General features: G+C 36.0%; 3 protein-coding genes across 3 annotated transcripts; all 3 read left to right on the top strand.

Moving 5' to 3' along the window:
• Positions 1–39,461: 39,461 nt before the first annotated feature.
• Positions 39,462–120,285, top strand: LOC134743018 (mucin-2-like). Its single transcript, XM_063676284.1, has 7 exons — positions 39,462–39,684; positions 67,845–67,970; positions 115,569–115,635; positions 116,211–116,278; positions 116,794–116,970; positions 117,615–117,987; positions 118,537–120,285. The coding sequence occupies exons 3-7, from the start codon at positions 115,569–115,571 to the stop codon at positions 119,985–119,987; spliced, it is 2,136 nt and encodes a 711-aa protein (XP_063532354.1). The 5' UTR covers positions 39,462–39,684; positions 67,845–67,970; the 3' UTR covers positions 119,988–120,285.
• Positions 120,286–125,896: 5,611 nt separating this feature from the next.
• LOC134742799 (uncharacterized) lies at positions 125,897–128,811 on the top strand. The gene is made up of 4 exons (XM_063675985.1): positions 125,897–126,089; positions 126,650–127,008; positions 127,805–127,907; positions 128,791–128,811. Exons 1-4 carry the CDS (start codon positions 125,943–125,945, stop codon positions 128,809–128,811), a joined length of 630 nt encoding a protein of 209 aa, XP_063532055.1. The 5' UTR covers positions 125,897–125,942.
• Positions 128,812–129,683: 872 nt separating this feature from the next.
• LOC134743017 (uncharacterized) lies at positions 129,684–138,344 on the top strand. The gene is made up of 15 exons (XM_063676283.1): positions 129,684–129,839; positions 129,979–130,527; positions 131,738–131,782; positions 132,099–132,162; positions 132,281–132,301; positions 133,018–133,408; positions 133,512–133,612; positions 133,691–133,800; positions 133,878–133,980; positions 134,159–134,271; positions 134,896–135,096; positions 135,203–135,567; positions 135,878–136,007; positions 137,454–137,550; positions 138,199–138,344. Exons 1-15 carry the CDS (start codon positions 129,780–129,782, stop codon positions 138,333–138,335), a joined length of 2,487 nt encoding a protein of 828 aa, XP_063532353.1. The 5' UTR covers positions 129,684–129,779; the 3' UTR covers positions 138,336–138,344.
• Positions 138,345–144,179: the final 5,835 nt, after the last annotated feature.

Below are 144,179 nucleotides of genomic sequence, written 5' to 3'. Positions count from 1 at the left end.
TAAGCGTCAGGCGCTTTTAACTTATATGTCATAACATCTCCGTGCTCTTAACTTAGGTAAAGTGTGCATAGCCTCTGGATGTAACATATATTGAAAAATTAACTCTGCCTTTTCTGGTAAAAATGTGATGGGATTTTGCTGCCATCGCAAACTGTATAATTTGATCAGTCTGCCAATATTTGAATATTAGAATAACATTGATATTCCGCAGCTTAATTGAAACATTTAGGCTTCTCCGATTTCTCGGTATATAACAGTCTCATTTGCATTAAGGAAATAAGATCAGGAGCCGAACAAAGTTCTATAAATAGAAACCCCTTCGGGATACGACTGCAAAAGGTTTCTCGTATAGGGACCTACATAATTATTTGTGGATGCTTTATTTTCATTAATAATTTTCGTTTATTTATTTAAATTTTGAAAAGTACGTAAAAGGGGAATATAATGATAGAAGGCATTATCTGCCTTTCATGCCTCGGGTTAAAATAAATTAAGGTCCGGAAAATGTTTATAACACTGTGAGAAATTTAAAACAGTTTCTATTACTTCAATTTAATGTACAAATACTGCGCTAGCCTCTACTCGCAACTTCATCCTCCTGCTAGTTTTAAAAAACTCACAACCCTTTAAAAACTCCTTTAAAGATTTAGACTCCGAATGATCTGTCAGAATCTAAGAAATGGACTATTTTATATGGATAATTTTTAATATTTTTATATTTTAATATTTTTATTTTTAATATGTTTTATGTTTAATCTATATTTATGTCAAGGTATAAAATACGTAAATAAAATATGAATACCCAAGTGGTACAGAAAAGGCACCCCCACTGCATACAAATTTCTGTAAATTTGTATGGACGTGGGGTAGGTACCTACCTTTTCTCTGCAGCTGACTGTAATACTTGGGTATTCATATTTTATTACCTACGTCCCGTTAAAATTTATAAACTTAAAAAAAGCCCAATACCCATGCATGTCAAGCCTCAGAATGCCTTCGGGACTCAGTTACACTCGAATGTTCCGTGGAATGAAATGGAAATACAATTTGCTCCTTACAATGCATAACTGCGATCGACAGCTGTTGATGTTATGTAGGACTCTGGATGGTATGGAGTACTTACCTAGGTAAGTACTTTATTTTTCATATTGAGACTGTTTTACGAATTTAGTAAATATGACTCTACTTGAAACTAAATTGCATCGTGTCTTGTCGTATCGTAATTTAATTTTAGGCTTTGAAAAAATGAGATACTTTAAACCATACTTATGAATGTTAAAACTGTATTAAAAATAGAGTAAGAAAGTGTAAAGTTATCCATTTATTTGCAAATACTACCTACCTAGACAACGCTGTGGATTCTTTATAGACCTATCAGAAGTGCAGCTCGCTATCAACATTCCAACTAAACGAGCCATTACAGGGGAGCTCCAGTTTTTAAAATACTTACGCACTTATAATTATAGTCCGGTCATGCTGGGAGAATGCAAGTTGCAACATAATTTAACTTATCCCGACGACTGAAAGCAAAATATAGATTTGAACGAATGGCAGCAAAATATGAATAGTCTAGGCCATTATTCGCAACGCTACGAATGATGGCCAAGACTATTCATTGCGATTTTCCATCATAAAGGGACAACAGTCAGCGCCTAGCGTTAACAAGCTTATCCTCACCGATCGAGTAAACGTCGACTCGATTCTCGCGTTGCAAAATTTCATTCTTAATGCAATACGTGCCAACGCTCTAAAGCAGAGCTCAGATTAAACCCGCTAATGTCTCAATTTAAAAAAGAGCTTTAAAAATGTTTTCATTTTGAGCCTTTTAAACGTATGCTTTTCACGGTTCGTACGTTTGAAAATGATATGGATTTACATGAAGCTGTAGTATAAAAATACGAAAACTGTGATTACAGAAGTGTTAATTTATATTTACTGACGTAGAAGAAGGGTTTTAACCAAGTTTTATCACATTCAGTGCCGGCGCGTGCTACGCGCTACGAGTGTAGTCGATAACATGCAAAATCCCGTATATAAAAAACAGCGGCTACGAAAGGAGAACCCGACTATCGGGTAACCGGCACTGAATGACTGTGTTAACTAATCCTCGTATTGAAGTGAATTTTCAAAAGCTTTCTTGTTTTAGTTATAAATATTCTCGAGTTGTAAATATGGCAGCATTTTATTCTTGTTTCTAAGAAATGGAAATGAAAAATTATAATAAAAGATGCCGACTTGGAAACAGCTTTTTTGCCAAAATATTCTTGAATTACTTCAATTTCTGAATGTTAGTGACGGCAAAAAATCTTCATAAAAATATGTGATATGAGTTAGCTCTAATAAATAAAGAAAAAAAATCAAAATGGTAAAATATCGACCAGTAATAAATTTTCTACTTTCGAAGCATCAAATTCAATATTACAAGAAGCGATGCAGCGAAGACATTCTAATTGAGGTTAAGTTGCCTGAGCTGATACCGCACTTTGTTTACTTAGGTATTCAGTGGACCAGAAAGAGGGACGAAATTGGGAAAGCGACCCAATGTTTTCTGTTCTACTTTTTAAACGGCACTATGTTTTATACTTACAAAGTGTTTAAGTGATGCTAAGTTACCGTTACAGAAGTTTTATTCGAGCATAAAGACTATTTATTAATCGTTTGATTCTTAACAACGGCATTACCATCGTCTGATGTTTGCTAAAACAAGTCTTCGAGGCATACGAACCACGCAAGAAAGCAAAATAGGGCTTTACATTTTTATCTTAATTCTTTGCCATTGACAGATTCTTTTTAAGAGAAAACCTTTTTTTTTCTTACTTCTCACGCTAGGTTGAGATGTGGAAATCTCTACCTATATGAAAACTGTCTGAGCGGGTCTCACCTTAAACACGAACAGATAACGATAACGTTTGTATAACGATAAGTCAGAGGTAAATAAAATACATTCACTGATCTCGATAATTGATATAATTAGTAATTAATACTATATGACATGTCAATATAAGATTTATTATGACTTCGTTGTATTTGTTAGGTATTTCACGAAAATAGCTAAAATTATTCATAACGTAAAATTTACTTCGTAAAAGAATTCTATATTGGATGCTTTGTAATAAAAATAAAATAGAAAAAATAATTAGAACTGTCGCTTAGGCTAATATTATTTTAATTATGCACGACAACTGCAACGTCGGCGTGCAGTTTCCATACAAGTTGCGATGGGTTGCAGTCCGTCTGTACCGGCCCTAATAAGTAAGAAAAACTCGTCAAATAAATCTGAGAAATATTATATTACATCATTAAACTTTCAGAAAAATTAATTTCATGAAACTTTCAGAGAAAGGAGAAAAGTGCTTATAAACATTAAAAGCATTTGAAAAAAATATATATGACGCCGCTAGACTAGACAATAAATTATATAGCAAAAAATAAGTCCGTAAGAATAATAAAAAGTAAAAATAACTAAGCTATACAATCCCTGTAATATAATAAAAATAGTTTCCGTTTTTGTTAACGCTGACATGAAATTCTTAACGAGTGGTCAGTCGGGTAACCCACGCCATCAATCATTTAGTTGAGTCAGACATGCACGTGAAAATGGTTTACTCGTAGTCGAAAAATACAAACAGTGCAGAATGCAGCTCTTTTATTATCACGCACAAAAATATATTTTTTGGACCAACATAAAAACATAAACTCCTAATATCTACGTTTCTGAATGCTCACAAAAATACATTTCACAGTAAATCATACATTTTCAGTTTTTTTTTAATATAGGGACTAAATTTAATTTTGAATTCACATATTAATTTGCTAGACAATGAACAGGAGGCGTGTTCTGATTGCAATAACAGGGCGGCCAACGTGTCAATCGTTAACGCTGCGTAGCGTCTCGTAGTCATCTCTCTCTATCACTCTTCCACATTAGTGCGACAGTGTCAGTTGTTGCGTTTCGTTCGCGGAGCGTTAACGATTGCACGTTGGCTACGCATACAGGTTATTTTTGATCTGCATTTGTTGTGCATAATAATATGATCTGTCAGTGTGAAATGTGACATTTTTGATTACTTTTGACACGACAAATCATATCCATAATAAATTCAGATCAAATTAACCTGTTATTACATTCACAATACGCCTCCGGGTTTCAGGTTGAACTTGACAATACGTTACCTATTTCAGAAACAAAATAATAGCAAGCATGCGAATGTCATACGAGTATAATTATAATAACTAATAATTTAATGTCTCGTAAGCTTTGTAAGTTAAGTACTCGCCAACAGTAGATTACCGTGAGACCGACAATATTTTTTTCCCTAAAATATACTTAAATAAAACTAAACAGGATACATTTTCCCGTTAAGAAATCATGGACGTAATAGATAAAAGATAAAGTTTTTTTTTATTTACTTGATAAAAAGCTATTTGTGTAAGTACAAGTATATATCCAATTCAAAAAAAAAGATTTAAAGAAAAAGTATATAAACCGTGGTCTGATAATTGCTTACAAACCATTTACATTCAGCTCTTAAAAGTTATGTTGTCTGTTAGTTAGTAGTAGTTGTTGTCTGTTTTAATAGTTTGTCAAAGGACTGTCTCATTTTAATCATAGACAGAGAGAATCATACTATATTTGTCTTACACTAGTACTAGCACCCAAAAGAAAAGGATGAGTACCTATAGTTTTTTTGTTATTATTTACTGACAATTTGGTTTGACCAACTATATAGTACACTGCCTGGTTTGGTTTGTATGAGATGCATGTAATTACCTAGACTTAAGAAAATTGAGTGCCCTGACAGGGTGTCATGCACCTACCATCCTCAAACTGTAACACCTAATGTATTATGAACATGACTGCAATACAATAAAGAATAAGAATAAGAAAAATAAACGGCAAAATCTTTTTATGAGCATACATTGTGTTAAAAAGAATGTCAAGAATATTAAGTGGAAACCGAGTGACTAATAATAATGCCAAGAAAACCATGACGTTACAACATTTCGACAAAGTAGTAACCAGGGACTGTGTTTAATCTAAAAGCCGAAGCCACTGTAATGTTTTGTAGCTGGTTTTCAAAGTATCACCCCAGGGAGCGCCCGGACTGTACCACAATACAATTCCAAAAAGCCAAATTCAACTATAAAACCGTTAAAGACGTACGGCTCTTTAACTCGTAAGTAACTATTGTAGCTTATTTAGTTGATAATTTGTTATTTGTTTTAATCTGAATAGAAATTTGTTTCGCGCTTCGCTAGTCTCTCACTTTAAAATACAAAAATAATTGAAATATGAAATGAGAATGGATTATGTATAACATTAATTTTTATACTGTAGCTTTTTTGCGGTATTGAAATCAACTGCAAAACTATAAAATGCATGCACTTTGGTAAATTGAGCAGTGTCGCAGGCACATTGAAATATGTTTTGGCTAAATTTTATTACTATATATTTTGTTTTAATCCCATTAGCCCATTACACAATTTTTGTCTTAATAATTTAATCGTTATTTGTCATAAATTAAAGTTTTACTGCCCTGTTTTTTTTCTTAAGTAAATATTCTTTTTTTATATAGAGATAAAAAAATCTAAAGTAAGTTTGCAATTGCGAAAATAAAGTTACGTACACAAAATTTAAAAATTGATCATGTACCTGGATTTCTAAATACCGAAAGCTTTGCTAATGTTTTATTGTGCGTTGGACGCTGCATGCTACCGGCAAAAAATAATTTTATCCCGGCTAGAAAATGCACAATATCCTGATATTTTTTGTTAAAAAACTAAACAATTTGTTAAAAAACGAAATAGTAGGTTAATATCTACATTGAATACTTTCATATAAAATTAAATTAAAACTATTTATTGTGTTTTCCTTTAATTCCGACGTTTTGACGCAGGTTACATTGATCCTGTTTGCCGATAAGTAACTGTTGTCGCAGCAAATATCATTTTGTAAGATATTTGTGAACTACTAACTTGCAAATGGTACAACTAGAGTTACACATTTTGTATATGTTTTGCATAAAGAATCACAAATACAAAGCAAGGAGTGCACGTATTGTACAATATTGAAATATCGACATACCTACTTTATTCAAAGGCAGGAGAGACCAGGGCTAGAAATTCCACAGCGCATCGAAGGCTGCTATCTTAAAAGGTCAATGGCACTCGGAGCAACGGAATGACAGCATGTGTGTTAACGCTGGTTAACGTACCTAAGTAAATATTTCCGTATTTGGTATTTTTGGTCAAACTTACAAATTTTAACGATTAGCCTTTACTGTTTCAGTCTTTCAATTGAAGGATTTATCTACAGTTTCAGTACACTATGCGTAAATTACGTATGATTCCTAACCTACCCTATATCTTGCTTCCTTTTCAAGACGTGTGATTGGGGCTAGATGCTCCTTTTTTCGGGGCACGTTGTTACCCCGAAAAAACTTGCCCCAATTCGTTTGTACCAATTATGGAATATAAATACTGATCCTGATCCTGATAAATTATAAGTAGGTATAATTTCTGCCCATATATTTATTTATATTTATTCAACATTACATGTCATGTGCATTACAAAAGATGTTAGTTACAGGTAGTTGGTACATGACACCCTGATAGGGCACAAAATGAAAACAGGTACATTAGGTACATACAATTCTAGCGAAAATGAAAATAATTAATATAATTTAAAGCTAAGCTAGTTCATGCAAAGCAAAGGTATGTCAAAACAATATTAATTAAATTAAGGAGTATACAATGCGATGTCATAATCTTTTATTATAATCATTTTTTAATATTTACATATTTACATATAATGCAATTTGTCTGTTTTTTTCAGCCCAAGACCAGGCAATATGACTGAAAAGTGAAGTTATTATCAAGGCTGATTAGCTACGAGTTATTGAATATTATATGCTGTTTATTAATAAATGGTTAATAAATATTTAAGTACAAATTATAGGTACTCTTTGTTAAAACATAGTGAACACACATACATTATGATTGGTGCGATACTCTTGATTATTACTCAAATAAACACATACCTATAGTTTAATCATTTATTGTTTTTTATTTCACAAATCATTTATTTCGTCTTGTTAACAACTTGCCCCAAGTCGGAGTAAGTTATTACTTTCCGACTTTAGGCAATAAAAAAAATATAATAATAAAATCTTACATAGAATGGACCGAATTACTGTATTTTCACGAAAAAATTTTATCTAACTTTCAAACATATCGTTGTATCGTACGTTGATTTTGATCGCATTGCATGAACACTAGAATCAATTATTCTTAACAAAATTTGTGATTAAGTAACTAAAAATAGTAACTTCTAGCCCCCCGATCTCCCCTACATCAGAAAATTCACTTAATATCCTGCCGCATCCAACGCTCCTATCGAAATACCCAGCGGGATATTTATTATGTCGTATTCAATACAGATATTATAGATGATTTATAATTCGATAAATGTGGCCCATTTTAGCATTTTTTCAGCTTCAACAAATTGAAATGAAAATGAAAAAAATGAAAAATGAAAAAGGTTTAATTAGGCAAAAAACATTACATCACAGAAAACTTGACAGTGGTCCCCAAACTAGGCCGAGCCTGTATCTTGGGAACCACAGAGAGTTCGTAAGCATTTAATTTTATGTTACACTTATATATGTCACCTAGTACTTAAAGATATAGCTATTGTAATACTAAACGCTAACATGTTTAAAATTATTGAAAATTACTAAAAAGGCATGCAGTAAGTATAACTATATTTACAGAGTAAAGATTGTGATATTGTAGGGTTTATTGTAGTATGATTGAATGAGTGTGTGGATGAGTGTGTGTGTGTGTTTGAGTATGTATATTTGTATGTATGATCCTACTTACTTAAGGAGAATAGGGTCTCTGTCTTACAGTATGACAATGTCAATAACCATTTCCCCAGGACCACTTTCAACTTAGGAAGCGCACACTGTTGTATGTTTATGTGTTTGCATATGACATTGTAGATAAAGGGGTGCATGCAGTGAGGAGCTCGCTTAACAAAAGCTGAGCTGCTCTTTGGAAGGGGTACTCGGTATATTCTTCTCTTTAATAATTCTTCATGCAGCATTGATTTAAATATTAGTCCATGGGTGCGAGTAACCGCTTTCATTATGTACAGTTGCCTAACCGTCAGAAGTTTGCTTTCTCTGTAAAGATTTTCAGTCGGGTAACGGAAAGGTTTCCTGAGCATGACTTTTATGACAGCCCTTTGGGCCCGCTCTAGGTCTAGCAGTGTTGTCTTACAGGCGCTACCCCAAACTGCAATACAGTATTGTAAAACGGATTGACATAAGGCATAATACACCATTTGCATAATATTTAATGGAGTGCAGTCGCGAAGACGTTTAACAATGAAAATTATCTTCCTTACTCTCTTCGACAGGACTTGGATGTGATTTTTGAAGGACAGGTGTTGGTCGATGAGGAGACCTAAATACCTGACCGTTGAGCATCTAGTGATGTGGTTGCAGGAGCAAGGCGAGTACGTATTATCACAGTTATGAAGGGTTAAATGTATGGATGCCGGTGGAGTGGTTAAGATTGTTTTGCTGAAAGAGATGTAGTACGTTTTTTCTACATTTAGGGTAAGGAGGTTGCCGTCAAGCCAAGAAACTATTTTTGCTAGTCCCTCATTGGCCGCTGAGAACGTTTCTTCCCAGGTCTTCCCACAAAACGTTACCACAGTATCATCTGCATAACAGATCATGTTTGAGTCGGGAATATCTAGCTGCAGAAGGTCATTAATATATATTGTGAAAAGGGTTGGGCCAAGAATGCTCCCCTGCGGTACACCAAAGTTAACAGGAAGTTGGCTGCTAAGGAATTCACCAATTTTTACCGATTGCCGCCTATTTGTTAAGTAGCTTCTAAACCACAGCAAGGGGACACCTCTCACTCCTACTGCCTCCAGTTTTTTTAAGAGTATGGGGACTGAGACGGTGTCGAACGCTTTAGCAAGGTCTAGAAAAACGCCTATGCTTTTTTGGCCAATGTCTAGATGTTGTGAGATTATGTTAGTGAGGAGGACCGCGGCGTCTTCAGTGGACCTGCCTGATCTGAAACCAAACTGATTATCCGATATAATCGAATGTTTCTCCAGGAACTTAACAAGACGTTTATTCACAATTTTTTCTAATAATTTAGAAAAAACACTTAGTAGAGAAATAGGTCTATAATTAATTACAGCACTTTTGTCCCCTTTTTTATAAATTGGTGAGACAGCTGCCAGTTTCCAACAGTCGGGGAAATTTCCCGTCCCCAAACTGAGGTTAAATATGTGAGATAGGGGCTCTACTATAACCTTTTCTACTGCTTTGATTAGCGACGGCCCGCAACCATCAAAGCCTGGAGCACTTTCAGGCTTCAGTTTCTTAATTAGTTCTTCCACCTCATGTGCGTCTGTTGGTTCCATGAAAAATGATTTTGATTGATTAGAATGCGGGTTAAACTTTTCAGCCAAAGAGTCTTGCGTTTCTGAAAGTCTTGATAGAATCTCATCGGCCAATTGCTTCCCCATTGTTGAGAAATGTAGGTTACACTTATTTAGAGACTCTTGAATAGAGCATTCGGACTGTAGCAGTTGACTCGACTCAGAGCTTTTATTGTTCACATCATATAGGGACTTTAATGTTTTCCAAATTTTTTTACTGTTGCCTTTGCACTCAATAAGTTGTTTTTTATGGTATTCGGACCTAGCATCATGCAGTATGTTGTCACACAAATTTCTGTAGCGCGTGTAAGTTTTCTTTAAAACGAGATCATCGGGCGAGGCTCTTGTTAGCAAATGCAGCTTATCCCGGTGTTTTATGCATTTTATGAGACCGGGTGTAACCCATGGTTTCAGGTTGAATTTTGAACGACTAAGTTTGACGCTTGTTGTATGTTTTTGTATTACTGATGATATAATGTCATTAAAGTTATTAGTAGATGTATTTAAGTCAGAAGTATTTGTGACCGACGACCAGTCTACTCCCCCAAGTTCAAGTGCTACTTTGGCAAAGTCTGTTTTGAGGACCTTTCTATTTTTATTGGTATTGTTGATTTTGGGAACGGCTATGCCAACCATAGCTACGTCGTGATCACTGACTGAACACTTGCACACGGCTCCAACAGAGACCGAGTTTGATTTGACAAATATATGATCAATACAGGACTCCAACCGAGTTGGCTTTGTGATAGCAGGAATGAAGCCATGTCCGGACATCAAGCACATGTACTCTGATAGATAGCCACTGTTTCGGCTGCCCATCAAGTCAAGGTTAATATCACCAGCGACTATTGTTTCTTTGGATGTAATTTCATTCAGCGTTGAGTCTAAAGAGCTTAAGAAGTTGTCAAGGTTAGTCACCGATGGTGAGCGGTATATCCCTATAACAGTTAACTCTTTATTTATTTTTATTGCAAGGCAGTTAGCGTCGTCAAAAGTGGGTTCGACAGAAGAGGCTCTAAGGGATTTTTTAGTGTAGGCAACCACTCCACTGCTTTTGTCTAAACGTTTAGATGTGTGAAATGAGTCGTAGCCCGGTAATTGATCAATTACTGAACCATCGGATAGCCAGCACTCTGTTAGGATAATTGCATCATAATCAATATGTGTGCGTAATAGAGATACTACAAAGGAGTCAAAGTTTCGTTGTAAACTTCTGATATTTAATGTTAGTAATTTAAATTTGAGGTTAGGGGTCAGTATATCTTTGCAGAGTTCTAAGGATTCCAGCGCATGGCATTCAATGGCTATGCTTCTATCTAGATCGTCACCTATTTCGTGACCTATTTGAATAATATATATATATATATATATATATATATTTAATTACTACCTATTACAGCTTTAAGATAATACTAGTTAAATTATCTGCTCAGACGCTTTCATTTATAAAAGAGGCTTATTCCTAAAACTGGAAATCAAGTAAATCTGATATATTTCCTTCCAAAAATATAGTATCGAACGGTCCTATTATTAATCTGTGGACCGGTTTGGCCTAGTGAGTAGTGACCCTGCCTATGAAGCCGATGGTCCTGGGTTCGAATCCCGGTATAAGGGCATTTATTTGTATGATGAGCACAGATATTTGTTCCTGAGTCATGGGTATTTTCTCTGTATTTAAGTATTTGTATATTATATATATCGTTGTCCGAGTACCCACAACACAAGCCTTATAGTAACAAAAACTCGGAGAAAAAAGAGCTTACCAAATGTAAATACACTTTTGAATTACACTACCATTCGCCCGAAAGGGCATCACGCTCGCACCAATATGTAAGTAAGTACAAGAGGATCTGCGACTGACATCAACATACGATTAAAATTTAATGTCCGATTGCCGCTCCAAGAGGGTATTAAGCTCGTAAAGATACTGACACGGGGCAAATTGGACTTTGCTTGAGTAATCGCTCTGCTCAATTATCGCGATCTGATGTGATTTCACTTTAGGAGCTTAGCTAATTGGAAATAATTAAATGCAGATATCGAGCATGATCGAGCTCCGGCTTGAATTAATGCACTAGAATCTGAAGCCTTTCAGATGTTTTCCTATCTGTTAGATTGGATTATTTCCACATATTTACCATGAACTTAAATCAAGATTCGAAACAGGTTAAAATATACGGGTAAATAAACCGGTTATTCCGGATACACTCCTGTTTTTTGAGAATTTTATACATTTTAAGATCTTTTTTCATCGGTTACTTCGACAAGCAGGGAAAAGATGGCGTAATATGATTTATTTTTGTTCTAAACCTGTTAATCCGAAAATAATAAACTATTTACCTATAACAAACTCTTCTAAAAACCATTCTAGAGAAATGGTATGTAGAACAAAATCAAAATAACCAGATTTTACGTCGAAAACATGATAGTGCTTTAAACATTGTTCTCTTTCAATGTAACCGATATTTTAACCGAGCTTTACGAAATCTACTTGCATTGAAAACGATAGCCCAGAAAGCTTCTGCAACTTACAGTAAAATTAACTTAGTACAGCACAGACAGTAAAGTATACCTGGGTATACCTAAAAGGTAATAGTTGTATCATTATCCTTTTTGAACTTTACCGTTACAAAGTGTTAAAGTATGCAATTTGCTTTCAACCTGCATATTGTGAAATGAGCTCCTTTCTCGGCTGCTTCGTCATAGTACAGAAGCTGTTTAATCTACAGTTTCCAACAGGTACCTATAATTAACGTCGATGTTATAGAATATTCCGTGACCGCCAATAACGACATCCATTATGGTATATTTTTATTAGTCCCTTTTAAAATAATACCTACTTAGATTATTACGATAATTTTATTCCAATACAGGCTAAAATTAAAGTTGTTAACGTTACCTAGGGCGTTTGAATATTAACTCGCAAAATTACTTGATAATCTTGGGGCTAAACTAGATAAGAAGCCAAATTACCTTTCTGGGACAAATTGATTGCATATTTAATCTAAGTACATACATAATATATTAATGCGTATGTTTTAAACCATTTATTATATTTTACTGTTTGTGTAGAATTAAGGCTTAGTATAGAAGCAGCAAGTTAGTTTTCATTTTCAATGTTATACGAAAGGTGTATATTGTATATTGTACTTGTACACCCCGCCGCAAAATTACATCAACACATTATGAACGAATTCATTTTCATTTTTGCAGGTCGCTGTACTTATCCTTCTTATTCTGAGACTAACGAATATTAAATACTTATAATCAGTCTAGTATCGGTAACAATATTCATTTGCGGCGAACACAGGGCTTATGTATGATTTTTGGTCTGTGTCCAACTCCGATATATCGATTAGCGTCACTTCCAAGTGATGCAGTAGCTTCCAAGTTATGTGCCAACTTCGACTCTTTGAAGGTTAACGACAATTATTTAATAAATTCAACATAAACAAATTGAAAATGCATTTTTGAATTCCATTTAACATATGAAAAATATTGAAATCAGAACGGAAGTATTGGTCGTTCACCAAAATCACGGCAACCTCATACATATTTATATTCGTTCAGTTTTATATTAGATTATACTCGTACTATAGGTATAGCTATAGACCTAGTGTGCTTAGCTTAAAACTCGATAAACGTATAGTTCGGCCATTTTGAAGCATTTCCAAAAACTGAATTGGCAAAAATATATTTAATCATCGAACCTACTCAAAAAAATTCACGTGAATCGGTTGAGAATTGAGACCTGTAGAGAAGAACATCCGAACATACTAAAGCATTATTACCCAAGCTGAAACGGAGACCTTCGATAACGCTCGGTCAATTTTTTTTTTATTCTTTCTGATAGAATTAGGTACCAAAACCTACAGGTTTTTTTTGCTACAATATGGCCTTTGCAAGATTTACTAACTACTTTAAACGCTTTCTATCAATTAATAGTTTTACTTTAGGTACAACATTTTCGTCTCAGTGCATGATTGAAATTGGCCTATTCCCTGTCCATACCTCAAGTACTTAACATGTTTAAACTGTCAACAAGTTTCGGTGTGAGTGTCGATATTCATGATCGGCTTACGGTGCGGCTGCTAAACACGCGTTAGTTTAAGTATTAATGGACAGAATTTGCTGTTATGGAAACAAATTTGTAAACTGGCATTGGCCAAATTGTTGCTAAGCTTAATTTTATGTGGTATACATCGCTAAACGTTATTTCTCTTTACATATACCTTATGTTATGAGTTGTAACATATAACCTATAGTCAAGCTTTTTTTGATCTTTCAGTGTTGTCCTACCAAAGCGTTTTTATTACAATAACTCTTGCGAACCTGTATAAAAACAGTGAGAAAGCTAGCTAATCATTATAATTATAGGTCTTACTTCGAACACTCCCTTGTTGGATTTTCAGTAAAACCGCCAAACGGCTCCATGCATTAACAGGTGAAGTAAAGTGAATTAGTTACGAATGGGAGCCGGTATGTAAAGCAAGTCTGTTCTATTCAACTAAGTAATGAAATTGTAAGTCTTGCACGAGTACGTAAGTCAATTTTCTGAAATTCGGTTTGCCTATATTTTCTATTAAAATTAAAATTCTTTAACATAAAAAAGTGTGCCTGATATAAAATTCATGGGGATTTGGGAAAAAATATACGTTAACATACTTTAAATAAAACGTTATTTCCTGTGCATAATAATAGTCAGTAGTTATTTTGTTTAAAATCTTCTAGAAATCATTTTTTGCTGAAGTCATCTCGGATATGGTGTCGATCATAGACACAGTATATACAAGTAGTTATAGATGCGCCACCGAGTGACCGGGGGTAAGAGAAAGAATATTCATATATAAAATTTGGGCAGCATAGGATCTTTTCTCTTTCACTCTTATAAATCTTGGTATTTCGCCATCGCCTCCTACATATGATGCCACCCGGTCGGTGATAAGGACAAAGCATGGCACTATTTTGTCTTTCCTCTTATAGGAATCGCAATAAGACTATCTTTCTCTATCAAAGAGTGTCAGGCCCTTGGTATCGATGCATTACCTGATTAGCCACCCCACTACATATAATTGTAAAAGAGAATTTGGTCTAAAAAGTTTTTAGTTAAACAGTTTTATTTTAATCGGAAAATGTTCCAAAAACTAGAAAATAAATTGGCAGATATTTAATTACAATGGGTATTTCTTTTTTCAATTCCAATATCATTTCATACAGTATTCGGCCGCTGAATGTATGCTATTCAGCAACATCGGCAGCATAGGCTCGCACAAAAAATCCAAGAGAATGATCCCACCATTCGAAAACGTACGATAAATTCTCAATAGCAAAACTAACTACTCGGTTCCCAATAGATACCAGTAGATTTATTGCCTCCGGGTTCACACATGCGCATGAAAAAATGCCAATTTGCCATGCCCGTAAGAGTACTGAGGGATTTTGGCATTGTTAAAAAGACAATTATTTAACCTCCATTTTATATTTATCGTAATTTTATAAAATGTGGCCTTATTCATAAACGTCTGTCAAATCTAAAATGCCGTTGATAATCGTTAGTTTATATCTGTCATTTTGACATTTCAATTTGTTGGAAAGACAATTTAGCGGATATTTTACGGAAGTTTTATGAATAAGATTGAATAGGCTAAATTCCTATTTATTATATGTATTTACTGTGCAATATTACACTCAAACTACGGAATCTATGTATAACCGGCACAAGGCACGAGTCACAATCGAAACTAAAGAATAAATGAAATTAGTAACTTCCCGTTTTACAGAATAAGATGTTTCGGAAGTCGGAGTGAGAGAACTGTGAATCGCATTTAATTGATTTTAATGGTTTTAAAATAGCGTCTGACAATTTAATATATTTGGTAAAAACAAAATACGTATAGGAATTTATTTTCACAAAATGATTTTAAATGAAGTCGAGATCATTGGTCGTTCAGCGGCATTCAGATTATAAAAATCTGTTATTGTTTGCTATCTCAGTGCATCTCACTCTCGCTTATTTATTGGTGATAGTGTGTTTTGTGTTTACGTTTGATTTGTTATTGACATATTTTTATATGGCAGATTATACTTACTATATAAAAGGTTTGAATAGTAAATTCAACTTATCCCAATATTAGCTGTAGGTATATATATTTCCTCACTATTCTCTTTGACAAATCATCATCATCATCATCATCATGTCAGCCGATAGACGTCCACTGCTGGACATAGGCCTCCCCCAAGGCTCGCCACTCCGACCGATCCTGTGCCGCTCGCAACCACCGAATTCCCGCGACTTTCACCAGGTCGTCGCTCCATCTCGTTGGAGGCCTACCGGCAGTTCGTCTTCCGGTACGCGGACGCCACTCCAGAACCTTCCGGCCCCACCGGCCATCAGTTCTGCGAGCAATGTGCTTTGACAAATAAGTAAGCCTTATTATAAATAAGCTCCTTATGAAACATTGCTGGTTGGTCAAATTATAGTAAAATCTGATATTCAATTACGGCGATAGTGCTCAAAGAAGAATCTTGTGCGAGAAATTGAATCGCGACCTGTGTTCGACAATTTTATTATTTCAAAGCGGTGAACCCTGAATTAGGTGTACATACGTTACTATACGGCTCATTACAAATAGTGCACAGTAGTGCAATGAAACACTATTTTATTGGTAACAGTGTGATTAAACCCAGTCCTTTTATAATTATGATAGTTGGTTTTTTGCGGACAACTCGTATTATGGCAAACAAGCGCGCGCGCGTTGATGTTTTTTAACCGTATATAGTCACAGTTCAAATTTCAACGGAAATTTGATGAACCGTTTCTATTAAACATTTTTTTAACTAACGTTTTAAGTATTCTTTAATACACTGGGACATGAAACAGTTAATTAAGACAGCGGGAGGTCGCAAATCCGATCTCGGCGCATCCAGTTACGCAATCACCAAATTCAGTGCAACTCGTTCTCTCTCACCCACCATACTTACGAGCGCAAATTTTCGAATTTCCCAATCCGCTGTTAACAATAAACAGCTCCTGTAAACAAACAGCGAGACAAAACTTACCTGAACTTTTACATCCGAACTAATTACCGGTACCAACGTAATAATGTCACTCAAATTAATTGTCCTTTTCACACCAAGTCCGTCGTAAACACGCACTTCAAACTGTGAAAGTGTATGATTCGGCCTCGACGCGGCGTATGCGAAAGTTAGCCAGGGCGGGCGAGCGCGTAGAGGGGTTGCGCGCCGCCCGTGAAATGGCGGGCGAGGAAGTCGCCGGGGCGCGGGGGCTCGCGGGAAGGGAGGGTGGAGGGCGCGATACGTCGTACTTGTACTTGGAGCTTGGTCTAACGCATGCGTTGTCCGTATTCTACGCCCGGAGAGAGATGACGTCACGCGCGATCCGCCACACTGCCGCCCGATCTCGATCCTCGGCGCGACCCAGACACTTGATTCACACGGTCCATGGAGCGGTCTACCCGAATCGTAACGTTTCGAGTCGTAAGACAGACGCGTTTATTCAGCAGTCAAATTCTAATTTTCATATCGATTTCGTATCAAATAGGACGTGAAAGTCATAGCATGTTGTAATCTTTATAGGTTTATTTAAATATGTGTAAGTATTTATTAGATAGGGAAGGCAACTTAAAGCGCACATATTGTTAATTCGTTCGAATTTCCAAAGCCATTATTTATTCAATCCTGATCATATGTTCACCAACGAAAACATGTTTACCTAACACTAACACCAAGAGAAGAGCCCCAGTAAACATCTCAAGTTGTATATCTAGAAAATACTCTTTTCTTTACACTTCGCTGTCTCGTGACCGCAGCGGTTTAAAAATACGACCTCCGTTTACGTTTATTACAGTTATACTCATATTTATCATGTGGCTCTTTTATAGGATACTAAGCCTTTATAGCTCTGCCAAACCGAAAGCACTTCAGCTGTGGAAGGTGAAAACTGGGGCGAATTAAGACTTCAAGATAAAATTACGATGCTTAATTGAAAAAATAATCTTTCTTTGGGTATATACTTAAATAATTAATAATACATTACTACAGAGGCCGTGAAGTAAGGGGTTGAAGGCCGAATGTAGTGAGGCCAGATAGTTATGAACTTAATAGGCCGGCAACCCCTTTGGTGCTTTTCTCAAAAATGCAATGAAATAATAATACAATTATGATGATGATGATTATTGTTTCATGTCCTAATGTGATAGGTTATTCAGTGCGTGGAGAATTAAAGGGGGACGAAAATGTTATTATTTTGCGCTACGACGAACGGTTTAGGAGATACAGCCCTATAAAGATTTTTTTTTTTTTCATTGTGTTTTTTATATATTGCTTAGGAGTTCCTTAGAGGGAAACGAAAAATTGATTATTTTTGCACTACGATGCACGGTTTAGGAGATACAGCTCTATAAAGATGATAAAAAAAATTAAAAAAATATAATTCAGCTGTTTAGCCTATTCATGCTGTGTTCATGACGCCATGTTTACATTTAAATTTAAAAAAATGCTTCCCGGCCTAGGTATTGTATGAAATTCCTTTGCATTTATCTCGGGTTGCTCCGCCCGAAACGTGATACTTTGACACTTTGAAGCCTGTTGACGACATTTCATTGCATGTTCGAGAAAAACTATATTATTGATACCATTTCAAGGCTGTAGTTTTCCATGATTTAAATATTATTTTTCATAACTTGAAATTTTAAAAAAAAACCGGCCGAGTGCGTGTCGGACCACGCATAATGGAGGGTTCCTTAACCTTCATAGGTACAATATAAACCGTACAAGCACAAGGGTGTATCTTCGCGGCATCCGATCATGGTTTTTTTAGAGGAGTATTATGGAGTCCCTAAAATATATTTTAATAAATTTTTACTTCTAAACTAAGTTGCAGCTCACTAAATATACCTACGTTCTAAATTTTATTAAAACAGACCGGCTTAAAATGTTAAACTACGAGTAGTTATTTCATGCTCTTTGCGATACCAAAATAATCAAACAGTTTCAAAGCTACAGTCCCTGCTGGCGAACAAAAACATTGAGGGAAAACACAGAGCTTGTACGTAATGGAAACTATATAGCCGAGGGTCAATGGGTGGAATGTACACATTCAAACTTCCATAAAAAGGCGGATTTTTGTAGAAAAACAACAGCAGTAAAGCCCTTCTGTGCAAAGATCTCATTGCCACCACAGCCAGAAGATTGCGCTCCTTTATGGAATTACAAGTTAAGATGACCGCCCGCGACGGTAACGGTAGACTGTTGTACAAAATTCCACTTTTCACACTTCTCGGATCTCATCTCATTTTCTAATTTTATAAAACTTCGCATAATACGTACATTATTGTAGAGTAACGTTTTAAGTGAGCAACGAATTGAAAAAATATTATTAAAAAATGTTGGAATAAATGAAAAAAATATCTTGGCCACTTAGCGTTACTCAGGCAGACAAGGAAATTTACCAGGAATTTACTTAACCTATAAAAAAATAATCAGGGTCTCCAGGTATAATATATTCTTACTATATCTGAAACTACACGGTTATTACATAGTTGTTGTTATGCGCAATAAATAAGCCAAATGAAAAAGCAAAGCAATTATACATTTTGGACATATCCTTTTAAATGATCAGATTAAATTAATTTAAACTCTTATTATCGCCCGACTTTCGAGCGAAGTTTAGCAGTATACTCGTAACTGGTAATAGCACATAAGTACTACGTAAATAGTAAGAAAAATATCAATGATATTATAACATAAATGTAGGCAATATCGAACTTTAGTGGAGTGAATAAAAGGCTAAAAAGCACAGACAGGAAGGCCGCAATACCATTACAGGCAATGTACTTATAAGCGTGTTATTTTATGCTCTTCTGCAGTTAAGTGAATTCTTCCTTTACAGTAGCTATTTGCTCGCTAGAACTGCGGTTGCTGTAGAATCGGTTTTCAGTTTAAATGGTCTTTCGGATAGATAGCATATTCTGCCGTCTTTACTAACTGGCGCTACATTTTATCTTTTTACAGAACTTTTATCTTTTTCACAGATAATCTTGTAATGAGATACAGAGGTTAAATTGTATAGGTATAAGTATGTGGTGTAGTATGTGATTAGTACGTAAGCAAGTTGCTTATTTATACAATCTATATCTTCAACAAATAGTGCATTTATTGCCAAAGTAATCATTCACGAGAGGTAGAATCAGACGGTATTTAATTGTATCTATTAAAATTGCAGGCTACATATATTGCACCTTTCTATTTTTGCTATAATATATTATTCGAATAAATTCCCGCATTACAAACTACAAAAGACAATTATTATTTTTTCAATTTCCCACATTAAGTTCTCAATGACTGGACTATACAAGCCATTCAGTAAATACAAAACAGGCATTCACAATGTTTGTCCACGCTCCAACGCGAGCCATGTTCAAACACTATTAATTTACCCGACTATATCAACTCGTGTCTCCTGCCCTGCCAATATCTCGAATTACTGCATTATTGCTCGGCCACCATGCACTGGATGAATATAATCGGAATCGATTTCGGCACTTTACTGAAGTTCTGAATGAATGCCATTCACTTCTACTGTCGTAGTAGATAGTAAATAGGTACAGTATTTCTAGTATGTAACAAAAAGTACAACATTGTTGTTAGAATGTGTCGTGATTAGCGCTGAGATCCAAATCCAGTGTAGTTGATTCTATGAGAAGGGTCCAAATCTAATCCAAAAGTGTGTGTGTAATGCAATATTTGTTCATATGTTTTTTTCTCATAATTCTTATTCTGAATGGGTAAGTATAAACTAATTAAATAACTAAGTAAAATGAGCTACCTTTATGTAGTTAAATTAGCAATTCACATTTATTGGAATTTGTTAATTATGTGTTATTTATTATGTTCATGACAATTATATATAAATAAAACTTGTATTTGTAAAAGTATTAAATACGTACTACTAATACATACAATTTCGAAGTATTATTATTATTATTGTATTCATTATTTAGTATAAACTGCAAAGTAATAAATAATAGCTTCCTTCGTAAATACATATCGTGAAACTCAAAGAGATTATAACATCTTCAAACAAAACGAAACGAAAATTTTATTTAATCCTGGTAAATCCTTGTTTCTTCCTGGTTTCTGTTTTTAAGACCGGACACAAATTTACGTTATTACTTTCTGATTTTATAGGACTTATCTACGCAAATGAAGGCGATCTGATGATTTGCAGATTATAGTCAGATTCCCACTAAACGGGCGGAGTCGGCGCGCATTTCACATAATAAATGTACGATTCCAAGCCGGTCGGCTCCTCGCGGACGCGGACAGTTCTGGTCGGATTCCATTGCTTCTGTCACTCATAATGTATAGGCACATTGAACCCGTTTAAAGCCACAGGGTGAAACTTGCACTGACATATTTTTGTGTAAGTATAACAGCCCTTTGCCGGCAACTGGTTTCTACTTCTCTAAGAAGATATTAGTGACGGGAGAACTCAAGTTAACAAAGACCGTGAAAACGCGTTTTCCCTTATCTTATTTATTATAATAAAAGTACGCTTCCAAACCCAATAAGCACAGTTGATCGATCACGGTTCGTCCGAGAACTCGCTGAAAGAGTTTCGATATTCTGACTGCATAATGTATCGCGAATGTTTACAAGTTTGCCCAGTAGACCAATCAACGGGAGCCGGATCGACAAAGCCTGTTATGCGTGATAATGGCAGGGGTGAATAAAATGCTTGAAGATATTGTAATATAAACATTCACTGCCAGCGCGATTTATGCGTTACATTCGTAACAGATAACATGGGTGTTCCGCTTTAAAGTGAAAAACGCCTACGAACAGAGAGCCCGCCGAGTGGTAAATATCAAGCGACAATATGTCGGATACAAAATAAAAAATATAGTTTTTTTTTACTGATATAAAATTTATAAACACTTTACAGGTTCACAATAAAAAAAAAATTTTTTACTTAAAAAAATTCACTTACAACAACCATTTCAAATTTCAAATCTTTACAGCTCATTTTCCCGGTTTCAACTGATTGTCGCTTGATCGCTTATTCTATAACGCCAAAGAGAATAAATAGGATAGAGGGTTACTGTCATAGTAAATTTTGTAGTCACAATAAATTTACTGCCATCTATCGACACACGATTAAAACTAAAAATGAAAATTTATAAAAATATGAAAAAATATATATATATATATCGATATATTTTTTATTGTATTTATTATTTTTATATGATTTTGACCCATGTTCTTTCACTGATATATGTTAAAATTGTTAAATATCAAAGAACACCGTCAAGCCGAGGATAGGCCAAAGGTGGTAGCGCCATCTATCCGAGAATTCAATAATTGTGTTAATTGAATAATTTAATCGCCATATTTTATTGAATTTTACCGCGCTGGTGGCCTAGCGGTAAGAGCGTGCGACTTGCAATCGCAGGTTCAAACCCTGGCTCGTACCAATGAGTTTTTCGGAACTTATGTACGAAATATCATTTGATATTTACCAGTCGCTTTTCGGTGAAGGAAAACATCGTGAGGAAACCGGACTAATCCCAACAAGGCCTAGTTTCCCCTCTGGGTTGGAAGGTCAGATGGCAGTCGCTTTCGTAAAAACTAGTGCCTACGCCAATTCTTGGGGTTAGTTGCCAAGCGGACCCCAGGCTCCCATGAACCGTGGCAAAATGCCGGGACAACGCGAGGAAGATGGAAGATGGTTTTTATTGAATTTTAATGTTATATATATACGAACTGAATAATGCCATGTAATATTGAAAAATATTATATGAATAAATGTATGTGTCTATGTCTATGTCTAATCAATTTTCCTTGATTTCCGAGGCACGTTTTTTCCTTAGACTTTATTCATCTTATACGGAGTTATGTAGTTGACATGTAATATTTAAAAATATTATATGAATAAATGTCTGTGTCTATGTCTATGTCTAATCAATTTTCCTTGATTTCCGAGGCACGTTTTTTCCTTAGACTTTATTCATCTTATACGGAGTTATGTAGTTGACATGTAATATTTAAAAATATTATATGAATAAATGTCTGTGTCTATGTCTAATCAATTTTCCTTGATTTCCGAGGCACGTTTTTTCCTTAGACTTTATTCATCTTATACGGAGTTATGTAGTTGACATGTAATATTTAAAAATATTATATGAATAAATGTCTGTGTCTATGTCTATGTCTAATCAATTTTCCTTGATTTCCGAGGCACGTTTTTTCCTTAGACTTTATTCATCTTATACGGAGTTATGTAGTTGACATGTAATATTTAAAAATATTATATGAATAAATGTCTGTGTCTATGTCTAATCAATTTTCCTTGATTTCCGAGGCACGTTTTTTCCTTAGACTTTATTCATCTTATACGGAGTTATGTAGTTGACATGTAATATTTAAAAATATTATATGAATAAATGTCTGTGTCTATGTCTATGTCTAATCAATTTTCCTTGATTTCCGAGGCACGTTTTTTCCTTAGACTTTATTCATCTTATACGGAGTTATGTAGTTTTTGATAACGCTGTCCAATTATATAGCCTAAAAGTTTTTATGATTACCTTGAGAGCCATCTATATTTGTTTTCTCAAACACTGTTGAAGACAGGCGGTGCTAGTGATATGTGGGCGCGAAGAATATTTCGCTGTCTGCAGAGATGGCGCTGTAAATAATGTTGGTGCGTAAGTAATCTCGTGTTCCAATTCCAACTCGGGTTACTGCCAGACCGCAATCTCGCACCCAATTCAATTAGGCAAGGCTTTTATTATTTAGCGTATTCCTTTATTACAAATAATATACATCCATATTATATTACCTACTTGGAGTTTTAGGATCCATATACACATCGATATCGAAATAGTTAATAGCATTCACTGCGATATACGATGTTTCAATAAGTTACAGAAAGTAAACAGATACTTGTCTTAATAAAGATATTAAAATGACTAAATAGTATTTAGTAAATAAAGATACTTACGTAGAAAGACGTTCCTCATACGGTTTCTCTTGTCACGAGTAAAATAAACATTTTTGACACCGGGATGTAGACCGATAGTGGGACCATATTTTTGACCTTAAAGTTATGATAATTCTAAAGAAGGAAAAGTGATGCTTATATGGCAGGGGACATGTTTTTAAGCATATTTGTAATTTAAGAGGAAAAGTTAGAACGAGCGTTAGGTATAAATTAGGTATTTATATATTTTGATTGATGCTTTTTGAATATTGAATTAAAGTGCAAAGTTTAAGCTTCATCGTTTAAATTATGTATGACTCTTTAAACTGTTACATTTTTAGAAAAAAATTTAACGTGCTTCTTTGTCAAACTAAAATTAGCTTATTATTTTGTCGATATTGAATTAAAGTTTTAAAAATCCACAATAATATCTCTAAATTCTTAAGTTAATAGACAAAGCCGAAAAATTAGAAAAATAGGATTGCTGCTTAAATTTTAATATGCGTTTTTTGTCCTGTAAGGTCCAATATTGAATTAAAGTCTATAAAGATAAGTTTCATACTATAAAATAATATATGCAACCATATTATGAAAAGTAAGAAATTTCTGTGTGTAGCTTCCATTGTTATAGCCAAATCTATTTAAAAAGGCGCGAAATTCATACATACGCCGCGCTGGTCCGTCAAGGTGCCGGCGCGGCACGCGGGAGCCTATCGTAGCATTCGTATCTATCTATACCTATAGGTACCTCGCCCGGTCGCCCCACCCCCCGCTCAGCTTCGTAAGTACTTCGTACTTTTCTTGTCATTCATTAGTTTGTTTACCGTGCACATAAATTAGATGCCGATATTACGTGAAATTAATGTAATTATGACTTCAAAATGAGTACAAAATGTTTGTTATGTGGACTGATTATTTGTAGTTACTTAGTGGTCCGAGAGCTGGTAGACATTTTGGAGTAGGTCCTTGAGGCAAGCTGAAAATTTGCCTGATACTTCTCCTATCATACCCTAACTCAGCACTGGAGGTCTGGCTGCAGGGTAGCGGGGCTAAATCAACCCTTATATTTTTTAAGATTTTTTAGGGCTCCAAAAAAGTTCGTGAGGCAATCTGTAATTTTTACAGGTTGAAGTTAAGTATCTAAATAGTCACAAAAAAATAAGCCTGAACATTTGGTCGGGTCTTTGACCTTGCCAGAAGAGCTAAAAAGTAACGTATGGCACTTACTCGTACGTAAAATTATCTTTGTCTACTATAGTAATTGTATGCATTACAAAGTTATTTTTGTAGTACAGTAAATTAAAGACTACTGGGTAGGATGTACAGTCAGCAATACTATTCGCTTAGCACCGTTGCATACAAACTTCTTTACAGGGGTGGTATCTTTTCTCTGCAGCTGACTGTACAATGTGATTGTAACTATGACGATGGTGTATATTTATGATGTATGTTATTTATTGTGTTTTTTGTATGTTACTTAAGGGCTTCTGTTAAGGGAACGAAAATTTGATTATTTAAGCCCTGTAAATATTTTTTTCTGTTTTTTTTTTCTATTTGTTTTTTTTTTTTTTAATGTTTATTAAGGGTCCACTGCAGGCGAACGAAAATGTTTATTATTTTGCGCTACGGCACACGGTTTAGGAGATACAGAATTAAAAAGGTTTTTTGTGGTTTTTTTTAAATATATTAATTAAGGGTTTCTTAGTGGAACGAAAATTTGATTATTTTTGCGCTCCGTCGCACGGCTTAGGAGATACAGCCCTCTAAAAAAAATTTTGTTATTTTTCTTTTCTTTTTAAATGTTAATTAAGTTGAACGAAAATTTTATTATTTTACGCTACGACGCTATTATTAAATTATGTTAGATTTTGAAATTTTTATATTAAATATATCTACTTATATATAAAGTTGAAGTTTGGTTATTGAATTTTATATTATATAAATATACAAAAAAAGAAATATAGGGCTGTATCTCCTAACCCGTCCGTCGCGCGTCGTAGCGCAAAAAATAATAAACTTTTCGTTCCCCTTTAAAAACACTTTTAATATACAAAAAACACAATGAAACACAATAAGAAAAAAAACCCTACACGGCTGTATCTCCTAAGCCGAGCGTCGTAATATTAAAAAAAAAAAATACAAAAAAAGTCTTTATAAGGCTGTATCTCTGAACCGTGGGTCGTAGAGTAAAATAATAAAATTTTCTATCAACTTAATTAACATTTAAAAAGAAAAGAAAAAAAAAACAGATTTTTTTTTTAGAGGGCTGTATCTCCTAAACCGTGCGTTGTAGCGCAAAAATAATCTAATTTTCGTTCCCCTTTGAGAAACCCCTAAGTAACATACAGAAAACACAATGAAAAACTAAAAAGAAAAACAAAGAAAAAATCTTTATAGGGTTGTATCTCCTAAACCGTGCGACGGAGCGCAAAAATAATCAAATTTTCATTCCACTAAGAATCCCTTAAGTAATATATTTAAAAAAAACACAGAAAATCTTTATAAGGCTGTATCTCCTAAACCGTGCATCGTAGCGCAAAATAATAAAATTTTCGTTCCATTGCAGTGGACCCTTAGTTAACATTAAAAAAAAACAAAAAAAAAACAGAAATAGTACATTTCGATGCTAGTGCGGAAAGTATGTCATACTTTACATACTTTCGAAGAATGACATTTCCGCACGTGTATCGAACGACGTTTTTTAATACCGTTGCGAAAAACAACAAGTAAGGAATTCGAAACTTTTATATTATTAATTCTGTGACATTATTGACATTAGACTTATATTGACCGGGATATAGACCGTGATTACCTTTTGTATTATTTGTGAGCTCCCGATATTTCAAAACCACCGTGAATCATTCAAAACTCTAATTATTGACATTGACATTATGAAGAGGTGTTTTTATAGCTTTTATTCGACTAGAATAGATTTTGTTATTATTATTGAACCTACTACATACAACATTATACACATTGTATTGTTTTACAAATATAAAACATTGTACTATTATTACCTAAATATCGTTATTAACGATTATTTGAATACTCAATACTCAGTAATCAACATAAAAACCTACTGTTAAAGTAAGAATACGAAAAATATACATATTTCATATTTTATTACTTACCTCTTCATCATTATAACACGTCTATTTTTTTATATATTGAATATTGAAAAACCGTTCTTAATAAGTTGTCTGAATAGAACGGAACGCCTGTCAAAGGAGAGGCGTTTTTTATTTCTGCTTTAAATTTCCAAAGGCAACATTCGATATTGTTTTTATAAATGTACGATACACAAATAATCGTAATTAACGATATTTGGGTAATAATAGTACAATGTTTTATATGTACAATTGTCTTATAGAACATGCATTTTAAAAAAAACTTTTATTAAAGTGGGTTCAATAATAATAACACCCAGCTAAAAAAACACCTCTTCATAATGTCAATGTCAATGATGTCACAGAATTAATAATATAAAAGTTTCGAATTCCTTACTTGTTGTTTTTCTTATTTTTTCGCAACTGTATTGAAAAACGTCGTTCGATACACGTGCGGAAATGTCTAATAATGACACACTTTCCGCACTAGCATCGAAATGTCCTATGACAGGGCTGTATCTCGTAAACCGTGCGTTGTAGCGCAAAACTAATCTAATTTTCGTTCCCCTTTGAGAAACCCGTAAGTAACATTCAAAAAACATAATCGAACAACAAAGAAGAAAACAAAAAAATAAAAAATCTTTATAGGGTTGTATCTCCTAAACCGTGCGTTGTAGCGCAAAAATAATCTAATTTTCGTTCCCCTTTGAAAAGCCCCTAAGTAACATACAAAACACACAATGAAAAACTAAAAAGAAAACAAACAAAGAAAAAAATGTTTATAGGGTTGTATCTCCTAAACCGTGCGTCGGAGCGAAGAGCAAAAATAATTAAATTTTCGTTCCACTTTAAGAAACCCTTATTAATATTTAAAAGATACAACCCTATAAAGATGTTTTAATTTTTTGTTTTCTTTTTTGTTTTTCATTGTATTTTTTGAATGTTACTTACGGGTTTCTCAAACGAGAACGAAAATTAGATTATTTTTGCGCTTCAACGCACGGTTTAGGAGAGACAGCCCTGTAAAGATATTTTTCTGTTTTTTTTTGTTTTTTTTTAATGTTAACTAAGGGTCCACTGCAATGGAACGAAAATTTTATTATTTTGCGCTACGATGCACGGTTTAGGAGATACAGCCTTATAAAGATTTTTTTTTTAAATATAAATTAAGGGTTTCTTAAAGTGGAATGAAATTTTGATTATTTTTGCGCTACGACGTACGGTTTAGGAGTTACAGCCGTGTAAATATTTTTTTCGTTTTTTTTTGTTTTTTTCTCATATTAAAAAAGGGTTTCTTAGAGGCAAAGAGGATATAATAAGATAGAGTGGTACTGTCATAGTAAATTTTGTAACCGCTTTAAATTCACTGCCATCTATCGACATACTTTAAAACTAAAAATGAAGATTTATAAAAATACGTTAAAATGTATTTAAATATGGATAAATGATTTTTTTATTTGCATTAATTATTTTTATATGATTTTGACACATGTTCTTTCACTGATATGCGTTAAAATTATAAATAACAAACGAAACCGTCAACGCCATCTATACGAGAGTAAGCCAAAACTAGTGGCGCCCTCTGATCGAGAATCAAATTTTTCGTGATTTTCGAGGCACGTTTTTTCCTTAGACTGTATCCATCTATTACGGAGTTATATCTATCTTTTTTAGAGGGGAACGAACATTTTACTTTTTTTTGCGCTCCGACGCACGGTTTAGGAGATACAGCCCTATAAAAAGATTGTTTTCTTTGTTTTTTTCTTTTATGTTTTCATTGTGTTTTTTGTATGTTGCTTAGGGGCTTCTGATAGGGGAACGAAAATTTGATTATTTTTGCGCTATAACGAACGGTTTAGGAGATACAGCCCTGTAAATATTTTTTCTGTTTTTTTTTTTTTTTTTTTTTAATGTTTAGTAAGGGTCTACTGCAGGCGGACGAAAATGTTATTATTTTGCGCTACGGCGCACGGTTTAGGAGATTAAGCCTTATACGGATTTTTTGTGTTTTTTTATACACCTATATTAATTAAGGGTTTCTTAAAGTGGAACGAAAATTTGATTATTTTTGCGCTCCGTCGCACGATTTTTGCTCTACAACGCACTGTTTAGGAGATACAGCCCTCTAAAGAATTTTCTTTCCTTTTTTCTTTTTTTTTAATGTTAATTAAGGGTCCACTGCAGTTGAACGAAAATTTTATTATTTTGCGCTACGACGCACGGTTCAGGAGATAGAGCCTTATAAAGATTTTTTCGTTTTTTTTTTGTTTTTTTTTTAAATATTAATTGAGGGTTTCTTAAAGTGGATCGAAAATTTGATGATTGTTTTTGTGCTACGACGCGCGGTTTAGGAGATACAGCCGTGTAAAGATTTTTTTTTCTTTTTGTGTTTCATTGTACGACCGGTCTGGCCTAGTGGGTGACCCTGCCTGTGAAGCCGATGGTCCTGGGTTCGAATTCCGGTAAGGGCATTTATTTGTGTGATGAACACAGATATTTGTTCCTGAGTCATGGGTGTTTTCTATGTATTTGTATATTATATATATCGTTGTCTGAGTACCCATAACACAAGCCTTCTTGAGCTTACTGTGGGACTGTCAATCTGTGTAAGAATGTCCTATAATATTCATTTATTTATTTATTGTGTTTTTTGTATATTGAAAGAGGGGAACGAAATTTTTTCTATTTTTGCGCTGCGACGGACGGTTTAGGAGATACAGCCCTATATATATTTTTTTGTTTATTGTTGTTTTTTTTGTATGTTATATAATATAAAATTTCATAACCAAAATTCAAATTTTTATATAAGTAGATATACTCAATATAAACATTTCAAAATCTAACATAACTTTTAATAGAAATGTCCTCATACATCATAAATATACACCATCCTCATAGTTACAATCACATTGTACAGTTAGCTGCAGAGAAAAGATACCACCCCTGTATAGGTTTGTATGCAAAGGTGCTAAGCGAATAGTATTGCTGACTGTACATCCTACCTAGTGGTCTTTAATTTACTACAAAAATAACTTTGTAATGCATACACTTTGTTTAGTAGACAAACATAATTTTGCGTGCAAAAATAACTGCGATGCATACGCTTTGTATAGTAGAGAAACTTAATTTTGTGTGCAAAGATAACTTTGTAATGCATACAATTTGTATAGTAAACAAACTTAATTTTGCGTACAAGTAAGTGCCATACTTTTTAGATCGCCTGGCAAGGTTAGACACGACACGACCAAATGTTCTGGTTTATTATTTTTATGACTATTTAGATACTTAATTTTAACCTGTTAAAAATACAGATTGCTTTTAGAACATTTTTTTGAATTTTGTGAAATATTATTTTGCACGCGTCTAGCAAGGTTAGGTTACCCGCTAGCCCGTTGATCTATATACCGTTGATCTACCTACCTATATATATCAATACCGTTTGATCGCTGCCTCGGCGGCGCACAGCGCGGCGCGCGCAACCATGCCGCGCGTTTGAAATGTAACGTAAATATAAGCACGGAATGCATACGTATCAGTATTTAGTGACGCACAAATTTTATATTTCTAATCTTTTGTGTGGGAACTAAGATCATTGTCATGACCGTTTAATATTAACTCTACAAACTTTAATTCAATATTGGCTATACTGCTTAACCAGATATCAATATCTAGAGAAGCACATTGTCTACATTTCTAATTTTTTACAAGTATAATAAGCTGATCCATAATATCGTAATTTTGCAATATCAGCTACTCTAATTATTTATTTACAAAATAATTCATGTTTTTAAGTTCACCAGAAAGCACATGTTCCAGATTTCTAAAAACCGAATATTGTGTATAAATTAAAGTGGTATTGAATATGTTAAAGTTTTTTGTAACTTTAATTCTATATTTACAAAGTTATTAGCAGAAATTAAAATATTTCAATATATCCGAACGCTCACCCTAAAAATTTCTAACTTTTTACGAAAGTCTTATTTAACATGCTAACAATGACATATCGAAAAAGAAAAAACTTTAATATTATCAAAACCCATTTTTGTTCCACCGCTGGTCTAATGTCCCGGGGAGAAACTACATATGTTTCTCTTACCGCACCTGACCTTATACTTAGGTAGTTTTTTTAAATTAAGACGTAAAAGATACAATTTTATGACAGCGTAAAAACCTCTGTTCGAATATTAAAGTTACTTATTCGGAAACACATGATGTATTTCTGTTACCGCTATAACAACAAATATACTAAAAATTAAATTTGTACGGAACCCTCGATGGGCGAGTCCGACTCGCAATTATCCGGTTTTTTGTTAAATGGTGATCTAGTTTAGAGATCTCGAACCTTGAAGACCGCATCTTTTATCCATCCTATTTATTAATTTTATTATACATTTGTTCGTAAAAGTTACCTACTAAAGTAGTACCCATTCAAAATTATCTCTAGAAAACAAACTGTCATTTAATTTGTTCGTATTCGCGTAACACTTCAGAATGTCTGGTAATCCGTTTTTTTATAAATTCATCGTTTATAATTATATATTTATATTTAAACTGAGTACTGTAATTTTTATGGGATTCTAAATACACAGCTATTTATTTTACAAGGGAACAAACTTGTCGATTTACCTCTCGTGCTAATATTGAGTACCTGTGCAAGCGAAAGATACCAAAATTGAACCGAGTTTCAAGGCACGGCAACATAAATGCGAAAGTAACTATCTATCATACCCGGGAAAGGCCATAGAGGAGTTCTTATCAATCATCATCGTCATCATCATTCCACGCAGAAGAAGTCACGTGCAGAAACTATTTATCATTATAATACCTAAAATCCGGTATGTGTTGACATTTCATAAGATTCCTGTACGAATACGATGGTCGTTCTTGTCTACGTGACAGCGTGATAAAACGGTGTTCGTCACTTTCTATCCCGCGGTGTCAAAAAGTGACAGTTATTTTATCACGTGGATGAAACCATCCATAATACGCCTGTTGTACTCAAAATTAATGATCCTAATAAGTCTTGTAAGTTATATGGGAATTCCGTTGAGCATAAAGCGCCATGTGTTTCAAAGGACATTAAGTAGCTTAACGTATAATATTCAATTATATTGCTAATATATTGATTTCAATGACTAATGAGTAAGTAAGCCTTCGTGATATAGTACTGAACACTCGTGGAGTAAGTGATTGGACCTTTTATATTGTTGTCATTGACAGTTAAACCGTAGCTAATAATTACATTACAACGCTTGAGCAAGGTTTCGGCAGATGCCGCTTACAATAGACTAATTAGCATTCTGTAATGAAAATCACGACTTTTTCTTACATTAGATTCAATTACACGTAAAGCGCTTATAAGGTCAGTCCAAGCTTATATTTTTATTCAGTATTTCCTTGTCAAGGTGTAAGTTTATTTTTTATAAAACCTATAAAATAATTCGAGCTAACATCAATCATATTATTGATGATATTACATCTTCATTTAGCGACATTTATCATGAAATAAAACTATGAAAACGGATTATATCGCGTATATTGAATTTATAATACATCCCGACGTTTCGAACTCTTTACAGCGTTCGTGGTCAACGGGTGACTGAGGAAAAATTACAAAATGCAAAAATACCCACATACTAAAATAATGAACAATCATAGACTACAAACTTTAAGGCTGGTTGTACATGCAAAATCGGTTCATAAGGCTAGTTATACACTATAATTATTTTTCAAGTAAAGATATATATATATACGCGATAAAAATAAACTATGCCGGCTCCAACCCTACACCACGGACCCGAGAAGATTTAATTCCCTCCTAAATTGTAAGAGGGTATCCCAATATGGGACCGGCAACAAACTCGGCGGGACACATCTTTTCAAAACATCAGAATGTCCAGCATCATCCAACACTACGGTCTCACAGTCTATGTCTCGCTTGCTCCTTTATCAGGTGGACTACAGGATCCCAAGCTGGTGGTAGAGAAAAGCCATCTTCCCTATTAAAGTTTGGATATTTCTTAATCTCAATGGCCTCGCGCAGCATTCTGGGTATGTAACGCTTCTCCTTGGCAAGAACCAGAGGCTTATCAAACTTGATTGAGTGATTGGCTTTATCCATGACATGCTCACAGACAGCAGACCTAGGTCGACGGTGCTTGACATCAGCTATGTGTTCCTTCACCCGAGTGGAAATGCTCCGTTTCGTCTGCCCGACATATGATAGGCCACACTCACAGTCCAGCCTGTACACTCCTGCAGTCTGTAGAGGGGTATTGCATTTTACAGGCCTCAGGAATTGTGACATCTTCTTCATTGGCTTGAAATATGTTTTTATAGAAGCACGCTTCAAGATGTGGCTGATCCTGTCCGTGACCCCCCTGACAAAAGGCAGAATGGCAGGCCTGCGCTCGACTGTGGGGATCTTAATGTGGGACCTCTGGTTGACCCGCGGTATCCTGAGCTCGTTTGCCTGGAGCGCGCGCCTGGCATGCTGGAGCTCCGCGGCCAGATGCTGGTCATCACATATCCTCTGGGCTCTCTGAAACAAAGATTTGCCTACTGTAACAAGTTGACTGGGATGGTGATGCGATTTGCCATTTAAGTACCTATCAGTATGAGTAGGTTTCCTATACACAGTGCGACCTAGGGTGTTATCAGGATTTCTTTTTACCAATACATCCAAGAAGGGGAGAGAACAGTCTTTTTCCAACTCCATAGTAAATTTTATTTTGCTATGGATGGAATTTAGGTGATCCAAGAAAGTTGAAACACTACTTTTTGGAAGTATAGTAAAAGTGTCATCTACGTATCTTTTAAATATCTTCGGTCGCACAGGAGCCAATGAGAGTGCCCTCTCCTCGAAGTCCTCCATAAAGATGTCAGCGACTACTGGAGACACCGGAGACCCCATGGCCACGCCGTCGACTTGAAGATAGAATTCACCATTCCATAGCAAGTAGCCAGATGTAAGGCAATGTTCCAACAGCTTAGCATATTCCTCTGACATGTTCTGCTCACATAACCTCTTCTTGACAATTTCAATGCAGTCTTGTACCGGTAGGCTTGTAAATAGCGACTGGACGTCAAAACTGACCATGATCTCATCATCAGTCAATGTTAGGTCTTTAATCTCACCGATGAAATGGTAAGAATCCTTTGTATGCGTGCTAGTGTTACCACGTAATGCTGAGAGGGCTCCCGCGAGGTACTGAGCCAATTTGTATGTGGGAGCATCTATCTGGCTCACTATGGGACGTAGTGGGGCACTAGGTTTGTGTATTTTTGGCAACCCATACAACTTTGGAGGCACGGGGCAGTCAGGAACTAAACTTGCAACATTCAGATCAAGGCTCTCCGAGTAATCACTAATTAGTTCTTTAGTGGTTTTCAATACTTTCATAGTCGGGTCCGTCTTTACATGTTTGTAGGTTGTAGTATCCGCTAATAATTCCCTAATTTTCTGGTTATAATCTGAAGTATTAAGTACAACCGTCGCATTTCCCTTATCCGCTCGAAGAATAGTAAGGTCTGGATCATCGCGTAACGTTTTCAACGCGGCCAATTCATCTCTAGGCAAATTCCTTTTCGGAGGCTTGGCTTTCCGTAATAATGACGAAACATCCTGCCGTATAGCCTCCAAATCTTCCTTCTTTACCTGATTTTTCACCAGACAGTCTTCTACACTAACAATAATGTCCTCAAAAGGGATCTTTCGCGGAGCCACAACATAATTAAGACCTTTTTCTAATACTGAAAACTCAGACGTCGACAATTGTTTACTGGATAGATTGACAACCGACCGATTTGACACTGACAGCGACGTTCCGTTAGCGCTATTATTCTGAAGCCCTCCGTTATCGCTGCGTCTCGTTTTCGATTTTAACTTGTCAAACTTGGCACTTTGTCGTTTCTTGCATTGTTCAAATGTAAATGCGTAACGTTTATTACCTTGTTCAACAACATCATTAAAATATCATCAGATAGATGCTCCCACATACAAATTGGCTCAGTACCTCGCGGGAGCCCTCTCAGCATTACGTGGTAACACTAGCACGCATACAAAGGATTCTTACCATTTCATCGGTGAGATTAAAGACCTAACATTGACTGATGATGAGATCATGGTCAGTTTTGACGTCCAGTCGCTATTTACAAGCCTACCGGTACAAGACTGCATTGAAATTGTCAAGAAGAGGTTATGTGAGCAGAACATGTCAGAGGAATATGCTAAGCTGTTGGAACATTGCCTTACATCTGGCTACTTGCTATGGAATGGTGAATTCTATCTTCAAGTCGACGGCGTGGCCATGGGGTCTCCGGTGTCTCCAGTAGTCGCTGACATCTTTATGGAGGACTTCGAGGAGAGGGCACTCTCATTGGCTCCTGTGCGACCGAAGATATTTAAAAGATACGTAGATGACACTTTTACTATACTTCCAAAAAGTAGTGTTTCAACTTTCTTGGATCACCTAAATTCCATCCATAGCAAAATAAAATTTACTATGGAGTTGGAAAAAGACTGTTCTCTCCCCTTCTTGGATGTATTGGTAAAAAGAAATCCTGATAACACCCTAGGTCGCACTGTGTATAGGAAACCTACTCATACTGATAGGTACTTAAATGGCAAATCGCATCACCATCCCAGTCAACTTGTTACAGTAGGCAAATCTTTGTTTCAGAGAGCCCAGAGGATATGTGATGACCAGCATCTGGCCGCGGAGCTCCAGCATGCCAGGCGCGCGCTCCAGGCAAACGAGCTCAGGATACCGCGGGTCAACCAGAGGTCCCACATTAAGATCCCCACAGTCGAGCGCAGGCCTGCCATTCTGCCTTTTGTCAGGGGGGTCACGGACAGGATCAGCCACATCTTGAAGCGTGCTTCTATAAAAACATATTTCAAGCCAATGAAGAAGATGTCACAATTCCTGAGGCCTGTAAAATGCAATACCCCTCTACAGACTGCAGGAGTGTACAGGCTGGACTGTGAGTGTGGCCTATCATATGTCGGGCAGACGAAACGGAGCATTTCCACTCGGGTGAAGGAACACATAGCTGATGTCAAGCACCGTCGACCTAGGTCTGCTGTCTGTGAGCATGTCATGGATAAAGCCAATCACTCAATCAAGTTTGATAAGCCTCTGGTTCTTGCCAAGGAGAAGCGTTACATACCCAGAATGCTGCGCGAGGCCATTGAGATTAAGAAATATCCAAACTTTAATAGGGAAGATGGCTTTTCTCTACCACCAGCTTGGGATCCTGTAGTCCACCTGATAAAGGAGCAAGCGAGACATAGACTGTGAGACCGTAGTGTTGGATGATGCTGGACATTCTGATGTTTTGAAAAGATGTGTCCCGCCGAGTTTGTTGCCGGTCCCATATTGGGATACCCTCTTACAATTTAGGAGGGAATTAAATCTTCTCGGGTCCGTGGTGTAGGGTTGGAGCCGGCATAGTTTATTTTTATCGCGTATATATATATATCTTTACTTGAAAAATAATTATAGTGTATAACTAGCCTTATGAACCGATTTTGCATGTACAACCAGCCTTAAAGTTTGTAGTCTATGATTGTTCATTATTTTAGTATGTGGGTATTTTTGCATTTTGTAATTTTTCCTCAGTCACCCGTTGACCACGAACGCTGTAAAGAGTTCGAAACGTCGGGATGTATTATAAATTCAATATACGCGATATAATCCGTTTTCATAGTTTTATTTCATGAGTAACTATCGCGGTAACCGAAGACAATATTATGGACATTTATCATGTTAATTAAATAAAAAATAAAAAATTACGTATTGATGCCTCGCGGTTTTACATACGAGTATACTTAATCGTTGGCACAAGCGTACGCAAACCGATGCATTTTAATCATTTGTCATTTGCTCACCTTTCGACCGCTTACTTACTTACTTACTTACCAACCGCTTCAGGTAATGTCTGAGATTATAAGTACAAATTATATTAATCTGGGTCAATTGCGCACTAACTGTTGTCATAGGCGTGTTTTTCATCTTATCTCTTTTCGCAAGTAAATATTGTAATTCTTATCCAAATCGATATAAAAAGCCAAATAAATCTGTTACATCTTTTTCATCACACTTGTAGTAAGCAATCTATTTCACGCATGTGCAGCGAGAGGTAAAGACAATTTGACTCCCACGGGAGTTATAGCTTTTTTTATTATGTCACTAACTCAACAACCCAAGTAAAAGTCAAGGTATAAAATTAGTTTTACTTTCAAAATGCTAACTTTTATATTTTTTATTGTTTTGTTTATGTTTAAAAATATTTAATTTAATAGTCAACGCAAGCTCCTGATGACACTACTCGGTACAAAGTGAAACATGTCGAGCGTTTTTCGACTTAAAATACGTGAGTGACCTGTTATTAATATATTATATTTAATTTAATAACCGTTTAAAATATTTTTACACAATTTTCAATCGTGGCTCAATGCGGACAGGTCCGATGCCTAATTAGTCAAAAACCGGCCAAGTGCGAGTCGGACTCGCGTTGCAAGGGTTCCGTACATTACACAATTTAAACAATGTATTTTTATGTGAAATGTAAGGGAAATGTGTTTTTTCCCTAGGGGTCGGATCAAAAACTAAGTAATTAAGTCCGACTCACGCTTGACTGTACATTTCTAATAGGTTTTCCTGTAATCTATAGGTAAAGATCTATGTTGTGTATTTTTTTTCAAAATTTTAGACCCAGTAGTTTCGGAGATAAAGGGGGAATGGTCATTTTTTGCCTATTTTCTTGAATAACTTCTAAACTGTTTATGCTAAAATTATAAAAAAAATATATTTGAGATTCTCACAATGAGCTCTTTCATTTGATATTAACACGATATAGTTTGAATAACTATTTTTTTTTTCTCATTAACCCCCCAAAAGTGGCCCGCATGTTTAAAATTAATTTGTTTACGATACATGTCCGTCTTTGGGTCACAAACTTACATGTGTGTACCAAATTTCAACTTAATTGGTCCAGTAGTTTCGGAGAAAATAGGCTGTGACAGACGGACAGACAGACAGACAGACGCACGAGTGATCCTATAAGGGTTCCGTTTTTTTCCTTTTGAGGTACGGAACCCTAAAAATGACAATATGGCCGACGAATGTCTGAAATGTCACCGTATTTATGAATTATTTCGCTTAATATTTAGTTTTTAGGGTTCCGTACCTCAAAAGTAAAAAACGGAACCCTTATAGGATCACTCGTGCGTCTGTCTGTCTGTCCTTCTGTCACAGCCTATTTTCTCCGAAACTACTGAACCAATTAAGTTGAAATTTGGTATACATATGTAAGTTTGTGACTCAAAGATGGACATGTAACGTAAACAAATAAAATTTAAACATGGGGAACACTTTTGGGGGGTAAATACATATCAAATGAAAGAGCTCATTGTGAGAAACTCAAACATATTTTTTTTATAATTTTAGGATAAACAGTTTAGAAGTTATTCAAGGAAATATACAAAGAATGACCATTCCCCGAATCTACTGGGTCTAAAATTTTGAAAAAAATACACAAAATAGTTATTTACCTATAGATCACAGGAAAACCTATTAGAAATGTGTAGTCAAGCGTGAGTCGGACTTAATTACTTAGTTTTTGATCCGACCCCCTAGGGGTTTTTTAAAGACATTTCACTTACATTTCACATAAAAAATACATTGTTTAAATTGTGTAATGTACGGAACCCTTGCAACGCGAGTCCGACTTGCACATGGCCGGTTTTTTCTTTGCAAGTGTGATGAAAATCATTGTGTGTAAGTTCGGGGGTAAGAATATTGTTACTCGACTCGAGTCTTTAATTTCATATATAGAGACCAGTACAATATTTTACTTACCCCCTCATTGCACAATGTACTAATAAACGAGGTCAGACTACAGACAATTTTTAATGTATAATGAGCATAGTTAAGTACAATTACATGACAACATTCTACAGCCCCTGGGCTCTTAGTTGTTAATTAACTTAATGTAGCACGTTAACATTCAACCTGCAAACTACACCGCTGCCACGATTTGATCTCTGAACTATGATAAGTGATAGGTGAAATAAATCGATCCATATAACCTAATCGATACATATTGACTAATTCGACTGGGTATGCGTGCGAGGCCGCGATACACACGATTGTGGACTCGCTACTCTATCACTTGATATTTGATAGACAATCACACTGATGCAAACCCTTGAGTTGAGGTTGCGACATGAATTCCTTAAGACAAATTAGCCTTTAGGCATAGATGGTAATACTTTTAAGTAAAAAAAACTGGTGTCAGTCATGAACATTTTAAGGTAATTTATATCGTTCTCCATATTACCTTTTTTTATTAATCAGTCAGCTAGAATCAACATTAACCATTTAAGAACATTTTCATTACAAAACTATTTTGGTCTAAATAAGAAACGAATAACATTAAAATCATGTTTTTCTTTGATTGGAAAGTTGTGGACATAATTATTATTTAATCTTAAGTTTAAAAGGTAGGTATCATTGATTGCATTGTTTTTTATTGTGTATAGTTTAAGTGTAAGTTCTTGTAATAGTTCGGTGCCGGTATTAGCCATGCCCTGTATCCGCGCACACTGCCAGGAAATAAGGCAATACTCACCTAAAATATCAATCAACCGTGACCAATAATTTTGCATAGCAATAATTTTCTTTAATCTTGCACAAATAGGTATTCTAGGGTATACCATAGAAACATAACCAGAGCTGCGTGATGTATGTTTTTCTCTTTCGCGTGTACGCGAATCGGTAGAGTCGGCATTACGGCGGGAGGTCTCATAACCTGCCTAGAGCCAGAAGTCTCGCAAGTAAAAGTAACTTTTAACAATACCTTGGCGGCGCCAGCTGGTCGCGTGCGTCAGTTTTGCTATTCGCCGCCGCGCGGAGCTACGTACCGCTCTTTACATTATTTACGAATTATCGTGTCTTATAAAACTTTTTGTTCGTTGTTAATCGACGCGCATTGTGTTTCTCTATTTTTCGTGGTTTTTCCGACGTTTGTTGATTGAATTTTACCGATCGGTTAAAAAGTTGTGTTGTACCGGCAATATTGGATGTTATTAGGACTTAAATGTAAGTATTTATCATACTAATTAGAAGAACGTCGACTGTAATTACAAATACAACATTTTTTAAATATCAAAATATCCATAAGTGCCCTTGCTCTGTATTGTTTGTTGAAAGAACTGATAAGAAATTTATCATAAAGTTTAAATTGCCATATATAAGCAACTTGAGTTAGGTAATCAAAGTTACTTGTTAAGCTACTTTATTTATAAACTATCCATATCTTTTACACATTAATTTGTTTTGATAAATTTTTTGGCATAGTTACTAATGTAATAGATAGCTTTTTATAGAAAATACGAGTAAGTACAAAATATTAAGGAGAAGGGCGTATGTTTCTTCGTAAATGGACTTCAAAAAATCTCTATACTTACCCTGAAGGTTCTGAAAGATTTGTCTTTCCTAAACGCCTAGTTAGCCATGGTCCTCTGAGTTCAATTGTTTATCAGGCTTTCGACGTATGTACCCCTGTTACCAATATTACCCTATGTATATTTATAGGCTGTAATGCCTGTGATGAAAGTCGCCGGTGGCAGACAACATTCGCAAAACATTTTATAGCGACTAGTTTCTAGTATACCTAGACCCCAGGTTTCGTAGCAACGATTTATAATCAGGGGTCGGTCTTAGGAATGCTGGGCGGGCATAAGATTTATGAATAAGAGTTCTGGTCGGTCACCCGGCTACTCGGTGAACGAGTGATTAAGACTAGCAATCGGATACTGAACTGGTTTGTTCTCTGTGGACACGTGTTGTCTTGCGGACTTAAAATATGTAGGCTGTTTTAGTTAGAATTTAATGCAAATAATGTCATGCTTGGATTTATTGACGGTGAATGCAGTTACACGTTTAGCTGGAGCTAAAACCTTAATGCAAATTAGATGAGTCATTCATAACTGATACAAAGTAATCATGCGAATTTAAGTGCCTTAAAAACATGTCCTTTCCCGTGTAAGAGAGGGTCTTCGAGCGACACCGGCTTCCGACACGTCGGAGAGGGCAGCTTGCCCCGATAGCATTCGATATTATTATTATTATTACGAGCCTATCGTGTCCCACTGCTGAGCAAAGGCCCCCCCTCTTCTTCCACTCCTCCCGGTTTTGAGCTACATCTGCAGCATTCGATAGACTAATTTAATCCGTCCGCTGACTGTTAGAATCTCCAAATCACACAGTTTTGTATTTTCGTATAGCAATCTATAAATGGATTAGTTATACGCCAAAATAACAAATTTATTGTGACACCGGTAACATATCAACTAATTATAACGATGACATTTTGACGAAAAACCTATAGCAGCATTTGCATGTTTGCCTTCGCCAAACCATAATTATGATCATTGAAATTGAAAACCACCTTATAGAATTTAAGCAACACTTTATAACCCGTTTTTGAACGCCCATCTCTATCTAGATGATCTTCTTCGAAATCACTTTAAATATCTTAATGGTGGCAGCTGGTGCAGTGTTTTATAGAGATTGTGATGTTAAGCAATTAAAACTGCTAGAAAATTTTGGTATGCTAAGTCTTTACTTCGAGCATATATTTATATTTTAACATCTCGTTTTGCAGTTTCTTAGTAAGTATTATGTTAGAAATAGAGCCACATCAAAAGCTATTTTTATAAAAAAATATTAATCACAATATTCCCGCCTATTCTACTATCAACATTTATTGTAAGATTTGCCGAGGTTTTCCCGAGGGGCTACAGTATGGGGTTCTTCAAAAAAGGAGTGTACAGGTTTTTAAAGGGTCGCAACGCGCGAGTAATATCTCCGGTGTTGCAGCCGTCCATAGGCTACGGTAACTGCTTACCATCAGGCGGGCCGTATGCTTGATTGCCACCGACGTGGTATAAAAAAAAAGATGACAAACACATAAGTACCTACAATTATTATAACTGTACAATACAACTCTAAACATTATTTATACCGTTCAATCAACATGCTTAGCGTGCCTCTGGGACTAATAAAAGATCGAAAGTAACTCCTATAGCCCCATCGCACATTTTGCTCACGAAATACGAATAAGTATTTTATTCAACAATTGGCTTTCCCTGTCTGATTTCCAATGCATTTGACACATTGCTTCGAGAAGTTTGTTGACGAAACCCACTTCAATAACAGAATGTAATTAATTTGATGGCTAATTTTCACTTCTTATGTAAGCAAACGTATTTTTTAAGGAAAATAAAAAACACCTGTCTGAGTATTTTGAAGTCAGTTTTTTTTTAAATGAATTGTCACAAATAGGTGGGACGAGAGGCCTATGGTCAGTTACTTAGGCGACGGGAGGCTAAAATTATGATTATGGTGAAAAGTAATTCGTTAATTAAGTTTTTTTAATTCACCTTCTCTTAGTGACCCTGCCTAATGAAGGCCCTGAGTTCAAATGCCCGTATTATCATTGTTTTGCAGATGAGCAAGAACATTGGTTCCAGAGTTAGAATAGGTGTTTACTAAATTTAACATTTTAATCAACTTTTGCATTTCAGTTTTTAGATATGTTCTCAATTTATATTACTCGTATCTTAATCAATTTCACAGACATTCATTTTAGTAGGTACAATAGAAGTTTCCTTGAGTAACGAAAACAGTGTATAAACATATATCTTATTGCATGTCACGTCACTAATAATTATTAAATACAATACAACAAACAGGGCTAGAATAAAACTAAGGCATATTAAAATTTAAAAAGCGCGAGTATCTAGAAACTCTGCTTCAGCACTGTCAACGTACCCCCCACTACTACACATATTCGTACTACGCATATAGTTAATGTTTAGGGTTCCTTACCCAAAGGGTAAAAACGGGACCCTATTTACTACGACTCTGCTGTCTGTCTGTCTGTCTGTCCGTCTGTTACCAGGCTGTATTTCATGAACTGTGATAGCTAGACAGTTGAAATTTTCAGAGATAATGTATTGATGATGTATTTCTGTTGCCGCTATAACAACAAATACTAAAAACAGAATAAAATAAATATTTAAGTGGGGCTCCCATACAACAAACGTGATTTATTTGCCGTTTTTTGCGTAATGGTACGGAACCCTTCGTGCGCGAGTCCGACTGGCACTTGTTTTTTTTTAAGCATAAACGGAACGCATTTTCCACAGTTTTGTTAAAAATACAATACAATCATTAGCTGTAAGTGCTGTAACGAATTGATCGATTCGCATTTTTGACTTCCCGGAATCGAGTGAGGGCTTCAAATTGAATGATCAATGCCACGTAAAATCAAAATTCTAATGACAATTGCTCCATCCTCCAAAATGTTACGTGGCTATTTGTAGCCAGTTAGTTTTTCTGTTAGTATGTAACATAATCGTGTAGTCGTGCTTGCAGCTTTTAACTAAATTACTAAATTTTGCAATAATAACTCTATTAGATGGTAGAGAAACAATTACTCTTTGTATTTTTTTGTTTTCGGTTATTTTATCATAATTGCTTCGATTACCTACTGTTCGTGCATCCAGTAAAACGTAACTAATTACATGAGCTTCAAGAAGTGTTGTATGTTGCACGTGTTTTTTTGTGATGCCTATAGTGAAGTGTGAAAAAAAAACAGACATAATACACGTTTTCCTAGTCCACCACTACTAACATTGTGAATATAAATAATCAATTCAAAAACTTTAAAAACACCTTTATTAGTTTGTTTAGGAAAAATACGTGCAGATTATAATATTTAAATGCATTTCCAAGAACAATTAAAAAGGGAATAGTATACCTATATGAAGATTTCCGTACAAAGTGAACTGATTACTCTGATAAATATGGTTAACTTTACATTTAATAATATTGTCTTCGGTTACCGCGATAGTTACTCATGAAATAAAACTATGAAAACGGATTATATCGCGTATATTGAATTTATAATTCATCCCGACCCGTGGTGACCCGTTGACCACGAACGCTGTAAAGAGTTCGAAACGTCGGGATGAATTATAAATTCAATATACGCGATATAATCCGTTTTCATAGTTTTACATTTAATAATAAAACTTTTGCAATATTTCAAAAGACTTGGTTGTTGATGTTAAGGTTGAAAATATAAGTATCTTACCTCTATATCGATTGTATGATGATTTACATGCAAGCTGCATCACACAACATTTCAATTTTGAACTCAATGCAGCATTCCTTGTTGTTTATATTCGTATTTGCAAAAGCGTTCTTTGCGGTGGTATAATCGCGTCATTGTAGGTAAGTGATATCAATTTACCGGTATTATAAACACTATTGAAAATGGGGTACCTATTTAACATGCATGGTTGTTTTAGCCAATCCCGATATATCCAAACAAAAGCAAATGTCGTGTCTTACAGGAACCTAAAGAACCTGGCCGAGGACCGCAAAAACTGATGATGAAGATATATCTGTACAGTTGCACATACCATCCTCACGGAGTAACTGACGTGCTGCGAGTTTAATCGCGGTCTACATATACTTAAGTACAGGCATTAGCGAAACACTATTTACGAAATATCGTGAACTCGCAAAAACATATATACATGGTAAATACCCTGATTTTAAGAGTATTTATAATTTAAATGACCATGTTGGCTAGAAATCTTATAGGTACCGGTATTGTTTACGCTCTCGAGAATACTAGGTATGATCTATTCTATGTTACATTATGCCTTGTGATACCTTTAAATATAATAATATAACTGTCAGCTTCCAAAATAAGGCATATATTACGCATATTTTGTTTTGTAAATTACTAGCTTCTAACTGCGACTTCGTCTGCATAAAATGATGATGATGATTGATAAAAAGTCCTTCTCCGGGCCGCAAACTACATATTATCTGGCCACCAATATGTAGTATTTATTTCACCTACAAATTTAGTTAGGTACTATGTTGTGTCTCATTTCGACATGTTAGAATAATGTTCGATATTATTTCATATATCATGAAATAAAAGCATTCAACCTGAATGAAATCGATTTTTTGTTTTGTTCAAACATCAAAATATAATTTAAAAAAACCGGCCAAGTGCGAGTCGGACTCGCCCACCGAGGGTTCCGTACTTTTTAGTATTTGTCATCATGTAAATACATCATCTGTGAAAATTTTAACTGTCTAGCTATCACGGTTCATGAGATACAGCCTGGTGACAGACATACTGACAGACGGACAGCGGAGTCTTAGTAATAGGGTCCCGTTTTTACCCTTTGGGTACGGAACCCTAAAAATGTGACACTATAGGTAAAATCAAACGCAATTAAATCAGTACATTGCATTAAAAACATTTTCTTTTCTGAAACAAAAATGCCGCGATATAGCAAAACCTCAAATTGATTAAATGAATAATCTGCTACTAAAATATTGATTTATAAAATTAAAACTCGAGCGCGACCTTCGACAGGTGGCGCAACTAACATGCTCACGCGCACCGGCGAACACTTTCCAACGACCCCAGACGAGAAAGCCTAAAGATACCTAGTCTTTCAAAATATCCGAAGTACATCCAGCAACCTTGATTATTGATTTCAAGAGCCGAATCGATTAGCCGAATAAAGGAATACGAGTACCTAAGTCATAATCGTGGAAAATAACTTTTTTAAGTAAACAGGTACGTGTCAGTGAGTTTGCTAAGAGTGGAGTAATTCTAGTGAAGCGTAACTGGACTTGAAACTAATAATGTACAATCAATAATGTACTTCCTAAGAATATCACTGTCGATAAAAATTGGAACAGATATTTATTATTTATTGCAAAGGAAATAATGTATATATATAACAAAATTGTAATGCAAAAAGTAGAATTATTTATTTGATTTCGTTCGTAAGAGTTTGGTAGTAAATAATTGCATCGACCCAACATACAACTAAAGTAATAATTGCAATAGCATAATGTCATTCTTTATTGGAAATATGTACAGCAAAAATATCCATTCTGAATATTAAAGAACGCTGACTCCTTGCAAACGGTGTATTCCCAATCCCCATTGATTTCCGCGGGTACCAGTGTAACGTGATCTCGTCATCCGTATCTGTAATACGTAATCAGAGACTGCACTTCGACCGATTGGCCTAAAATGACTCGTTCGTACTTAATAAGCGACCGGAATGACAGCAATATGCAAAACTGAATTGAACGAATCACCCGACCGCATTCCGGGCGACTTCGTTTACTAAATAATATTTTTTCCTCCTTGGTACCATTCGGTTCAGTTAGATACCATTAACACGTTATTTTCCGTATGACTTCGTAAGTCAAGTGTTTCAACAGTCGTTTAACATGCAACCGGCATTTGGGTATCATCCGGCAGTTGGCATTTGGGTTTATACGATGACTTTGACTCGCGTCGGCCTTCAGCTGCTTTAATCATACGCTCTCTTGTCAGAAAACGCAGGTTGCAGCTTAGGTAAATTATAACGGAATGTGAATTATTACGATAAATAAAGTTTCTCTTAAATGAATATAAACTCAGTTTTTTAATTACATTGTCGAAGTATCTAAAATGAGTGTTCAAATTACGTTTTTTGTAACTATGTAAAACAATGTATAACTTTAGTACTATAACGTGGTAATCTTATTGTTTACACTGGCGAACGACACTTTGATTAAGCTAATTAAAAATATTACTCAAGTTTACCATCTCCTTATACCTACATATTATAAAATCTCAAAGGCTAGTTACTAGCCTTTGAGATTATATGAGACTACTGTAGTCAAAGGCCAGAATTCTGATGTGGTTTTACTTAATAAATAAATAGGTTACTTACGGTTTGCTATATGGGCTGCATTCCCGGCCATGCTTACTTTTTTTTAAACAAATAAACTCCTTACAGAATTAGCGATACCATATTTTTTAACGATATTACTATACGATTTATATATATTCTTAATTGACGTATTTAAATCTAAACTATTTTTCCTTCCCAACGTATTTATTTTATCTTAACAACCAGAATGTCCCGGGGTTGTAAAGTAAAACTTCTCATTCACGCGTGGTCGAAGGTAGGGTGAGAGAAATAGGAGATATTATGACCCCGGTCGTCAGTTTAGCCTGCGTCTACTATAGGGATAAAAACCTAGGCTACTTGAAAATAAAATGTAACATAGAGCGCTAGCCAACCAATCGTATTTGAGATATACGAAATAGACGCAATAACACCATACTTGCATTTATTCCGGTTGACCTTACCTGTACCTAATAAAAAGGTTTTAGGGAGTAAAGCTAGCTAATATAGGTTAATATGAGTGGGGAAGAATCGGAAGCAGTCATACACTGCAAGTCTTTACTTTTTAATTTATTTTGCAAGGCGGCTCGAATTATTTAATGCCGAGTAATCACGTGTGGCCGGAGGCGTTTCTTCACAGCTGTTAAATCCTAGATTAACAGGTATTACAACGATGCCACATTGTACATAATATATGATCGGCCTTGACCATTGGCATCGATGCTTAGAAATGTCATGCGCCCGCGGTCCGTCATCTTCACGGCATTTCCAGCAAATGCCATGGCTGAACGAAAGCTCAGAAGTATGTGTATATTGGCCTAGATCGAAGGAGTCATTTACAATGCTCGTACTTTACAATAGATTTAATTATTTAATTATGTTTTCTTAATAAATCATTATTCGTGTTAGGTACAGAAGTTGCGTTTTTAATCTAAATAAGCACAGTTTACAATAAATAAATTACTTACTTACTTACTAAGTGAAAGTAAGCTGCAATACAATTTTAGCTTTTAAATTAAATTTAACAAATAAACACGAAAGTAAGTTATATTGTCACTTGGGTACTATTAATTATATCGTATACAATTTTGACGTTTCGTTACGTTTTAGTTCGTATGGAAACTGACAAATACTGTATCTTCTGATCTTGATTACTCCCTTCAATGATTTTAAATCAGTCTACTCGCATCTTTAACGTTTTTGCCAGTTTTCTAGCGACTAAGATCGACTAAGAACTTTTGAAAAGTCAGGACGATAGTTAAATTATTTAAACTATCGTAATGTATTCGGCCATATACAGTTGTAGTTAGACATAGTTATTTGTTAGAGCAAAACATACAGAAGGGAGCGAATACAGAAAATTGCGCGTTAACAGGAAGATGTTAAGATATCACAAAACCGTAGTCTCGACTCAAGTCCATAGACAAATCTAATACATTTTCCAAAAGAATGTCATGTAAGTACTAGGATATTTATGAGGCCTCACTGAACTATTTCGCCGAAGGTCATCGGGTCAGTCTTCCGTGCGAAGCGATGCGCTCTCGCTGACGCAAGCTAGCGCTGAGGCAACTGCAGTTACGTGGCGTATGTACGTGCGCTCCGCGACCCATTTTACAACTACCCGCTTAACATCCAGGCATGACTATCGAAGTAATGTATTGTAGAGGCCAAAAGGTAGCAATCTTTTGGTTGTCACAGCACCACTAATATACTTATTAACTACCAGTAAATCGAAACAATATTTAAATAAATTCTACCCTTAGCGATGTGAAAAAGATGAAAGCGGAAGAAGTTGTCGGTGGAGGCTCGTTGCCTATAGGTATATTTAAATATAATATGACCATTTAATTCGAAATCGAATGAAGACCTCGGCTCTTCGAATATATAGCACAAGTGACTGAAAATACGTGATAAAAACTGTAAAATTATTCTAATGATAATCTGACAAAATTAAAATTACGCTGTCCACTGAATTCTAAGTATTTTTATGTTTATGTCTAAACATGTAATCATTATAATTCTTGCAAGAAAGCATAATAAAGCTGCGGTTTGTTTTAAAATAGTAGTTTCTAAGAAACTCATGGAAGAAATAATCTAATCTAGGAAGCTTGCTCTACATTCAAACAAACAAGTGGTTGGCATTGTAGTTTTGCTTCCTTTCTATCCTACCTATGTTTAGAATGATATGCGACAAAATAAATAAAAATTGAAACCCTCATTTCCGTTAATCAAAATTGGAAAATACATGAGATACAAGGAAAAAAACGGAACCCTTATAAGATCACTCGTGCGTCTGTCTGTCTGTCCGTCTGTTACAGCCCATTTTCTCCAAAACTACTGGACCAATTAAGTTGAAATTTTGTACACATGAAAGTTTGTGACCCAAAGACGGGCATGTAATGTAATCATATAAATTTTAAACATGGGGGCCAATTTTGGGGGGTAAATGAGAACATAAAATAAAAAAGTTTATCAAACTTATTGTGTTAGGTACATATCGACTAAAAGAGCTCATTTTGAATCTCAAATAATTTTTATTTTCATAAATTTAAAACCTAGAGTTTAGAAGTTATTTAAAAAAATAGACGAAAAATCACCACCCCCTTTATCTCCAAAAATACTGGGTCTAAAATTTTGAAAAAATACGCAAAATAGTTCTTTATTTACCTATAGATGACAGAAAAACCTATTAGAAATGTGCAGTCAAGCGTGAGTCGGACTTAATTACTTAGTTTTGATTATTACTTAGTTACGGGTTTTTTAAAGACGACGTGACTGAAATTCACGTTTCACATTAAAAATTGTGTATTTGACATTAATTATGTTTCGTCTAAAATATGTAATAAAATCCAAAATAGAGTTGCGCCGTTTCCAAGAACGTTCACCGTTTTACCGTTTTGCATGGAAAACGTTATCGCTCGAGAATGGAGAACGCTATTGAGTACGGCATATAAATCCAAAAGCCTAGAAAAGATCTAATTAGATCTAACTTAAGTAGATTTATTTTAAATCGACGACGACTTCCTTCCTATCTAACGACACTACAATGAAATAATAAACTAATTCATAATTCTGTCTATTTCAATTTAGTTTGTTGAGGCAACAATAGACTGACTAACATCGTTAACACAGTTTAAATAGTAGTAAACATAATACAATTTCCTAGTTCCCGACACACATTGCAATGAAATGTAATTCAAAACTCATAAGTAGGTAACATGATTACGACAGAAACAAATCAAGCGGTACTTTCCTTTGCATTAGCTGTATTCAGATTTTATAATCTGTTATGGGTTTGATGTTAAAATACAGTATAATACAAATACTCTTTATTGCACGCCTTAATATAAAAAGCGACCTCTTTCAGACAACCTTTATTGATTATGATAAGATCGCTTGTGCTTCGTGCGCGCAAGATGTACTGCGTGTCAGCAAGGTACCAAGTGCATCATAACAATAACAAATCAAATTGAGAGTAACAAAGAGTAGTAAGAATCGGCCTCCATGTCTATTTTATAGGCAACGAATGACTGCGGCTCAGACCCAGTAGGAACAGTGCCAGACTCGTGAGCGAGTGAGGCAACCTAACACACTGGTTATCAATCACTTACCAAGTACGTATTGTAAAGGTTGGAAGACTCGAAGACTTATATATGCCAGCTTAATATTACATTGGTCATGCCATGTCACCTTAATATAACAAAATGTACTTATACAGTAAAAATATTGAGTGGTCTCTATAAATAATACAAATCTTCATAAAAAATGTTGATTGATATTTTTTAAAGCTCACATCGTAGGCAACGAGAACCTAAAAGTGTAAAAAGTTTCAACTTATAGGCAACTGAAGCAACTTTTTCCCATTAGAGTATTTTGTACGCATCAAATAAATATTTTATCTTCATAAAAATTGAATTGTTGGTGGGCAGGATTGATCAAACTTTGTTAAGTGAATAACGAGTCCACAAACCTTACGTTTTTATATTATTACAAATTTCATACGATCAAAGTATATTCGAATATGTCACACATATTAAGAGGGGCACACAATTTTTGAGAGTTCCGTACCCAAAGGGTAAAAACGGGGGTCCTAAGACTAAGAGGTTACTAAGACTCCTGGCTACTGGCTATCTATGTGCTTATGCCTGAATTGGGATCGTCCATTTGTAATGTAGTAAAAATGTACCTCTTACGTCTACAATAGTTATTTGTGCAACACGAGAGGAAAGTTAGTTTTTCTTGCGAGTGTTTATCACTCAAAAACACGAGATGTAAAATAACTTTGCTCTCGTGTTGCACACATAACTTTTCACCTCAGTAGTGAGAACATATTAAAGGTTAAAATACCATACCATACCATACCATACCACACCATACCATACCATACCATACCATACCAAACCATACCATACCATACCATACCATACCATACCGTACCGTACCGTACCGTACCGTACCGTACCGTACCGTACCGTACCGGACCGCACCGCACCACACCACACCACACCACACCATACCATACCATACCATACCATACCATACCATACCAAACCGTACCGTAGGCTTGTTCGAGATGCTGAGGTGAAAAAGTTATTGAAATTTATGTTTTGAGCTAACTCAAGCAATTTATTGATACAATATAGAAATTTCCGCCGCCCGAAATCATTGCTTTGAACTATTTAATTCATTTCTGAACAAGACCAATGAAGTATTAAATTATAATCACAATAGACCAACCTCATTTCCTCATTTCCACTATCGATTTCATTTGAACAGTAACAAACCCGATTTATTTTCATTCGAAACCAGTGATGCACGAGAAAAATCAAATAAAATAGAAAATAAGATGTTATGTTTAACGCAGCGCGGTTTGCAAATAAAGTAAAACTTTTTACTTACAACTGACAAGGAAAACTGAACCTCATGTCAATGACATCTAGCTATGTTATTGCAGTGTGAGGTGCATAAAGATTGCGGAGTCACTGTTCGAGTATTTACATGGGAGGGGTCGTTGAACCGCCTCATCTGTCATCGCGACTCGTGAGAGATAGTGATTGCTTATCATTAGTTATTAATACAGCAATAAGTAATGCGACCCTGTTTTATTTGTTATTGTTATGTAATAAATACATGCATCTATTTATAATTTTATTGAATTAAGTAGAAGGTTCCTGATAAGGCTAATGGTTGGCGGTTTCCGTTGCAGCATTTCTGCCCAGATTGGTTTATTTAGGCCTGACTATGAGCTTGAAAAACAAAATCTTTACAAAACACAACACAAAATAGTAGTTTATGTGACTGCTACATAATGAAAGGCATTAAAACTCGAGTGTGGGTTTATGAAACGAACGTAGTGAGTTTCATAATAGAATCACACGAGTGTTTTAATGCCTAATTATGTACAGTTACATACACTGCTTTATCTACAAACATATTATAAACTTTCTATGATATTTATTTACTAACCTCATATTACAGCCGACATTGGGGCATAGTTGCTCTCTGGCGGAATTCTCGGATATGACGTGGCGTCTCCGAAATATCTTTATCGCACATTTTACACGAAACTTTTGCTAAAGTTACTTTAAAAACAACAAAACAAATTATTTTTACCTACAAACTAATTAAAAACTGCACAATATTGTCTTCGGTTACCGCGATAGTTACTCATGAAATAAAACTATGAAAATGAGTTTTCATAGTTTTAAAAACTGCACGTCAAATGGCGGCAAAGAAAACTTTTTTCACGCGTGTCACGCATCCGTAGTTTTTTTTTTAATTCAGAGGCAAACTAGAGTGGGGGTCGATTGCCATATCGTTCGATACCAACTAACAAGCGAGATTTGTCAAATTTGTATGCAATTGACATTTCATTTCGAATAAAACGTCATCTCGACTGATATTAGAATAGAGGTCAAATGAAATTTCTTTGTTTTTCAAAGATGTTCGAAATTTGAATAAAATAATATTATCGAAATCGATGTTATTATTTAGCTATAATAACATTTTCACTGATAAAAAATTTGCTGTAAGAAAACAGTTTATCTTAATGTTGGCCATTATTTACGGATTTTGAAGGCATCATAGAGGGTTTATGATATGTGTGTAGATAAATATTTTTAAACAATATATGTATAGAATGAGCAAGAAAAATGAGTTATTATTAGCGAGGGCTAAAACGAAATATGAAGGGTAAGAAAACGTGTATTTTAAGTTTTTATTTATGTCTATTGGGAGTTTTACTCAAGTTAATCAAGGCTTTTTGGCATATTTTTTTTCATGTGATGACGGAAAAACATCACCCGCTCAGCATATCTACTCCGTTGAACCCCATTTTCTCATATTGCGGTAAGGAGAAAAGCAAAATAATATCATACAATTACTAGCAATGGCCACGGGCAATCTACTTCTAAAATAGGTTAAACTGGCAAACTGCTACTTATTGCTGACTGTGTAATATTGCTGACTCTGTGTAATATTGCTGCAATCCTTGAAGATTACTATAGGTTGATAATTGCAAAGGAATCCGAAGAAGGTATAAAGAAACTATTAAAATATAAGAAGCGATTGTTTTCAAACAATAGGTTAGGTAAAATTGTTTTAGCGGAGAACTTTACATCTAAAGTGCATTCAACATTACTTATTTAGGTACCTATGAATAAGACAAACAGTCCACATAAGGGTATTGTTTTAATTTTGTTGTCGTTTTTTAATTTTTCTCAGATTTTGATAAAATTTGGTGGAGAGATGGTTCCTTATTCTGAACAACATAAGCGCAATTTCACTGTAGTTATGTCCTACAAAATCATTCACCGAGTTACGGAAAACGTATGGAATTTTTCATACATTTTTTTTTATCCCAAATTTGGATTTCGTGTTTATTCCGACCAGAATAAGGAGCTTTTCAAACCTACCAATTTTTATCAAAATCTGACAAAAAATAAAATTTACAAAAAAATGGCCCATCAGACAAAACGGTCAGTGCTTAAAAATATCTGAACCGTATAATCGTTCTCCACGTCTTACATTGAAATTACAAAACGATGAAGTGTTTGAAGATTTTTGAGCAACTTGAAACCAATATAATAATTATTTATTAAAGTTAGTTACTACTTAATAAAGTTACTACCTATTAAACTTACACCGATCTGGCCCCTATTTCACCACGGTGACAGGTGCGACAATTGTCGACATCACTGTTGCTGACGTCACAGGCCTCCGTGGCTACGGTTACCGGTTACCATCGGGTGGGCCGTATTCCTGTTTGCCACCATCATTGTATTATTAATCGGCAAAAAACAGATACGTTTATGATGATGAGGATGACAATTGTCACAGATTTAAAAGAATTTTCGGTAATTGTAACAAAATAAATTCGCGATAGACCCGATTTTAAATGTGATTTAATATGTGTTCAAAACGCGAAAGTTTTAAATGTTATATTGATTTACTGTCCACACAAGCATGTCAGCAAGGTTATTCAACTTAATGCAATTTACGTGTATCCAATTGTAACGTGACCGACTGCTTCCGCTAGGAGAAAAACGTGAAAATCCAGCGACAAACCAAATTAAAAAATTCGTGACTAGTTCCAATGAAATCTCCAGACACAGCAATTGAACCTGTTTTAATCGACAACGTAAGTATGTGTATAACCTGTAAGGTATTGTTAAGTGTCATTAAAGTACCTACATATCCGTATCATATATATGTATAGCAATTTCTATAAATTGCTATACATATTATATGATACGTATATATTTATATTTAACTAGCTTTATCAAGGTTTTGTACTGGTTTAAATAGCTTATACTAACTAAGGACAGTAGGACATCGTTATAGTACGTATGTACCTATAAGTACGTAGCTGTATATTGTACCGATAACAAATTCAAGAACTTTGAACAACTTCTTAAGGTAACTTAATATTCGCTCGCCACCTTCCAATTACTTGACGGATATTGAATTCGACGGTTTGCTTTTTCTAATAAGATGATACCCTTAACACATTTTACCCGTTTTACCCTTGTCATGTGTAAATCTCTGGTAAAATCATAGTTATGTTTCTAACATACGGTTATTATATCATTCAGTTACGACCAAAAAGATGTTAAGCTACTATACACAAGCATTATGAGAGCAAGGTAAAAATTCTTCGTCGCGTTAGTATTGTGAAAACTCGTTATTAAAAGGGTTAGTGTTATAAAGAACAATAACTGTGACGTACCTTGCGAAGTTGCGAACACTCGGTGCGACGAAGGTTTACGGAATGCGGTGTTTTGAAAGTAGCACGTGCAAGGTCAAAGGTGCAACTAGCATAGCTGTCTCAGGCCGCATATCCGCGTCCAATGCATTTAACTGCATGTACAACTCAATTTGACACATCTAAGGTCTTAACTAACTCAATAGTCCAGTCACCGAGAGTGAAGAAAATTGAAAATTGAATCTACTTAGTTTAAACACGATTTTCACTCATAATTTTAAAACTAACACGGGAATCGCGTACAAACTTACGTTTATTTATGGCCTGACGTTTCGAACGTGACGTTACGTTCGTGGTCACAGGCAGACTGGCGAGGAATTGTATCAACATTTTGCCGCGCGGGTTTTGCGAACTACCCGCACTTGATCTTTTATTGTACGCTAGGGTTGTCACTTTGCCTACACACAACACACGATATCCGATGGTATGCGGTGGGATGTTTTTTCCCCCTTACATTTGCTAATTACTGGATTCCACGAAGACGAAATCCCCTATCCCTCATTTTGATTGAAATTTCGATGTTTTCTGATTTCAATTGCTTCACGTACCTTCCTGCTGTGGTAAAGACGTTTGTACGCGATTAAGCCCCGTGTTAGTTTTAAAATTGAATCTGGTAAAAGTCAAGGCGATCGAGACGCTTCGAATTCTTTTTTCTTTCGCATCTAATTAAAACTTTGTGTGCTACACAGATGTTACGACATTAAGGGAGGCACGTTCAAATACGAGCTATTTAATTGAACAGTGTAGGTACGTACGATGAACGACTAAGCGCCACTTGCACCATTCCACTAACCCGGGGTTAACCGGTTAAACCTGGAGTTAATATGGTTACCAGTACAATTTGACCTCGGGTTTGTGGGATGGTGCAAGTGGCCCAGATAACAATACGTCTATCAGTTTTATTGATCAGTTAAATCATTTCGCTTGCATCTTAATTGAAGTGTTGCCATGATAGAATTTTTAAGTTTATCTAGTCGGCCATCTCTGAGTGTGGGCATGTATAATCGTGGTCCACAAATGTCACTCGTCGTTGTAATGGAGCTAATGTAGAAAGTTAAAGATCGGACGAGTGTGTAGATCGTCGGTGGATCGTGACCGACCTGATGACTATAACTTGTCACCTGGACGTTCGCACAATTAACCGCAAATGCAATTGCGACGCAATCATCAAGTCGTGACGTCGCTTATTTACACTTGAGACAACCTGAAAAATCTGTAAATGGTATTTAGAAGTATGTAATGTGCTTGTAATATGTAAACAAGCTGATCTAACATGTTTATTATATGACTTAATTTGTATATAATCGTACTGCATACGAGAACCTCTTAAACGATTTGTACTACTTATTGTTATAAATTTTAGGAGTTAGCATGATTATAATTGCAAGTTTTTTTGGGATAGGTATTATGTAACTAGTTTTTGCCCGTGACTTCGTCTGCTTGGAATCAGTAACAGCAGCTAGAGTAAGTTTAGCGCCTGGATAAAGTGTAGGTTGCTGACTATCACGTAAAAAAAGGTAATAGCAATCATTCGGTTTTAGCATAAGCTTAATTGCTTGACATCAATTATCAGACAATTCATTAAATCTCTCAATTTCACCCCCCTTTTCACTCTTTAGGGATGATTTCCGACATAAAAACAATGCTATGTCCTTCCTCGGGACTCAAACTGTATTTATGTGAAATTTCAACTAAATCGGTTCAGCGTGAAGAGGTAACACACAGACAAACAGACTTTCGCATTTATAATATTAGTATGGATTACATTATTGAAATACGTAGTTACTACTATTTTGGAATATTACATGACCGTAAAATCAGCCTGCTAATTCAGCTGCCTTTAAAATTGAAAGCTGTATTTTGAAATGGTTTCAATGAGAAGTAGGAATTAAGATTGACCAAATATAGAAAACGACAATTTAGTGTTGGTCAAAAATGAAACCTGCCGATTGAGTATAATCACACATTATGACATTAAATATATACATACATCCTGTTGTAATAAAAATCAGCATTGAGATTATGACTTTATCGAGGTAAATAAATGGTGTCAGTTACATTTGTTATGAATTTATGCAATTCTACGCTGTCACTAAGTAAATTAAAAACAGGTTCAGTTCAGTTTTATTTTATATTTTATAAAAATGTATATCAAAGTTACGAAGGTTTAACTCTTTAATTATCACTTTCACCTGTATTTTTAAATGAATCCCGATGCTTTTACTTTCTAACATTCGAATTTTGGATCGACCTGGTTCATTTTTTAACAAATACACTAAAAGTAGATATATGTAGGTATGAACATATGCATGTCTCCGTTTTCATCTTACCGCAACATGTTGCAAATTTTAACATTTACAAAAATCGCATTACACCCACAAATGCTATTAAGTTAACCGCTGGTTCAAGCCGTATACCTATTTGCACTTCGGAACCCCCATCTTTACACAACGCGCAACGTGTCAAATCTACAAATCAGTGTGTGCATTAGAGAAAAGTTGACCACTGACGCGTGTTGAGCCACGTACGTGAGCCACCGCCATCCAGTCGTGTTAACTGATTTTATTTGCCATATGATACTTTATAAGCTACGATAATATTAAATTCAACGGTATATTTTTTTGTTCAATGCGTATTTGAAGAAACATTACGGCTATTATGATAAATAGATACTTAATTTAATCAAATGAACCGGTGAGCTCCATCTTAAGCCCTGTCTTCACTTTCCATCAGGTGTGACTAGGGCCAATCGCCGATCAGTTTATAATAAAAAATAAAATAAAAAAAATTATTAGTTACAAGTGTTTATTGTATGCTGATCAAACGCCAATGTTTTCTATGGGATAGTGAATTCAATTTTCCCTTTTCTATGATGAAAGTTGTTCAGTAAGACCCACATATTAAATATTCACCTCATACTACTGCTAATAGTGTAAGGTATACGCAAAAAAAACCGAGCCGCAAATTCAATTCAATTCAATTCAATTTATTTATTTAAAAGACAACAATGGCCCATAATGGTTAGTAACAATTAAGATTAAAAACCAAGTGTTAGTGGAACAAAAAACAGAAATCGACAAACAAAAACAGACAGCAATAAAATTAACTATCACCATCACCTAATAACTATGTGCAGTTTAGCCAAATGACTAAACTACATCGATTTGCGGTTTTTGTTTGAAATTGGGCTCGTACGGCTCTAACTATAAGGATTCAAATCACCAATTACAAGTATATATTATGTCAGACATTTGAATTTATATCTGTTTGTATTTTTTTATTAACGAAGGTGGGCATTATTTTTGCAGATTGATTTTTCGTACCTGTTTATTTAATTGGCAGATCATGTATCGGAAACGGCATTATGAATTTTAGATTAGTGTCTGCTTGTTTTGTGAAATATGACATAACGTTTTATCTCAATTTTTTGTAATTGTTTGAAGTATGTAATTATACATTGTCCCAAATATTTTTATTCTTAATTACACAGGTCAATAATTATGCATATATGCTTATTTCGATGACGGCTACTTATTATACATATATATTTAGCAACCCAATGCTTCTTTTTAAGACTTAAATGAAGCATCGCTCTAAAAGAGCTCTTCTTCATTAGGTAAGAAGGGGGCCGTCTAAATGCCAGCAGAATTCCCACGGCTATTGTGTATTGTAACTATGTGTGGTTCAATAAATAATTAAACAAGTTATTTATAACACAAGACACACACGCACTGAGGACACTGAGGTCGTGTTTTGACATTCTCTGGAATTGACATAACATTATGTTGTCTAAGAATATATTATATTTCGGAATTATCGGCATGTCGTTATGTTGTTACGTTGGTAGCTAATTGGGATAAAGCAATTAATATGAACATAAATATAAATATTTAGTAGACCTAGTTCTCATTCGTTAGGTACCTACTTAAAGTAGTGGTATCTGAAAGAGTGCCAAGTTGAGGATTGAGGACTAGATTGTTGCCACACAATGCATTGTGAGCCTTAACTTGGCACATTTCTTGAACACCTATTTTACAGAAAAGATTCTCTTAATGTTACCTGCAGTTACTAAAAACAAATTACTTAGCTGAGCTAGCTCTCAAACCATGTTTCATAGCTCACTTTTGTTATGTATTCACGATAAAGGCTTTATCGGATATTGAGGAATATATGAAAAGCCGTAAGGTGATATTCGGATGTCAACTGCAGTAGCATTAATGTTGCGACATTACTGTAGCAGTCAGCTACTAAGTATCTATTATTTTCCTTAATAAAATAAGTGACGTTCGCCGCTGCATTTCTGCCACGATTATGACGTTCAATCCGTCAAGGTCACTTATTCCAAAGAAATTGACGGATGCAGCGGCGGCTTCAACGCCTTCGCACTTAGTTCGCAGTAATGTCGCCACAGAAAAGCCGCTGCAGTTGACATCCGAATAATATATCTCCAATAATATATCACCTTTCTGTTTTTTTGTATAAGTCCTGCCCAATCTCCTGTATGCCTATGAAACTTGGTGCCTCTACCGAAAGCACATTCGCACATTGGATAGGTTTCACCTGAAATACCTGCGTGACATAATGAAAATCTCGTGGTCGGATCGTGTCAGAAATACCGAAGTTCTACGCTGTGCTAATGTTAGCGGCATTGAAGCCTATCTTATGCGGCGACAGCTGCGATGGTGTGGTCATGTCTCCCGTATGTCCAATGACAGAGTGGCTAAGCGCATCTTTTACACTGAGCTGCAAAATGGCAAGCGAAAACAGGGCGGCCAATTTTTTCGCTATAAAGATGTGCTGAAGCGCCACTTGCGGAGATGTGACATGAATGATGATGAATGATGTGAACCATCGCACTGGGAGATTTCGGCACAAGATCGGCCGAGGTGAAGGCATACAGTGAGTACAAAAGTGCAAGCTTTCGAAGAGGCAAGTAGATCTCGGTGCGAAGCGTGACGAGTTAAAGGCCGGACCACCTGCAGTCATCAATTATAATTTTGTCGGAGGGGTGCTGACCTGCAGTGAATGCGGCCGTACATTTGCTACTAAAATCGGTTATGTCAGCCACCTGAGAGCTCACGAGCGTCGCTCTCAATAATCAGTACAAACAGTCGCCGTGGTCAAAACCGGCCAGGACAGTATGATGATGATGATGAAACAATATATGTACCTACTTAAGTTAGTTTGTAGAAATATAGATTACATATATTACTAGTCATTTTATACAAATATAATATGATGAATACTGCAATAAAATACTGTGACTCAGCATATTAGTAAAACAAAAAAGCTGTAATAAAAAAATTAAGCAGACTATATATAAAAAAAAAACTATGAAAAAACCATTACATGAGACCATTTTTTCTCATCGCTCGCACAAAGGACTACTTAACTACTAGACTACCTACCTAAAGTAGTGAGGTGGAAATCACTTACAAATAATAATAAAAAAGTTCTACCGTAAAAACATGGTGATATATTAGTGGCCGGTGCTGCAAGTATTTATTATAAACTACAATTACATTATGCATTATTTACAAATTATGATAGTCACTAAAGTAATTGATGGATAAATTGGGAGAAAGCATTTTCATCTTCAATATTTTATTTAGAACTAAGTTGGGAGCATTACGCATCAATATTTACTTTTGAAATGCGGAACACAGAGTAGATACGCTGGATCTGGTTCCTTCAAGGTAATAAGACAATAGCTATCAAATGCTTAAATATCATAATTTCATGACCCGCAATTCGCTCCACTAATGGAATAAACATCAAAATCGTGTTAGTGTTCAATTGTTCAACGTGGATTAGATAATTGATTTATTTTGTTCTGCGCTTCATATAAGGATATCAAAGGTATTTCATTATTTTTTTTAAATGTCGTGTGGTCATGTCACTATAATTCAAATTACGCAGTTTCACAAACGTCTTTAAAGGTTAGGGAATCCCTAACCTTTGTAGGATTGTTGGATTGATAAATTGATAAGTATATACTTGATGATCTACTGTCATTTTATGGATATCCATTGTTTGATCTACTGTCATAAAATGAGGATATACAATTGGAAATCCATTAAGGTACTTGAATAAAATTGATTATTTAATGTGTAATCCATGGTAACGATGTTTTTTTTATACCAACAATATCCCACAACAGAACAACGCCTAAATAGGAAAAAACCATTTTTCATGTATTCATGTATAAAATACTGAAGCGAAAACTCGTCGACATGTGTATCCTGCCCGTCCTAACCTACGGTGCTCAAACATGGTCACTCACAGAGAGTCAGAAGTCCAAGTTGAAGGTATGCCAACGGGCTACTGAGCGCAGCATTTTAGGTGTGAAGAGGACCGATCGTATCCGGAACACCACGCTGCGCGCAAAAACCCGCATTGCTGACGTCGGTGAGAAGACTGCTAGGCTCAAATGGGACTGGGCCGGTCACGTCTGCCGCATGCATCCAAACAGATGGGCTAGCATAGCCACCAAATGGATGCCAGAAGAGGGGCGCGGACCCGGCAGGCCCAGACGGAGATGGCGGGACGACCTAGACACCTTTCTCAACAACTGGCCGGAGGAGGCACTATATCGGGAGTCGTGGAAGACAAGGGGAGAGGCCTTTGCCCAGCAGTGGGACACCATAATGGGCTAGTAAAAAAAAAAAAATTTGAGTAACTAGTATTACATCCAGCTCGCGGAGTGATGCTGGTATTCTTTTTCATTAATAAAATAAACAAAATGGATGCGTATTAGCTAGTATTCTATTTAATACTAAACTCAGTTGCCGGCCTCGAGCTAACAAGGGAACGGAACAATCAGAGGTTTTACGAACATATTCTACTTAAAAACCCATTAACTATTTAGTCAGTTTCGCTTATTACCTTAATTAACCACAACAACCGAAAGCAATGCAATGCCAATGTCAAGTGACGTCAGTCATAATCGCTATGGTGAAATTTAATTAGGAAATAACGTTCTTTCATTAACTGAGGTATTTAGTATTAATTGACTTTTGAGTTAATTTGTCCCGTTAATCCGTTATGTAAAGTTCAAGTTGTGTTTGTTTTTGCAACATTGCAAGTCAGCTATAAGTATCAATTTTTGACCAAAGTATGTTTTGAATTTTGAAGTATATGTACTACAGAGACACAAGAACACAAGATACAGAAGCTGCTACCTAATTAACAAAAACAAATGATTTGACAGTGATTTATTACCTAATATACCTTGACCTCGATATCCGTAATATCTACGCGTAATCAGACATCATTTCTTTGAATATAGTGCCGATCCTAAAGCGAAGTGGCCAGAAGGCATTGTGGATAATAAAATGGTAATTCTAGACGAGGTGAAACTATTTAAAAATATCACAATAAAAACTTAACTACCTACTTACTATCGAAACATTTTTTTAATATTCGTACCATGTTTTATTCAACTTAAATCACAAATCTGTCACAAAACATACGAGTCGATTGTAACTTTATTGCACAAATCACCTCAATTTCACTTCGCTAGCAATATAAATGTACAAACAATACAATAGCTACTTATTGTCTAACGCAATTATATCGAATTTGATGATTACTTAATAATTGTATTCACGACGTTTCGAACAGCTCATTTAACTCGACACATTATTGCATGTCTTGGCTTGCTGTTTTTATCTCCAAAGAGTTTATCTGTCCCGCTGTGCAAAAATTAAATTTGCAATCCAAACTATTTGAACCAGATTAAATTCTAATCAAACTAACAATGAGATTGTTGTCAGAAGACAAATGCTTTTATCGTCATTCTATTCAATAATAAAATTAACAATAGGCACGCTGGCACGTAGCGTCAGAACACGATTGTCTATTGACATATTAGTGAGATTCTTTCTTATGGGCTCAGTTAGTGAACAATTATTGCATTGTGATTGGTTATTATTTTGGCAGGCGAGGCTGCGCGTGCGTCGCGCGACCCCGCGTGTGCCTTGAAACGTGGTTTTTGCGTACAATAGCCTGGTCACCCAAAAAACGGCACGCTTTCGTTTGTCTAACGGGTCGCAGTAATTAGATCAAGAGGATATTAAATAAGGCGTCGGTCAAATAATAAACTATAGATAAGAGGCTTCCAAGCTTTTCTTTCACTGCCATGAAAATTTAACTGAATAACTTCTGTGCGTTGAAGATTTTGATCATCAATAGATCTCATGGCCGCAATTATCTTTCCTCAATTCTTATCTGTCAGTGAGTCTGTCAAAATGTCTCGGTATCTGGTTGGTCACGAAAATTAACAATCAAATAATAGGTAATGGTATTCTAAAATTAATATTTTTGACCTGTATTTATTAGTTTCCTATTCACTAGTTTCACTACTACTCAAAGGATGATCTGTAATTTCATAACAATTGAAGTAATTAAACTTCACTGTTTTTGTAATCGAAGCAGCTACCTATGTAATTTGTGTTTATAAATTCCTTAACATTTCTTCAATAAATCAGGCTTGAGTTTCCTAAGTGTAATTAAACCTCGTTTGCCTTTAACACCGACATCGTATATTCATTACTATTAGTCTTATTACTCTCAAAGATTGGCCAAGTAACTAGAGATAAATTTCAATGCTAAATAACAGATTATCTAAATAAGTCTCATAATTACATTGATCAGTGCTAGGGCAAATAGTAAGGTATTTACATCATGGAGTCGGCGCGGCCGCAACCATTTGACGAGTGGTATTCTTTGCACGCCTTAATTAATACTAAGAAAATATGACATTTTCGCGAAACCTATTAAGAGTATAATTTAGCAAATTTTGCAACTGTTCACAAGCCCTAGGAAAAATGTCATGCACCTTATTCATGCTTATAGATATAATTTATTAATCTGCTATAAACCAACAATTTTATAGCTATTCTATCAGGCCAATTCAAGTTTTAGTTATTCGATCTGTTTCCAATATGATACTGATCTGTCAGTGTCAAAAGAGACATTCCTCCAACCAAAAACGTCACTTTTTTATTTTATTTCATTTCTTTTATTTATTTCAATCAATCTGCACTAACAGCTAAACCTTAGGTACGTGATAATTGGCATTGTCTAACATGCAATTAATAATCACTTTAAATAAGATAAAAAAACGGTAATTTGAAAGACGAAAGAAGCCATTAATTGCAAAAAAATCAATAAATTTTAATTATACATAAAATGCCGAATATAAAATTAGGAGTAATAAACAATGTCACGATTTTCTCTATTAAAATAAAAAAATGACACTGACAGATCAGGGTAATATCGGAAACAGATCGAATAAGTAAAACTCGAGTTGGCCTGTAATGTTGGTTTATTTATTTATTTTATTTAAACTTTATTGCACAAATTTACACAAAAAGAGTACAAATGGCGGACTTAACGCCTTGAGGCATTCTCTATCAAGCCGTTTACAAGCCGTTTAGTTTAGCCGTGGACAAGATGATATTTATTTAGATACAGCTGCAAATGTTTCTACAAAGAACCTCTAGTTTAAATATATTCCGTACGTACTTAAAACAAATGACACAATGATACAATCAGAAGATGCTCACGATAGGCGGTGATAGAGCTCGTTAATTTAACAGATTGACATTTATTGGCACTGCTAAGTGTAATTCACATGACCTATTACGCAAACGCAACATTTCAAAAAGGATTGCATATTTTATTGATGATATTACAACGATTTTTGGAATTAAATGATCTTAGATGGCGCTGTACGCTCATTATTCTGTAATATTACCTGTCAATAGAATATTGTGATGTTTGAATGCTTCAAACTTTGAATGAGCTGTTTTGCAAAAGTAATCCCATAATGCCAATCTCTTTATTATAATCTTGACAGAGATTAGCTAGTGCCCGTCCCGTCTGACCTCTATTAAAAACAGATTCATTTTGCCGTCAATACACTGGCTTACTTTGAATGTGGGTTTTAAGCGCATAATTTGACCTACTGTTATTCTTTGATGGAGTGTTTTTGCTTCTGTTAAGTGCTCCATTGATTGAATAATTTAATCTGAAAGTACCTATTAAATTTAAATTGACTAATTTCTAATAGTTATTAGTTAATTACTTTAGTATTGGTTTTTAAACGCATATTTTTGGAATTACAAAATTATTACACTTATCTTAAAAAAGCTTGCCCAATGCCAATGTAATTCAGCTAACACGAAATGGAGCTACGCGCGGACTACAGAAATAAAGAAACCTGTATAAGTAAGCTCTCCGATTACGCATAGGTTGTTAAGGATCTCAGGGTCACGTTACACTGGGGTTTACGAGATGCCTACACGCTTGCGAGTAGCCAACCGTTGGTAATTGTTTGACGGAATCGTGACGTCCGTGACGTTCGAAAATAAAGTCGTATGTGACTGTAAACCATTTGCCATTCACCGTAGAATTTGCCGTATTTTTATCGTATCTAAGGTTAATAAGGTCTACTGTCCTTAAAATGTTGTATGAAATTACAAGCAAATATCAGTTTTCGTGAAAAGTATTGTAACCGGAATCGGACTAACCGATAATGAAACATATTTTAAAGACTATGAACTCTAAGTACTAGAAATAAAGTAGAATTTTACAAATGTTGTAATTCATAATGTGACATGCTAAAGACGGGCCAAAAAATTTGTGGCGATACAATAAAAGTTACACTTTAATAACTTCTATAATTTAAGTACTTTAAACAAGGACCAAATGAGTTTGTTTACCCAAAGCAAAGATAGATATAACTCCGTAATAGATGTTTACAGTCTAAGGAAAAAACGTGCCTCGAAAATCAAGAAAATTTGATTCTCGTTCAGAGGGCGCCACTAGTTTTGGCCCACTGTCGTATAGATGGCGTTGACTGTTTCGTTTGTTATTTAACAATTTTAACGCATATCAGTGAAAGAACATGGGTCAAAATCATAAAAATAATTAATGCAAATAAAAAAAATCATTTATCTATATTTAAATACATTCTATCGTATTTTTATAAATCTTCATTTTTAGTTTTAAAGTGTGTCGACAGATGGCAGTGAATTTCCTGGGGTTACAAAATTTACTATGACAGTACCGCTCTAGTATAAGTTACTCTATGCCCAAAGCAAAATAAACCTTATATCGCAGTGTATCATTTTGAGTATTGCTAGTCAACTAATGTTCGCTATAACTACTAGAGGAGAAATAAAATAAATAAATAAATATTACAGGATATTCTTACACAGATTGACTAAGTCCCACAGTAATCTCAAGAAGGCTTGTGTTGTAGGTACTCGTACTCAGACAACGTTATACATATATAATATACAAATACATAAAAACATAGAAAACACCCAAGACTCAGTAACAAATATCTGTGCTCATCACACAAATATATGCCCTAACCGGGATTCAAACCCAGGACCATCGGCTTCACAGGCAGGGTCACTACCTACTCACTACCCACTAGGCCAGACCAGTCGTCAAAGAAGAAATATAAAAAAATAGTTTAATTGGGTAATATAATCTACATCTAATGTTTATGAAATCAGACCAAACCAATGTTATATAATAATTTTATTGTCAGCTAGAACATTATAATTCGTAAAATAAAACGTGATTAATTAAATGGGGTATGCATAAGTTACCCGGCTCGAATTTTAATTCGATTGATATTAAAGCCTAATTTAGATAAACTGGTTGACAACGATCCGCAACCAATCGTTTATATAAGTACGAAATCGAACTTTTCTACGCTTATTTTATGCGCGATCTTTCGTTAAGGGTCATCGATGTCATTATTAGCACACTTATGTCACTAAGTCAATAAAATTCGCGAATGTTAACAGCTTATAGTTAAATGTTTTCGGTGTGACATAAAAATAGAAAGGTCTTGTTTATTATCTTTAAATACTTTGTCTGAATCTAAGAATAGGTATGTGTATTACGTGCCTTCTACATTGCTTTGTACGAGTATGTGCAACATTATATATTATGCGATATCTCTGCTTCAGCATTAGTAAACGAGTTTAAGATTTTATTCAAGTAATAAAGTCGCTTGTAAGTCCGTCCGTAGCGGATTCGGATTTTACAATTCAGTAGTTTTGATATGACCTTCATATGAATCGAAGTGCATATGACACGAATCGCAGAAAATTGCGCGCGCACCAATAAGCGCAAGCGATCGTATCATATAATATCAAATCCGTAACAGATTTAAACATACTCGTAAGAATATCGCTCCTGTATTTATTATTTTAAGTAACTAGTAGTTCGCCCCGAACTGAGAACTCGCGGTTTGCCAATAACTATATAGAGCGATTGAATTTGTTGCATCTACTTGACTAAGTATATAGCCGACTGGCAATGGATCGAAAATCGCGTGCGATTTATTGCTAAGTCTGTGGAAGTCACCATAGAGATTAAAATAAACATGTATCTGTGGTAAGCCGTAATGTTTCTTGTGAAATGTCTATATTATGTTTATTTTATTTCGTTTTTATCTTGTTCATTATTTTAAAATGGGAAATTTAAAAACAATACTTGTATAAGCCGAACACTTTCATTTGATACTAAATTCGACTTTACTTTCTTGCAAATAAGATGATCAAAATAGCAAGATCCCTCACAAATAGCTTTTTAGCCAGCTAAGCTCTTCTAGCTTAAAAACCCCTTGATCGAGCCTGCTCATTTAATGACTGGAATATAATGCCCTCAACTACACGATTACCCAATTTCATTTAAATTAGAACAAATTTACTTAAGTTATTATCCATCAAACTATCCTCTGTTAGTTTAGCTTAAAAACATCAAAATGCCGGGACGTGCCACTAGCCGGCCGTGTGTTCCAAGTTGAATGTAAAGAACTTCACTTCGCTTCGCTCGCTCGTTCGATTATTACTGACTTCATCTGCGTAGAATTAGTATTTCCATGTACAATTTCCATAGCAAATTTCATGTGATGCCATAGCAAAAGTGATGATTTTCGGGATAAAAACTATCCTACGTCCTTCCACAGAACTATCTCCACATTAAATTTCACCTCAATCGGTTTAGCGGTTTAAACGTGAATAAGACAGATTTACTTTTGCATTTATTATATTATTAATATAATAATAATACAGCCTATATACGTCCCATTGCTGGGCACAGGCCTCCTCTCATGTGTGAGAGAGTTTGGGCTATTTTATTATATTAAATTACTGATAAAAATGTCTCTATTTCAGGACATGGGCGGATAAGCTCTACGGGAGTCGCACTCGGTGCTATGAGGTAGCGCCCGGCGACCATGCGGGCGGTCTTATGTGCGCTCTAGCCACGCAGCCTTACCAGCGCATACTAGAGAGATTGAGGTCAGTTCTACAAAGAGTCTTAAATGTATTAAATTTCATTAAACCATTTGATAATCGGCAGCGAGAGGCTTAGCTCTCGTCCTGGTGACATGAGTTAAGGCCGAGGTTTATGCCGCCAGTTTTATGCGCGACCTTGATCGAGGTTGGGAAAATTGACCACCTCATGCAGGGCTTATCCGCATACAATTTTAAGAGTACCTAGGAATTTTCTTTTGATTAACCGGTGGTAGTGGTTTAATCAAACAGTGATTGAAAGAGAGAGTTTATATAAACAGCCTATTTCTTAGCAATCTCCTGTATATTTCCGGGTTAACCAGTAACAGTAGTACCTAGATTTTTTTTGCCAGCAATCTACGACAAATTGTCAGTGTGTTGGCGAAGTCAACACATGTAATAAAGATTAGTGGTTTATAAAGTTAAAAGCAAATTACATATACTAAAACGGGTCACTCACTTTTTTTAAGTCAAAGATTGCTCTACATGTTCTGCGTCGGTGCGCCAACACGTGCTTCCAAATAAGCTCCTAGTTATAGAGCGAAACATGTCAAGCAATTTTCGACTTAAAAATACGTGAGTGACCCGTTTTAATATAAACAATATTTCAATGTATAAAATTGTATTAATAAGCAAATATAAGTACAAAACATGCAATAAAAATAAAAATATTATATGGCAATATTAAGGAATGCACGTTCGTAAAGGCTAGTAATTATATAGGAAATGCCGTGTTTGCCTTTACTATTGACAAACCAGTGCGAGTTGCGAGGCTACATTGTAAACAAAATCACAATTCTTTTTCGCCTAAACAAACGTTGCGAAAATCTTGCCACAGTCGGTTTAATGAGCCTCACGACATGTTACATCGGGTATGTCGACTCGGTTTTCCCGCTAACAAATTAACAAAACTAAACTTGTACATGGATTTGTAGGTTGTATTATACTAGTTAATTAAGAACATGCAGTTTAACTAGTTGCCTAATACTGTCCACATTTTTATTTTCCTAATATTTGAGTAGTTTAATAGAACTGATGATTTAATCCGAATTCGTCCGAGAATTTCATCTCAGCCCCAAAGTATAAGGGAACATGTCAAAAAATGAAACAACAAAAATACAAACATCAAACAAATGAGAACCTAAGAATATAGGTTGGAGAACACAAAAAAAGCAACCAATTCTCTCTCAGCCCAACCCGCTCAGCTATTCTTTGTAGGAAACTTCATACTGTGACAACGCGCAGTAACCGCGCTATTAGAAGCTGGTTGTCACCGCGTACTTACCGCCCTTGCTTTCGCCCTAGACACCGCCAGTCCGCCACTGTCGCATAGGCGCTGTAAACTCGCTGCTCGCTGTCTCGCAAGCGCGTTGTCTACCAGCCGTAGCCGTGCTTAGATCTCTGAGGCGTTGAGATGCTTCCCTTACGTGCTTACGTATGGTTGACGACTAGTTGACGATGAGTGGATAAGTTGTTGGGGCGGCGCTAGTCTGGTGCCGAGCTTTTTAGTGTGCTCCAACCTCAAACATTACGAGAACTTGACGAATTAGAAGACACCTTGAAAATATTATCATAATTTCTCAAATAATGTAGTTTCATGGAATATTTAAATGGGAAATATCTCAAGCTACACATAATAGATCGAGTTAAGTAGGCCAATTCAAACTCACATTCCGATGTCAAAATGATATAATTTTGTTATAATTAGCCCGTGCCTCTCACTTTCGCCAGTAAATATACAATACAATATAAGAACCAGCAAAATGCACACGCGAATGATAACAATAAGTTTAGTGTAGTACCTTATCAAGTTATTTATTTATTTATTATTATCTATTATTTATTTATTTATAAACATCTAAACATCTACACATATATACAATATTTAAACTTCCTACAAAATACACGATGCTTTTTTCCATTAGTGTCCGAAAACAATACCAAATCCAATTAGCACCAAACACCTAGTTCCTGTTGTAGCTCTCTAGAATTTCTCAGTGACGGAACCTAGCCGTGCTCCCAATATCAAGAGAAACTCTACGCCAGTGTGCCAAGGCCAACGGGCAAATTGATATTATGTACACCGAGCAAGAGCCCCCTAGTCGCCCGTCACGTTGTTCCAATAGTCACCAATTATCAACTATTATAAAGACGGCCTCCTTCCACTTGCAATTTTATCTGATAAAGGTGTGACCTCTCAAACGTGTGACATAGGCTCAGTGGATTTTTTTACAAATCAATGCCGTCTCGAATTGTTATGATTTGAATGGTTATTAGCTGACACGATTTGGCTATTTGTATAAATTACTGTCATTCTTTTTAATATTGGCGCAGTCTTATTCGAAAAGGCCTGGGAATTATATAATATAGATTTATAGAAGATAAAAAGATTTCAAAGATATCGCCTGATGTTAAGAGATGAAAACGATTGGCATGTTTGCTAGGCACCCTGGTTCTGTTTAATAATAACCAGTTATAATACATAAGGCGAGTTAAGGCCGTAAAAGTAATATGATTCTTGTAATGATAATGGGTAGGTAATTATAATAGCAAACTAGGTAAATTGTATAAAAACTGGTCAGACGTGCGTGACATGAAAAAAACCAATACACATGTTACGAAAAATTATGCTATGGTATAATTGTAATACGCCGCGACTGCTCACAATATCGCCAGTAAGACGTCTTATTTTGCGTATGCCGAATAAACACCTTGCAGTGTTTGTACTCGTATTATACAAACACCGATTAGCAAGTTGGCAGTGGCAATACTGGCAACACCCACTTTGTTTTACCGTAAATCCTCCAATTATGGACGTTGCGTCGCGAGAAAGAAAATTATGTAACATGAAAACACGATAAAAAAAAAATGACACGCACCTAAGTAATTTTATCACATTTACATGTCATATCAATTTATTGCGGTGGATAATATTTTAATCGGGATTTACATGTGTAGACGTAAAGCGGTATCCAAATTCAAATAGAAAACAGCGAATTTAGAAACAATATTTGAATATGAACCAAAAATGATGAGAACTTATAAGACAACAGTGAGAAGAACACAGTAACAGATATCCTACTTGTACGAGTAGGGAACAAATCAAATTATTTTATGAAATATTTTTGATTTGTGTTTTTTATGTAACAGTAGTTAGTAAGCTGAAGACGCGGGTTTGATTCCCGCCTCCGCCACCGGTGGATTTGGTCACTTTTCCTTTAGTTAGTGTATCATATATATTTCAGTTTATAGTAACAGGTATGTTGGTAAAATGTTATACTTAATGGGTTATACTCAATCCCTGTCTAGGTAGATAACCGGAGCCGTATAAAAGCTTCCAGCATATCCGTGCTGGTTGGCTGATTTAGCTACTATGCTAAACTATAATTATATTTGTAAAGCGCAACGGTAGTTGCAATACTTGGATTTAGTTGTCAAATAATTGCATGTCGGTTTCCAATGACCCCGCCCACTTAAGTTAGCTTGACCCAAAAACTTAGCACGAATGAACGCATTAAGTAAACCTACCGTAGTGTGCGGATTTCACACTTAAGGAGCTCAAGCAGTAATTTTAGAAAGTTCATAACCTGTCAGTCATTATCGTATAGGATATTCAGCCAAGTATAGGCAGTAAAAAAATGTACGGGGTAAACTCAAGCCAAACCATGACTTATAACAATGCTGTAACTGATACCGTGTATTACTCTGTCACCTGTGCTAGTGCGTTGACGATCATACATTTCTCCTCTCCAGTCTAATGTTAAAAACAGCGTTAATGAGCGTTGTTACTAATTTAATTTTCTGATGGCAATGCGGGGTCGCCCCTATTTTATATTCAATGAAAATTATTTTTAGTTATATAACAACATGTATGGGGCTAAATCCTTAACGTCGCCATTCAATTCTGGCGCCGGTTGTCATATTTCTAACGCCTGCATCTTGTTTTGCAGCCTTAAAACCGCAGTTGTTTTTTATATAGTCCTGTATAACATTGTATTCTACATAATCATAATGTTCAGAATTTGACCGTACAATGGCGCCCAATAGTAGGGTTGCGAGTTGCACCGCACTAACCAGGCCAGTGACTGCGCGTGCGCGTGCAATGACTCGACTTCAATTAATTGCCAACATGCCGGACGACATTACACTCTATTACACTGGACTCTTATCGCGGTATTAGGCGCGGAATACACGAAACATTGCAGCGCCGAGCTCGTCGATCGAACCTTGTATGAACATGAACGTTGTACAGTATGTATACTTACATTACTTATTAACTCCATTGCCACCATTGCGCATCGCGTGGCCGCGTCTTCAAGACAAAGTTTGGTTTTACGAGCCACATTAGGGCATTTCATAATCCGGATAAGAATTGTTGATGGGGTCACCATTGCCGGATGCGGCAAGGAAGGAGAGAGATACTTACCAACTAAAACCATGTACTTGAACTCGTTAAGTTTTAGATAAGAAATATGAGAATAACTGCCTATTTTATTTAAATTCGGACATTTTACAGCAGGTATAAAAATAAAAATTTAAAGTGAAACTTTTATTCTATCGCCTCAAATTTTTATTATTATTATAGTCGGACGGTTTTAAAATGTCGGAATCCACTTAAAGGATTACCTACCGATGAATGGCATTGTTGTCTTTTGTTAAGCCCAACCGCTAATTGGCTGTGCTGTGCAAAATGGAATGCAATAACAACAAAAGATTCCATACAGATAACAACCTTATCGCTTGAAGAATAGAGTTAAAATTGCAATAGCAGGTACTCGATATTATATAGCATCATGTACCTGACTTTAACAAAATTCCACACCTGGTGGTAATTTCATGTTTAATTTCCAAAAGGTTCTATATCGAGTACCTGCTATTGCAATTTTAACTCTATTCTTCAAGCGATAAGGTTGTTATCTGTATGGAATCTTTTGTTGTTATTGCATTCCATTTTGCACAGCACAGCCAATTAGCGGTTGGGCTTAACAAAAGACAACAATGCCATTCATCGGTAGGTAATCCTTTAAGTGGATTCCGACATTTTAAAACCGTCCGACTATACTATACGCTAAAATCTGAAACGATTGATCGAACAACGCCGCGGGGAGCGGCGCTGTAGCGCTTCGTGTGTTCTTCACCACACTATTAGAACGCACGGCTCGTTGACTTGTGAATTATTAATGGGAAAAAAGTGCGAGCGAAAATTTCATTGACTGATCAGCGAGAGTATTATAATAATTTTGATTATGCGTTTTCTTGTTTGATAATTTACATTTATTTAAAACATCGTGATCAAAGGCAATAGGTACTTAATTGTTATTCTGTATACAAAATTGGCACAGTACTGCAGTGTTTGTTTTGAATACTGTATCTGTAATCTTCAAAAGTTTTAAAATATTTACATAATAATAAAGGATGACTGTCCTAAATAAATTGAAGGCAGCAAAGCTAAATTATTAATTTATATTTAAATCTGCAATATCTTACTGCCTTCACAATTTTTGTTATGCAACTTAATAACCATTTGCTTGTAAAACTAACCTTAATATGTGCAAAATAAAGCTCAGAAAGCAAACACCTAAAAATGTTGAGAAAACGAATCAACAGAGGCTAGTACGGAAATAAAAAATACTGCTAATCTGCATACAAAGTCGTTAACCGTATTGTAATTGTACCTATACCCATTATAACCGTCGCCACATCCCATATAAGTATAGAAGTTTTTATAGAAATAAATAGTTGATAATTGCTTCGTTTTTTAGTTTGGAAATTTTTCAAAATGGCAAGCCTTGGCAAGGATATATATGGATATACACGAAGGCGCGAAATTCAAATTTTCTATGGGACGATAACCCTTCGCGCCTACATTTTTTCAAATTTGATGCTCTTTTCTACTGAAGGAAATTGCTTGACAGTGTATATTTGGCCTTTATGATGCGTTTAAGCCATAAAGAAGGAAAATAAAATACAAAAAAAACCTCCCCCTAAAATCCTAGTCAAAACCCCACCGCACGATCGTATCATTTCGTCTAGACCTCTACAAAATTAAGTTTATAGTTTTCGTTAGTTTTTTATCTACAAAATCGTAACATAACGTTTTTCACATGTTTTACACGAAACGAATCAAATTTGGTGCGTGGTTACGGTTTGATAATGAAACCGATTGAGGTGAGTCTAGAATTTGCTCATAACATTATGAATGACGAATCCTACTTATATGCTAATTTCAGCTGAATGGCTTCTTGTAAGTGCTCCGCTATGATAAACAACAGACCGTGTGCAAGTAGGAGACTAACAATTATTAGAGATCAGAGATACGAAATAAGCTCTAAACTCGAGATAAGTGTTTCATCGTCACTATTTTCTGAATTGGTCTCATCATCATCATTTCTTGAGTTGCGACGTATGTGATCGTAAAAAAGAGATTCATTGAAGTTATTTACATCCAAAAGCAATGAGTTCTGCCAATAAATGGCCCTAAAGAAATAAATCACGAAATCGGAAAAAACAATAAACATATACGAACTACGTCCCGACACGCACGATCGTGCGTTATAACTTTACGCTCAAATAAAAGCCTTGGCACATCATTTGAACGATAAGCGGGAACACGAGCCGGTTTTTTTTCGTACAACTACATCAACATCCTACACCAAAACATAGCAGGATTGTCAACTAAGGCGGATGAACTCTCAGTACAACTAGATGAGCTTTCCAGTAACAACAGACCTATTGACGTGTTGTGCATCACCGAGCACTTCTTATTGGACGGTACAGAAGATCTCGTCACCATAGCTAATTTTAAACTTGCCGCGTATTTCTCCCGAGACAAAAGGAGAGGCGGAGCCTGTATATTTGTAAGATTAGAACATACTTATAGAGAATTAGATATTATAAAAAGTTTTTGTATTAAATGTGCTATAGAATGCTGTGCCATAGAGTTACTGTGCCATAGTATTATAATTTTATGTGTATACCGAACACCAAATTCGAATATTAATCTCTTTTTTGACAAAATTGACATGCTACTTCATAGAATAACAGATAATAAGGACAAAAGAATTGTAATGTGTGGTGATTTTAATATCGACATTTTGAAGAAAAATAATAATTCACTTCAGTTTGAATATCTACTTTTAAGTCATAACCTGCACTTAGAAATACGAGAACCTACCAGATTATGTAGTCAAACATGTCTAGATAACTTTGGCCATAACATTAAAGGGTGTAAGGGTGAAGTCATGGAGCTCGGACTATCTGACCACACAGCACAGGTATTAAAATGTCCTGTAAAAAAAACATGTACTATAACTAAATGGAAACTAAAACGACGCGACTACAGTAAGGAGAATCTGATACGCTTCGGTAAATGCCTCGAGAGCCTATCTTTTTCTGAGACAATAAACAACAGAGACCCTAATTTATCCTATAACGCTTTTGTTGATGTATTTTTAAGTTTCTATAAACTATGTTTTCCTTATAAAACAGTTAAGTTTAGTGTATACCAGAAACCTAAGTGGATTACACGCGGTATTAAAATTTGTACTAGTAAGAAACGGGTAATGTTATGGGAGTATAGACGCAATCCTACAACGATAAACAGAGCAGCTTTGAAAGCATATAGTAATAGATTAAGAAAAATTATAAGACTTACACAGCGTTCTCAAAACAATCATTTTATAGGACAAGCTACAAACAAATGTAAGGCAACATGGCAAGTCATTATTAAATGAAACAAAATTTTCCAAAAGAGCCGATATCTAACGTAATAAAAGATGATATGGTTGTTACTGAACCTATGAAAATAGCCAATGCATTTAATGATTATTTTGTCGATCAAATACAGTGTAGTAGCCAAAGCACAGAGTATCAGACCATAAATATTAATTGTCCTCAGTCCGTATATGTTAGACCAACGACTCCTCATAGTGTAATGAAAACTATAATTACACTGAAGAATACGAATAGTGTAGGTTACGATGAAATTTGCACCAAAGTAGTTAAACATGTATCACATATTATTGCATATCCATTAAGTCACATATTAAATATTAGTATTTCTCAAGGAATCTATCCTGATAAACTTAAGCCGACAATTGTAAAGCCCCTCCACAAAAAGGGTGATAAAAAGAACCTAGCGAACTATAAACCTATTGCCCTTGCTACAGTCTTCTCTAAAATCTTTGAGAAAGTTATTTATGAAGAAATATATGGTTTTCTAGAAAAATATAACCTGTTTGCATCAGAACAAAAAGGCTTTCGGAAGCAAAAAACCATTAATATGGCCATATTTCATTTATTGCACCCCATTATATTAAAAATGGATGAAGGAGAACAAGTATGTGCTATATATATGGACATGACGAAGGCATTCGACTACGTCGATCATTCTATACTTCTCAAGAAGCTCAGTGCCTATGGCATTCGTGGCAATGTATTGAATCTCATGAAATCGTACTTAAGTGGTAGAGAGCAGTACACTGAACTGTCACAAATATGTCTTAAATCACAAAGGCAGGTTTGTTACAGGTCCGAAAAACGAGATTTAGTGTATGGAGTGCCGCAGGGAAGCGTGCTTGGTCCGCTTTTATTCTTGCTGTATATCAATGACCTTCCTCGTCACATTAACTACCCAATGGTACTCTACGCCGACGACAGCACAGTAGTAATTTATTGCAAAGATGATAGAGACTATGAATATGAAATTAATTACACTTTACATACTATAATTGAATGGCTCAAGAACAATAATTTAACGATAAATCTAAATAAAACTAAAATAATGCATTTTTATCAAAGAAAAGTAATGAGACCCATTGATTGCAATTATGAAGGAACGGTTATAGAATCAGTAAGCAATACAAGTTTTTTAGGTGTCCAAATTGACAATCATTTAAATTGGACAGCTCATACTGAGACAGTTTGTAAAAAATTAAATAAATATGCTTTCGCTTTGTACAAACTTTCCAAGCAAGTTAGTACGGAACCTGTGATGATGGCTTATCACAGTTTCGTTATAGAATCAGTAAGCAATACAAGTTTTTTAGGTGTCCAAATTGACAATCATTTAAATTGGACAGCTCATACTGAGACAGTTTGTAAAAAATTAAATAAATATGCTTTCGCTTTGTACAAACTTTCCAAGCAAGTTAGTACGGAAGCTGTGATGATGGCTTATCACAGTTTCGTTGGGTCAACCTTACGATATGGGATCATCTATTGGGGTAATTCAGTCAACAGAGAAGCCGTCTTTATCGCACAGAAAAGATGCGTGAAAGCGATTCTAGGGCTTCACCTAACAGATAGCTGTGTACCACATTTTAAAGACCTGAAAATTCTTACATTCCCCTGCCTCTACATTTTTGAAATTGCGATGTACATCAAAACAAACCCAACACTATTCAGGACGGTCTCTGAGGTATTTGCTAGAAATTCCAGGTATCCTCAGAATCTCTTTCCTGTTTCCGCAAATACTGCCCTAATGCGCAAAAGTGTGTTCTGCTTAGCTAGTAAGATTTATAACAAATTGCCTGTCCATTTCAGAATGTTACCCTTAAATCAGTTTAAGCACAAACTACTGACATTTGTAATTGATAATTGTTTTTACACCATTTCTGAATTTTTGCTGTATAATTTTAACGCTTCTGATTTGACATGACTTTAATATTAATAATAACTAGGTATTTATATAGATATGTAAATTTATTTCGCATGTTAGTATGTAAGGAAATTATTCAAGTTTTTGTACGCCATCAGGCAGGGTATAGTGCTACAAATATTTATTTACCTCCACTGTAATCAGTTTGACATATACTCACAAATAAAAACACTTTGAACTTTGGTTTTTATTTATACCCTGATCTTCTTATAATAAAATTAAATTATAACGTTTACTTTAATTAAAATATGAGGTAACACAATATATAACCCCATACTAAATAATTTAATAGATACTAGGTTTTGCTCCCGGTACTGTGTTTGTATGGCGAGAACCGGGAATTCCCGGACCCCTACCCGGGGGTACCCTAATAGGTACCTACATTTTGTCCTCCCGGCCGTCACGAGAATGTCCTTACTTAACCCTCGCTCTACAGGTTATTGCGCTTTTAAAGCGAATAATAATCAAACGCACGATCGATCGATAGCGTTCTGAAACGGCAAACTTGAATATTGTCAAAGCTAGATTTTGTCAAAGTCAAACGCACAATCGTTCAGTCTGCGCTGTAAAGGGGCCCACTGACTATCAGTCCGCCGGACGATATCGGCCTGTCAGTTAGAACAAAAATTTGACAGTTCCGAACAACTGATAGGCCGATATCGTCCGGCGGACTGATAGTCAGTGGGCCCCTTAAGAGGTAAGAAGTTTGATTTTCTTTTTTTTTGTCGTTTCTGTCATCAGTGACCCGTGAAATGTCGCGCACTTTGTTGCGTGGACGAACACCCACAACCAATAATCGATTATAAAACTTTTTGAATAGCTACTCGTTATATTTAATTGGATTGGATAACGTTATCTGATACGTTTATGTAATAAATTTAATATCTAAAAAGGTTTTTAAAGTTATGATCGGTAATACCGGTAACGGAAATTTAAGAACGGAACAGTTTACTCAAAAAACGGCAAATAGTTTGGTAAATGCTTGCTAATTAATAAAAACATACGGTGTAGTATTGTTTTGTATACTTTTGCATCATTGCAAAGAAAACGTGCACTTATTGCATTTATATACCTAGTGAAAGTAATGAATTTTATTGTATGCGAAAAATTATTAGGTATGTAGATTGTATAATTTTGTAATCAGATAAATCAAATATGAAAATTGGTAAACTCATTTTGTTATGGAAATGTTGTAGGTATTAATTCAGTTTCAAATAATTAAAATAAAATGTCGTACCTATGTTTTGAAAGAACAACTTCATAAGGTGCCTAATAATGATAACACCGTGGCATCGGCATTAATTGCTCATAGTGATAATCATTAATCAGAGTTGCGCACGAGTTGACTTAGCAAATTCGTGGTCACATTAAGATAAGTATTGCAATGCGGGGTCACGGAGTTAGCCTGTTTAAATGTTCATGTTCCTAACGTTATTTGGAAGCAAAGATTCGTTGATTGTACGTACAAGACAAGTCTTAGACATTAATATATCCGTTAATTATCCGTCCGTTAAAATTTGGAATCTTTCGCTTGCTCGGGTAATTTTAAACACTAGGGGTTAAACAAGAACTTTGCTTGTAAACGAAGTAATTACAGAATTATGGCCACTTCGTAAATATGTAGTTATATTTTAATACCTAAACTTCCGTCAGACACATACAATATATTAAAACGGGTCACTAACTAATGTATTTTAAGTCGAAAATCGCTCGACATGTTTCACTCCGTACCAAGGAGCATCAGGAGCTTGCGTTGGCGGACCGGCACAGTCGAGCGATTTTCGTCTTAAAATACGTGAGTGACCCGTTTTAATATATTATTTAATAAATAGTTATAGTCTAAATCCCGTTGACCAAACTATTCTTCAACGATACAGAACTTAATAGCAATTATTGAGAGTTGCTTTACTGGAACAAATGAATAACAAAAAACCGGCCAAGTGCGAGTCGGACTCGCGTACGAAGGGTTCCGTACCATTACGCAAAAAACGGCAAAAACTCACTTTTGTTGTATGGGAGCCCCACTTAAATATTTATTTCATTCTGTTTTTAGTATTTGTTAGCGACAACAGAAATACCTATCACGGTTCATGAGATACCGCCTGGTGACAGACAGACAGACGGACAGACAGACCGACGGACAGAGGAGTCTTAGTAATAGGGTCCCGTTTTTACCCTTTTTTTTTTTGGGTACGGTACCCTAAAAATCAGGTTACGTCGCATTACCTATTACTAATACTATATTACACTTTTATTACACTAAGAGATATTTATTACACTGAGTATGAGCGAAGCCCATTTTTTTACCACCAGACATTCACTTTGTACGTGTACTTAAAATGTTTTTGTACGATGTGAACCAGTACTGAATGTAGTAAAGTATGTTATTGGCATTTGTGTTTTTTCTCCACTTTGATTCGACCTTCAAATATTTGAAACGTATTACATACCTACGAACTCTACTTAATGTTTTAAATTGCTACTGGAAATGCAATTTTGTGCAATGGTCACCGCACAAAACTATTCTAGATGCAGTGTTCTTTAAATGACAATATAATATTCGTATTAAGTAAGTACATAGGTTAAAGTTGCCAACACTTCCAAGGATGTACAGACTTGTTGACAAGGACTCTGGCTTCGTTCTATTAATCTATCAGCGAATTTAAATGGTGACCTGCCAGGTTGCCTTAACTAAGGCGGAAATGAGCGGTTGTATTGCAATCCACATCTCTTCTCCGCTCTGCTGGATTACAACCAATGCTATTCGTTGATTCCAGCACATTTGCTCTCCTCATGCTCATCTCCGCCTCAGTGGAAAGGCAGCCTAAACATCGGCCACCCTCCTAATATCGATAACTTTTATTTTATGCTCTGTATATTAAAAAAAACCGGTGCGAGTCGGAATCGCCCACCGAGGGTTCCGTACTTTTTAGTATTTGTTGTTGTAGCGGCAACAGAAATACATCATCTGTGAAAATTTCAACTGTATAGTGACAGGTAATAAAAATGCAACCATGCTGACACCGCTGTGAAAATTTCAACTGTTTAGCTATCACGGTTCGTGAGATACAGCCTGATGACGGAAAGACAGACGGACAGCGGAGTTTTTACCCTTTGGGTACGGAACCCTAACAATGGCAGTTGTTATAGCAGGTATTTAGGTACCATACCTTTAAAAGTTAGCAAACGCATTGTGACACTTTCGGATTTAAAATCAACGGTGTTCCTGTCATCAAATGGTCTGTACTTTACGAATCATATGTAGTGTACATAACAATCAATCAATCATCATCAAAAAACATACATTAGTCGTCAAATAATTCGTGCTTTCCAAATCCTTTTCGCTCAAGACAATACACAGACTAGTCAGTCAATATGCACTGTTAAGGCCTGTCCAGAAGGGGACAATTTTTCGCTAATCTGATTAAATTGTCCGATCAAATCAGGCCGTACCAACGCGTCAGGACGTGCAAACGCCAATTTGGCTCGCCGAATTTGACCGCGGATTATGACCGATATTACCAATAAAATGGGGTGCAGACGCAAAAATACCAATTTGTAACGCTAGTATTCGCGTTTGGGGGCATTTTTTTTAATTTAGAGCGCTCAAATATCACCATAAATTTAAAATTGGTGAAAGTGGCCAAATTGGCGTTTGCGTCCGCACCACCTGATTTGATCGGACAATTTAATCAGATTGGCGGAAAATAGTTCCCGTCTGGACAAGTGGACAGGCCTTTACACTTGAAACAAAAGCATTACCCGGACTTCACGCACACATGGTTACGCGCAAGGTGTGAAGTCAATGATTGACAGCTGGCAAGAGTGGGCGCCGGGCGCTGCGGCCTTGGGTGCGCGATTGTACTGCTACCGGAACCTGAGCTACCGGCCTTACGAACTTTTGTACTTATATGTACCTACACGTGGCTTAGTTTTTATGCTAGTGTAAATGAGATTAAATATTTAAAGGCAATTTATTTTTAGCTGGTTTCCAAAACAGAAGTTTTTAAATTTGAATGTAATTACTAATTACCTATTATTTTCAATTGTTACCCATTATTTTACTATACACGGTGGCAAAAAAATAAGTGCATTCCCGTTGCCAGGGAGCTTTTGAGATTAAACTGAGCAACTTTTACTATGGGACCAACCCCCCAATCGCAAAAAAAAATTTCTCTCATAGTAAAAGTTGCTCAAGTATAATCCCAAACCCTGGCAACGGAAATGCAATTCTATCCACCCTGTATAATCCACTATTTTTTTTTTTTGTTTGTACCCTACTCGTCTAAAATCTCATTTTTGTTAAAACTACAATCTACAGATACTATAATGGTGTAACTATTGATGCTATCTATGACTATGTTAGGTAGGTATGACGATTTGTTTTTTTTTGTCCTTGGTCAGAACAGAAAGCATTATATGTGGTTTTCCATCAGAGAATTGTGCAATGAGGGCCTTACTATCAGAATTTGTGTTGGAATTTCACACGGTAAAGACCTTATTGCACTTGAAGCATAAGGACCCTTATGTGTTGAAAAGCCGCATATTTGTAATGTCAATTATAATCGGGTTAACCTTTTTACTGGGTTCATTACTCCCAGTAACGTACGTGTATACTGCCTACTTAGTCGGTATCGCGTGTTACACTTAATGCGTTAATGCACGTTAGTTGTAAGGTATGTGATTACAACTTTATTTACATCAAAGTGAATTTACTAACGGCCCGATTTTAACGATGCTTATAAGTAGTAACAGCGTTACGATACCGATCTATCAAAGTGACATTTCTTTAACCAAAAAACGGTTGGCAAATTCACCCTGTGCAAAATTGCAGGGAGTAAAAGCCAGATAAGAAAAAAAAAAAAAAAACGTCACTTTTGACACCGACAGATCGGTATCGTACCGCTGCCTGTGACTTCTTATTGGCATTGTTCGAATCGGGCCGCTATTTAGACGAGCAACTGGGTCAAAATTCTTATAGTTGTCTTGTTTCTGACCACTATGTCACGCTTGTATTGGTGACTCTTATCAAATAAATAAAAAAAGTCGAGTGCTATTACATGTCTTTCTAGCTGTAGATTATATTTAACTTGCGAAAAATAAAAAAATAAATTTCATCCCATACAAAAAGCTACACTCCGTCACATTTTTGGGGACAAAAAACAAAACAACGAAAATAATTTTGACCAAACTACTGACTTCAGGCACAGAATAAGTAGTAGTATTGTCATACAGTATACAGTACGACCACGCACCGCCCCGCCCCGATTCGAATTACCTCGCCCCGCGACAGCAGATTGACGACCTTTTGCCGACCGCTCAGTACTGTTTTACTCACACAATGACGCATGTGGCGTGTACAGACGTGCCGTTCACATATAGAAACGCAAGTGATTTTTGATGTATAGCGTGACCTTCAGGTATGAAAATACAAATTTTACAATACACTTAAATTATTATTTTAACATTTTCTGCACATACAATATTGTTGTACTTAATTAAAATATTCATTGGTAATATTATTGAAGTTTAAATTGAGTTTCTTGAACTCAATTAATCATTTATACAGGCTGGACTTATTTAATGCGGAACTTAGGGCAGCTACCTACGCCAAAAAATTTTAAATTAAGAACTAGACGTTTACAGATTTTGCAATTAACAACATCGACAATTTTGACAAAAAGTTGGCATGCCATTCGATTGCAATAGTATTCAGGATCAAAAGGCTTCTTAGATACCAATTCATAAATGGTTAGGGCACTAAATAAGTCACAAACCGGAGATAGTCCCATTTTAATCCATCCTGTATAGATAATGATAATGTTACTAATGATAGTCCACTAATACCGGGAATATTATAATGCGATAAAATATACTACATAATTAACGTACATACCTAACATGCATATAGTTCGGTGTATATGCCTTTGAGCTCTCATACTATGTCAAATTGGTATCGTATTGGTAATATTTAATAGCTTTTCGAATAATGTCAATAGTAATGATCACGAATGGTTGGAAACTAAATAGTGATGTGCGGAGAGTGTTTGAAATGTCAAGGACGGAGGACGGGTGACACGGGCTGCGCGAGAATGGTGAGCGTCAGTTACGAGTCAGACGGGCCAATTCGAACAATGATCTAGATATCAACTAGATATCCACTAGATATGAAACAGAAACGATAACGAGATATTTGAGAAAGTCATGTCAAATTTGACATTTCCGCGATTCCGAATGTCCTCTTGAACGATCTCTTTAAGATTTTCTATATATTACTTAGACATCCAATGGATATCCCAAAACGTAACAATAATTGTAGCGTGAAATGACAATTGGTTTCTCGAATCGAACTAAAGTATAACGTATCTATTAGATCTCGTATTGTTCTCGTATCTAGTAATTATCACGTTGTTCGAATAGACCGGAGAGTCCCCAGCAAGCTCGGTTTTCCGTACAAACGTAAATAGTTACGCTCTCATTTTAAAATGACTAGCTAGATTGCTCTGAAACTTTGGACTTACAATAGGATAAGGTATATGCCTGTAATTAGTTTATGTAGCTTCAGATACCATAGTTATAAAAATACACAGAATTTAAATTTTTCATACAAAACTTGTTTTTGCTCTATTTCGTTTCTTTTATAAACTGGAGCTATATAAACTAATTACAGGATAAGATATACCTCATGTCATTATATGTGCAAAGTTTCATTACAATCCAACACGTAGTTTTAAAATGAGAACGAAACTCCGTGTGTATGGGAAGGTGAAATTCGGCGACTCTTAAGAGTTGAGACTCCGTGAGGGCCAATTCGAACGTGTACACTGATATCAAAATTAAATCTACATGATATCATTTAGTTTTAATTCGCGCGTGCATTTCGCTCGTACGACTTGTCTTGAGAGAGACGCACGTGCGGCTGAGAACAATTTAGATATGATTTTTATGACAAAATCTTTTGGTCTGAGTAGCTCTTTTGAGAATTTGCTACGTCCATAACAGTGACCAGGTGACACATTACACATAAACCAAATCTTATAACCAAATATATATATATATATATTTTTTTCCTTGTTTATCCTCATCTTTAAATCCGTGGTTTAATATTTTTTGTTTTATATAATATTTATTTAAATTAAGAATGTCAATATAGTACAAAATATCAATAAAATCTCTCTCATCTCATCTCTAACCCTATTGTAGCGCCGTTTTGCAACCTTAGGTGATAAAAATGTGTGCCCAATTCGGGGGAATTACGGGGTTATAGCCGGCTATAACTCCTGTAATCAAACGCTTATATAGATCTCTTTTACCCCTTATATTTAGCGCCTAATGTTAATTGGGCGACCCGACAACCCGAAATAAAATTCTTTGGCGCAAATGTACGGGAAGACCCGACCCCAGATAAATTGGGATAAGGGTAGGACAAAGAAGAAGATACTCGTTTTTGGTTAGATTGGTTTAACAAACCAATTACCATTGACGTAATATTGAACTAAAGTAAAAACTGTAAATAGGTGTGTTCAAATTATTTATTACCACTTTTTACAGATCATAGAGCAAGTGTTGATTGCTGATATTTATTACACCAATTATCTTCAGTGGCTCGTTACATTATGAGTATTGCATTGTTATCGGTAGCGCAAAAACGCTAAAAATACTCACCCAGTCATAACAACTCAATATAGGCATAAAAAATGTGTTTTTTGTTAGATACAGAATTGCCGTTACGAAGAAAGTAAAAGTTTCCTTGCATAAGTCCTAGTGTTCATTGGCAGGTGCTGATTTATTGATTTATTTCCAGACGCCGTAGCCGTAGAGCACTTGTGGCTTCCTAGTTACTTTGTACTTATAGACTAATCAAAGGGGTTGCCTTTAACAGTATTTCTCTTGCAACTTCAGTTCAGCACAGCAAGTTCTTAATTCCTACCTTATGGTACTCACCTAATGGTAACTAAAACGAATTGGATAATTTTAACTATATACTACATTACTGCAATAGCATATTGCATATGAAATTAAGGTGCGTTAAAATTGGTAATTTAATCTTATTTGCACTAGTAACACATAACTGAGTGACAAGGAGACAACTGAACGAATCATCATAGTATATTTTTCTTTCCACACTATATATTGTGTTACACTTCTTGCTGCACAAATTCATGGCCCCGACGGAAGATCAGCGCTAGCCCAGCCAGTCTAGCACCATGCTGAGTCGGGACCATTTCGTGGCTTATATTATATATGTTGTGTTACCTACGTGTTTTTGTCTTTTTTGCCACGAATAAACGCTATCTATCTAGTATAGATATTTTAAAAATGTAACTAACATACATACCTACCGTTTCTTTCCAGATTAGTTAAACAACCATAACTTAATATTGTCTTCGGTTACCGCGATAGTTACTCATGAAATAAAACTATGAAAATAAATTAATTTTTATGAATTATAAATTCAATATACGCGATATAATCCGTTTTCATAGTTTTATTTAACCATAACTTAGTTCACCAACAGTGAAACGTTTAATGAAATTGTGTTTCCTCAGTCATGTTTGGAATGTTAATAAATGGCTTCTTCAATATTGTCAATACTAATTTATTGCTCTACATTACATACGAAGCTCTACATACTACATTACACAAATTAATGCTAACTATGAATATGTAATCAGATTGACTGACCGCAGAATTAGAATATCTAATCGACAGGATGTTACACAAACCTGGTCGAAAGCCGAATGGCACTTTATTAAGGGCGGGGATTAAAGATCAACTGGTCACGAGCGAAGCCTGTCTGCAAATTTGATGCATTGGCATGTCACACGACTTACAATAGCTACTAATATTGGGTGTCGTAAGTAAAACAGACGCTTTTAAAGGAAAAATGACATGCATCTGCAATATCTGCCTTTTTAAAAACGTTATAGGTATTATATAGTTTTCTTAAAAAATCACGCTTGATACATACCCGTTTATTTTTATTTTTTTAATTTACATAGCATTTTACATAATAACGTCGTAAAATTGAGGTCAAAAATATTTTTTGATATACCTATGATGACGAAATAAAAATGATTGATTGATTCACGCTTTATTGATTACTTTGCACGTGTATCAGCACCTCCACTAGGCCTTTCTAATGAGCCCAAACTCGTGTTGTATTTTTTTTTTGTTTTTGTTCATCTTCAGGCGGCACTGCATCGTCAGATGACCTCCGTGTTAAACATTAAAATAGGTATTGCATTGTCAACCAATACCAATTTCCATAACATAATAGTTTGTTTCACATGGGCCCTGATAGGGTACGGGAATATTCTTAAATCTAAAGATTGATTTATATACCTGTACGATAATTAACAATGTCTTATTTAATTTTAAATGATTAGATAGTTCTATGTTATAATGATTACTAAAGTCAATAACAAATTTTATGCCACAAGAAATAATTAAACTAAATATTCATCCTTAAAAACTTACAGTTTATGACAAAAATATCAATATATAATCCTAATTTAAAACTTAAATTTAAAATTTTGTCATATCCAATAAATATACAAAACTACAAAATAATTACATTTCATCTTCCAAAAAATCATTAAGCTTATATAATAGCACTTGTTAATAAAAAATCCTTCAACTGCTTATTGAATAGCGTTTCTAATGTTTGCAATTTAATGTCGTCGCTGATTTTATTGTAAATTTTGATGGCCATCATGTTTGGTCTTGATTTATGTAGCTTTATAATTATAACTCAAACTACGTAAAAGCATTTAAAAATGGCTTGCTGTCGCGTGAGAAACTATGTCGGAGCTAGTAACTGTCACCACATAAATGTAGCCAAACATACGATTTAAACGTTACTTTACTACCAAGGCTCCTCGTTTAGGCATTTTATAGCAGCCCACAAATTAACTATATAATGTGTCACATTACCGTATTCCCAAACTACAGTTACCATTTACTAACAACAGGTAAATTTAACACGCGCATACCGCATACTTGACCCACAATCCACACTCAACCCATATATTAGTCCTCACAACCGTCACACAATGTCGTCTCAACAAAGGCATCCAGCGCCAAGTGAATACAAATTTTGATACAGTTTTACGTAATTGACATAGTATGTAAACTGGCGAGTAAAAGCGGGTTGCGTAACTGCGCGCCGAGTCAGAAGCCGCTGCCGATGCCGGTGCAGTGTATCCTGTTTTTTATTCTTTACCGTTATGGTTTCTTTTGTGGTCATGCAATTATATATATACTTTATAGTAGCAATTATAAGTGCATAAAGAAAGACGAAAGGCCTTGTCAGTGCAAAATAATTAACATCCCTAATACATGTCGAATAGGTATGCAGAGTAAGTTAAAAACGGCCAAAACTGATGCATATGCATGCAATGTTCGTTAAGGACTTGTTCGCGCTAGTAGCGACTAAAAAAAACTACGTTCATCGGTATCTAGTATCTACCGATGGTCAATTCGAGTTTTAGACTTTGTTTCAATATTGGTTATACACGGTGGCTAAAAAAGTGCATTCCCGTGGCCAGGGAGGTTTTGGGATTATCCTGAGCAACGTTTACTATGGGACCAACCTCGAAATCGCGAGGAAAAATTTAGCTGTTTCATACATTTTGGCCGGTCCATTTTCTATGGGAGGGTAATTTTTGTTGCGATTTCGTGGTTGGTCTCATAGTAAAAGTTGCTCAGTATAATCCCAAAACCCCCCTGGCAACGGGAATGCACTTATTTTTTTGCCACCCTGTATATGCACGACTGTATACACTACTTTTGATTTCATAATATATATATATTTATCAAATCCAATGAAATCAAATCAAAAATCATTTATTTTCAAGCAACAAAGGCCCATAGGCCTCTATAACTTATAGACTAACATACATACAACAAATATAATCTTAAAAACAAAAACCGGCTATGTGCGAGTCGGACTCGAATTCCAAGGGTTCCGTACATTACACAATTTTTAACAATGTATTTCTTTATGTGAAACGTGAGCGAAATGTCTTGTGAAAACCCGTAGGGGTCGTATCAAAACTAAGTAATTAAGTCCGACTCACGCTTGACTGCATATTTCTAATAGGTTTCCTGTCATCTATAGGTGCTTGATTGCCACCGACGTGGTATAAAAAAAAAGGTAAAGAACTATTTTGTGTATTTTTTTCAAAATTATAGGCCCAGAAGTTTCGGAGATAAAGAGGGGAAAGGTCGTTTAATTTTGTTGGCTATTTACTTGAATAACATCTAAACTGTTTACTTTAAAATTACAAAAAATATATATATATGAGATTCTCACAATGAGCTCTTTCATTTGATATGTAACACGATATAATTTGAAAAACTTATTTTTTTTTTTTTCATTTACCCCCAAAAGTTGTTTAAGATTCATTTGTTTACGTTACATATGTCCGTCTTTGGGTCACAAACTTACATACGTGTACTTATGTGTGTAAATATCAACTTTGGTCCAGTAGTTTCGGAGAAAATAGGCTGTGACAGACGGACAGACAGACGCACGAGTGATCCTATAAGGGTTCCGTTATTTCCTTTTGAGGTACGGAACCCTAAAAATCATTTTGGCGACACAACAGTCTTTTCCTGCGCCAATTTTTCTGTAGGCCAAGCACATGATTGACGCGACAGTATCTCGCCGCGAGATAGACTACCCGTCTTTTGCTAACTTTATGAATTAAAGGGGGACGAGTAGTCTATGTCGCGGCCAGATACTGTCGCGCCAATCATGTGCTAACCCGGCTGGTGTACGTACCTATATCTCTACAATTCACATTCAAAAGCATTCGCCGCACTTCAATTGTTTTACAATATTAACTATACTATATTCCTTTTTAGATATTTTAGGTATAGTATTTATTAGAGAATGGGCTATACTTTGATACTATTGATGTTGATTGTACGTTACATTGTTATTTGACAGATTTGCACAGATGAGACGCTACATGTAAATTGGACCCGGAAAAGTTCTCATAATAATATATGTCACAGCGTGCGTTGTGTTTGTAAACTTCCTCCACCAAGCGTTTCGAAAATTACATAAGTAGTTAAGTATCGCAAATGTAGTCGATTGAGAGTTCTTCAAACTCCCGATAATATCGAGCAATGACGTTCCAGCAAAGTAACATTATTAAAAATAGTAGTCTTTAGAGAATAGTAAATATTAAATAGTAATGCTTGCTGTATTCCAAATGTAAGTACATTTTCGGAAGTAAGACTACAAGGTAATTCGAAATATAATAAGCATTTTACCATTTAGGTTTATAAAACGCGCTAAGTGGAAGTGACCGTAATCGCGACCCCCACTTGGTATCAATGCTTAGTTTGGAGGTCGTTCGGCCGTTGACGTGATAATGCTACCGATACGATTGCTGTTCCTTGCTTACTTTTTAATCAGGTACCTATATGTATTGGATTTTAAAAATATATTTTTGCTTTGTTAGAAATTCACTTTTATTTTTCGCGAAAACGTTTTATCTTCTAAAGATTGAGCTACGCCGCGGTTTTTGGAATAAAATATTAGAGTAGGTATATTGGGTAAAACGTTCACATTGCTTTCAAGGACCGCTTATCAATATATATGCGGGCCATACACTTGTTCGCGTATACTTTTACACTATCATTGCAACATTCCAATATATTTATATGGTATTTTTGAAATTAAGTAAGGGTAATCTTCTATGAAAATCTTCGATAACTTGTATATAAGTACGATGCCAAAGCGTGAAACGGGCCAACGAGTAGACGGTTGTCTCAGTAATACGAGAAAGTTTGTTAATCATATTATGTATCTCAAAATGTCACAATCAGAGACAATATTTATATTAACAGTGATAAGTGTGATAACACATAACGCATGCCTGAATTTTGTGGAATACATATGTCAATCGATTCTACTTCAATATTTCTAATAATTACGGGTTTCACATTTTTCCATTAATTCCGCCAACGCGAACGCGAGCGGGAATGCGTGGAGGTATCGAATTAAAATTAAAAGCAAATACTTAGGTCTATGGCAGTGACCGGATAATCCCTCTTTAAAATTAAGTCATTCATGTAGTAAGCCTATCGCCAATTAATCGTTTGTTTGGATTGTCATCTGATTTTATATGAAGTTAATCTCATTACTAAATTAAGCTTATGATGAATAATTAATCGTTTAAATGACAGGTATTGTGTAAGCGCATTGATAGGGTTTTTGATAGGGTTTCTGAAACTGAGGTTGTCATGGTAACATCTTTACCACTCCATGTGACGTGATTCAATAATATTGTCAAAGTCAAATCACGTTGTAGAGTTATGTAGTTTAAAATTGATTGAATTGTATCCATGAGATTAGACATTTTAGTGTTTTAACTAATTTCGATCGAATAACTACGACTGTTAAGATCAATTTAGTTTGCGCTCAGTCATTAACCTCTATTCGCAATTAAATGTATATCGGGTTAATCTTTTACAAGCTCAACCGGTGATACTTTAAATCCGGAAAAAAACTATGAGGTTTCTCAAAACAAGCGTTAAAATAACTCGATTAGGCTAAGCGGTTCCGGTCCCTGGTTTATGGTCCCTTGAAGCTGTGAAAGAATCAAACTGCGAAAAAGATACGGTCGTTTATACTGCAAAAAACGTATATTTTGACACTTAGGGTACTTCCCGTTGACCTAGAACTGAAATTTCTCTATTAATATCGTCTTACACTACAAGTACAGGGAAAAATCTCAAAATTAAAAAAATTGTAAAAAATAACACCGGAACCCTCGGTGGGCGAGTGCGATTCGCACTTGTCCGTTTTTTTTTATATATTCATAACACCGGCCGCTCATACTCGTTATTGCTGTTAAAATCAATTATCTTCTACTAGTTAATCAATTATTTTTAACCTGTAACATCATATATACTCATTTCTCAACAATGTAAGTGGCAAATCTCATCGACATCGCAATAACCAATGAAACCTACACAAATTATTGTAATCACCAATCTGTGCTATAGCCGGCCTTGAGTGAGAAGACAAGTGGCCTTGGTGCAACAATGATATGCAGTTGATGCATAAGTCAGTGGGACGGCATCGGCACCTTGCGTATGCGCGTGTTGGGTGAATCATTGATTTGTTATCCGCTAGTTTATGAAAATGTATGTTTTGTATGACAATTTTGCTATTGTATTCTTAGTGGATGTATTTATGCATGCGCATAGCTAATATATATCTACGGTACCTACCTAGGTTCACAAACTCGAAAAAAAAACTTCTCAAATTGAATCGTAACTTTAGAACTAGCACCTTATCTGCTGGTTGCTAATTTTACGCACGTTTTGTCTACAACGGGCAGTGACCACATAGTTAAGTAGACTTATTATTTACCTACCTATAGACGAGACGTGGACGTTAAGAACGCATTCAATTCCTTGAACAGAGACACCCTGCTGAACGAAATAAAAATTCATGTCCAGGAAATCTACAATTTCTGTCTCCATCGCTACCATTCTCCCTCAAAATTAATTCACAAAAACAATAAAATTCTTTCGGCCGTAGGCTGTCAGCAAGTGACCCTCTTGGGGCAGCATTATGTAGTTTAGCAATGAAGTCGATAATACATCATTTGAATTCAAAATTAAACGTGTGGTATATCGACGGTGGAACAATAGGCGGAGATTCGCAGACCGTCTTGGCAGATCTAGTCCAAATTAAAAGTCAGTTTAAAGATATGCCTTGAATTAAATTTTAATAAACGTGAGATATATTTCAGATAAAATGGACCCGCTTGCCGTATCACAACCCATTCAAAACTTCAACAACATTGCCATGAATATCAAAATTACTTCTAAAGACAGCCTTCATCTGTTAGGATCGCCTATCTTCGACGAGGCCATTCCACCTCTCTCAATAAGTCAATTTCAAAATTCACAACTATTCGGACCACCTTTTCAAAATTAATAGTCACTGTGCTCTATTCATTTAAAAATTCTGCTTGCTAGTTCCAAAATGTACCTACCTGCTGCGATACTATCCCATTTGGAAATTCCCGAATTTGATCAACTCAATAGACCATCCTAAAGTCCCAAATTCATTTTAGCGAGCAGGCCTGGACTCAGGCTTGTCTACCGGTAAGGTTCGGCGGCTTGAGAACTCGTAATATCTCTGGCGTCGCTTTGCCGGCATTCCTGTTCTCCATCCACAGTACGTCTAATCTCGCAGGTAAAATCCTTAAAGCCCCTACGGCTACAAACTGCGAGATCGCGTTCTTGGATGTGGGCACGAACGCATGGCTAGCTGGACCGAGTCCAAATTTTCCACCCAGACCTGAAAAACAAAGGGCTTGGGATACGATAACATCCGTTGCCACTCTAAATTCACTCAAAGCTACATCTTCAGGTAAGGACCTCGCGTGAATCTTGGCAGCATCCAAACCGGAGTCAGGTCAATGGCTTCACGCCTACTCCTCGCCCAACACGGGTACTTTAATCGACCCAAGTACTCTGCGCATAGCCATCGGTCTCCGTTTCGGAATCCCAATCTGCGCAGACCACAGCTGTGCTTCTTGTGGGGCCCCAGTGGACGGGCTTGGTCATCGCGGTCTTTCCTGCTCCTCAGGCGCCAGCCGCCTGTCTCGCCACTCCGCCCTAAACGACATCCTTAGAAGGGCTCTCGTCAGCGCCAACGTCCCCGCAGCTCTGGAGCCCCAGATCGTGCGGGACGATGGCAAGCACCCCGACGGGGTGTCGTTGATCCCCTGGAGGATGGGCCGTGCGCTGGTGTGGGACACGTTGACGGCGTCCTACATTTCAGCTACAAGCAGAAATGCCGGGGCAGCGGCAGATGCCCAAGAATTTTTACTTTATAGGTAGGTTTGTTTTCAGCATAAAAATGAATTTTACGACCGCGAGAAGTGAAATTATTATTTGGCATAGATCTAAGTAATACGTCACGCTATAACGCATGCGCGTGCGACCTTACACTATACCTACGGTGGGTGCATTGTGGGAGTGTTCATGGGTATTTTTATCAAAATTAGTAAAAACTACAAGTCAGCCAAGGGCATGTACATAATAACTCAAATGAATCACTAAGAATTTATTTAATCCAAATTCAATACTTAGGACGGACTCGCACTTTAAATTTACTTTATGAACGGCTAGGCTTAAATAAACATGCTCTTTATATCAAAAAGTTGGTCTTCTGGATTAGTGTAGGCTGTGTGTATAAAATACGAGTAGATCTTTTAGAACTGCATACATATTTGTATTTTTACCTATATCCCACAATAATATGAGTTCTGCATTTAATTTTTACCCATAGTGTCAATGCCTACTTTATAGAAGGAAATTCCTACACTAAACTGTAATAATAGCTTTAACAATGTTACGCATTTATCACGCTATGTGCTATTATATTTGATCGTCAAAAGCTCATTCTTTAGCTAATTACGCAACAGCTCTCGCAGCTGCTGAGAACATTATCAATATAGGTAATCTGAAATCGTAAGCGACGACAATTAGCGGTATTGTCATTCTGCATTGCTATTTTCTCTGCTTACTGGCGCAGCGCCTCAAGTAAACCAGAATACCCGTAACGATACGCGTAATAAGTACAAAAGGTATAGAGATCACACTTATCTTAGTGCGTGAAGCAATATGCTTGGTAATCAGTAGGGAATGACATGCTTGTAGACGACATACAAAAAGTTGTACTTATTGTTGTAAAGAAATTGTTACCGATGTACTTTCTCTATTGTCGCAAGAGTTGTCACGAAACTCCGCCCCTACTCTACATTATATAGGTACAGTTTGACGAACACGGTGTAAAGTATGGGCAACAACTCCATGGCATAGCTTAAAAATGGCAATAGGAGATACGCCATTTCGAAACACTATGTTCAGGAAATAGTATAACCGCGCGGTTGACCACTATGAGCGTGTATGTATGATGCTTTCGTCGAGACGAGCTAGGTACCTTACAAGGAAAAACTGATAGATAATAATCATGACTTACTAAAATACCATTTATATACCCTTCATACTAATACATTTTATAACTTAAGAAAAACTTCAAAATCAATAAATACCTGTTCAAATAAAGGTGTACATTCGACTTCGTAGCTTTGAGGAATTTGTGGGCATTGTATCTGAAAAATAATTATAGGTTTGAGAGTGGTATAACTGCAGCATTATTTAATCTATGTTAAGGTATGAGCATAGAGTAACTTATACTAGAGCGGTACTGTCATAGTAAATTTTGTAACCCCAGTAAATTCACTGCCATCTGTCGACACATTTTAAAACTAAAAATAAATATTTATAAAAATACGATAAAATGTATTTAAATATGGATAAATGATTTTTTTATTTGCATTAATTATTTTTATATGATTTTGACCCATGTTCTTTCACTGGTATGCGTTAAAATTATAAATAACAAACGAAACAGTCAACACCCTCTATACGAGTGTAGGCCAAAACTAGTGGCGCCATCTGATCGAGAATCAAATTTTCGTGATTTTCGAGGCACGTTTTTTCCTTAGACTGTATCCATCTATTACGGAGTTATATCTATCTTTGGTATGAGCTACCTCTAGTTCTATGGTATTAGACAATACCGTGAAATGTATCATTATCCGTTCAGAGTGAGTCCGTAATTTTGCAGTTCATCATTGTTTAGCCGTCAAACCGAATTGACTGACATGAGCCGCATTATTATACTGTCTTAGATACCCATAGTTATACTTCAGAAATTGTAACAGTACGTATCTACTTCCTGCTCGCATAATCTTTTGCTACAAAGAGGAATATTTGTAAATAGGGAATATTACGCGAAACTCTGCGAAGGGGAAACCACTACCACAATCTGAGGGTCTATCGCGAAACAAGAAAATCGAAATTTCGTTATCTAACATCTCTGTCACTTGCATATTCGAGCCAGAAAGAGGCAGATAGCGAAATTTCGGATTCGCGTTTCCCGGTAGGTCCTCTCCTCTGTAAACACACCGCCTTGATGCATCAATGTCATATTTTATTATCTCTGAAAACTTGTCAAAAACCTGTTAAAGATACGGTATGTATAAGTTACTCTATGGTTTACTAAAAAGGCTAGTACTGCACTCTGGTGCTACAGAACATTGCAGCATTGCAACATTGCAGTAATATCCCCTATTAATTTTTAATAACCTGATATCATTTATTCTTATTCCCGTAATACGTGGTTAGATTCTGTCAGGTTTTTGACGCCCCTAATTAAGTATTTTCTGAGCTTAACTTACAATAAAAGGATTCGGTCACACTGTATTCCCAAGATGAAGACCTTGAAGGCCATCTCTTTGCATAATTAAACAATTTACAAGTCCTATTGCATTAATGTCATATGGATCTGAAATGGCCCTGAAGACAACATAAATGTGTTATAAAATAACTGCTACTTTTGAAACCCGACCCTTAAGAGCCCTGTTATTAAAAGACAACCTAATACTGGTGGGCTCGTATTACCCATGCAGCCGTATTATTAATAGGTAATAAAGTAATATGAATCAAGTTACTTCACGCCCTGTACTGTAATAGTACATTGTGATACAAGTGTGCTAAGTTGGTCATTACACACGAGGTGATATTGTGCGCGCGAGCTGTAAGCGAGCGCGCAATAAGAAAGCCGATGTGTGTAATGACCAACGCACACGCGTTTCATACGACGTTTTTCAACACACTTGCACACAAAAAAAAACTTTTATATTACTCAAATTTTAATTAATAAAACAGTACAAGTCTTGCATCTGTCATACTGCCGCGCCGGTGCCCGCCAGCCCGACTAATTAAAGAAAGCTCCATTTCCATGCATATTATTAGCAATCTGTTACCTTCTTAACTCAGTCGGATAATATAATAATAAAAAAGCACGAGTGTTATAATATACTGAAAAAGCACGCGTGTTTAATATCTAGGATTATGAGCCAAAAATCGGTGGAATAAAAACGTCGTTTTGATTACATATTACAACTTAGTTGATTTTGTTGCATTTAAAAAGAGCATTTTATGTCCACTCTTTGAAACTAATAACATAAACTAGAAACAGCGGATTTTTAATGATATGCCACATGGATGGGCATTAACTGCCAGGGGATCTTTTCTGTCAAAAATATAATACCAAAATATTTACGATATCGGTGCATCTTGCTCACACTAATCCATTGCGAGAGACAAACCATGATATTGATACGTTGTTGGTATTTGGGTTGATTTTCAAAATCTCATTGCGCCTCAGTGGAAGTACAACTCGGAAGGTAAACAAAAAGAAGTAAAAGGTCATGTGAACCACATCCGAACACCTCCTCGCCTCACCTCGGTATAGAGATGGGTAGTGAGTAAATACTCAAGAGTAAATACCGAGTAAATACTCAGTATTAGTAATTTGGTGGGTATAAACTATTTAGAGCGCTGACACTGCTGACAGGGTATAGAAATCTGAAATAAAGGTGTATTTTGTACTGGATTTAGTAGTCCAATTAGTAAAAAATATATTTTAAGAGGGGCGTTCCATAAATGTAACTAAGTGTCACAATAAAAAAAAACTGAAACCACCAACGTGTGGCACATCATTAAATTGGTCTTTAAAAATAACTTCAATGTTATTATGCACTTTTTTCGATAAATTTATTACTTTTGGGAAAAAACCGTTTCCAAAGGCCATAATAATGTTCATCCCTATATAACTTTTGGAACAATGTTTAATAAAATATGAAAAAATAGCGGGAGAATAGACCCTAGAAAACACTTTGAGAAAAAAATATTTTAAACATGATCGGTCGGGTCATTTTTGAGTTTTCATTAAAAAACTCTTCATAAAAGGACGTAAGTGCCGCGTAAACACGTAATTTGGCGTGTACGGGGATTCAGGATTCTAAAAAGCGGACCTGTGGATTCTATTCCAGTCCTCAGTCACTTATTTTAATGGGAGAGTGGAACCCAGCGTGGAACGATGCTTTTTAAGCAGCAGTTGGCCGCAACTAGATGGGTAGTTAGTAAAAACCCACCAAATATTTACCTAAAATATCCGTATTTGCCGTATACCGTAACTATGTATTTAGTGTGGTTAAAATATGATTTAATTATAGTCGTTAGTTTTCAGGCTGGCCCTTTCGGTTAACTCTTTGTCTAATGTAAGTAAAACCGCACGTACTACTACCTGCAAAAAAAAGAATCGCTAACTTTGACCGCGTATCCTATACGGCTGTACTATTTATAGTCGTTAATTTTCAAGCTGGCCCTTGCAGCTAACTCATTGTCTATTGTAAGTTAAACCGCATGTGCTACTCACTCAATAAAAAACGGTTCGGTCAATTTAACCGGTTATTGAATTACAATTTCTATGGAACTTGCAATAAGATTCAAAATGAACTACGGAAAAATTGCGAGGCTGTGTGGGGTCCCTTTACGGTTACTGAGTTTCGGCGAGTCGAACGCTACAGAACCAGTCTAAAATATGTCAACGAGATGCGTAACAAAGGCGCGTTATCCGATATAAAATATATATTTATCGGAGAGCGCACTTACACTGGTTTTTGAGCGTTGGCCTAGGGGGTCATCCATAAATAACATCACACGAATTTAGTGATTTCACATTTGGCAATTCCGTTCCCTCTCGTGTGACTTCACATATTTGACAATTTTGTTTTCAAATAAATTAGCAAATTGAATGAAATATAGTTATTTTAATAAAAATATTTTAAATAATAGGAATATAAGAAATTTTATGACACGAAACCGATACGATATACCGTTTCAAAAACTAGCTTATTTAGTTGTATCGCGAATACAAACAATCAAAACAATTTTCGACTACAAGTGAAGTTAAAGTGACGTCACAAAGTTTGTAACTCCTCTCCCCCGTGTCACAACATGTCACATTTTCTAGACCCCCTCCCTCCCCCTAAACGTGGGACGTAATTAATAGTTTTCCATTGTAACTGCCACGTATTTAACCGGTCAACTAATTAATCGAATTTGGGTAGTTTAAAAAAATAGAAATGGGTGCTTTTTTATTTTTAGTTAGCCTACTTTGGTGTCCCAGTGCTGGGCAAAGGCCTTCCCTCGTTTTTTCCATTCGACCCTGTCATCGGCATGTCGATGACAGGGCATTTTCCCACCATTTGGGGTAGAATGCGTCCAAGTCGTCCCGCCATCTCCTTTTCGGTCTGCCTGAACCCCGGCCTGCACCGTCTATGGTGTTCCGTGGGTCCCACTCAGTAACCATTTTGGCCATGGGTACTTAAATTAATAAATTGGCAACAAAAACGAAGCCTTAAATTAATCAATATGAGTTGTATTTTTATGAATTTTGGCCACATTGTCAGGAAAGACAGTGATAACCTGGAAAAGCTGGTAATCACTGGTAAAATCAAAGGCGATAAGCCGAGACGCAGGAGCCCAATGCGGTGAACAGACCAAATTTGCTCAGCCCTTGATGTAACGCTCCACGGTGCCCTACACTCGGCGACAGACAGAAAGAAGTGGCGGCAAATTGTCCAAGAGAAGCTAGAAGTGACCACGACCCTCAGTGATGAGGTAACCGATGCAAGGAGGAGGAGGAGGAGACCACATTTAAAAAAGAAAACGGCTATATATTTGAGGCTCATATAAATTATGGGCGCTAAAATATTGTACACAGCCAAATTATATTATTATATGCTCAATGAAAGTTCGTGTTTCATATTTTAGATTCCCGAATATTGATAAGCCAATAGCGTATTTGCTTGTATTTAAAATTAATTATTTTACACCATGCATAAAATAAAGCACCAGAAGATTAATAGAGAAACGTAGACAACAGTTATTTTTAGACACAATTTCTATTTTAAAGCCCGTATAAAACAATAAAGAGTAGGTAATTTGATTGTGACGTCACATGCTAGTGTTTCATATAAATTCCATAGTAGCAAAATCGTTTTGACAGTTCGAAAAAAGAAACTGATTTGACTAGTAGTCAAATACCCTATTAGAATTATATGCCAATGACCGAACCCTTTTTGCAGGTAGTAGCACGTGCGGTTTTAGTTACAATAGACAAAGAGTTAGCAGTAAGAACTACTATACATACTATGTAACAATCGCCGCGCTATCTGGTAAGAGCTATATTGTAAAGTATTTTCGTCGCAGTTATATTTTAATAAAGAACTGGTTAAAACTGTATAATATGTGATTCAGCTTGCAACATGCACTTATCTAGAACGTAAGTAAATAAGTAACTTTGAAAGTAATTAAGTACCTTCTTATTTAAAACAGAATTGTTAACTATACTTTATCACGTCTATATCCGCTAAATTCCAAATTACCTCTCACTGATAATCACCTTTTTGCCAAAAACTAAGCGTAATAAGCTTCTTTTAACATAAATATCATTAATATACGTTAACACAATTAAATAAAAACTAATTTAGTACTTAAATCTCACCAAAATATTGAAATTTTGTTAATAATCGTTTTTACTCACCAAAATGAGTAAATACTAGTATTTACTGTATGCTTTGAGTAAATACTGAGTAAATACTGAGTATTTACTCACCCCTACCCATCTCTACCTCGGTAGAATGACAAAATAACTTTTAATTGTTACGTTCAATTACTAACTTTAAAGATTATACTTTGACTTGACTGCGCACAGAGCTACAAATGTAAGTGTTACATAAAGTAACTACCGCATCTATATCGTAATATTACGTAGAGAGTTGAGACAATTTCTAAGATTACTTTAGTAAATTCAACGTTACGCCGCATTAAAACAACATCTGGCGATTGTCGTGGTCGGGATTAATATATAACATTTAAAACTTTCGCGTTTTGAACGCATATTAATTTTATTAAATAAAATAACATTTACATTCGGGTCTAACGCGAATTTATTTTGTTACCTTTATTTACCGACGTTTTGACACAGGTTTCACTGGTCGTCGTCGGTTTTAGTTAGCAAATAAAACTTGGTACCTTGAACTTCATCAACGACAATCTGGGGGCCTAGCCAAGATGACAGTCGTTTGCGCTACGACAACGAAACGCCATCTAGCTGTCTCTCTAAAGAGTGATAGAGAGATAGATAGCGTTTCGTTGTCGTAGCGCAATAAAACGATTGTCATCTGAGCTAGGCCCCCTGATCGCATAGCCCGTGCTGAAGCGAAACCTATGAAACGAATTACGTGTTTATTTAATTTAATCGCTCTTATACCATGAATGCATTGATCGGCATATGCCTTAGAGCATACATAACTGGAGCCGGCTTCCACTAACCCCTCTGCCAAAAACCTTGCACAATGTGCAAAAAATCACGTAATAGTACATTTTACAACTAGTGTGAAAAGAATGTCTTTTTACCACTAGTACCGAGGTATCTTGCCACGAGCTGAAAGCGAGTGGCAAGACTCGGTACGAGTGGTAAAAAGACATTTCACACGTGTTGTAAACGACGTTTTTTAATACAATTGCAAAAAAATAATAAATTAATATATCATTAGTAGAATCATACCACCAAACCAAACCAAAACCAAAAGTACCTATACAGCTAAGATACGCGAGCTGCCGCAGCCCGCGATACCTTCATACTCGTGCGCGCCCTGGCCGCGGCCGCCGCGGGCCCGGCGCGGGTTGGTCAACGACACCTCCTCATAACTCATGAGGCCCTGGTACCTGCTCCGCGCTAAATTCAATTTTAACTGCGTTTCGAAAGTATAGTTTGGAACTAAAAAGTAAAAAGCACTAGTTCGAGAAATTGAGCTTCTCACACGCTACGCAGCCACAAAAAGTACCACTTTTTGAGCAACTGTATTAAAAATATAATTTCACAATCGATTCATGGTCATTCACAAAATCGCTTTGCAAAATCACTGATGCTTAAAAATGCCCGTATCTATGTGCTGTGATCACATGAAATCACTGAAATAAACATTCAACCACTTTAAGTTTAGAATAATATGGTATAACATTCCATTTGTAAGTAATTTTAGTATTTTTGTATAGGTATAATATTATTTAAAAAAAAAATATTTTCATCACGTCACTTGAATCGATTATTCAATCGATTTACAATTCGAACGTGGATAAAACCAAAGATAGATATAACTTCGTAATAGATGGATACAATCTAAGGAAAAAACGTGCCTCGAAAATCACGAAAATTTGATTCTAGATCAGATGGCGCCACTAGTTTTGGCCTACTCTCGTATAGAGGGCGTTGATGGTTTCGTTTGTTATTTATAATTTTAACGCATATCAGTGAAAGAACATGGGTCAAAATCATATAAAAATAATTAATTTAAATACATTTTAACGTATTTTTATAAATCTTCATTTTTAGTTTTAAAGTATGTCGATAGATGGCAGTGAATTTACAGTGGTTACAAAATTTACTATAACAGTACCGCTCCATCTTATTATATCCTCCTTGATAAAACATAGCACTCCCCACGAGACTTTGTCTTCATGCTTTGTAAGAAGTAATCTAAAGGTATTTGAAATAGAGTCAATAATAATATTAGCATTTTTATTACGGAAAAATATGCACTCCCCACGAGACTTGATTTTCGTGTTTTGGAAGATTGAACCTTATTGTAATTAAAATAGAGTTTAAAATTATATTTGCGGGGTTAAAAGGACTGATCACCCTCCCGAGACTTGAAAGTAGAGATGAGGGTATGGTCGATACAATTCAATAATTATCGATAATAAGTATGATATCTACTAAAAACCTGCAAAATTTCCAACTGAACAAAAATTTTAAATTTAGGTATATTTTGCAGTTTAGGTGTACTTATTTTTCTTCTTGAATATACGAGTACGTAACAAGGATGGCGCACTATCTGTAGACGGATTTACAAATGAAACATAAATTAACTACTTTACTGCTAACCGGACCACATGCCACAAATCTAGTTTTAGTACACAGTGGTGTCAAACAAATCTCGTATTCAATTTAACGTCTCTATTGACATAGGTTCCCACAAACCAGAAACTGTATGTACTGTAGGTACACATTTAGATACCTTGAGGTCAAATGTCTGCATAGGTAACGTGGTCCTCTGCTGAATATTATGTAACGTTAGCAAACGCATGGGAACTTTTCTGTCGAAATTGCTACCATCTAAATGCCAACTGCGATATGTAACGGAGACAAGTAATACATAAAGAATGTTAATCTGTATACAAAGTCGCATACTCGTAGGATATAATCTGTGTCGTAGGTCAACATTATTTTGTAGCTGACATTCATTAAAGATCTCAGGTATGAAATAAAATTGCAACGCCATCTAGTATGTTTATTGCACTCGTGCGCCTTTATGTGAGGAATCAACTTTATTGCCACTCGTTCCCATTAATACGTTGCTCTGAACAACTGATAGTGGCCCTTTCCATAATGTGCCATCTACTTACGAGTAGCATGTGATGTGCCAATATTTTCCCCTGGACAACGGAACAGCATAAGAACAATAGTTCATCGACCCAAATTTTCTCTATACGTGAGACCTTATCAAATTACCCCATTTATGAAATTGATAAGATAAAGGCAACCGACTTTGATGTAGATTAACAGTCTCTATTATTTATTATCCCCGATTAATACGTAAATTTAAGATTTCATCATATATCTCGTCACACATGTGGTGCGGCATGAAGTGGTAGAAATTAAATAAAATTAATCAAAAAAAAAAAAAAAAAACCGTACTAAATTATTGCCATCTTCTTCTTATTAATTTTCTGCAATTTCTTGTCGGACTATATGTACAATATGCATGTATTGTTTGTCATTTGTACTTAGTAATAAGTTTTTACATATAGGAAACTATAGGACTATTGCCAGAAAAATGTTACTTTAAATACTCATCTGTTTTATAAGACTGTTTGTTTCTTAATAAATAATAAAAAAAAAAAAAACTAGCCGCAGATTCACTCGACAAGTGTATGTTTACGACTATTTCATATATTTTTCCCACAATATCATAACACTAATTAGAAGATGTGGAGAGAAGTGTTTCCGCGGAATGTTTTTTGATATTGCGAGAGGTGCCGCTGGCATTATTATGATTGGAGGATATAACCAAACGAAGACGCCTTGTCTGTAATTTGCTGTATTAAAAAGTCTGCCAATTTTTGCGGGGGAGGGCGAACATCAAATGTATGCGTAACGTCAAAATAGCCATGTCAGATAAACGTCAGTCCATACATTGTGTATGACCCTTGGCCGACTATTTTCGAAAGAGAGGAACGCCTGTTAATGGCTACTCCGTTTGGTCCTCTAAGTTATTATGTAAAGGACAATCGTTTCTCCTCCTCGAGTAAATCCTCGTCGGTGATCTGCGCTGCGCTCCACCGGTTAGCGTAGGCCTCGCTACTATTGATCCTCATCAGGTTACGTCCTACTCGTCCTAACAAAATATCACTCTCATACGATCGTGACTAAGGCTCATTACGATTATCCTATCCGGCTCATTCGTCATCTTAGCCGAACAAACAATAAAAACTATGAGAGACACAGGAAGCGTCGCGGAATGCGACGGGGGCGGCGAGCTGGTGCGAGCCAGTGGCGGATAGTTCAGTTCTTTTTACAATACAATAATGTTCGAGTTAATTGACATTGTACTGAGAGCGGCAAATAGTAAATGGCTTAGAATTGTTTGAAGAGGCGTTTAAAAACTGTATGATATACATGTATTGTCATTGGTATTTTTATGTCATCAGTATTAACAGTATTTTTTTAATTCATGTGGGTGTACATAATTTTGTCTTCGACAAGGAAACTATTAAATTTTTAGATATTGTGCCAATTGTGCCGACGAAGTTCAACTTTACGTCTTACAATGTCTGGCAAAATTACGCTCTCACCTTCACGCTCCTTAAAATAGCTAATATAGTACATCACAAAATTACAGGACGTTGAAAATGGCCTAAATGGCTTCGAGAAAAGGATGGCACGGCCGTGCCCCTTTGTTTTGCTTGTCTTGGCGGGGGCACTGCCGTACCCCCAGATAACGTCACAAAAAATTCACCATGTAGATAGAGGTCTCTCCAGACCAGAATGTACTCGTATAGGTAATGTTAATGTTACCATCACTACACTACATACTTTGTTAACCAAATTTAACGTAAATAAAGAGATTACTTACTTACTTACACCTTCTAAAACAAAGTCCCCCACCGCGTCTGTCCGTGTGTATGTATGTTCGCGATAAACTCAAAAACTACTGAACGGATTTACATGCGGTTTCCACCTATCGATAGTGATTCTTGAGGAAGGTTGAAGTGTATTTATAATTTGTTAACCCGTGCGAAGCCGGGGCGGGTGCTAGTTAATGATAGGTTGAAGTTGTTGATTTTGTCGTTTATAAGTAAAAATGCAACTATTTAGCTCACACACTATACCAGTGAGGATTCGAACATACAACGGATAAAACTGCACGCATGACTACCTCTTATCCAACATACTAAAATCGCTCTAGCCTATACCTCGTACTGGACAAATTGTCAAATACCCACGCGTCGTCTGTCCTCCGTGACCTTCATCCCGCATTCCGGACCAGTCATCCAGGATGCCAACTATTCGCTACTTCCGCTGGGGGCAACAACCTCGTTTACTCATCTCGTTGTCATAAATGCACTGAGATTCTTACGTAACTCGCGTAAATACGTAGGTATATGAGCAAGTTGCGTTTATACTTGTGAATGTGTTCATGAATATTACAGATTTTTTTTTAAATTAATACTCAGCAGTATATATGTTAATTTTTTTAGTCTATCGCTTACACCTAATAACCTAGGTCATTTTATCATCAACTCTCATACTCTCAATAGTCCTTAGTGGCGGGTGCTGCCTAGTGTTGTGGATTTAAGCTTTGAGGCGTAAACTACAAGACTTGAGTCGCGACTGCTGAGCCTTGAAGCCTCGAACCTTAAAGCCTCGGAACCTTAACGACTCGAACTAAGAGTTCGTGTTGCTGCTTACGAGCAAAGAAACCTCGAGTCTTTTGGCCTCAAGCTTTAAAGCCTCCTAAGCTTTGAAGGTTTAATTCTGTAAGGTTTTCAGCAGTAAAGGTTTGGAGCAAAAAGTAAAACCTTTTAACAAATAAGATCAACCTATGCTATAGGGTAGGGTGAAATTTAATACGTTGTTGTGAAATAGGGAAAAACAGAAAAAGATAATTATGACATCGCGTTTTTAGAGTTCCGTATAGTCAACTAGGAACCCTTATAGTTTCGCCATGTCTGTCCGTTCGTCTGTCTGTCAGTCCATAAATGTATGCCGCGGCATTTTTACAGTTCTGCAGAAACCGTTTTGTTTTTTTTGAGTCTTAGTTGTTTAGTTTGCGTTCATGAATTAGTCAATAGCGGAGGCGGTTAAAAGTTAAAACGTTCAAGCGGTTTAAGTAATCACTCAGTCTTAATTAAGTAATAAATATTTTTTAAATACTTTTATTTTTATTTCTTATGACTCACTCATATAGGACGGAACGGAACGGGAAAATTTTAAAATATAGTTTCATAGAAAATGTATCTGGACGTACATACGCAACGGATTTACGGTTCTAAATGGTCGACCCTGTATACGTTGCAGGCAGTAAATGCGTTAACTGATGTTAAGGTACTCCTCCGATATTATAATATTCGTAAATTCTCTACACGAAAATAATTTCTGCAAAGAGAGCTCAACGTATGAGCTCTAAGCTTGACACAAGCTTTTAAGGTTCGGGGGCTTGAGCTTAAGCTAAAAAGCTAGAGTTCCCTATGAGGCCCGAGTCTTAAAGACTTCATTTTGACAGTCATAAGAAGTTTGAGTCGTTAAGGTTCTAAACCGCTTTGTGAGCAAACCTTTAACGCTCTAGCTTTCAAAGCTTGAGCCTTAAAGGTTCGCGAGTCGTTAAGGTTCAAAAGTCTTAAAGACTAGTCTTTTAACAACACTAGTGCTGCCTCTTCGTGCGTCACATGACACGGGTAAGCGCATGGAGCATCTGCCCGGTGTACCCCTTACATTTCATTAAAGCGTCAAAAGGGCCTCTAAGTGTTGGTTTCGGCCCCGCGTAGGTACGCTTCCCAAAGGTCCGGAACACCATTGTTCCTTGATCGGAAAGTCATATTAATCTTCTGCCTATCTTACGCGACTACATGTAAAATTATATTTATAAGTGGACTGCCGACTGCCTGTAAGTGTATAAAATAGTATGTAATCATTAAACTTATACCTATCTATTACTATCTGATATCAATTCAAGATGACAGAAGATTAGATAGGGTTAAGTTACGGTATGAGTGCAAAGTTGTTTTTGTACCACGAGGTCACCGCAGACAAATATTTATCTTTATTGCGCTGGCCCAATTCAAAAATTACTCAATCCCCAAAAACGTTTTAGTCGTGATTTAGCTTAAACAACACCACCTGACTTCCATAAAAGAATAACAATTGAATTAACTAAGAGAGCGTGGGCGCGAAGCGTTGTTATTGATAAGCATATTACAATCATCTCGTGAATCAACCTGGAATTATGTCCGTAACGGATTGTTAAATGATCCTAATATGGCTTAGATAATATACACCGCACGTGTTGTCATAGGTCACAAATATTAGCTTAATTGTCTCCGAGTAGGCCCGCTATTCAGCCTTCTCAAGTAGGCGTTAACAGTCTGTGAAAACATAATGTTCTAACTACTTTTCTCCACTGAACTAAAGTGTGTCTGTCTGCTACTTTAATGACAAAGCAAGATATCGCGTGAATCTCAAGGATAGGTACTTACCTATTACCAACTTTATCATATTCAAGATCTGTGCAATTATGACACACTGTCAACTGACACATTATGACACATTTGGCAACACCACAAAAGCTAGGTATATCAAAAACCTTTGATAACGCCTTGCTATTTTGTAACCATTTTGCAAAATGTGAATATTTTGTCACGAATTCAAATTATATTCTGATAACGATATGACATTTCGATTTACATTTTACCATATCATAGGGAAAATATCTGTTTGAAATTGGAACGACTTCGTGAGTGTCCCTCCTGACAAGGCGTGATCGGATACCCGGACAGACGAGAGTTGTTTAATGTATAATACGGATGGTCGGTCAGCCGTGCCAGAGTTACGTAACGTTTATTGAAACATCACCTTAATCTCATTTCATGTAAGCACCGATTTTTTTAGTGGAGCGCTATCCATTTGTTTTTTAAGGCATCGGCACTAATGGGCCTTTCTATTGTTCTTTTTCTACATGTCATATCATTCAGCCATTGATATTAATTTAAATTGTCAGTATAATAACGTATTATATTACAAATCCCTATTATTAGCGATATTACTATTGATATTTCCTCATCACATGCATTAGTTTATAACACCACATGAGTATTTAAATTTCAGGAGCTTTGTTTTTAGAGTTCCGACCCAAAGGGTTACTAAGACTCCGCTGTCCGTCTGTCCGTCTGTCTGTCTGTCACCAGGCTGTATCTCATGAACCGTGATAGCTAGGCAGTTGAAATTTTCACAGATGATGTATTTCTGTTGCCGCTATACCAACAAATACTAAAAAGTACGGAACCCTCGGTGCGCGACTCCTACTTGCACTTGGCCGGTTTGTTTTTAATTATGTATAGAGAAGATTTTTGTTGATGCATTTCAAATTCCAACCACGGCATTTTGTATTTGGCGTTTTTTCCCTTAGTTATGCCCTTATGTCAACAACAATGGTGTTCCGGTCCTTTGGGAGGCCTGCGCGGAGTCGAAGCCAAAACGTAGAGGACCTTTTGACACTTTAATGCTATGTAAGGGGTAGGGTACACCGAGCGGATGCTGCCCTTGCCCTTGTCATGGGACGCACGCAGAGGCAGCACCGCCAGCACCCAATAACCTAACAGTTCATTTTAGATTCCATCAACTCCCAATAGTCCTTACAGATCGGACACCTGCCTAATAAAACGGTATGCAGTTTTATTTTCGGCAGACGGTGACTCGCTATTACAAGATGGGCCCCCACAAAAAGCGACATCTAGGATGGCTCAAGGGCGACACCGGTGTGAGCGGCTCAGGGGTGTCGAGAGGTGTGCGCCGCTTTCTACTTAGTGGATGTTAACAGCCACTGTCTAAACTCGCGTCTTATGCATATTTCACTTCCACCCCTGGAGCATTATACCTCTAACGACTCCACTCTGGCCGGCCGGCCAAGGCAAGCCAGATCCAAAAAATCCCGCCCTACGTTAAATTATTGTTAACCCATTATTTTATTTGTTACCACCAAATTTTTATGCTAGTGCCTATATTTTATATCAGTGAATTCTGATCTGATCTGTTATTTATGCGTTGTTATTCAACATATTATATCTAACTCATAAACAACAACTCCATAACCATAAAAGCGTCATCAAAGTAGCAGTAATTGCTAGTCAGAATAGCCCAAATCATTGATTTGTTAGCGGCCCGGTAACACAGTAACCGCCATGTGACTATCGCCATACTTGATGACATAACGGCAGCGCGCGCGCCGGCTCACATGCACCGTTATCTCAACACTTACGAGTTATACCTGCAGTCACAATCACGAGTCATTCGATTGCGTACCTTATTATCAGTGAACAAGGTAAACAATTGATATATGCGCTGAGCGCAAGCTGGAGTCTACATAAAGGCATATGTGACCAAGAAAGTATGGAATTACGAATTTATACACGAGTCTTTTTTAATACCGTCTTCATTCCGTCATGTCACGCTAAATAAACTATAGTAAAACAAATTTATCATCAAAGTAAGTAGAAAACTCGTTAAAAAAGATGAGTGCTTTTTGGTGTTTATGTTTTTTTAGTATGAGTCATTTATGATGTACCTAGTTGTCACGCTTTCACAGTTTAGGAAACTGTTAGTGAAATTTGAATCCTATCGTTTATAAAATGCCAGCATAAATTTGTTTGTTACTTTTCTTTACTACTAGGTACTTCTAATTTCTTATCAGTTGCAAGCGCATAGGTATAAAAGGAATAATATTGAAGACGGTTTTTTATAAATTGTTAAAAAGGTACAAATTTGTACTAAATCTAAATATCGAACGTACAGTCGCCATCAGAGGGCCTACCGCGAAAAGCTCAAATTCGATTTTCGCGGTTATAGCCCATATACAGCGGAACGGAGAAACTGCTCAAAAATCCCGAACATTCGAACCGAACAATCGAACGCCTCAATAGAATCATGGTCAGATATTTATGAGCAACTTGGCTTATATCTTGGCGTCTGTCCATGGCGAGTGAGTCCATCAGGAAATACATAATTTATTGATCCGTCAATCAATAACTAACCGGATACTTTAAAACGTATCTACTTACATATACAATTATGATGAATTATGCAATCTGTTCGCACTATATAATATTGTTACAATAACCGTCAATACATCATGATAAGTAATCGGAATAGGCAGAGTATAAATTCCTAAACTTGGTAGAACAAAGTTATAAAGTGGAGACTGCCTTGCGATAAACTTTTTTTGCAGGACTAAAGTCCCGGAAATGTACTAAGTAAATAATGTCGTTATAAATACGGTAAAAAACAATGCATTCCTCGTTTTTGTCCAATACAATCAATAGGCGTAAAATAGAACAACCAATATTTTTTTTGGCAAACGAGGCATCAAACACCCTGTTTTCACGTTGTGCTTTTCACGTAACGTTCAGAACGCTTAGTGGCCCCTATTTTCTTTTGAGCAGTATATATAGAAATGGCGAGAACTCACAGGCGTCCTATGCGATAGAAAAATACCTCTGAAGGTGAAGGGTCATGTATACAAGACAGCAGTAAGACCAGCGATGCTGTATGGATCCGAGTGCTGGGCTACAAATAAACCCCACCTGAACAAGCTCCACACCACTGAGATGCGCATGTTACGCTGGTCAGCGGGTGTCACCATGATGGACAAAAATAAGAAACGTGTATATCCGGGGTAGTCTCAAAGTAGCGCCAATAACAGAAAAGCTGACGGAAAAACGTCTGAGGTGGTACGGTCATGTACAGAGGCGTCCAGTAGACTACATGGTTAAGGTAGCGCTCGATATTCCAACGACGAAGCGAGGAAGTGGAAGACCACCTACCACCTGGCTGACGACGGTTCAGCGAGACCTGAAAGAGCTTAATATAGACGCCGACATTGCACTCAATCGTGCAGAATGGAGGAAAAGAACAGGGAAGGCCGACCCCAAGTAAATGGGAACAAGGCCTAGCAGGATGATGAGTATATATAGAGTTACAAAAAAAATTGTTATTTTATTTTACGTCTATTGATTGTATTGGACAAAAACGAAGAATGCGTTGTTTTTTACCGTATTTATAACAATATTAGTTACTAAGTACGTTTCCGGGACTTTAGTCCCGGATAAAATGTTATCGCAAGGCAGTCTCCAATTTATGACTTTGTTCCACCAAGTTTAGGTATTTATACTCTGCCTATGATGGATTATTCGATTATCCATAAAGAGAACAGTTATGTTCGGATAGTAAAGTCATTACTACCTGTCCATTTGCAACATATCTACGGCTACTATTATCTGTTATATAATTAAGGCACGCTTCTAATAATTGATAACCTTCGTATGTATCAAAAGCATACGTAATAACGGTTTTGAGTGTTGCTGCTCAGCTACCTAATCATTACGTATCATAAAGCAATTAATATAGCTAATTGGAATTAGTCTACTAAGTAGACTACTTAGATATGTATGTACTTGCGCAAACAGAAGTAGATATACTGGACATAATTTGACAAAATTAATTATACATTGCAAAATAAAAACGAATTAAGCGTGAAATAGTGCCCTATAATCGAGAAAATATTGTTATCATTTTCCTAAACGAAACACAAGTTTATGAAATGACGAATATTATGGTTACTGATTACATCAATGATCAAGTTTTAACACTAACTATTAACTATCAGGTTTCAAAAATAGAGTATTAAATGCCTATTGCAATCCATATTTAACTTAAATGGATTAGTACCTAAATAATAAAAATTATAAAATAGTAGGTATTAGTGCATAGTGTGGAGCAATTACTATGATTACGGCCCATAACTGCAATGCAATAAAGTATCGACAGTAAATATAATTACCAGTTAGTTCAATACGACCATGTTTGACTCCCGGTCAGTTTACAATTTTCTTGATAATTACATCCGCGTCAAAAGTTGATAAGTAAAAATGCATAAAGTAAGGTGGGGTAAGACTAACATTGTTTATTTTGCTCGGGGCAAGACAAACAGTATGAGGATTCCATACAAGTGATAGTCTTACCCCAACTTACCTTACTTACCTACAGAGTACTATAGATCATGTTTTTTTTTCACATTTTCATCACGCAATCAGCTGAATAATCTGTGCACCGACTTTGCAACAGTGTGTGCACTGCATTGGTAACTTCGTGCTCCAGTTCTGCACCGGACCACTGGGCATGGGCGCTCTTACGTCGAGGAAACCACGCCCTGCCTCTGACACAACCACCCGTTATTCTGCCATGCGCACCAGAAAGCCATACGTTACTATAATCTCTGTATTGACATTCGACTTTTTGGTTGACAAGGCAATTGCACTGAAAATGCACGCTCAACAGCGATTTTTTGTTATCGGTGAATGTGACGAATGTCGATCGATAATCGGTTGAATCTGGGTGGAAGTTGTTTCTGGTAATTCCACCAATTTTGACGAAAACTATATGTAATTAAATGTAATTATTTATTTACTACTCTGTATGTATATAAGAGCAATTTTTGTACTACTTTTATAAGTATAATTACTGACTCAAAAATGTTGCTAACAAAATCAATGGTAAATTATTAAAACTCGGATATGATGGTCTTTTTTGTCTACGTGACAGCGTGATAAAACGGTGTCCGTCACTTTCTATCCCGCGGAGTTACGCGCTTTTTTTTCTTTTGTGCAATAAAGATTAAATAAATAAATTAATGAATATCTTGTTTATATTCATTAAGCGGATATACCAGCTGAGCCCCTTGTCACATTTGAGAATTTTAGGTAAATATCTCCCTCGTGCTGAGGGGGACGACTCCTAAAATTAGTGCGATAAGGACAACTGCAGCTTAGGCGAGCAATCCTGCGTAAAAATATCAGAAATCTAGTTTTCGTGGATGCCGCAAAAGAAGCGCGGACGTGGCAGGCCCAGGCGGAGATGGCGGGACGACTTAGACACCTTCACTAATAACTGGCCGGAAACAGCTCAACAACGGGAGTCATGGAAATCAAAGGGAGAGGCCTTTGCCCAGCAGTGGGACACTACAGGTTATTAAAAATAAAAATAAAAAAAAGTTTTCGTACTCGACATTTTCCTCCTCCAAAACTTAACCAATAGTAACGAAATTTTGGAAACGGAATAAGAAAGAAATTATCTGTGTCTGACCATGTTGATTTTTGCGTTTATTGTTGCCAATTTTGTATGCCAAGCGTCTGTTTACGGCGCATTCATTTGGCCGTTTTTAGCGCTGTTTGAAGTAACCTATTAGTTCTTATAAAGACAAGAATATCAAAAAAAGCAAAACGTACAGACACAGATACTGTTAATTTTGAACTCATGTACAAAAAAAACATCTTGGGCCAAAATCCAGAGAGGAGAATGTCGAGAACGTTTGTATGGAAAAATTACCACTAGGCGGCAATGACAAGGTATCAATCCAAAACAGTGTATGTTGGGTGTTAGAATGTTATAGGCTAAAAATTAATAGATGGCCTTCTTCATGTAACATTATATAGCGATTGTTTACAATTTTTGACTCGATAAAGATGGGTGGGGTTAAGTAAATAATAACATTGGTTACTCTGAGCCTAAAGCTAAATGCATCAATGATATCAGCTATTTGTTAAATTAAATAGAGGCGGTGCGTGCAGTGTTACCAAACAAATGAAAGTTACATCATACTAATGTATCGAAAAAAAGAAAAAGGTTGGTTGGTACTCTTGTATGAAGTAACTCCAAGTTTGTTTTGTTATTCGTAATGACCATCATTAATTTTACTTAGACACCTGTCCGCAATCCGATTCAATTACATGAGATTGGTTGGTACTTAGTAGTGTAGTTAAGGGGTTTTAATTTGGAATTTTCCTGTTTCGCTTACTTATATTTATATTATTATACCCAGTTCGTTTATTTTTCTATGGAAATGACATCCTTAAATAACATAAATATAACATTTTAAGCTTTCGCGGTTTGAACACATATTAAATCACATTTACAAACGGGTCTATCGCGAATTTATTTTGTTACCTTTATTTACCGACGTTTCGACACAGGTTTCACTGGTCGTGGTCGCGGCTAACTGACGTCCCAGCAAAATGTCAAAACAGAGATTTGTGTGACTACCCCACGAAAAGTGCATTTAAAGTTTTAGGTAGACATCACATTTTCAAAACACCCACTACACGTAAATGTTAATTATTGTCAATAGTCCGACACGCAACACTCACAACATCCGCGCACACATCCGAAGAAAACCTGAAACCTGAAGTGAAACCTGTGTCGAAACGTCGGTAAATAAAGGTAACAAAATAAATTCGCGATAGACCCGTTTGTAAATGTGATTTAACATAAATATAATTATAAACTAACTTATTAAATAAACTAAAACTACAATAAATTAAAATTAATACTAAAGTAAAAGTAAACTTACCTATGAATGAAGACCCCATCCAGGTCCGTATTATTAGTACGCCCCGAAGAACACGAAATTTACGGAACTCCCGAAACTATTAAGATGTAAGGTAATATATATTTTCTGGGCTCAGGGCTACAATTTAGTATTAGTATTGCCAAACTGCCAAATCCTCACGTGAGGATTCTTAAAAAACACCAGAGCCCGTAGTCAAGAAAAGTAACAGTCAAAAAATAAAATCGGAATGACAGATGCCAACAAAAAGTATTATTTACCTACATTTCGATTGGCGTTTGACCATCGATAATTTTTAATTTATTTTTAAGGGAAACTATTATAATATGAAACCTTCACACTCTTTAAATGCATTTTTTTTTGTCTTTAACATCCACTCGACTTCAAAAAGACTACAAAAGTACAAACGGTTAGAAATTTCATGGAAATTTCATTAAGCAGCAGGCTCCATGTATATGTATAGCACCAACTAGACTCAACTTATAATAATAGCTTGTCCGACATTCTCAGCTTTCAATTGCTTATATCATTGTGAAGTAACATATGCATAAGAAACAATTGTTCGCATCAGCAGAACAATAGAGTTTTGATTAGAAATTTGAAGAACACATCAAAATTATTTAATTATTATCTTCTCGCGCCTGCACAATACTCCCCCTATTTTTACCACTTCCTCTATTACAATTTTAAAAAGTAGAGCATTTCTAAGCCGAAATGCTTAATTGTCATATTATGTAATTATGGATGACATAAATTTATCGGAATATTTTATAGTAGATGAATATTGTTCGATCGTGATGCGCGTGCAAGGGCCTGACACTCTTTGATAGAGAAAGATAGTCTTATTGCGATTCCTATAAGAGGAAAGAGAAAATAGTGCCATGCTTTGTTATTATCACCGACCGGGTTTTTTTCTATGCCATACATTAACCTGTCAATACTATTGACAGGATAATGTATGGCAGCATAATCCTTATTCTCTTTCATTCTTATAAATTTCGGTATTTCGCCATCGCCTCCTACCTATGCTGCCATAAACCGACCATGACTCAATACATGAATATGTCTTTCTCTTACCCCTGGTCGCTCGGTTTCATGTCTATAACTACTATACTATGTCTATGTGCGCGTGCGAATGGCCGGACTCATATTTTGTTCCGTTTCATATATAGACTCAGCGTTTGTTTAGAATAAAATTAAGGTTATAATGCGTTATCAGCATGTTAACAGTTGTTATTTACTTTTCAGATGCGGCGACAGGCTCGGATCTCATGCGGCGGCGCGCTGGTTGGGCGCTCCGCCTCGGCGTTACAAGGTAGTTATTCTATTATTCCACCTTTTTAAAGTTTGCAGTTATACCCATCCTTTACAATAAGTTATTTGCTTACAACTCGATTAAAGACGATCATAGAAAATAAATCATAGAAAATTGAAGCAATCCTATCGATCGCTGAATGATATCTGTTAGACGAACCTTTCGTAGCGGATTATTTAGGCATAGGGTGTTGAACATTTTACATTTTCAACCTTGCATTTAAACCGGAAGTGCTATGATTTGACTATTCTATGTGTGTATTATATACAGTTAGTAGATGTGTTTGTATCGTGTTTTCCACTGTCTCGTCTAAAGTACTGAGCAGATATTGGAGAATACTCGTAAAGGGTCAATTTATTTGTTTTTATAGCGCAGGTGATATAGAATAAATTTTTAACCAACTGACAAATAAGGGTTGAAGTTTATAAAATTTTCTTTTGTTTCTAATCTACAGTTTACTCCTACCCGTTAGACTAGTGAACTAATTGATTTTCTAAATTTCCAACATGTCAATTTCTATGTATTCCGCTGCCACTCCAGTTCTAAAAAAAATTTTTTTAACTTTATTTTTTCAGTATGGCTGTGGCTACTGATATACGTATTCCAAAACGAATTTCGGATATCGAGGTCCATAAACCCAGGCGTAAGTACAGTTTTTGTTTACTATAATGACCACAACCTCAAACCTGGGTGCCTAGCCGAGGTGACAATTTTGCGCTACGATAACGAAACGCTTTGTGTCTCTCCAACACTTTCATATTAGTGTAACAGTGACAGTTGCGTTTCGTTCGCTACGGAGCGTAAACGATTGGCACGATCTTTAGAAAAGAAGTGGAAAAGAGCACTCTTTGATAGAGAAAGATAGTCTTATTGCAATTACTATAAGAGGAAAGAGAAAATAGTGCCATGCTTTGTGACGGGGGTCATAGGTAGGAGGCGATGGCGAAATACCGAAATTTATAAGAGTGAAAGAGAAAAAATCCTATGCTGCCCAAATTTTATATGAATATTCTTTCTCTTACCCCCGGTCGCTCGGTGGCGCGTCTATAACTACTTGTATATACTATGTCCACGGGAAAAGAGTGATCACTGATCACTAAACGTCAAACGGCGAAAGTGACGGTAACCTCAATTAACACCAAATCCACTCAATTCCAGTACTTGGACTTCGATAACCTCCCCGAGACGAACTTCACGTGCGCTGGCAAGGTCATCGGCGGCTACTACGCAGACCTCGAGACCTCGTGCCAGATGTTCCACGTGTGCACCGTGGGCCAGCAGGAGGAGCCCATGGACATCAAGTTCCTTTGCCTTAACGGCACCGTCTTTGATCAGGTAACACATCAAGGTGGAAGATATTAAAGCCGATATGGAAGATAGCCGCCGTTCAATCGAAGTTACACTCTCATTGTAAAACGAATTACTGAAATATTTAGCAACGAAATTTAAGACTAGACATAAATATATTTTACTTTAATATTCATGGCAATAAATTTCAAAGTACTTCATCATGTCGTTCTAAAATGAGAGCGTAACTTCGATTGTATGTCGGTAGCTATGTTCTTTGTACATACATACATACATAAAATAACGCCTATTTCCCGGGGGGGTAGGCAGAGACCACGGATTTCAACTTGCTTGTTCTTTGTGACTGTTAAGAAGAACACTTGAGGAAGTTTGGCAGCTGATAGCCGCACAGTTTTATATATTTCGAAAATACTGAACCAGATAATAACAGTCTAGTTACTACCTGGTTCAAAATCACATTATGATGCACACCTATCTATACATTAAATATTACATAATTGAAGATAATCCTGAAATTTCTTTTGCATTTTATAGCATAGCATAAGAACCTGGATATAGTTCACTCACGGAAAACATGATGAACTGAATCTAATCAATAGGATAGATCATTAACATACCTCTTTTAATAAATTGTAAACAGGTTCAGTACAATAATGTTATTTTTTTTTTAGGAGACAAGAGTATGTGAACGGGTGGATGAAGTAGATTGTACAAAGTCTGAAAAGTTTTATAGCTTAAATTTAGAATTATATGGGAGTACACTCGCACCACCTATAATACTGCCAGACCAATCTAAACCTCAAGGAGAAACGACTGAACAAACAAATCAACAAACCAAACCAAGTAAAACGGCAAATCCTGCGTCCCCTCCTTCAGCTGAGCCTCCTGCACAAAGTGAAAAAACACATATAATCCAAGCAGAGGTCGAGGATTCAACGGAAGATCCTGTATTAGATACGAAAAAAGAAGAGCATCAAAATAATAATCATTATCTTCCAACTAGTTCTGGGTTTACGTCGCCAGAGCACGAAGAAGTCAACGAAGGTGCGTATCATTACTATAGGCTAGGGCAGCGATACTCAACCTGCGGTGCCGGTACATAAGATGTACATAGTACATATACATAGGTAACCCTGCCAATCTTGCCATCCAAACGTCATCTTAAAGAAAACTTGTCATACGGTCCGGGGTTCCAAGGCAAAACCGCCTTTGTGGCCCTTATAAAAAAACAAGAATGGCTGACATAGGAGGTAAACAATAATAAGTAATATCATAATTATTTTTGTAGCAAAATTTTTTAGAACAGTATTATAGCCGACTGTTCATAACGTCCCCTAAGAATTTGACAACAAAACGATGCATGTGAGCCCATCTAGGGGCCTACTACTAGTAGCCACCAAAGACTTCCATCATTAGATCAGTTATTTAGATGAGACAAAATTACTTGCTGTACCTTCTCGTATTGTCATCTGCTCATCTGTATTATATTCTTGCAAAGTTTCAAAACAAGGAGTAGATAGTTAAAAAGTGACTCAAGGTTATTATAGGTACGTACTTATTTGTATTAATTCAATATATTCTTCACCTTTTCAGACAATCAAGAAGAAGAAGAATTCGATAGCGAAAATCCTGATTACGATGATGATTACTCACCGTCTACAACAACTACTCTCACGCACGCTCCGACCACTACCACAACAACAACGACTACTACAACAACTACTACTAGAAAGCCTACTGCAACATTTACGCCATCTACTTTTCACCACCAACCTCCTTCTAGACCATATTTGAATCCCTCACAAAGCCCACCGTTGTCGTCTCTGTCTCCTCCGTCACACGCTTCCTCGCTAGCTTCTGCATCTGCGTCACCTACTTCTGATCCCTCACTCCTGTCTCCACAAGAATTTATATACCGACACCGAGGAGCTGGTTCGGAAGCTATTTCATTTCAGCGCCAAAGTTTTCGCCCTGCAGACGGAGTTTTCATAACGCATGCTCCTCCTCATCAGTTTGATCATTTCCAATATGAATCTTCCCGTACCGCACCACGACCGGCACCTTTTGTACAGAAGCCTCAACCTTTTCGACCTACTACCTTAGATCCCCGGGATCAACTATTGCGTCCAGGGCCAACTTCACAATCATCTGAACGCCACGAAATGGCAGTAAAGCATAAACAACATCCTCAAACTTACCTGCCCTTGCCGGCTCAGAGGCCTTTACCTTTTGATCCATTCTATTATGATCGTAAGAGGAGCGATGAATCAGTTGTACCAGATAGCGAATCAACTCTATCTGCGCGGTCTGTTGCACCACCCCACGCGGCACAGACCAAGCCAAAAAGCCCACCGCGGGTTATTGTTACCGCCAGCGCTTCGGTCAGCGATAGTAACGGGAAGAGATTAAACTACACTGTTGGCAACGTTGTCAGTGCAGTGAAACCAATTGTGCCAATAAACTACGACGACTACAAGGAGTCAGATCTTATATTTGATCCATTCTTTCTCGATGTGCCAAAATTACAAAACCGAAGGAAGACTAGATCAAATCAGAAGAGAAGGATATTTACAGTCCCCGCGACCGCAACTGTCTCGTCTGAATTTGTAACTGGTAAGCATGCTGTCACCAAGGCTTCAGTCACGTCTAGGGCTACAACCACAGACAGTATGACAACTACCATTGCCACCACCACTTCTACTGCAGCGTGGAACCCAAACGATTACGTCGATGACAACTACGAACCGCACGCTTACGTTCATTCTATGCCTCCGCGGGCTATTTTTCATTATGAAAGGAAAAAATATGATAAGCATGAGGGAAAGCCTAACAAAGACTCAGTAACGGTTAAAACCGATAACTTTAGACAAGATCATCGTTTGGTGCTTGTGTCGAGGCCGACGTCGTCTGTAGCGCAGACAACCTCTAGTCAAAGCATAGGCGCGGGCGCAGCTCCCCCCGCCGCGTCTCCGCCGCCCCCGCCGCCCCTAGAAGCGCCCACTTGCGCGTTTCCGGGTACCACTGACTGTAGGACCCATGCCTAACTATTTAGCTCATATTAGGTAGATTATTTAGATAGACAAATTTCAAATTGTTCAAATATTAGTTGATTCTAACGCGCAGTGAAACGGTTGTCGCAAACTAATGACTTTTTCATTTACGTCTCTTGAGACAGGGTCAACCACTAAATTAGATTAAAATATTTATAATTTACTACTACATCTACGACTTCTGTAAATAAAAATGTATTATCCAAGTTGATGGTGTCAAAATATACTAAGCTATAGTTAAGAAAAGAAAATCTGTAAATATTTTATAAATATACATCATGTTTCTGTAAAACTCGTTTTATTTTATTTAAACATCACCTGCAAATACCTACATACCAGTGAATTCATAGTTTTATTTTTTCATTTTTTAATGAAATACATTACTAAAATACCGAAAAAGTATTGTCTGCAACGTTGTGATCGTACAACTGAGCAAAATTGCTCGTGGCGTCGTTCTTTAAAATTATTTAAAAAATTTCGCCTCCGACTTTTGACCTCTCTCATAATAAGTATCTCATACATCTGATGCATAATGAGACTACGTAGGCAGCAGCAAAATATTTAATTAAGAAGAAAACATGACATTTCTATCGTCTTGACACTATGTCTTGACATTATTAATGCAAAAGTGTCATTTTTTAAATGATTTATATATTTTGTTGTTTGTTTTTTCATTGTGATAAATATTTTTTAATACATTATGTCAAATTTTAATATTTACACCGTTAGGGAAATGATAGACGCTGCTTTTGGTGAAACAGATGTAAGTATTTTGTAGAAACAATTTTATCTGTCGCAGCTGTCAGTTTTTATTTAATTTTTATATTAACAATAATCAATCATAGAAACGAAATTTGTTTTCGTTCACAGAGCAGCTGTCCTGTTGACTTAAAGATGGTTGGGTCTGTTTTATTCATTCTTGCGAGGCGTATGGACCTACTTAAAAGACACTTTAAAGTCGAAATGCAACAAAAAATTGCTCCAAAGGCCTCCCTGAAAGTGACTGAAATAAAAATTCACACTAAGGGAAAGAAACAAAAACGAAGAGCTAGTTTATTAGCAGATAGAGCACAAAAGCGTTCAAGTTTGGCAAGTCATAAAACATCCCCTCGAAAGCGTTTTTCTAATGACAGTTCTAGCGAAATGTCTTCAGCTGAAGAGCGTTATACCAAAGGATCTCATAAGCGTACAGGTGACAAACACTTAAAACACAAGCGTGTAGCTCAAGTATTTAGGTCTGAACACCTTATAGCTCGAAAGTACTCTGATGAAACATCTCCATCTGAGCGACACAGAGCCAGAAAATACTCTGTTGAAAGATCTCCAACCGCCCGTCAGAGAGTACACGCGGGAAAGTCTCCTGCTTCACGACAAAAGCCCGATGAATTGTCTTCAGCGAGACGAGGTAGAACTCAAAAGCACTCGGACGACATGTATCAAACCGAAAGACGTAAGGCTATAAAATCTCCAGCCGAACGGAAAAGGGACTTCAGCGAAACATCTACTACCGAGCGACATAGAACAGGAAAGCATTCTGATGAAAGGTCTCGGGTCTCAGGTCAAGGATCTGAACAAAATAGAGAGAGGAACGACTACTCGCCATCTGACGAACCTTCCAGTGAAAGTGCAGTTAGTGGCGAATCTAGAACCAAAAAACATTTAGACCAAAAAGGTAAAACCTATGCTGACAGAAGATCAAAGTCATATACTGGTATATTTAGAGTGGTACGTCCTCGAGTTATAGTTTTGATTAGAGTTTTAATAAACATATATTATAGAAATTAACCACTGACTTTTAATATTTTAGAAAGAAAGTCATGAAAGAAAAATTACATTTCAGTCCAGTGATGATGATGATGATATAGGTCAGTATTGCATTTTATCATTATAGGTATATATGTTCTAACAAAAACAATCATTAAATATAAAAATCCGTATTAATATAATTCGTTACAGTAACACAGCACGAGAAAATATATATCGGTAAGAAAGTTTTATTATTCGAAAGAAAAATACAGTTACATAAGAATATGAAAATATGATAAGGTATTGTATATACGTTATTGACACAAGAAAATATTCTCATTATTTACTATTTATTTCTACATGTATTTATGTCAATTTTACTAACCTCTTTTTTTTTTTGGGATACCAGTTTCCACCGTTATAACACCGTCGTCGGGAAAAAGCATACGTATGTACATATGATAAGATTCATTGGATTTAATTTCTAAGGGCCACTTGCAGTATCTCACTAACCCGGGGTTAACCGGTTAAAACTAGAGTTACCATGGTTACCAGTACAATTTGACACTGGGTTAACGATTTAACCGGTTAACCCCGGGTTAGTGGGATGGTGCAAGTGGCACTAATAGATATAAACTGTGTCCCAACTATTCTAAATTATATTTTTAAAGGAGGTTCGACTGCCAATTTGAAACCAGTGGTAACCCAAGAACAGTATAATAGCCTGTTAGCGAAAATCCGGAAACTACAGAGCAAATTTGGAATTTCAACAAAATGGAACGATCTTACAAAAACCACCTCAACGACTCATCCAAAAGCAGCTATGAATATTTCGGTACGGCTAGATAGAGCAGAAAACAGACTTGCGCATTTATTGAAGTTTGCCACAGAACTCGCCAGTCAAGTACCGGAAACAAAGCTACAGGCATTTTTGAATGACCTATCTGTTTCGGAGAATGAACCCAAAACCGCTAAAATATCGGGCCCTCAATCAGGTCTAACAACAGAGCTGCTAGGACCTCATGCCATCGACGACCAAATATTTCAAACAGCTTTTGAATCTAGTCTAGGAGGCCAAGCTGTAGTACCTACTAAACAACAAGAAAACGCGAAACATGCAGAATTGAAGTATGATATTTTTTGTAAATAATAATAATAATTCATGTTGTTTTATCAATATTCATTCACTCAACCACTTGGGATTATTTCCAAGTCGTATAACATAATTACCTATTACTAAATACTAGTATATAGCTGAAAAACCTACCCTACTTGCCTACGACTTCATCCGTGGAGAATAATGATTTCCATGATAATAACACATGTCCTTTCCCGAGACTCTCTCCATACCAAATTTCACTTAAATTGGCTAGCGGCAGCGTGAGGTTGTAACAGATAGTCAGAGATTTCGTATTTCATATTAGTAGGCAAGAAGGGATTTTGACTTAGTATCTACTAGTTCTAATTATGAAATAAAACTATGAAAACGGATTATATCGCGTATATTGAATTTATAATACATCCCGACGTTTCGAACTCTTTACAGCGTTCGTGGTCAACGGGTGACTCCGAACGCTGTAAAGAGTTCGAAACGTCGGGATGTATTATAAATTCAATATACGCGATATAATCCGTTTTCATAGTTTTATTTCATGAGTAACTATCGCGGTAACCGAAGACAATAGTTCTAATTAGTCAAATTACCAACATTCTGTAGATATAAATTCTTAGTGTCAATAAAATTGCACGAACAATTTTATTTATATGCTTAGCGTCTCCGTTGTGGGGCAATACCTATAAATATATTATGTTACCGTAAAAACCCGTTTTGAGTGAATACGCGTTTTCCCCGTTGAAAACTAGTTTTAAATGGGAATTATTTTTCAGTCAAAACTAGTCTTCACAAAGTGCCTTGGTGAAAACTATTTTTCACTCATTATTCAAAATTAATTTCAGTTAAAGCTAAAGTTTTAACTAGTGAAATCGCGTTTTCACTGAGGCGAGACGAAAAACTAACTAACTACCGAAAACGGGTTTTTACGGTAACATATACATTAGTTACTCGTCATCAAGTCACATCCACAGATAGAGCCTCAATCGTATGTCAAGTATTATAAAGTTATAATATTTCAGTGATGAACTGGAAAGGATACAATTCGCCGTGGTAAGAGAGATAAAACAGGCAATCGCCGATGCAAAATTTGAAAAATGTGGCCGAGCTCTTGGAGGAAACGGTAATTTATCTAGTTTTTTTATACCACGACGGTGGAAAACCAGCGAGGTGCACGGAAACCTTACTCATCATCAGGAACACAATACTAACATATCTTTAGAATAAGTAGCATGTGTGTAAGTAGTGTGCATGATTGTTTTCCATCGTATTTTCTAGGAAACGTTCGTATTTGTCATGCTACTTCAGTCAACCTCAGTACTTTTTGTACCGAGATTGACTGAAATAGTAAGACATGTTCGTACGTTTCCGTGAAGAAACGATGAAAAATAATTATGTACTACATCTGTAGATTACTTATGCGTATCCTAAGTCTTATGCAGATCTGCACAATTGTCAGGTTACTTAATTTATAAAGTACCCAAAGACGTTAAACACGAATAATTTTGCACATTGACCCACCCTTTCTTATTTCTATCGCACGCGCGTGTTTATATGTATTGCTGTCCCTCCCATGACGCCGGTGGTCAATGCCACTGTGATAGCGGGACAGCGCAATTAACGCCTGCGATAGCGATGGAAAATGGTGTGTCAATAACTCATTGTACGAAATTCATCGTGCTAAAGCACAAACCATAGAAAAATTGTATTTACTGATAAATGATACTATGAAGAGTCGCATTATTTAAAGACTCGGGCAACAGAATATTATTATTGTAAATTATTCAGACTGTTATATATGTATGTATATTGGTGGAGATTAGGGTTAAATCTCCCCGCGCGCCCTCTAGCGCCGGCAATAATCTAGTGGTTTGTCAGTCCGGTAATAAACCTATGTACTACACGCACGGTCTTCTGTTTTACACCTCCGTATCATCCCCTGGTGCTTATATGTATTATGTACCACACACCAAAGAAGCGTTGTTTATTTTACAGATATCCGAGTTAACCTAATTCAAAAACATTTTCATGAAATTTCCGGATTACATTATAAGGTCGAACAATGTGGAAAAGCAGCTGCTGATATTGACGAGCGTATGACATCCCAGGTCATTATTCTAGTCAAATTATTATTTTAATATGGCAGGGTAATTGTTAAGCTTGTTGTAAATAAGCTAAACAAACGAAAAGTAAATTAATCTTCTTATTCGTTTTCTAGACAGCTATGTTTCAAGATAACTTACTGCTGATGCAAGCAGAGTTGGAAACGGCATTGGAAAAAGTATTTGACGCTTTGTTATCTCCAAAAGAAGATGCGGCTGGTATTTGATGTTTTACTGTGGTCTTTTGACTATTGTTTGATTTATTTCTCATTGCGAAATTCTTATATTTGTAATTAAAATACTAATTAAGAGTAAAAAACCACAAAAAATAGTTACCTATTATATAGTTATTTATTATAAGAAAATGATATATCCGGTAAGATAGAAACTAGGCAAACCAATTTTTTAATTAGAAAATGTATAATGAACTTGGACTACGTGCTGGTAGACTGGTAGACGTCGTAGTTATATTTTTAATAGACAGATTTCATGTTATTATAATAATGTGGCTTAATGTACCTACAAAAAACTTCAAGAAGTAACAATGTAGTTTCAATATTCATTTATTCTTAAAGAACATAGTTTTACATGTCACACACAGTATTTCATATTTACAACTATTTATAAAGATAATTATGTCAGGTAGGTTACCTACAATTATTATTTAAAATGTATTATTTATAGCTTTAACTGTTTACAGTAAGTTCTTATAAGTATATCACATAATTATATAATTTTCAGCCGTTGCGCAAATAGTTGAGACTTTTTTAGAATATAAAAGGGATTTACTCAGCACAGAAGTCATACAAGTTGATTTGAAGCATGATTTTGAAAAGTACCTTAAGAATTTGGAAGTAAGTTGTGAATTTTCAGTTTTCTTAATGTATAAGGTACAATTAAGAATTTTTTTACAAACTACTTTTTTTGATATGACAGAATCTTGGGGAAAAAATTGAACAGCTTCGCAATCGAAAGTGTACTCGTGAGCAAATGTTTGAAGCATTGAGCGATAAGTTGACTCTTAAGGACATAAACGGTTTTCTAACTCAATCTCAATTTAGCGCTGTAACCGCAAGTAACAAAGATATATTGCAAGACCTCCATATGAAAATATTTTCAAAAGAATGTGATTGGCAGGTAAGGATTCAGATTTATTGGTTTATTAGAGTGGCGTACGTGAGCCCTAGACCCGGGATGGGTTTCTAGTAAGGAATACTAGAAACCATACACGACGCCACAATTATAATCGAAGTTTCTCTATCACTTTAAACCGACACGATACTGAAATAACATAAGACTTGGCATGATTTTTAAAGTAACATGTGTGAGTTGCTTAACTGCACTCAACGCTTAAGTTACTCTATGATATAAGTAGAGCTTCTTCTTCTTCGCCTAGCCTTTTCCCATATCATTTGGGGTCGGTTCTCCTCGTCATCGCCAGGCATCTGTTCTGTGATATAAGACCAGTAGAGCTTATAGGATAATATCATGGGTTGAGTGGATTTATCCGAATTTGAATTTAAGCGACTAATGTCTGGTATTAGTTTTCTTTTGCTTATTACATAAAAAATAGAGCGAGTAGAAGTTATGTAAGTAAAACTTTGTTATTTAACATGCCATAACTTCGATTGTACGAGTATGATGGCGGTTATGGTCTTGTAACTTAATTACTTATACATTATTACTCTCCTTCTCAGTTAGCAATAGACAACTTCGTCACAAAATGCGGCGCGTGTGCTACTATAACCGAAGTAGAAACATTAAACGACAGCATACAGCAACGTTTTATGATAATGGATAAGGATTTAAATGAGATGCTTGCGATTGTTATGCCACCTAAGACATATCCAACAGCTAAAACAGTAAAACGCGACGAGAAATGCTTATCATGCGGAGCGCCGACCGAAGTAGTAAAGGATGAACTGAATCTGAAACTTTGGCAAGAAATTATGTTTACAGCCCCTGTTCCGGCTGACAAAACCATTAAATTTAAATATCAAGAAAAGGCAGGAATTTGCATACCTGGACGACCGATCCCACATCCTCTTGAGCAAGGGTAAGGCATTCTTATAACATGTAAAGTATGTAAAATCAAATATAGGCTCCAACTACCATTACATTCGGGCAGTTAACGCCTCGTAATCAAAAAGAGATAAATATTCAGCTGCGTTATGCAGCCCCAGTTAAAACTAAACATCTTGATACGAGAATGATCTTCAAACCTCCAAGAAAAAGTGTGTTTACTCTCATCTTAAGAGGAAATACCACCTGAGCCCCTTCTCGGATTTGAGAATTTTAGGTAAATATCTCTGTCGCGCTGACGGGGACGGCTTCTAAAATTAGTGCGATAAGGACAACTGCAGCTTCGGCGAAAAATCCTGCGTAAAATTCTTAGAAATCAGGGTTCAGTCCTCCGCCTCCAAAACTTAACTTTGAAAGAAATTTTGGGACTGAATGAGAAGGAATTGATCAGCGTGTGACCCTTATGATTTCTGTGTTTATTGTTGCCGATTTTGTATGCTAGGCGTCTGTCTACGGCGCATTTATTTTGGCCGTTTTTAGCGCTGTTTAAAGTAACTGTGTGAATATTAAAAAAGCAAAACGTACAGACACAGGTAATGGTAATATTGATCTCATAAAAAAAAATCTAGGGCCAAACTCCAAAGAGGAAAAGGTCGAGAACGTTTGTATGAAGAAATGACCACTAATGTTTCCTTCAAGACCTCTGCTCGTTTGTATATCATAAAAGAACATGCTGACCCTACCCACCTACCCAAATAAATGATATTGTTATTTAGGAACTATAATGGAAAGTTGTACCAAGGAATTTTAATGTAATATTTAACTTTCAGTTCATTTATTTGCAAACACGATTGCGGTGAAATTGTTGAAACAGCAGAGGAGTTGTTAGAATTGTTTATAAAAAAGCTACACCCAGTTCCTGGCAATGACAAGGTTAATAATATACTTACTTGGATTTTTTACTTTTTTATACTGACGTAACGTAGACAACTACGAAAACATCTCACAGTGTTTTGCAAATTCGTTTTTGTTAAATAGGAATGTAAATATTATCGCTTAAAAGTAAATTTTGACAGCTACCAATTAATTAATCGCGTTTTACATCATGAACATTGTTTTACGCGGTAAAGGCACTGGTCCCACCACGGACGATGAGCGAGAAGTAATTAGAGCTAGAAACTAGAAACGAGTTGGCGAGCAGCGAGAAGCGATAATAGTTTAGTCGCTCGGCACTAAAGCGAGTGTTCGAATGCGACGGGCGATTACTCGCCCTACTCGCTCAGGCGGGGCAGTCTACGCAACTAGGAACAAAATATAGAGTTTGGACCGCAAACCATTGCCAAGCAAACAAAACAAAACGGCAGTAATATTTATTTGTCAAACTCAAGTCAAGTCAACTGTCAGCCACATTGCTTTTCTTGTCATGGCGGCTCGAATGTTAAAACGTTCACGTTACGTTTTTAAATATGTATAACAAATTGAAAGAAATACTTCAAATTTTCTCTATTCACCCCGCGATTTTTGATTACCCCGTTTTACGGTACCTACTATTGATTGATTTACGAAAGACTTACCAGACGCTCTCTTGTAGGTACTAATAGCTTCTCTATAATTTGTGTAATTTTATTTTAATGTAATTTTCTAGTAATGTACCTATGTAGATTTAGATATTCAGTCATGTTTTGTCTTCGTAAAATATGAACGAAATTGATCATTTTGCAACTGGTTAGCAATTTTTCTTAGATTTTATATCTTCTAGGATCAATAACAATTTCATTTTGTTATGTTTGATAAAAACAGATTTCCTTACTTTCAGACACAAGTCGGAGACCACTAAACTTTTGTGTGTCTACAAAGTCCTGTACCTACTGTAAGAAAGTTTCCATCCGCTGGTCTGTTATGAGTTTTAGTACATTTATTTTACTAATTATTTTATTATTATCTTGGATGTAATTTAATTGAGGTTAATTTATTTTGTATAATTTTAGTTTTTATAATACCTACCTACAATATAATTTACCACATTCTCTTAAACCGTGTTTCATTAAAATAACTGTTATGTGCATAATAATTATGTCTATTGTCATTATAAACATATTTCTACTAGTACTACATTACATTAATTATTAGTACAACTTGCTTTTTCAGTACAATCCAAATAAGCAGTATTATTTCATGTTCAAATCATAGAAAAGACGAATAAATTGAAACGCCTGTCAGCTAACAAATGCAAATTGCGTAAAACTACGATCATGTTTTGTTATCTCAGTATGGGAGGTCCGTAGCTACTCAGTGAGCCGGTGTCAGCAGGGAGCCGGTCTAATTCCTTTCCATCAGATATGTTAAAGCGTATTAAGCAATTCATAGTCGGTAAACAATAGGTAAACAATAAATAGTCAAGATAATGGTAGGCATAAATCAGTAAAAAAAAAACAGTCAAATATTTTTTGTTCCCAGTAAACTATTTAGAACGAGAAAATTAATAATTCTTAAACATTTACTACTTTGACGACAAAAGCTTACCCTTGCTGAACCCTTGTTGACAATGAATTGCTCCATAGATAACGAGGTTTTCTTATAAGGCAAATCAATACATATGCGTTTTGTTAGTAAGTAAGTACAACTCGTGTATTTATGTACACATAGCTACAATATCAAAAATAGGTAAGTTGACTTTTCGACTATCGAATACAATATTAGACTCAGAGCGACAAAAACCTACTAGATTTACAATGTTACTTGACACGTCAAACTGTTTTCTAAAAGTTATCTTGACAAACATTAACCTATTCAAAATATTTAAACATGTCTGATACTATTATGAGTGTTCAAGAATTAATAGACACCGCCTTTCCAGATGAAATAGTGAGTAATTAAATTTAATGTAATATTTCTATAAGTGTACTGGTACAACATGAATTGAAAAACGTAGGTATTTGATACATACCTACTAAAACAAGATTGTTTCTTAGTAGTCTTATAAAGATGATTTAAAATATTTCAGACAAATAGTACAATCAACTTACGATTGTTGAAAACGGTAATAATCATAATTGCCAACCAATTAAGAGTTCTCCACCGACAAGTGCAAGTTTCTGTTGACCGCGGTGTAAAGCACTCCAAAACAAGTTTACGGCCCAGTCAGACTGTTTCTGAAATTAGAATACAAGTTGGCGATAAAGAAAGGCAAACCCGAGTTAGCAAAGAAGCAGGCAAAAGAAAGGCAGAGAAGAGAACAGAGCAACATGTGAAGAGAATGGAGGAACGAAGTTCAAAAGACGAAGGAAAAGTAAACGTAAAAGAAAAATCAGAAGATGAAGAAAACATTAAAGAAGAAGGAACAAATAAAGGGTTGGAAACCCAAAGGGAAAAAAGTATCAAAAAGAAAGTAAGAAAAGATAAAGTGGAACGCCAAAAAGAACGAGGTGTAAAAGTTCAATCCAGCAAAACTATCGTGCATTCAGTGTCTGACGGTACCGAGGAGCATGTAGATTACGACACAGGCGACCCCGTGTTACAAGAAGCAGTTTCAATACACGATACTAACGAAGATGTAAGCATTTTTTTTTTTCACTAATAAAACAGTATTGATAGACTCTGAACAGACGATTTGCTAAGGTGCAAGCTGTTGCCCACGGCTTCGTTCGTGTGGATTTTTATATCGTTGAAACCATACGTAATATTACCACAATGTCTTCCTACAAAATTTTGAGTCCCACTCAAAAACAAGTTTATTCTCGACACAAACTTTCAACCTCCTCTCAATCCGCTTAAAGGCAGAATGTTTCAAAAACGCTATAACCACTTTTTATGTTTTCTAATATTGTGTCTTTCTGCTAAGTTTCGAGTCCCTCATTAAAAAAAACCCGATACAAAATTTCAACCCCTTTTTAACCCCTAAGGGAAAGAATTTTTAATAAATTACTAAATTTTTAAAAACCGTTGAAATTATTATTTGATTTTCTAATATTGTGTGTGTGTTTGCACGAAGTTTCAATTCCTTACCTTAAATAAATCATTCCCGTTACAAACTTTCAACCCCCTTGACACCACCTTACAGGATGGACTTTCAAAAACGCTGTAATAATTGTTCTTGTGTTTTATTAAAATGTATGTTTACGAAGTTTTAATATATACAAAGTTTCATACAAAGTTTCATCCCCTTTTTAATCCCCATAGGGGTTGAATTTCTCAAAATCGCTTCTTGTTTCTTGAACACAATGTAAATGGAACCTGGCCGCCTAGCCAACATGCCAATCGCTTACGCTACGTAGCGATCAAAACGCAAATATGTTCTGTCACTGTCGCCCTAATATGGATAAGTGATAGAGATACCTACGCAAAGCGTTTCGTTGTCGTAGCGATAGCGATTGTCACCTTGGCTAGGCCGGCTGATGTGCAAACTTTCTAGATTTTGTAGTTTCGACTCTGGGTTGATGAGTCAGTCAGTCAGTCAGGATATACGGATTTATGTATATAATTTTTTTTAATACGTACACTGAATACAAAAGTACTTAGCTTATTAATAATTGCAAGTATGTAATGACTGAAATTACTAGTGTTCAGTTAAGTTGGATAAACTGTAATGTGCATACATAAGTGTAATTCATTTGAGAAATTAAAATGAAGGTAAGAAGACACTGGGCATTATAATTAACAGCTTAGTCTAGGTTACTTAAAGATTTATTAATCTGTGCTTAAAGTTCATCTGTAAGTAATTTATTTATTTGGCCGCTAAAGTACATTGTCTCTATTTTCTCAAGGACATGGAAGAGCTGCGAGAGCGAGAAATCAGGATCATAAGTCAGGTATTTTTATCATTTGCGATCATTTGTACAATTGTGCATATCGTGACTACTTTGAAAAAAAACTCGTATCTTGTTTTGTCAATCAAAAGAAAAATGTGGTAACTCTGTAGGTACGGGATGCATCCAGTTACTGCGTTTTAACTTTGAGTAGCAGTGCGAGATACAAGATTTTTTCAAAGTAGTGACGGTGACTGTTAATCTAGTCCGCTGAATTATGTATTTTAGTTTAAAATTAAAAGTACCAAAAAATTACGAAAATACAATCTATTTCATGTTACTTTTCATTGAAACATATTTTTTTACCTCCATTTCGTAGCGAGCTGATTCTCATGAAGATCCTGCTTTGTCGCCATCTCCGATGGCTTCAGTTCATTCTTTCGGTAAGTTTTATTTAATTCACTTATCAAAAAGAAATGGTGATGTCACTTATTTAATTAGCCTATTTAGTAATAAAATCTGAAATAGCTTCTTGGCATTTAATGTTTTTTTTGTTTCCAGGCAAGGAAAATCTACTTATAGGTAAAGATATCTATCATTCTAAGCTTATAACATAAGTATTGTTATTAAATGTTCAAAGGAAGTCCTTTAAAATTTTATGACATACCTAATTAAAAATTGTAATTGTCCACGTAAAAAAGATATATTTCGAAAAAGAAGCTCGAAGTGTGAAGATGTATATGTATATAGGAACTAATAAAATATAAACAAATAAAACAACGACGCAATATCATAAACACAAAACAGATAGGTAGAAATGATTTGATTAGCGGAATGACCACGTCACCAGGTTTTGTTTGTTTATTTACATTATTTTTAGGGGTACAAAATATAAAGCTTAACTTAGAATTGCTTTTCTAATACAATACTGAAATAATATTTCCTTTTAATTTCATGCTGATGCAGTTTCTCCTCAAGGTAAGATAATATATTTTTATTAAACTGTGACGATATTAAATTATTGTTTATTGTCATGATACATCTAAGATCAATTGCGGTTCAACGCGGAAACGCAGCGAGCGTAATGGGCACCTTTGCGTCGGGAGCGATGCGGGGTGGGTTATTCGAGTAGTTTTTATAGGTTACTTTAGTTTTATGTATAGTTAAGGTTTTTTTTATAGATTATTTTTAGTTCTTAGGTATTTTTTAAGTATTGTGTAAGATTTAATTTGAAGTGTAAATAAATAAATGTCTATGAATGTATATACTTATAAATAGGTACTCTTTTTTTTACGCAGGTCGCCTTCCACGCATAAGTGTGGTGACTAAAGAACAATTCGATGAACTAGCTAATGCTGTTCATGAGCTTGAAGCTAGATTTAATCCGACGATAGGCATTCCGAATTTTCCCGAAAATGCAGAGTTTTTGAAAGCTCTTCGATCCGGAGCTTCTCTAACGGAAGCGATGGCGGCTTTTCAAATGTCAACAAGACTGCAGACCTTCGAAAAAGCCTTCGAAATCATGACATCCTTACTCACTGAATTGGCTAAAAAGACTCCAGGAATCAATGTCTCACAATTTCGAGAATTAGAAACAAACTTTGCTCATGGAGGTCTTCTAAGCGAGATCCACTTGCCACATAGAGAGGAACATGTAAAAGCTGATTGGGTTTCTCGCGATGAATTTAAGTAACTACAAAAAAATTATTAATATTATTAATATTATTTTGCGTATTTATTATCTGAAAGTGTATATCTATTAATTAAATGTTAAACATATTCTGCATTCCAGCAACGCTATGCATGAGTTGTACGATGAAGTTATGCAAGTCGTAAAAAAAGATTCTAAACCTACTGATACCAAAAATACTGAATTATTGTTAGGTCAACTTGGTAAGTGAATTTGTGTATGCCATTTAGAACCAAACAATTGTCCTTTGTTTTATTTTAACAACATGTTTTTGATTACAGAAAGAAAAATAGAATCGGTAAATTACCGAGAGCGTATTGAAAATTTAGAAGCAGAAATTACAGAATATGCTGAAAAGTTTATTAATCTAGACTTTAGTCTCTCGTCCCAGGTACACAAATCATTTAAAATTTTAAATTTAGAAAAAAGTAACGAAGCAAAATCTGAGCTTAAAATTTTATTACATAGATTGGCAGCTATCAAGAACAGTTGACTCAGATGCAGTATCAATTAGAAACAGGAATAGAAAATATGGTAGACAAAGTGGCTCATATACGCACTGCTCCGGAAGGTAAAATTACTTATAAAGAAAATGTAAAAGTGGTTTATGCAAATAATTTTACAGAACGTTTTAAAAGTAATAATCATGTCGACGTTACCATCGTTATCATCGCCACTGTGATCATGGTTGGGTCTATTTGTATTAATCTTCAAAATGGCAAACACACTTATATGTATGTTAATTGCAGCTCTAAAGGAATTAAATATACGACTAGACACATTGCAGCAAGATTTAGAAAATACAACCGCTGAACTGAAAGATCTGAGAGCCTTTCAGAATAATATGACTTTGGACTTGGCGGTATAGCATACTATTTACAGGATGATCTTACGCAAAATCTAATTCCGCAGCAAACTCAGAAGGGCTTGTGTTGTTGGTGCTAGAAGATGATATATTACATACAATACATATACAAATTTTATATACATATAATTTTCGATCCATTTCAGGAAACAAAATACTACATAATACCTAGTAATATAGGCACTTATAAGACACAATATAAGACTTATATATAAGCCACAAGCAACATGCTGAGATAAGCCCATTTCGTGGCACTTGAATCTTATTTTATGTTTTCTTTTATATTATGTAATGTTTGTTTGTGCTTACGAATAAAATCTTATTCTATTCTATTATATTCTATTCTATTCTAATATGCAAAACACTTGTGATAAAAACTCACAGGTCTTTACCGGAATTTAATTTATAATATTTAAGTACTTGCAACTGTTCTTATTGCCCTACTACCTTTTCTAGGTAGTTTTTTTTTCTTTTATTTCTGAATTGGATCGAAAATTTAAACAAGCCAAATGAATGAATACATATCATTATATAATACATCTGTACTTAGTGTGATAAATGTGTTTTGATAATTAGGGATTTGTTAAAAATATTTACACACTTTTTACCTATGTAATCCAGCGAATATGGAAAGAAATCGAGTTAATACGTGATGCAAAGGCCGATCGAGAAGAGATCGCTGACGTGCTCCGCGATAAAGCGGGCATCGAAAACCTGAATGGGATGGTCTCAGCAGGAGAATTTAATGCAGTTTGTGCAGATATAGAAACAAAGATTAATGCTTCATATAACAAGTTCAACAATCAAGAAATTATTTGGCAGGTAAATAAAAATAATACTACAGTATTGCATTGTGAAATTACTGCAACTGCTATAAGCGGTCAATATGGCAAATTTGCATAATGCTATAGATAAGGTGTTTTTCCAGATGGCTATAGATGACCTTGCTAAATCAATAAACGAAAAGGGTGACTGGAAGGACATCTATACTCTACGTGAGGACATAAACCGCCATCTTAATAACCTGCAAGACAAGGTAGATAAGCTGATAGAGGTGGTCGGTGAACCTCGTGCTGCCGCTATTAGGAAGAAACTCTTCAGTGACTCTGACTGCGTATGCTGCGGTACTCCTGCTAATATGAATATAGAAGTTCCTGTTCAGAGACTGCCTAATTTTACTAAGATAAGAGCATCAGCAGATGGCGCCGAAGCTCCTAACATACCGAAAGCAGATGGGGACCATGCAGTACTATGTATTCCGGGACGCCCTGTAGCGCATCCTGAGGATGCAAGGTATTGGAATTTTGTATATTCTGGGTGTAGATACCAATTTTTTATGGTAGATAAGCTTACAAGGAAATTTTACCTTATGTGCCTAAACTAGTATTTTTTTAATAAATGCCTAATAACATAGTGCGTACTAACTTCGCTTTTCGAGCGTGGCGAATTGATGCACTGGCAATATTCGTACAAAATTGAAGAATTAGTTATAATTTTTTATATAATCTCAAAATTGAAGTAGGATTTGCTATCAAATTACGTCATTCACTTCATCATATAGACTTAAATTATAAACTTTGTTTATTCCTTCTTTTATTAATAGAAGCCATATGTGCCAGCGGTTTTGCGGTGGGTCCCACACTCTTATACCACCCGTGCCTCGGGCTCCTCCTGGTGTAACCATCACTCAATGTCCACGAGAAAATACTACCACGATCGGCAGTGACGGAAAGGTTATATTTATTTTATTATGTTTAGGTACTATCACATTAATGAAATAAAAGAAAGAAAAGTTTTCTAGATAAAAATCTAACCAAAACTACTACTAATCTGAGTTATAACCGCGAAAATCGAAATTCGCAAATAGCGGGCATTTTTCTCTGTCACTCTAATTACGCCTTCATTGGAGTAAAAGAGAAAGATCCACTTGACTTGTGCAAACACGAATATTATTTTATTCTCGGACCTAGGTGATCTAGCCTAATTGGACTAGGTCACCCGTTTTTAGGGTTCCGTACCCAAAGGGTAAAAACGGGACCCTATTACTAAGACTCCTCTGTCCGTCTGTCCGTCCGTCTGTCCGTCTGTCCGTCCGTCTGTCCGTCTGTCACCAGGATGTATCTCATGAACCGTGATAGCTAGACAGTTGAAATTTTCACAGATGATGTATTTCTGTTGCCGCTATAACAACAAATACTAAAAACAAATAATATAAATATTTAAATGGGGCTCCCATACAACAAAAGTTATTTTTTTGCTGTTTTTCACCGTAATGCTACGGAACCCTTCGTGCGCGAGTCCGACTCGCACTTGGCCGGTTTTTTTTCTTTGTTTTGTAGGTAGTTTTAATTTTAGGTTACATTTTATGATAATTTGGTTATTAAGGTTATTTTTGGCTTTAATAATTGTATTTTGAAATGTGGTAAGGAATTGTATGTTTTGAGTGCAACACTCAGGCTACACAAAACCCTAGATTTTTACCCTACAATTGAAACCCGTCGACGTAAAAACAATGTTACCCCCCTATCATGCTATAAATCTATGTTTGCCAAAAGGCAATATAAAGCACAATCGGCATACATGTACAACAATATAAATAAGTTAATCAATATCTATCCATTACTGTTGTATAAGTGTAAGATAGAACTCGCAAAATGGCTGAAACAACTAAGTTATGATGATACAGAGTCATTATTGTACCGCATAAATTATTAACTATATATATTGGCTGAACACATACGCAAATCCACACACGCGTGCACTCGCACACACACACACACACACACACACACACACACACACACACACACACACACACACACACACACACACACACACACACACACTTTTATTAGGCTTTATTTTTTCAATTTAATTAGGCTAGAACATTAATTAATACCATAAATACCTAAACTATAAGTTAAAATTATAAGTAGTTTATAAATAACATCATCATCATGTATACCAACAATATTTCCTAAATAAAAAAGACTGTTATATTTATAGAAGAGCGGGGCATCCTGATACAGGTACATTCACCTAAAAGGAAGTCCCAACCCCCAACCACTGATGGCAATTTGTAGACTAAGCTTACAAGGAAATAAAACAATTTTCATTTTTCATTCATTTCATTTTCATGTATGAAATGTAATTACACCACATTTATTTTTATTTTGTAGGCATATATGACTGACGAGTATATAGAACTTAAACCTTGTACACAATGTAACGTTCCAAAAGGAACTCCGCAGCTGAAGAAAAACGCCGATGAGGAGGGTAAGTCATTTAAACATAATAAACATTTTTCATGGTCTGAAAGTCTGTTTATTTATGAAGCGGGTTGAAAGTGATACGTTTCGGCCCTAGGGTAAATTTACTTTCCAAGTACGTTTATTTCATTTTAAGGGTTACATAGTCAACTATTATCTGTCCGTTACTGATAATCCCCGTTCAACGCAGACTATTGTAACGCAGGTGTAACTACGAAACTCACACTGAGCATGGGCTTTCATGCTCTTGGCCGGTTTTTTACGATAAGTAATGAAAATTCGGTTCTAACTGTCGCTAGTGTGTTTCATAACAGTCGTAAGTCGTCCGACGTCATCAGTATGTCCGACGAAGTTTCTCGAAATCGCACTACCAAAGAGTGTAATAATATATATGTATGCACTACTTCGCCTGACGTCGCTGGCGACACAAGTCGGGGGACATTAAATTTGTCCCCTATTGTATCTCTGGCTTTAGCACAAAAACGCTGTGAGCGCGTGCTTTCAACCGCGAGAATCACAAGATCTAGAGTACCCGTCCCTTCCTTATTCATTAGGTAGGAAAAGAACGGTAGTCAATCTAGCCCGCGAGATCAATCTAGCCTCGGCGCTATTGTGCTAAAAGCCTATTGTGCGATTATTATGTATTTCTTTCCAGCCACGAAACCGGCTATTACCGAGAGAAATACTTCATCATTCGCCATAATGGAAGAAATGTCTTGGCTGGCAGCGCATAAACGTAGCGAAGGATCTGAAAATCGAGCTTTGCCTTCATTTGATAATTATGATATTTAAACTTTTATTGGTTCCATTGTAATTTCATTATATATTTTTTCTTTAAGTGTTTCTTCTTTATTATTAATGACCATTCTTAAACTTGTATGCAATGGGAAGCAATAGTCAGTTATGTGTGTTGTATTAGGAAGGCCCAATAATATGTTTACAAAAATATTTACTGCGACATATTGTTGACAATTTTAACAAACGGTTGCGTTTGTGTATCAACAGTGTATCAAACCTAAGCGAGAATGTTTTAAATATTTTTTTTAATTAAATAATTTTAATTTTAAATTTTGATGTAATTTTGTAAGAAATATATTTCTAAAAAATCTTGGTCGACGTATTTTTGGGCCATCCTGATTGGCAGTAATAATTACACAAACTCGTCTACTCTTTTACGGGTGTTATAATGATGTTATAAGCAGTATAAGCTTTGGCTCAGAAAATATACAAAAACTCAAAAATGCGCGTTTTCCCAGAGAAATACTAGACTAGATCAATTTCATCTAAATCGTTAGAGCCGTTTCCTAGATCCCCGAAATATATATACAGGGTGGCTAAAAAATAAGTGCATTCCCGTTGCCAGGGAGGTTTTAGGATTATACTGAGCAACTTTTACTAAACACAAATTGTAAGTATCCGCCGTTTGTAAAATTGCCGAAGGCAAATTGTAAATAGTCAGCATTATGTAAAATACCTTATGACATTAACAGCGCCGTTTGTAATTTGCCGCGGCATTTTGGTCGAATTAGTTCTATAATTTACCACGCGTGGCGCTGCTCATCAAAACTATGAAAAACGCCAGCGTTTTCACACCAGGGTGTCCATCAAATCTGGAGTTCGTCGGACTTATTAGGGGCGCGTGGGACGGGGGAGGCTTTTGGATCTGGGTGGCTCCGGCGCTGCGCATGAGCAGCCCTTCCGCCCTCGCGTGCCGAAGCACGGTCACTACACTCAGCGCCTCCGTTTTCGTAATTGCTCTCTAGGGTTAGGACAGACAAGACCACGTGGATAGTGGGGGTGCTCTGGTTCGGTTTTGGGTGCCTTTGACGTTTTGGTGGCCGTGAAATTCCTTGCTAAACGTCCCTTCTTTTCTAAAAGTTCATTAAAAATTCAAACGCCGCTCCTGCGATTTAATGCCAATGTGTCTTGTAAAAACTTTTTGAGTTATTTTTACTCGTTTTTTTTTTCGAACAGACTAACGTGGTTTTTTGTTGTTCTTGTACTTACTTGACGGCTGCGTCAAATAATTGCAATCAAATATTTGTATGTGATATACCTAAGTGATTTGTTTTATAATATTAATTGTTTGCTTGCGTTACTTTTCCGTAAAACTGAATTTGTGGGTATCTACAAATACTGCTATATATTTTGATATTATTACAGCATGGCGAAGTCTCGAGCAGAATTAATGACTGTTCGGGAAATGATTGATGCTGCTATAAATTTCGATAAAGAAGTAAGTTATTGAACAATAAAGTGTTTCTTTAACTACAACATTTACAGGTGCATTCAGTGCGAATCAAACGCAACCCATGATAAAAGAAGGCCACTGCTTCATATATGATCCATGCTTAAAAATGGCTAATAAATGAGCTCCATGAGCCCTATTCAGATTTTGATACGGCCTTGAGGATTGCTCACGTTGATTGGTGATGCAAAATGATGTGGAAGTCGTTCGCGTGATGCACACCGATCACCAACACGATCGGCAAGGTCATATCAAAACCATAACAAATTGGTAAATTAGAATCGCGTTTCTCGCAGGAACTTGTGGTAGACTTCAAGATGTTAGAATCAGTCTTATACATCATCGGAGGTCAGCTGAATGTTCTAGAAAGACATGTGTTGGTTAGTCGCAGCAGACAATTGAGAGAGGCCAAAAAACTAAAAAAGGGGACCAAAATTAAAGTTACTCAATTAAAGATTCACGGAAAGGGAGCTACAACTGAATCCGCGACTGAAAAATCTAATACAAAGAAACCTCGTACTAAGAGAACAAGGTCTAGATCTAAGTCTAAGTCTAGGTCTATGGATGTAAGTACACCTTATTGGAATTTTTGTTTGTTTTTACTCACTGATTCGTGCACCTAAAATTTGTATTTCTGTTAAAGATATTCATTCGTTCCAATTTGGTATTTTATTGCCAGTGGCGAAGCGTGAACTAATCTAGCCGTAGGCAAAATCGCATCTGCGAGGCCCTTTTCTTTCACTGTGCCCGAAGGGGCCTCGCGCGAGGCCCCCCTTGGGGCGCGAGGTCGTGGGCGACGGCCCACTGCGCCCACGCCTAGCTACGCCACTGTTTATTGCTTTGGTAATCTTCATATAGATTATTTATCGATTTAATAATTTTTAGAAACCTGAAACAGCAAAACGGCTATTTAAGGACGAACGTTTCGGTTAGTATTTTATTTTTAACAGTTATATACAGATATAACTGAATACATAACTTAGTGAAAAATATTTATGGACGAGTTTTAAAATTGCATGGACTTGGACGACATATTATGAATGAGTTCATTCGTAAAGCATTTTTGCAATTTTGCAGCTGGGCGTACATAGATTAATTAAGTGCTGATTTGAAATTATGATCCATTTTCTCTGACTATTTTCACTTTATTTTCTTTGGTATTCCAAATTTATTTCCGTACAAATTTTAATTTATCTTGGGGTTTACAGATGTATTACATGAGAAATTACTTGTTGGTAAGTTTTAAACATTTAATTTTTAACGTAATTCCTATTCGTGCCACAGACAATATAAGTTTTTTTTATTATTTATAGTATCAAGAACGAATACCGCGCTGACGACGCATGAACGTGAAATAGGTAAACTGTTGCCTTTTTAAATATTTTAAAACTCGATAGAATTTGGAAACTTCAGAATAATGTTTTATTTCAGATCTGAGTAATTCCATAGTCACCCAAGAGCAATATGATAGAATGGTGGCAGAGGTCCGTAAACTTCAAGCCAAGTTTGGCGTAGTACCTAATGTGGAAACCACCTGGTCAAACCTTCACAAGCCCACCTCAATCACCGACCCAAAGGCCGCCCTGAACATGGCCACCAGATTGGAAGTATCCCATAAGAAACTAAATGAAATGCTAGTTGCAATCACTAAGTTTGCTAGTAGCATACCCGGTATAGATCTGGAAGAACAAACCGACGAAAGCTTTTTTCACAAGTCGAGAAAAACCTCTGCAGAAACACTGAAACCTCCAGAATCTGAAGAAGTTCTTGTAGATACAGTCAATCTCCCAGAGAAAAAAATTGATCTAGAAAATATGGCAACTTGGTCTGAATTGGAGTAAGCATTCATCATAAGTTGATTCCAAGAATATTTTGTAGTATCTAAAAAAATACCGTCTTAAAAAATATTCAAGAAATAGTGGATCAAATAATAGGTTATTGTTAAACATTTCAACAATAACGTACCCTTAAATTAGCAAAACACGTGAATAGTCGCCAGTAATGTTAAAGCCTCCTCGGAGCTCAATAGTGCTAATGACGTTGTTTCAAAAAATAATAATTAAATTGTTAAAAGTTGCATTAATAATATGCGCAAGCAGTCAACCAACATACATAAAACAAATATTAGCAATAAAAAAGTGCGAGTCGGACTCGCGCACGAAAGGTTCCGTACTATTACGCAAAAAACGGCAAAAAAATCACGTTTGTTGTATGGGAGCCCCACTTAAATATTTAATTTATAACAGAAATACATCATATGTGAAAATTTCAACTGTCTGGCTATCACGGTTCATGAAATACAGCCTGGTGACAGACGGACAGACAGACAGACAGACAGCGGAGTCTTAGTAATAGGGTCCCGTTTTTACCCTTTGGGTAAGGAACCCTAATAAAAAACTATGACGACTATTTCCATCGTCCATTATGGCTAATCTAGCCATTCGACATTACTAGACTGAAATGAGGGAATGGCTTCTAAATCTGTATATCTTAGGTACTTTATTTGAACACAATAGACAACAATTCATTTGGTTTTAGTGTCAACATGGAAAATATAAGAAATAATAACTTAAGACGCTTATCTGAAGCCGCTACCAAAGCTACTGAAACAGCAAGGAGGGCTAGCTCATTGTTTAAAGCGTCCGGTAAGCTTAATTTTTTTAAATTTTTAACACTTTAATTTCGGGCCGATATTAATTATTGTTCCTTGTGCATAATTTATTTATTTTCAACCCTGCTAATACATTCACGTTTAATAGGTTTACCGGCTTAATGTTTACACCATTTTATCCACTAGCTTGTTTTCATCGATTTTTTGGGTTCCGTAGTTAAGTATAATATAAGGAACCCATAGTTTCGCCATGTCCGTCGTCTTGAACCATAGGTCCAAAAAATATAAAGCATACAGTCCATATACTTACAGGATGACGCGTTTAAGAGGTACGGATTTAGATCCGATAAATGCCAATAATACAAAACCATACAAACTACAGTCTTTCAGAAAAATATGCAGTTTTCAGACAAATCTGGTTAACACTTATTGTAATAATTTAGTTTCGTGTTTTTTTTTTTCGACTTTTTTCAAAACTAACAATTTTCGCTAAACGTAGAGGTACATGGGGTCGAATCGGCAGCTCTTAAGGTCCTATATTATTGGCATCAGTTTGAACGTTATACTACAGATGAACATTTCTGCCTTACAACGCATAGAGTTAGTTAATCTCTGAGTGACTGACTGACTGACTGAAGCTGACTCTCATCATCTTCCTCGTGTTGTCCCGGTATTTTTGCCACGGCTCATGGGAGCCTGGGGTCCGCTTGGCGACAAATCCCAAGAATTGGCGTAGACACTAGTTTTTACGAAAGCGAGTGCCATCTGACCTTCCAACCCAGATGGGAAACTACGCCTTATTGGGATTAGTCTTTCCTCGCGATGTTTTCCTTCACCGAAAGGCAACTGGTAAATATCAAATAATATTTCGTATATAAGTTCCGAAGAACTCATTGGTACGAGCCGGGGTTTGAACCCGCGACCTCCGGATTGCAAGTCACATGCTCTTACCGCTAGGCGACCAGCGCTTCACGCTTGACTGAAGCTGACTCTGCACTGACTTTGCAGAGACAGTGTTGTAAAATATGGCGTTTATCACTTGTCATTACTCATTATAAAGTCAGTAGGTACATAGTCCATTTAGATCTGTCTATATAAAAGATTTAAGATATTTGTCGGCTATGTATTGGGACCGTGCACGACGACAGCGCCACACAGCGGTTGCAACTATAGGCTTGTATTTTGTCAAAACTATTAAGCGAGAAGTAAGTAAATAGTAATAATTTCAGTGAAAACTACTGAACGGATTTTTATGCGGTTTTCACCTATGAATAGAGTGATTCTTGAGGAAGGTTAAGGCGTATAATTTGTTAAGGTTTTGTATAAATTGGTTGAAACATGACGATATTTGGTAATGAAGTCAGAAAAAAATCACGCTGGCTAAGACGCTTTAATCGAAAACGCTGCCCAACCCGTTTAAGTTATAACAAAACAATGGAGGAAAGATCTCTCTTTCATTGCTCTACAAAAAAGTCCGCAATGGTGTATGTCTATCTTTTAAGGATAGCTTACTATACCCATTCTTATCTTCTACAAAAACATTTCATAGTATGTGGTATTTGCAAAGCTATTTACACAGATACAGTATTAATAATTATCAAATTAAATATGTTAGTTATATTAAGCATTTAATACAGATATTACAATGGTACGTTACAACCACAAGCATACATTTTAGGTATGTGGTTACACCATACAATTTAAATGAATATCTCAGGAGTAATCGTAAATTAAAGTTCCATATAACTTGTATGAAATGTTAAAGACGCTAATCCGT

Source organism: Cydia strobilella, chromosome 7 (genome assembly GCF_947568885.1).
Source record: "Cydia strobilella chromosome 7, ilCydStro3.1, whole genome shotgun sequence".
Classification (NCBI taxonomy): domain Eukaryota; kingdom Metazoa; phylum Arthropoda; class Insecta; order Lepidoptera; family Tortricidae; genus Cydia; species Cydia strobilella.
This window is presented reverse-complemented; position numbering and strand designations above follow the sequence as displayed.

What these genes read in the sequence shown, in the direction of transcription:
- LOC134743017 (XM_063676283.1), top strand. Translation starts at nt 129,780, where the DNA reads ATGTCTGATACTATTATGAGTGTTCAAGAATTAATAGACACCGCCTTT. An exon ending in AAATCAGGATCATAAGTCAG is followed by an intron (nt 131,783 to 132,098) that starts GTATTTTTATCA and finishes TCCATTTCGTAG; the next exon opens with CGAGCTGATTCTCATGAAGA. An exon ending in GTTTCTCGCGATGAATTTAA is followed by an intron (nt 133,409 to 133,511) that starts GTAACTACAAAA and finishes TCTGCATTCCAG; the next exon opens with CAACGCTATGCATGAGTTGT.
- LOC134743018 (XM_063676284.1), top strand. Translation starts at nt 115,569, where the DNA reads ATGCGGCGACAGGCTCGGATCTCATGCGGCGGCGCGCTGGTTGGGCGC. An exon ending in CTCCGCCTCGGCGTTACAAG is followed by an intron (nt 115,636 to 116,210) that starts GTAGTTATTCTA and finishes TTATTTTTTCAG; the next exon opens with TATGGCTGTGGCTACTGATA. An exon ending in ACGGCACCGTCTTTGATCAG is followed by an intron (nt 116,971 to 117,614) that starts GTAACACATCAA and finishes TTTTTTTTTTAG; the next exon opens with GAGACAAGAGTATGTGAACG.
- LOC134742799 (XM_063675985.1), top strand. Translation starts at nt 125,943, where the DNA reads ATGTTTGAAGCATTGAGCGATAAGTTGACTCTTAAGGACATAAACGGT. An exon ending in CAAAAGAATGTGATTGGCAG is followed by an intron (nt 126,090 to 126,649) that starts GTAAGGATTCAG and finishes TCTCCTTCTCAG; the next exon opens with TTAGCAATAGACAACTTCGT. An exon ending in CAGTTCCTGGCAATGACAAG is followed by an intron (nt 127,908 to 128,790) that starts GTTAATAATATA and finishes CCTTACTTTCAG; the next exon opens with ACACAAGTCGGAGACCACTA.